At 40.0% G+C, this 140,825-nt stretch overlaps 1 protein-coding gene across 2 annotated transcripts; it reads right to left on the reverse strand.

Moving 5' to 3' along the window:
- Positions 1-10,561: 10,561 nt before the first annotated feature.
- Positions 10,562-89,472, reverse strand: CNOT6 (CCR4-NOT transcription complex subunit 6). Of its 2 annotated transcripts, none has more exons than XM_039364584.1 (12): positions 89,322-89,472; positions 51,733-51,846; positions 44,092-44,278; positions 41,352-41,437; positions 40,824-40,928; positions 40,670-40,738; positions 39,554-39,711; positions 23,420-23,574; positions 20,700-20,854; positions 18,776-19,006; positions 17,097-17,299; positions 10,562-14,548 (listed from the first exon to the last, which is right to left on the reverse strand). In XM_039364584.1, the coding sequence occupies exons 2-12, from the start codon at positions 51,842-51,844 to the stop codon at positions 14,336-14,338; spliced, it is 1,674 nt and encodes a 557-aa protein (XP_039220518.1). In that variant the 5' UTR covers positions 51,845-51,846; positions 89,322-89,472; the 3' UTR covers positions 10,562-14,335. The 2 variants fall into 2 exon arrangements, with proteins under 2 accessions (XP_039220518.1, XP_039220519.1); XM_039364585.1 differs by lacking the exon at positions 89,322-89,472 and adding an exon at positions 89,126-89,155.
- Positions 89,473-140,825: the final 51,353 nt, after the last annotated feature.

Raw genomic sequence — 140,825 nt, forward strand, 5'->3', positions numbered from 1 at the left:
CTCCCTGCCAGAGATAGGAATCTCTGCTCAGGAAGCAGCAAGAAAAAAAGCAGTGTTTCTCTAAAAGAAGGGGGGGGAATCCACCCTTTGCCTTTTCAAATTTTGCCACTTCCCTGCTTCCTGTTTGCCAGCATGTCTCTGGGTGATTTTTGGTTTGGCAGAGTGCTGAATTGGCTCCATATCCAGTTGCCCGTGGTGACTTGTTTTGGCCCACCTGGTCATGCCCACCTGGCGGCCCCACATCAACGTGGTTGTGTCTACTTGGCTTCTCCCACTCACCTGCCTCAAGTCATGTGCCCTGAGTTTTCTGCCCCAAGTGGGCTGCACCTAATCCTTCACATCAACACAGCCATGCCCACTTATCCATGCCCACCTGGCAGCACTCAGATGGCCATGCCTACCCGGTCATGCCCACCTGGCTGCAGTGAGTCGTCCCATTCCCAGCTGGGTGACCTTGGGCCACCCACTCTTTCTCAGTCCTAGGATGGCAAACCACTTCCAAAATCTTGCCAAGAAAATTGTAGGAACTAGCCCAGGCAGTGGTCAGGCATCAAGACAGACTCAGAGGCAATTCTCTCTCTCTCTCATTCTCTCTCTCTCTCTCTCTTACACACACACACACACACACACACACACACACACACACACACACACACCTGTACTTTAGTCACATTTTACAATCTAGATGTTTTAACCATTGTCCAGTGACCCTTCTGCGTTTACCCAGTGTTGTTCTGTTCCCTAAATTTGTTTTGGGGGATAAGAACTGAAATAGCAACACAATTTCCCTGTGATATGAGTAGGAAAGCACACAGTAAAAAAATTTGGTGGAAAGAATTGTATTAAGCCATCCAGAGTCAGTCACTTGCCAGTGAGACGGGTGACATATAAATTTAATAAATACATAAAAATCTCAATTTGGGGGAAGGACCAGAGTGAAAAAATAAACTGTAATTCTGCTTGTAGCTACTGTGCTTTCTATGCTAGCTTTCAAGAGAAAAGTAATGTCTGAAAAATATTAGCATACCATCTGGATGCACATTAGGTTTCTGCATCTTGCCAACCACACTATTTTTACCACCACAATGCTCTTAATTGGCTATTTTCACATTTAATTAAACCATGTTTTATTGAATTAACCTAAGCTCTTCTCATGACATGTTGAACTATAAAATAATCCTATGAGTTGGATTTGCACAATGTTCTAGGCTAATTACTGTGCTTTGATAACAGCACCAAAGCTCACACCTCCTGAAATTTACGCCACTAATCCTGTGACAAACAGCAGCAATAAACAGAGACCTATGCATCCTATGCAATGTTCATTATCAGTGAAAGATAAAGAAGCTATTGGAAATGTTCTGCCTTGGTTTTTCCACTCTACTAAACTCCACGGTGTAACTGAGCATGCTGTCAAAACGGGGGGGGGGCTTTGCTTCGCCTTCACTGCTGCCCTGCCCTACATACAAACTCTGGCTTAAGGAATGCGTAAATCAGAGCATTGTCCTGGGCCAGTCCTTGCCACCTAAACCTAGCAGGTAGAAGGGGCTTTGGAGGTCTTCTAGTGCAACCCCCTGCTCAAGCAGGAAACTCTATACCATTTCAGACAAATGGTTGTCCAATATCTTCTTAAAATCCTCCAATGTTGGAACACCACAACCTCTGGAAATAACTCATTCCACTGATTAATTGTTCTAACTGTCAGGAAATTTTTCCTTAATTCTAGGTTGGTTCTCTCCTTGATTAATTTCCATCCATTGCTTCTTCTCCTGTCTTCAGGTAGTTTGGAAAATAGATTGACCCCTCTTCCTTGAGCAGGGGAGAATAGATTGATTGATCCCCTCAAATATTGGAACCACTGCTATAATGTCAACCCTAATCCTTCTTTTCAATAAACTAGACATATCCAATTCCCACAACCGTTTTTCTCTTCACTCTTTCTAGAGTCTCAGCATCTTTTTTAATTTATTTATTTAGTTTTTATTTTTTTAGGCATGGTTATATCACCTGAAATAGTTTTATAATATATAAATTCTCAATTCATTCCTGTGCCTTAGCAACAATAGGGAAGCCAGTTGGTAGAGGTTTCTTCATTCTTACAGCTCTATGACTTTGTGGTAATTTCTCATTGTTGGCATATTTTTGTTATATGTCTAGAATAAGTTTGAATTAAGAATTGGTGAAAGGTTTTATAGGCAGTAGTAATGCCATTTTATAAAAAGAAAAAGGCTGATTCCTGCCATCATAAATGAGTGAATACATCACACAGCAAAACCTTCTGTGTACAGGAAGACAAATATATGGGAAAGACACATCTGTTTTAAGAGAATATAAAAAGAAGAAAGGATTTCAGAGGAGAAATAAGTTAATGCATTTGATTCTATTGGCTGATTCTTTAGACTAAAAGCCCATAAGGGAGGTAGAGGAACAGTCCCTTTGTGGTAACTACCCAATGTCACTTGACAATCTTGGGTTGAATAAATATATTTTCTTTGGCCAGCATGGATTGTCCAGCATGTTTTATTGGATTCCTGACTTCAACATGAACTGTGAAAAAAGGTATCTGATCCTTCTAACACCATTAAAGTACTAATGGGCCTGATTCTTCTTCCCTCCCTCCTTCTCTCTCTCTCTTTCTCTTCCTCTCCAGCACAACCTGAATATGAAAAAAAGCTCTTTTGATGATCTTCTGACATACTTCTATTCCTCCCCCCCCCCCCAGATGGCAAAAAGACAAGGCAGCCTTTATCAGGTGTTACTAGTTGGTTGACTTTTCTTACTGCCTCCTTCTTTAGGCTGTTCCTTTTTCCCCTCCATGCTGTGGATAACTGGCTGACAAGAAGCAGCTGAGCCTGCAGAAGAAATGGGGGCAGGACAAATACCTCAGAAGAAATGCCTCCCCTTTCTTGGATTGTAAAGGTGAGGGGGGAAGAGATTCTGTTAGCATAATCTTACAATAAAGTTAGAGTTAATACTTCTGGATGTGCTTTTTGTCTAGACTACTACACAAGGCTAACACCACTCTCTAAACAAAATAAAATAAACAAAGCGACCTAAGCCCAGGAGTATTTGGAAGGCCTTCTACCTTCTGTCAAAAGAAATGCTGACTCCATAAAACAGATGGTTGACTTTGGTGCTGGCTTAGCATGTTATAGAAACCATCAATATAAACCATAGTTTATAGTTTAGTATGGCATAAATAGCCAAGTTTTGCTTAATTTATTAAATCATGATTAAGCAAATATGGAATGAGTTATCTGGAAAGGTAGTAATTCAGAGTGCAGCATGGAACATATGGAAATGGAATTCGAGCCTTTTTTCATGATACTTAATTATTTAATAATGTATACTTCCCCAGAAATTATATAATCTCACATAACTCCAAAGAATACAAACTAATCATTTTGTTCTTCACATCTTTTATTAGAAGTAGACATTTCATGGATATTCTGCTAATTGTATTTTGTACGTTTTTAGATTTCATTAAATCATTTTGAACAGCATAATTGTGTTTTAGAAAGTGTCCAAAATAGCAGGAAGTTGATTTCTATTTTTGTGGTGTTCCATATCTCTGAAATCATTTTGATGATTCTATTTATCCTCCTTCCCTTCTGTTGGAGCTGCCTTATTGTTCAGGCGAAAGTGTTAAGGGTTTTGTGTGTAATTCTGAATAAAAAAGTAGTATTGGAGCAATGAAAATTCATATTATGAATCCATTATGTCTGCATTTGCAAGCATTGCTAGCTTTAAAAAGGCCATTGGGGTAATGTGATGTGCACATAATGATTACAGACTCCTATAATGAATGCAAAGAGATTCTCCAAAGTGACATTTGACTCTTCTTAGTTTAACAAACTCTCCTAGGATAAAAAAAAAGCATAAATAATTTCTCAGAAATAATCAAATCCAGTCTGTTCTCCTATTCTGCATACTGTCACTTCCTTTCTTTAGCAAAAAAGAATATCAAAGATAGGAAGATAGCATTATGGTAGAAACGGATGTTTTAAGGAGTGGGATTAAAGAAGCTGGAAAGGTGTAGTCTGGAGACTGGAACAATTAGCAAGTTAATTTTCCTGCATTTATATTTCCTTTTGAATAGGGGAACCATAATAGTCTTCTTCCATTTATCACTGATGTAGTCTTTCATGTACCATCACATTTGTAGTATTTGGTTCAATTCCACTCTTGGAGACATTAACAATAGTCTTTAATATCTTTCTTTCAGCATTCTCTCTCTCTAGTTTCATCCCAAATCACATCATCGCTTTTATTCTTAATTTCACCCACACTGCCGGAGGCTCCTTATTTAGCATACTTCATCTGCTTACATTTTTCCTCCATCAGAATTGCTCTGTATTTTCTCTGTTGTTTTTAACCATTTCTAGTAGTAGTAGTAGTAGTAGTAGTAGTAGTAGTAGTAGTAGTAATAATAATAATAATAATAATAATAATAATAATAATAATAATAATAATAATAATGGAAGGGACCTTTGAGGTCATCTAATCCAAACCCCTGCTCAGGCAGGAAACCCTATGCCATTTCAGACAAATCGCTATGGCTACATTCTTTTGCAGCTACAGTATCTTTTTCTCTATGTGCACCTTATATATATTATTTTTCTCTCATCCTCATTTATTGCAGTCTTTTATAGTATTTTTTATTCCTGTTCCACATTTCACAGAGTATCCTTTCTCATATAATATTACTTACTAGTAATATTATAATTTATATGACATTATAATTTTTTGATCAACCAAATTTGCTTTCACCAAACTAACAAAGTTGTTTAAACTCTGTTGCCAATGTTGTACCCACCTCTAGCACACATTAAAGCTTTCACATGATGTTTTTTTTTATTTAGAAGATGGAGATTAGACCCTAGACTTAATCACACCTCTGCCAGCTGCAGTATTCCCAGCTAGCCTTAAGGACAACCACAGAAGGGATATTTTGAAAACTGGGGCTTGGTATATCTTCCCATTTAATTAATATGGAGAAGAAGAAATGGTTATAAAGTTCCCATTACCATAAAACTAGGAAATACTTTCAAGCACAGTGCCCTCAGAAGCTGAAGCCATACAGATTTCAGATGGATTCCCACAGAGGTTTGGAGGGGGGGAGGGCAAAAGAGGTTAAAATGAAAGGGATTCCTGGGGACAATTTTAATCAGAATAGCATAAAATGGAAAGATTGCTATGCCAGTAACCTGTCAAATTTCAGAAAACAATTGATTCAACTTTTGGAGAGTTAGGATGCAGAAAAATGTGTTCTAATCTTTGCTGCCTTTTCAGTTGGCCCCAAATGGGAAATTCCCCCAGCATCCCTATGATAAATACCGATAAGATTGTTCCTGTCCATTACATACTCCCACTTCCCCTTTCTTTTTCCTGCTATATTTTTAATGGAGTGTTTGAGGGGAAAGTGCTAATAGGACCCCTGATTGTTGAACACCTTCTGTCTCTTCCTAATGGATGTGGCATTTGAGGTTTCAGATATTTCACCTTAGAATAGAATCATTTACTTCAAAGAGGTTGAACACCTCTGATAAAATCCACTATAGTAATGACTTCAGCCTTTCTCTGAGCAGATGTGCTCTCCTCCTTCGCAATGTACTGTACACAATTGATCTCCAAACAATTGTACAATTTCCTTTGCAACTGAACAATTCGCTGGTAGCCAACTTTATTCTGTGACAGCTAAAAAATATTCCAATGTTTCTGATGATGGATTATAAGACATGCATTTTGACAAGAATGGCACTGTTTATTAGCCGAATGCTCTAGACTAGATTTCCTTCCATTATGCATATACACATCAATTCTGCCATCTCGTGGTAATGTAGCATTTTGCACAAGGCTATAAGTAATATACATTGTGGTGAAAAAACAATTTGCCCCTTCAGTTTTTCTGAAGGGCTTGCATACTTTTACCACTGAACATCATCAGAACTTCACATAAGGTCTACTGATATCTAAAGGGAAACTGAATTCTATAACTTGAATGGGACAACAAAGTATAATTCTGAATCTAATGCTTTCAAACTTAGTAAGATATCTTTTATTATATTTTATTTATATACTGCCATTATTTTTTATAAACGACTCAAAATGGTGAATATGTCTAATATTAATAACACAAGCTTCTATCTTATTAATTTTGGTTTGCATGTTATACAAAATCCAAACTCCTAATTTGATTTTTGGAAAACATGCAGAAATATAAAATATGAACTGAATCTCACACAAATTATTAGCTTAGATATATCTTAAGCAATGCCTTAAGTCCATATACAATATTGTGTTCTCCATGTGTAGAGAACTTTTAAAACATTGTCACTCATCAATTTTGGATGGGTAATTAGTAAGCTGGATGTGACGCCTATAAAACTGAATTTCAGGAAGATTAAGAGTTTGGTGAAAATGTTTGCAGCACAGACAGCTCTATAAATGATAGTACTATCACAGGTGCTTCAGAAATTAAATTATGATGGTTCCCCCTTGTTACTGGTTTTATAGCAAGATTATTAAAAAATAGGGTGCATAAATACAAAAAAAAAAACAATGAAATGCCAAACGCAATTAATAAATGACCACCACCTCCCTTATGAGGGTATTTTTAATATGATGGATAACTAACCATGGTTGGAAAATATTTGCTAATTTTTGCCAAGTACCCTAATCTGCATTCCTCAGTAATTTTAAAAAGTAGAAATAAAATGTTAATATTCTCTTGTCTATTGATAAAAGGATTTAATACATTTTTATTTTCTTGATGTGAAAAAGTATAAGGTTTTGCTAAGTATTTTAAATATTAGGTTCCTTTTTTAAAACAAGCTTGGAAAAGTGAGAGTGATGTGTTTATCAAGTTGCTAGTGGATTGATTTAATAGTTCTGACACAAATCTCGGAAGCATAGTATTCCAAATTGAAGAAAATAAATGCCCATATCTTTAAAATGCCAAGCATTTTTCATAACTGTTATCCTGCAGATACTTAATGCTGTGAAAGCTAGCCCAATTATTAATTAGGAATTGAAGCAGATTCTTTATATTGTTGCTGTTGTTACATACAATTAAACAAATACAAAAAGAACGCAATATAATTTTTAAAAACTAGAAACAATATAAAAGCCTACTTAAATGGCATTGTAAGATACATAAAAGAGCTCATATTCCAGATCATCAAATTCAGCTCAGCATAACCACTAGCATAGCCACACTCTTGTATTCCTGTCTTCAAGGTTCTGCAAAAAGCCAGCAGGGTCAGGGCCCATCAGATCTCCAGGGGGAAGATGTTCCACTTGGTAGATGTTTGAGCAAAAAAGGCTATCTTCCTGGATCCCACCGGATGACATTCTCTGGCTCATGGGACCTACATTATGCTCCTCCTGCCAGATCTGACGAGATGGGTAGAACTAACTTGAGAAAGGTGGTCCTTCAAGTAATTCAAATGTATACTTGCTACATTCTGATGAAGGAAAAACTCTTAATTTGTGAACTGAACTCTGTCCCTAATAGCTTTGTTTTCTAATATTAAAACTGTTGAAATGTTATTTCATCCCATCAGGAATTGAAAGCCTTATCTGTAGCGTATGAAGCATTTTCTGTTCAACTTCTATTCCGAAGTTGGCTCCAAGTCTAATTTGTTCATGAGTTAAATGTGATGTGATTTGCTTTGATTTTTAAGTAGCGTATTCCTAAGAACAGACAATAGTTTTGGCAGGTATAAAATGGCTGACCTGGATGATCTATGTCAGGACCTGGATGGAGATTGCACATCTCCCTAGGTACTTTAACCATATCATCATACTGGATTACCTATGAGGGTTGAAGATTGAATAGAATGGTTCCCCCCCCTTTCTCAATAAATAGTTCCAGCCTATTGTAATGGAGGATGAGTGACAGGCTTGGTAGTCTATAACTTATTGAATGCCATATGTAGTCTTCAATCCTTCTTTTAACATCTATATGAAACTGTTGGAGGAAATAATTTGACATGCTAGTCTAATATTAAGGTTCTGCACTGGTTACCATTTCTAATCCAGGTACAATTAAAAATGCTGGGTTTTTCCTATAAAGGCTTTTATAACTTGGCACATGGGTAATTGCAAGATTGCTTTATTTTCATAACCTGTTAGAGCAATAAAGGAAAAATTCTTTGTGGTCCCACATCTGTGGAAGGTAAGGAGAGGTGAAACTACAATACGCTGCTTCTCAGGGCTACGTGGCTTAGCAATTAGCTTTTTGAGAGTGATGCTCTCCTACTGTACCATATTTTACTTTTCATTTTTATGCTACATACAGTAGCATCAGTTTATTAGTTTTTCTTTTAACCAGACCATGATTATTTTTTTGGATTATCTTGTAAATTGCCATTTAAGACTGAATTTGTTTTTCGTAATTGTTACAAATTTTCTCATCATAGTCTAGCTCTCCTGGCCACATTTTTTATTCTGCTTTAAAAAACAGAACAGAACAGAACAGAATAGAATAGCAGACCTTAGAGGTCTTCTAATCCAACCCCCTGCATAGGCAGGAAACCGTATACATTTCGGAGAAATGATTATCCAATCTCTTCTTAAAAACCTCCAGTGTTGGAGCATTCACAATTTCTGGACACAAGTTGTTCCACTGATTAATTGTTCCACTGTAACTATCAGGAAATTTCTTCTTAGTTCTAGGTTGCTTCTCTCCTTGATTAGTTTCCATCCACTTGACCTAAAGTAATCACAATGCAAAATATCCCAACTTCCAAAAACAGTACCATGACAAATGGAATATTGCTGAAGAAAGAGCAGTTATTTATTATTTAGATATTTGTCTCGTGGGGGATGCACCAGAGAAAGGCATGGATACATCTTTCCATTTGTCAGAAAAATAAAGTAGGTAATATTTCCCCTTTTAGGTTTAACTTTTAAAAAACAGTACTCTTAAGTGTTCTCAAAACTGTAAGAATTCCAGTCCTTGTTTTAAAATCATTTTTAATATACCCACACAGATTCAATAAATATTTTTGAAGTATTTAATGCAATTTAGATCACTAACTGTTAGCTTTTTGTATGTTTGTTACAGCTACTATGTAACTCTAGATTTCTAGAATCAGGACCCTTTTATTACTGAAATGTTCCCATTACTTCTTGAAAAATACAGGCATATATTTATAAGCATTCTGTTATTCTATTTTTTATTCATAATAATTTTTAAGCTCCTTAATATTTCATTGATGTATCTCACTGCAAGAGTATACACTTTGTATATACTTAGACACCTCTGCACCCAAGTGTAGCAGATTGGCCCTTCTGGAATATATTAATCTTTCCCTCACAATCTTTGCTGATGCAACCACCACAATTTTGAAGTGTTGCTACTGCTTTCACACAACGACAAATTTTCCACACTCTGGAAGGGAGTGGAAAGTCCTCTTGCTTATTATTCCTTTCATTCTCTTCTATAGCATCAATACTGCAAGGTGTTAGTTTTCTTCCTTGGCAGAAGGAATGTCAGGATAATAAGATGCTTTAAGATTTATTGTATATTAACTGTTAAGGAACCAGTTTAGAATTAAAAAGACAAAAGGGGAACAAGGAAATGAGGATTCCTATCCAAAACAGGACTGTATGCAGCAGGTACACAAAGAAAAGTTCAGTTCAATCTGTAATACACATTACTAGAAGAATCATAACTGGATCTAGTTCCATATTTTCCCAGCGGATGAATTTCTTCTGATTTTCCAATCTTCATTCTGGAATTGGGACAATTGGTTTTCCCTTAGGAAGAGCAAACCAGGAGAGGTTTCCTCTTCTTGATGGGAAGATACAATCTAGAACAAAGGTCTAATAGGGTCCATTTTCCATCTTCCAAAATTAATCTGTGAAGAGCTTTCTTGCTCCTAATCGGTTGCTCACAGTTTGACTTTCCTGGGCTTTGCTGGACTGCACCCACTATCTAGATTGGTAAATGTATGCTTAATTCTTTTGTATCTAAATATTTAGGAGTATTTTTTCCTCTTCACTGCATCATCTAGAGTTATATCCACTAAGGCTTCAGAATCACTGATTTAAATCTTCTCAGCAATGTAAACAAAATGAAATTATTTTATTAGGACTTTGACCAGCTTTACAAATAAGAGAAAGGAAACAAGATTGCCACAGCAAACCCATTAGCAGAAATCCTAAAACAATAGAACAACATATCTAAGTCAAAGTTTTACACAGCTATATGGCTCAGTAAAGGTATCTGGCAACTTGGAATATGAGTGAAAACTTAACATGGTTTAAAAATTTACCATAGATCTTAAAAAAATGTAATTCTCTGTTTAAATGGCAAAAATGAAAGGCAAAAAGCAAACAAAATAGAAAGGCCATTTGTTTCTGATAGAAATCCAAGGATTCAAAGTGTACCCACTTGCATTTTCAGTCTCAATTGCTCTGGTCAATTAAAAGGAATTATGACCTGTTGGGGATCTTCCTTAATACAAAGAGTCACCCTTACTGTAAAAACTGAACAATCTAATGAAATTAGATATATTCATATACAAATGAAATATGAAAATTAGACTTCAAGGAGATTTGAAACAGATATTGAATTTATTGGTCAGCTATGAGTAGGAAAATACATTGGTAAAGAAAAAAAAGACAACCCTGTATATAAATATAATACTAGCTAGTTAAAATTTGACCAAGAAGAAAGTTCCACTGAAGAGAACAGTAAAAGCCCTTGTTTACCATCAGACCATATTCAATTTCCCATTTATCATATTGAAGAGCTGCCTATGGACAAATGCAACATTCTTTGAGCTTAGTGCAGATGATGTGCTGGTTTTTTTTTGTTACACATATGGTAAACAAGAGTTAGTCCAGTGCATTACACGTTATACAGAAGTACTGTGAATAGAGACTATCTAAAATTTAGACACTACTTAAACATACCAAGATACCTACATTTTAAAGAAGCTTACACAACTGAAAAGTATATCAGGAGTTAACATATATGAAAATACTGTGTCAGGCTGGATGAGAAAATAAAACAGATTCACTATTTAAGCAGTAAATTTGACTTGGAAATTTGCAGTGATTAACTCTGTTGAAAAATGGTAGTGCAATTATTTTGTCTTTTGAGTTCTTTGTCCTATGGATGAAGTGAGAAGTGATATCTGAACCTACTATTCTATGTTTAAGCCACAGCAAAATTCATATAATTTTATCGGAGATTTACATAAGTGGGTGCAAGTCTGCATTTTGAATGATTAGTTTTACAATGGAGACTTGTATGTTTTAAACCCACAAATAAACAGGGACAAAATAATTACACACATATCCTCGATATTATTCTTGGTGATCTTAACATTTCAAAATCCCTAACATTTATATTTTCCATGTAAGTTCTGTAACAACTGAATGTATGCACATTTCAGAACCAAATAGACATATTTAGTTCTTTTTCTTAAACTAGGGGATAGGGACAGGACACTTCATGCCCAATAATGCTCTATGCTTTTGACTTAATATATATGATTACATTAATAAGAAATACTGAACATATATTATGGCAACATCCAAAGCCACCTTAAGTAAATAAAGTGTTAAAGTTACTGGAAATTAGCATTTTGTGAAGACATAGTTTATTGCATTTATTTATTAAATATCTGAATTTGATGCAGAAATGATTTAAAAATAGTATTACACTCCTTGGTGCAATTAATGTATCATTCAGTAAAGTTGCAGAATATTTCCTTGAAGTGAGCTTCAATTCATTGCTGCAGGATCTGACCAAAGGTCCACTGATGCCAAAGGGGCTCTATTGTTTCTGGTGAGATTTCATTCTTCATCTTCTTATCCAAACACAGAAAATTAAATTGAGCAGCTCAGAGACTGCAATATGTCCAGGCAAGAATAGAAGAGCACCCAAATAGGCTTCTAAGCACTGAATATGCTACCACAAATTCTTACAGATATGTATTTATGACTGAACAACTAAAGGTGAAAAAGGATTTGTAAAGCTTAAACCTTTAAGATTTACCAAGTGCACTCAAGCTCCAATTCAAATGGAAAAAAAAATCAACTCCTTCCAAGAAATATAAAATGTATAAGTGCTTCCCTTCTATAAAGCTTTCTGGACATACTACTAAATAATCCAGATGATCAGGAAACAAAAGAGTTGTAAAATATGACAAGCTAAATTGGTTCCACTGTCATAGAAAATTGTCATGACATACATTACCAACACATTGTTAAGGAAAGATGAGTAAAACACCTTTTATTCACACTTTTACAAAATAACCCCAACCAAAAAATAAGAAAAGAACAAAAAAAAACAATCACTACTCATTGGATCTACTACATCAATTGTTACCAGCATTCCGATGTACTGATTATAAACTGGACATGTTTGGTATTTGAATAACTAAAAAAACCCCAAAAAACAATCAAAACAAAAAACAAAAAACCCCACAACAACGACAAAAGAAAAAAAAAATCAGGTCCTAGACAAGGATTCAAGATCTCCCCTTTTTCTACTGAAACTTTAAAATGTTTTAAACATGAATTCATTGCAAATTTATTGTTCTCTTCAAAACAAAATGATTAAGCACTTCTAAGTGCAGATAATTTCCTCTTTATAAAATATTCAATTATTAAGATCCATTTTTATTTTTTTAAAAGTCATTATTTTCAGAATCTCAATACAAGAGCGAGCTTTTATTTCTCTGCCTGCAGTTGAAACAAAAGCAGTTTGACCAAGTTCTTTCTTTATATAAGGTAATATTGAAGGTATGCTTACTTAGGATTCGATAAAATTCCCCTTTAGAACACGTTGCGTGTGTGTATACAAAAAGTGTGTTTGTATACACACATACACACACACACACACACACACACACACACACACACACACACACGGCTTTCAAACACTAATGGCACTATGTGGGTACACATTTTATTTTTGTTGACACTTTACAGAAAAGGACTTGGTCACTTTAATGATTGATCTGAAATGTTGTCTAGGGAACCTGTACTGAAAAAGCATTTCTAATTACACTGCTTCATAAAATAGAAGACCGGTATACTTAATCTTCAAGGACTGAGGAATACAGTTAAATTGAAAAGGAATTCACATGATGGTATTTAGTGGGGGAGTGAGGCTAGGAAAGAAACAGCATTATGCAATAACATTGAAAGAAGCAGTGCAGGGGTAATCAGAAGCTTAGAATTTGTGTACCCACCATCTGAGCATGTTCATAAAAGTGATATTCCAAAGCTTCACAAAAGGAAAACAAAATAGATGCCACAGCTTATACAAAAGTATCTTCATAAAATTTTCACAAAATGTTAACATTATTTTTAAAAATAAAAGAGGATGCCCAGGTTCCCTCTGCATGCACAGGCAGTGCTAATTGAGAACAAAATCAAGCAGGCACAGTGGAGATAGGAAATTGGTGACTCAACACAGAAATTAAAGAGCTGTACACAATGTTCTGCCCAACCCACTTCTGACAGAAAAATGCTAGAGTGATCATACTGATGAGTGCTATCCATCCACAAAAGCCTAACCAGACACTGCTTAGCTTCTCTGTTCCAAAAAACAAGTGAAAGTTGCCACTTTTAAGTTAAAAGAAAGAAAGAAACGGATGCATGTTAACTATGAATTTACCAAATTCAGATTTAAAAGCGGTGTTCTCAATTTAAAAAAATGAAGTAGTACATATGGGCTAAAAGCCCTAACAGTGCAAATCATTAGCAGAGAAAATCTGGTGCAACTTCTTTTACAAGCTGGCCTTTATAACACATGAAACAGATAAAAATTTAGCCTTAGTTTACAATACAATCATTTTCCAAATCTGATTTTTTTTAAAGTACAAAATCTCATAAACAGGTTTTCTGTTGTTCATATACAATCAATAAAGGCTAAATTCAAATTCTATATTTTACAAACAAACAAGTCTGAAAAAGAAGGGAGTGAAGTATGGAAGAATGGTCTTTTGATTTTTAACTACTGGCCTCAAAAAGTAGTGCTACAGATATCTGTGCAAAAGAGAATTTATTATAGTAATTCCCTATTTTCAAGGCATGAAATATTACATTGGATAAAACAAACAGATTATTGGTAACAAATCTAAGAAAGGTGCCCCATGCACCAATCCCTGTCTAACAGTATATAAAGCATGTTGGGCTCAGAATTGTGTGTCTGATAGCACCTGGCTTTTACTATTTCTTTAACAAATTATTAGATTTAAAATTAAGATCATTAAGAAAGATCCCTGTTGGCCATACCTCACTCCTCTATATTCAGATTTTACAATTTTACAAATTACACTGAGGTCGTCCTCTAAAATGTACTTGACTACCTCCTGCTAGGCAGATGGATTCCATTTACCGGGGGCAGGAAAGGCAGCACCAGCTCCAGTTGTGCAAAAAGTGAGAAGTGGTCAGAAGGAATGAGCGGGTGTGGACAGCCACTTATATTGTTCTCTATTAGCCAATGATGATCCAAAGGTCCTAAGATGCCAAGAATATTCAGCTGAGGTTTAGAGTAGAAGATGTAATCAATAATACCCTAAAAAAAAAGGAAGGAAAAAGGAACTGCGTAAATATTTTTACAATAATAAACTATAGGTTTGTACAAACACATTAATTTCATCTCAAAATATCTACTGGTGTGTTTTTAGATGGCCAGCTTATGCAGACTTCTCAGACATATAAAAATGCCTGTTCCAATATACATTTTCCTGTAGTTTGAAATCAATTGCTTCCACAGGCAGAACAGAAATCTTCATGCTACTGGCCTAGAAGAAGTTCAATTCTACTTCTTAGGACAGAATAGGACGGGTTAAAAATGCTTTGGTTCTGGCTGTGATAATCAGGACCAGATTGCTAAGCTATGAACAATTCTAGATAATGAAACTAGGGTGGCTGAATTAATTCCCCATTTGTCAGGCATCCTGCATAATACACTAGTACCAGTAGTTCTTGAAAAATGTCAATAATTTAGCTAACATACATAATAAGAATATTGCCTTGATCCAATACAGTAGAAAAAAACATTCATCTTATGATGCAGATACCTCGCTGAGCCAAGGATTTTTTCCAAAATCAAAATCAGTATAAGAAAGACAAGAGACATGAGAGAAGCATCAATGAGATAATGTGAAGTAAGAGTATTAGCTATAAATAGATTTCCTAATCTGGAGTTTATATATTCAAAAAATTAATATACTCTCATCCACTTAATGGCTCTGGGCAGCTTACAAAGGTGTGGTAAAAACAAAAAAACATTGTAACAATAAACTTCTAACATTAGAACACTAAAACAATGTCTGGCTGTCTATCTGTTTTAGAAGAGTAAAATGGATGACAGGACACTTATGTCATATGATCTGGTTCTGATCCATTATCATCAAATTTTGGTTTAATATTCATTAAGTTTGTAATTGTACTGTTACAAACATCAATGTGGCTTAAAGGTGCGAATGTATACACAAAATGTAAGTTCTCGCTGTATCAAAAATTACTGATTTCACTGAACTTTGGGAATGAAACAGCAACAAGTGTATCTCTTCATGTTGCAAAAAACAGGGTGACCTTCAATTTGCAATTTTGGATTGCAAATTGTGTTTGTTGTGTGATTATGAGCTGGCTATTTATCAAGGCAATGGAAAACCTGATATTATTCCATAGGGTCAAAAATGAGTATGTTTAAAAATTGGGCTATTTGTCCTTGTTGATATGGCAGGGTGGGGCATTCTCTAGGTATTTTCAGTTAAGACAGGGTTCTTCAAACTTGGCCCTTTTATGACTTGTGGACTTCAACTCCCAGAATTCCTCAGTGAGGCACACTGGCTGAGGAATTCTGGGAGTTGAAGTCCACAAGTCATAAAAGGGCCAAGTTTGAAGACCCCTGAGCTAAGAAGTATTGGCTGGGTGGGGCCCAAGAAAGCCTTTTTTGCTGTGGCACCCATATTAGATTGGCTTTGGCCCTCTTGGCTTTTTGTAAAGCCTTGAAATCTTGGCTCTGTGCCTTAGCCTGGTGCCTGGGCATGTAACCTATCACTTGGCTGTGTGAATGACTGGTTAGATTACACTGACTGCTTTGAGTTTTATTTTTTATATATATCGAACATTTTATGCATTTTATTTGTTTTACTGAAAGCTGCCTAGAGTCACATAAAAGTGATATACACAGCTATATAAATAGAAGAAATAAAAGGTTTTATGTGTAGCATAACATGCTTTGGTCATTTCCTTATTTGTGGTCCCCCCCCCCAAATCCTCCCTTTTTGAGCATTCTACCCTATTTTTAAAAGCAAATAAAAACTCAGGTATTTTCCAAGCCCCCTCTAAGCTGTCATAAGAAAGGAGCTTGCTTCATCTCTTGAGGCCATCTGTTATATCTAGAGAAAGCAGAATTAATCGCTGGTGTCAGATGCATCTCTGGCAAGATAAGCAGTAAGTGCATCTTTTGAGGCCAAGAGATGAGTCACCAAAGCCAGGTCTCCCTCACCAGGCAGGAACATGTCTGATTTATCAGATGAAAATGATGAAAGATCCACACGGTCACCGATGTTGTATGATTGTTCCTTCATCAACGATGAATCAAATAGAATAACCCCTGATACTTAAGAATAAATGCCATCTCTCTCTACTCATCATAGGTGTTTCTTCAAAATTGTTAAGTCCATCTCTCATATTTAGTAACAAACATGTCTGTTCCTGGTTTAATTTCACTTTGTTCTCCCAAACAACCTGGGAATATCAAGATTTTATGAGATGTCCTGAATTTACAGAACAATAAAAATAAACAACATATTAGCAACCATTAGCTCTAATCCTGTGATGATCCTTTCCAGAAACTTCATATACATATGAAATAACAAAACTTTAGGGAACACTTCTAGATAATTATAACAGGAAATTATTTCTTTCTTTTCAATTTTCAAAACCCTGTACATTCTCAGCCTGTACATGCCTAATTTTTACCATAACTGACTTCACATTTCATAATGTTTCCAGATTGGATTTTCCACACTAAACTATATAAACCTTAAAGCAACATTAGTGCAATGGGAATTTAAGAAGTCATAATCTCTTTGTAAAATCAAGCTTACCTTGAAATCAAATGTGTAATTTGTATAAGGCATTAAACCATTCTCATAGGCACTCTTCAACTTGAAACCATGAGTAATCCTTCCATTGGTAGTTCCATTTTTCCCATTATAACTGAAGTTAGTGAGACTTTCATTATATCTCAATTCCTTAAAATCTTTATGATTTGTTTCTACGCCACCAGTGCTCAAATATTCAACCACACCTATTACAATGTGAATTAACAAAAGAACTATTAATAAGAAAGCAAATTTGTTCATTTCATTCTATTGTTCCATCATGGCCAAAGGAGAATATTACCATATATTTTATTTTTATACTGCTTTTATTGACCAAGAAGCTGGAAATATTTACCAGCTTACCATAGTTTCTGTTGTCTATACAACATTAAGTATGATTTGGACCAAATCAACTAAATTAAAGACACTGTGATGTTCTACATTTTTGTGAGCCAAAGATTAATAATACAAACCTAACTCCACTACTGATAGTCCGTGACTTACAATCATTCATTGAGTGACCGTTGCAGTTACAAAAATACTGAAAAAAGTGATGTATAACCATTTTGTTAATACTACTATAGCATCCCCATGGTCACATAATCAAAATTTGGACGATTGGCATGTACTTGTGATAGTTGCAGTGAATCAGGGTTATGTGATCACCTTTTGCAACCTTCTGACAAATTAAGTCAATAGAGAAGCCAGATGGACAGTTGTTAAGTTACCATGTTTACTAACTTAACTGTAGTAATTCACTTAACAGCTGTGACAAAGGTCACAAGGTCATAAAATGGGGCAAAACTCACTTAACAACTATCTTACTTAGCAATGTAAATTTTCGGCTCAATTGCAATCATAAATTGAGCACTACCTGTACTTAATATTCATATCAAATTTCAGTCTTTGAAATTCTTCCATTTCACCAATTGTGTAATGCTTTATTGAAGGTCAGTATTATTCCAGGCTACGTATGGGAGATTAGAAAAATATCCAGCTGGTGCAGCGAGACTGAATTGAAATTAAATTTATTAGATGTACTAGTTAAGGTGCTGGACTAGGACTAGAGAGATCTAGATTCAAGTCAGCCTCAGTCATGGAAGCTCATTAGGTTACTTTGGGCTAGTCATTTGAGGTCACCAAATTGACTGACAACATTATTACTGTGGAGAAAACTGAAGGAGGAATGGTATGTATGTCACTTTGAATATCTGGAGGAAAAATGGAACAAAAATCGAATACAAAAGCTAAATCCATAAAAATCTTTATACACCTATCCTCAATTAAATGCCCGTTTAACTCAGAAACTGAACAAGTGATGGCCAAGCAGAGAATTTAGAGTGTTTTGGACCGCTGCTACTCACAGTTTTGAATTTTGAACCATACATAACTACTTGGGCACCTCTGACATTTTAATTTTGTACTCCACCCTCTGCCTTTTTTTTTTATTTTTTAGAAGCACTAATTGAACCTGAATTCAGAACTGGTCATTTCTGCACAGTAATGTGCTCAAGAATACTGTAGCAGTTTCAAGTTTCTGAAGTTCTAACTAACAGCAAGGAATCTATCCTATACCTTCAGAGGTATTTCAGTAAATAAAATGTAAACTCTTTTAGACTGTACAAAAAATTAATCGGTAATATCACTGTTCTAATAATTAATTAGAATATGTATCTGCTTACCAGAATCTGGCAAGGAATTCAAATCTGCACACAATACAAGTGGAATTGTTACATGTTCCCCCGAAGCACTAGGCCTGAGATTCCGTGAGGCTTTGTCAATTATGTTCTTTACTTCAGAAAGGAACATCATTGTCTGGACCAGCTTCACATCAGAATATTCTGGGTCCCAGTGCATGTGTGCATTTGCTACCAGAACCAGCTGTTTATCCATTACAGAGTGTGGTTTGCCAGCTAAAATAAAAAAAACATAACATAACAATGCGGCAAGAATGAAACAACATGTATGGACCTTAATGGTTAATTCACTCTAGCCTACTTCTGGGCAACTAAATTGAGATTGTCAATGGAAATTAACCAGGATTCTTTAGCCTAGCTAGCCATTTTACCACTAAAAAAGAAAAATTAGCTCAGTGTCATTTTTGTTGGCATTACATTACTAACACTAGAACAGGGTTGTCAAACTGCCGGCCCACGGGCCGGATGCGTCATGCCAAAACCCCGCCACCATTGCCGGCAATGAAAAAAAAAAGGCGTAATACGTCACAATAATCTGCACACAAATTGTGTTGCTTTAAAAAAAAATGCTGCTATCTGTAACTATGTAGCCAAGATGATTCTTTAGTCTTTGCACTGTCTGCTCAGAAAATCAGAGGCAACACATATGATAATTTTGTAAATGGAAAAAAAATAAAGAAAGAAATTTAGAAATTTACCCAGGAATTTATACCCTCTCTAAGGGACAGTAGCAATAAAAAAGAACTACAGTATATCTTTAACTTGACTCTCATTGTTGCTTTAATTTTCTATCTTCCAATATAACTTCTACATTTTCTCTTTATAGAGGCTCCCTACATGACCAGAAATATGAGCATATCAGATCTCTAAATCATACAGGGACTCCCATGAATAGACAATGGTTTCCCTTGCAGAAGAGATACCTTAACAAATAAAAAAAAAGTGCCATGTTACTTAGAGGCAGGATTAAATGCTAATAAACTGTTCTACAAGTTTTTATTCAAGTTGCCCCTTTGTGTGAATAACTAAAGAATCTGTTGTAGCACTACCAAAGAAATCTGTTGTCCTTTGACAGTACAAGGGATCAGCATTTTTTATAAAGCAATTCAAAAGTGGCATCCTTACATGGTTACATGAAATACTGTATATATGTCCATTTTTAGTATGGAATATATGATCTAATTTTCATTAAACATTAACAAAACATACACAAAAATATAAAAACATGAGATGAAAAGCAAGCTGTACTAACTCATAAGAATATTCATGTTACATTTTTACTTTCAATTTTCTGACCTCAATGGGTCTTTTGTATTGCAAAAATTAGAGGTAGAGCCATCTCTTGTGTACTAAGTAACATTATCAGTTGTAGCTTGGTCAGATAAAATATTTTTCTTTGCTACAAAAATTGAAGGTTTGCTCTTTTAGTAATGTTAAAAGCTAGGAAATTCTGATATACGAAGAACAGGGTTTTTTTCTCACTTCCAACTAGCCATGTTGTAAATAGCAGTACAGGTTGTCCTCATTTAATAAGTGCCTTGTTTAATGACTGTTCACAATTACAACAGTGATGAAAAAATAAGTTTCTAGACATTTACACATCTAGAAAGAAAAAAAAGCAAAAGATTGTAAGCACAAATGCAGTTTCATTTAAAAAATGCTTTGCTGAATGACTGATCTGCTAGTCACAATTGTGATTGCCAAATGAAGACTACCTGTAAAGGCCGGAAAAGTATTATAAAAATACATTTTCATTCTTAAATCAATCACAACACAGAAAGCTTCAAAGTATCACTGATTAGTCATTAATCTTTTTGGTTTTTTACAGCCTTTCCAAATGATTTTTCCCTCTCAAAATAGGGTATATGAAATGAGTCAGTCCAATCTACTACTAGATTAACAAACTTACATGACATTTCTATTAACTCCTTTCGCAGTTCTAACAGCACAGCAACCCCAATGTTGTCTTTTGTCATGACTCTGTTCAGCATTGCTTCAGATCCTTCGGAGTTTGCCATGGCCAATTGGTTAAATTCAACAGTATGTTTTTGAACCAAGGTGAACCTTAAAAGAACATAGCAGAAACAAAGATTTCAATCTTTTGAAATTTATACTTGATGCATCTTATTTACTCAAGAACAGGTTTTTTAAAATATAGAAATGATAACAGTGAAATGTATCTATTTAATACAGATAATGCAATTGAGTGACAGTTAAATGTATTTAATATAGACAGAGCAATGAAATGATAGCTTATGCAATATATAAGATCACTCAGGCTAAATTTCTGATTAGGCAAAAAAAAGAGCAATTTCTTGGCAGAACGAAACAAATAACCAGGTTATATGCACTAAGATGTCAGCACTTGGCTGCTAGCATTCATTTTCAATCTACAGAAATTTTCGAAGGAGTTTTATGCCAATGTATGCTGCAAATAGCCTCTATATAAGGAAGTGTAGGGTTGTGCTCAAATTTAGTAAAGTTAATATAGTAAAACAAAAAAGAAGTAGTGTAGTGGCAAACCAGTTCCATATTGTTGCCAAGAAAACAACTTGGATATTTCAAGTTCCATGAAATCATTAGGAGTTGAAGAAGACACTGCTTTACTTATTCCTACTAAAAGACGACCAAACTAAATTGTAGTCTAATCCAAACTAAAAAATGCTATATGTTTACAATTGCTTTAGTTAATTGTAATAGCTGATGTATATATAGTCTTCTTTAAAAATAGAAAATGCTTCATTTTGCAAATAATGTTATCTTGCCTTCGTTATTTGAGAACCAAGTGAATTTTAAAATGTTACAGAATTATTTCAGTGAATCCCTGAATATAATACTTAATGAATGCCAATGCTTCAGTACTGTACAATGCAGTAGGCTGAATATATGAATTCATTTAAGATTCAGCATATTGAGTTTCATAACCAAGATAATTTAGTGATTTGGAAATTTATTAGCTTAGCTATTATACAAAAAGTTCTTTTTATAATCTGTTGCGCTTTGCCAAAAGAAATAGCATTTAAATATAAAGAATATATCACACAGCTTATTTATCAGATTTATACGCTGCCTTTTGATCAGGAACTCAAAAGTAGCAAACACAACGTTTCCTTGAATCATTTTTCCAACAACAATCACAACCTTCCAGGATAGATTGGACTGAGATAGTGTGACTGGCCCAAAACCACCCAAAGAATCTCCAGGACTAAGAATGCTCTTCACTGGATCTTCCAGATCCTGATTTGATATATTTTAAACAGTACAGGTGGTCCTCGACTTACAACAGTTCGTTTAGTGACCATTCAAAGTTACAATGGCATTGAAAAAGTGACTTATGACCATTGGTCACACATGATCTTGACATGATAAACATTGAGCTACTTGGCAACTGACATGTATTTATGATGGTTGCCATGTCCGGAAATCATGTGATCATCTTTTACGACCTTCTGAACAAACAAAGTCAATGGGGGAAGCCAGATTCACTATACAATCATTTCACTAACTTCACAACTGCAGCGATTCACTTAACAACTCTGGCAAGAAAGGTCGTCAAATGGGGCAAAATTCACTTAACAAATGTCTCACTTAGCAACAGAAATGTTGGGCTCAATTGTGGTTGTAAGTCAAGGACCATCTGTATACCACATTGGGTTTTTATTAAAATTGACAGAAAATAAAAACCCATAACATCATAAGCATCATGTCTCCTATTGTGCATAGAGAGAGTGAAGTTGACAGAGAAAGGGAAGACAACTGCTCAAGATTGCCTGGCGAGCTTGCAGCAGAGAGTTTTTATATTTATTTATCTGTGTATTTGTTTGTTTGTATCCCACCTTGATTATTTTTACAAATAATTCAAGGCGGCAAACCAAGATGACTCAATTCATATAACTCAAAGTTTTCCCCCTACACCAGTACTTACGGTGTAACTCCAACGCAGGTATCTAAAATGAATATTAATATTCTTTCAGCTACAAATACACATTCATGTCAAACACAAAGAAAACAAAAAACTGCTTTCAACCAGTATACTAAACAATTCTAAACTTCTGAAGCTCTATGAAAAAAATCAATACTGACTCTTCAATAGCAATCAAATCTCCTTACTATTAGGAAAATAATGCTGAGGAAACTGGTGTGCAAAATATCTGACGCCAACAGTTTCAAGTGCCAAACTCCTCATTAAAATATGAAATCCTCCATTTTGAATGGAAAACAGGCTGTTTTGTATAGCTCTGAAGTATTTCGAGCTCAAATTCTGTTCTCTTGTTTGCAGCATTCCCCAAACACTTGAAACTGCCCATCTCGTACATCAAACAGGTATTTCATAACCTTGCGTGGGCCATTTTGCACACAACATGGGCGTTTCAGATTTGAGGCAATTCAGTTTGAAATGTATTTCAGATTCTTACTTTAAAATCCACAGTCCCCTTTCTTCATATCTCATTAATGAACATTTTTGCTGTTAATGGCTGAGGTATTACAAGACTCTTAAATCAGTAACTTATAAAAAGAACTTTCAATGCAAAGTAACTAAAGCTAAAGAAATAGCTTTTATTGCAAGAGGAAAACTGATTTTGTTATACAACTTAATGCATGTGAGCCAGGGAAAAAGCATTTGCTTACTTTTCTGTCTTAAAAAATATTGCACAACCATCAACATGCTTTCTTTCTTGTTCAGACATTGTTCTAGCTCTGGATTTTGGACTAAAGAATCCATTGTACCCACGTTCTTTCAATTCTGCTAGGAAAAAACTGTAGTACTGCTCAGTTTCAACCTCCTAAAATATAAGAAAACAGATAATTAGTTGAATACAAAATATAGTGTAATAATGTGTAATTATTACAAAGATTTGTATATCACCCAATCCAAGGTAGTTTACAATGTAATAATGAAAACATAACATTCAAAAATCCCTGAGACCCACAAAACAAAGAAAAATCACATTAACTGAAAATTGTTGACTGAAAACAGGCAAAACATTAAAATATACCCTCCTCCCAAATGGCAGTCCATATGAATATGAATGGCTTTGTGAAAGCAAGCTGTTCTATAAACCTGGGATTGCCATGATCAAGAAGGACGACTTGTCAAGTACAGGAAATCAGGAATCCAGGCAGTTCAAATGGTTTATTGTACACTAATGCTCTCTACAAGAATCTGAACTACTAACAGACAAAGCAAATTGGTGGTAGATAAGAGTCAATGGAATTCAAGATGGACTGGACTTAGATTTCTTATGGGTACGAAGGGACTCAAGACTGATGACATGTTTGACCTCTCCCTCGGGCTCAACCTAGTGACCTCCTATATCACCTCTCTTTACTTCCTGTAAAGACTATAAGCATGTATTCCTGGATGAATAGATAGAATGGTCTGATTCTTGCCAGAGTAATTGGCTGTGAAAATACATGAGAACTGAATCATGAAGGAGTTTATAGTTGAAGACTGAAGTATGCATTGGAACAGGAAGTCTACTAGTAAACACTGAAGTTATGGAAACATCAGATGCTATAGTCCTAAAGATTTCACCAGCTGCTGTTTTCAGCCAACTGCAGTTGCTGAATTATCTTCAAACACAGAGCCATTGTAATAGTCTAAATATAACATTATAACTTAACTTAAGCTTCATAATTCAGAAGCTACCACAGAAGTACCAGCCAAAGCTGGGCAAAGGCTCCCATGACCATGGCTTCCTTATTTGCTACTCAAACAGAAGTTGAGAGTTTAGGAAACCCCTCAAGTCACAGGCCTGTTCCTCCAGATCTAGACCAATTACTCATAGTATCCAGTAGATCCACTTATTTGAGGGTGGGGGTTTCTTTTTGCCCCATTCAGTCTCTAGACACCAAGTACGAACTCCACTCCATCTCCAATTTTAGATGGTGATGCATACTGATGACTCCTCATCCAAATGGCTCACCATACCTGTTCATTTTATGTAGATGTTTCAGATAGGTGAAAAAGCTGAGTCCTATATTACCCCACAACACAGCAACTGTGACGGGATTATTCCTTCTCTATGATCACTGATTAGAATCACCCACTCAGGAAGGTATGGAACTAGTAATTCAAAGCAGCATAGAGATAAGGTGATAGGCAGATGAAGAATGGTTAGATAGAAAACCGATTGCCAGAAAGAGCAAGTCAAGCCAGTTTCCTTTATATAGCCCTACTACCAGTTTAATTCATTTGCTGAGCCATGCTTTTTTATTTTAAGTAGATGATGTGATTCCACTTGCTCTTGTCTTTGTAAACTGTGTAATGTAATGGGCCTTGCCTAGCTCAAATTCTAAATCAGCTGACTTAACTTACACTGTTTCCCCAGATATACTGTCTTCAGTTAGTACCTGTGATGCAGGTTGAGGCTCGGTCAGGTCAAACTCTTCAATTTCTGAATTTGAAGATACAGACTAATCCTTAACACTATCTTTGCTTCTAAGCCTTTCTACTTCTACAACTGGGCGGGGTGGGGGGTGTTAGGATTCAGGAAATACTATAGGTGAAGCTAACAGACTAACCTGGGTGCATGTACCTTGTCTGCATGTTCCCAGGACTGCTCCTCAGGCCCATATCCTTTTTAGTCAATGAGATACAGGAGCTTTCTCCAGTATTCTCATACTCTGTCATTCTAGACCACGACAGGAGGCGAAGCGCACATGATCCATATCAGGAATGCAGCAGCAATTAGCAAGGATTTATTGAATACTATGTGAACATTCAGGTATGAAGAGGGCTTTGAACAGCAGGGTATTCAATTGACCATGGGCAAAATGGGAAAAGCTCCCATTGTACTGTCAGATTCTTGGAGGACTGTTTTGAAATCTGATGATAATCAGACCAACTGAAAGAGTGGGACCAAGTTGTGTCAGTCAGCAAAATATTTGCATATTTCCTTGTTTGATCCTTAAGCACCTGATGGACCACTTTGAATTTCTAGTTGTGTAGATTCGAAGGCTGGCTCTAATGCTTTAAAATAGGCAAACGATAAAAAAGTAGTTTAGCCAGTTTGCAAAATAAGGTGTTATTCCTGTGAATGTATGTTACGTTTACATTTGTACCCATAGGATTTTTTGTTGTTAATAGCAAAGTAGTTTAGCCTTTTTACCATATACTGGATTTGGGGTTAGTGTCCCAGAAAAAGGCTTGACTTAAGAACTAGTAACCAAAAATTTGGCCAGGAACAAGCAGTTTTTCCAGTCTTCTAGGACTGAAAGAGTGACCTAAAGTTACCCAGATCATGCCTGAGGCGGGACTGGAGCACAGAATATCCTGGTGTCTAGTCCAGTACCTTTAATCATTATAGCAAACTGGCTCTCATGTGAATGGGGTTTCATGCTCCAAAATAAAATGTTTGTGCAATGCATAAAGCTAGGGAAAGTGGTTCAGGAACAGTTGAGCTAATCTGTTGCCAAGCCTGAGGAAGATATAAAATGTACTGTTTTAGAAAAAAGGTCAACACTTTTGTTCAACATCTTAGGGTTTGATAAGTCAATCATGAAGACTAGATACACTTTTCCAGAGGCTAGGTAGCATAGGTAATAGAAATAAAAGCCTTGTGCATTTCCTTGGTTGGTCTCTGGCAACAGCTAGTAACACTTCTGAACAGCTTGTAAGTATTGAAAATTACAGTGATCAGTTCCTACTTCAACAGGGTTTTGAGCTTCTTCCAGTAAGTGCCTCCAAGTGTCAAAGGCTATCTATATAGCTAAGAGTTTCTTATCCCAGATGCTATTTTTGATAAATTTAATTTTATCTAGTTATAGGCACAGGGAAGCAAGGTTTGTATTTTTACTGCAGCTCATAGCCAATTAACCTTTGGAGTCCTTGGAGCTCTCTCAACTTGGTTGTTGGCTTGCAAATGTTTCATTACCTATCTAGATAACACCATCAGTTCTTAGTGACCTTACCTAGCTGGGTAATGAAATATCTGCCAGCAAACAACCAAGCTCCGAGAGCACCAAGGACTCCACAATTCAACCCTGAGCTACATATATTCCCTTCTAGTTGAAATAACCTTTGTTGTGATATCAGCAACATTAATTTCCATTGCAAATGGTTCAGCAGGATTAGAATGTTGGAAGATAGGCTAGGTGGAAAAGAATTCATTTAGTTCTCGGAACTGGCTGGGGTATACCATCTGGATGGTGCACTTTTTTAGAGAAGGGGCGTTGTCTTACCTGAATGCCTTTTCTCAGCACGGAGATGGATAATCCACCAATGGGTTTAGACTGTGTTCCTGTGCAATCAGATCAAGTCAGCCAAAGTTGCCACGCCCGTCTTGGACCATAGAGATCCCAGTCTTGACGCGAGCGTAGCCATTGACTGACCACAAGATGTGTTGGCTCATCAATCTAGCCCTAGGCGTAGTAACTGCAAGGGTGGGAGTGGATTATCCATCTCTGTGCTGAGAAAAAGTGTTCAGGTAAGACAATGCTCCTTCTCCAGCACTGGAGATGGATAATCCACCAATGGGACATACCAAAGCCTACTGTCCCTGAGGGTGGGGAGAAGGCTGTTCCAGCATGGCACTTTGAGGTACGACCTGTTGAAGAACCCTCCTACCAAAGGAGGCCTCTGCCGAGGCAAACCTATCAATCTTATAGTGCCGTATAAAAGGAGATGGTGAAGACCATGTGGCTGCCCTGCAGACGTCTTCAATGGACGCCTGAGTGGCCCAGGCTGCGGAAGTAGCGGCACTCCAAGTAGAGTGGGCCATAATCTGTCGTGGAACCGGCAATGAAGCAGCTTGATACGCCCCCACAATACACGCCCTAATCCACCTGCCAATCGTGGTGGAGACCTTCTGACTCCTGGAGGAAGGGTGGAAGGAGACAAAGAGGGCCTCTGAGTTGCGGAACACAGCTGTCCGTGAGATATAGTACTGGAGCGCCCTGCGGACATCCAATAGATGCCATTGCCGTTCCCGATCATGCGATGAGTTAGGACAGAAATCTGGGAGCACGATTTCCTGGGCCCTGTGGAAAAGGGAGTTGACCTTTGAAAGAAAGGTAGGATCGAGGTGGAAGACCGCTCAACCCTGGTGGAAAATGCACAGGTCATCCCGGATAGAAAGCACTACCAATTCGGAAATGCGTCGCACCAACGTGATCGCCACCAAGAATGCCACCTTATGTCGCACGTTTTTAGAGGCTCAAAGGGCGACTTGGTCAGGGCCGAAGAAACCGTGGAAGCTCCCAAGAAGGGTACCTGTGCACTACAGGGGGCCTGGTGTTAGCGGCCCCCTTGAGGAATGAGCGGACTAGGGGGTGATGTCCCAAGGAAACCGCGGAGTCACAGATGAGTACTGTGGAAAGCGCAGCTATCTGTCTGCGCAATGTGTTCGGGGCCAAGCCCCTCTCCAAGCCCTCTAACAGATAGTCCAGAATATGGGGAATCGTAAGGTCTGAGAGTGACAAGTGTCAAACCGAGCACCACGAGAGAAAGTTCTTCCACGTGGCCTCATAAATGTGGTTTGTAGAAGGGCGACGGAAAGCTTGGATTACCATAATGACCCCTGGAGAGCAAAGCTCCCATGACAACATTAAGCGCTCAAGTGCCAGACTGGATCCATTGGGGGTCCGGATGGAGAATGGTCCCCTGGCTGAGCGAAATCCAGTCCGGAGGAATCCTCCATGGATCCGCAAGGGAGAGACTCACCAGATCAGCGAACCAAGGCCTCTGTGGCCAGTACAGAGCCACTAGGAGGATCTCCGCCTGCTCCCGAGAAGCTTGCAGATGACCGCCGGGAGGAGAGGGAGAAGAGGGAAGGCGTAAAGCAAGCCCTCCGGCCATGGGCTCCGAAGAGCATCCATTTGTTCTGCCCCTGGAGATGGGAACCGGGAAAAGGATCGAGGCAGCTGGGCGTTGATTGGGGACGCAAAGAGGTCCAGCAACAGCAAGCCGAACCGGTGACAGATTTCTCTGAAAATCCTTGGGTGGAGTCGCCATTCCGAGTGAATCTACCATTGCCCTGCTCAGGAAGTCGGCCTGAATGTTCGCCTCTCCCGAAATGTGATCGGCCTTGATGGAGGCCAGATTGGATTCTGCCCAGGAGCTCAGTAGAAGAGCTTTGGTCAATAGGGTCCGAGATCTGGTGCCCCCTTGCCGGTTTATATGAGTCTTGGCAGCCACGTTGTCCATGAGGACCAATACGTGATGCCTCGTCACCAGACTGTGAAAGTGGCGAAGGGCCAGATGTATGGCCCGGAGCTCCAGCCAATTGATGTTGTGCCGAAGGTCTGAGCAAGACCAATGGCCCTGTGCCCACTGTTGAGTGAAGGTGCGGTCCCCAGCCAAACAGGCTGGCGTCGGTCGTTAGCACGAGCCGATCTGGCTCCTTGAAGGAGGACTCCTTGAGTATGGCGAGCGAGAGCCACCAGTGAGAGAGCGCGATACTTGTAGTGGGAGTCTCACTCTTTGCTGGGAGGCGTTGAGGTTCTGTCTCTGGAAGGGGAGCAGGAACCACTGAAGTTCCCTGGAGTGGAGCCTGGATCAAGGGATGATTGCTATGGCCGAGATCATCTTCCCTAACAGCATTGTTGTGGGAACCATATGGCTCTTGGGGAAGTTTACTGAGAACCTGTGATCCTGGAGCAGCTTCACCACCAGTTCGAGGTCTGCCAAGTCGGACTGGGTGGACAATGACTGGATTAATATGTCGTCCAGGTAGCATTGGGCTCTGACTGGCACCATCCTTAGGTGAGCTGTTAGAACTGCCAGGATCTTGGTAAATACCCTGGGAGCCGATGATAGGCCAAATGGGAGTGCCCTGTATTGAAAATGGCGCCCCTTGTATGCAAACCTTAGAAACCGGCGGTGGGCGAGAGAGATGGGGATATGGAGGTACGCTTCTGTGAGGTCGATAGGCATCAGGAAGTCCCCTTTCCTTACGCTTCCCAAGATGGAGCGGAGCGTTTGCATCTTGAATTTGCGGTATGCAAGATGATAATTCAAACCCTTGAGATCTAAAATGGCTCTCCATCCCCTACGCCTTGGGGACGACAAAGAGGATGGAATAAAACCCCTGACCTTTCTGGTCCGCTGGCACCAGTTCTATGGCCTGTATGTTTAGTAGATGTTGAACGGCTTCATTCATTAGTCTTTTCTTTGTTCGATTCCGTGGGTAGGGGCAAGAGAGAAATCGATTTGGGAGTTTGGAGATGAACTCCAGGGACAGACCGTGACGTACGGTTTTTAGTACCCATGTGTCTGTGGTGATGGCCTCCCATTGGTGGGCAGAGAGAGTCTGCCCCCTATGGGAGGAACCGCTGGAGAGTCACCTGGAGCGGCAGAATGGTCAGCTGTTCCTGCAAAAGGGCTGCTTGCCCTGAGATTGCTGTCTAGGTCTGGCCTCCTCTCTGTCAGGCTGTCTATCCTGCCTGGCCGGGAAGGGACGGATGGGTTGAGTGTAGTTGTACCTAGCCCCTGCACGAAAAGACTATCTCCATGGGTAAAAATTGGACCGTTTGTCCAATCTTTTAAGGAGATGATTAAGGATCTTGTGTTTGTCCTTATTCTCGGCGAGATAAAGATTCAACGCATCCCCGAACAGCTTGCCTCCCTGATAAGGTGCCACTGACAGACGCCATTTAGACTTGGCGTCGGTGTACCAGTGCTTCAACCAAATCATACAGCGACCAGTGACGCTGGAAGCCATAGCCCTGGAGGAAAATCTGGCAGCCTGGAGAGTGGCATCTGACGCATACTCAGTGGCCGCCACCATCTTGCTAAGGTCCTGGTGGGTGCGGATATCCTCCGATGCGATACAGGCCTGGAGCTGCCTTAGCCAGCGGAGGGCCAATCTGTTAAAGATGTGGAGGTGGCTGCTCTAATAGCCCATGCAGCCGCTTGATGCGTCCTGCGGTAGGCGAGTTCGCATTTACAGTCCTCAGCTTTGAAAGCCTCAGAAACGTCTTCTGGAATGACAGTCGGTGATACTAGGTGCCCTAAGGGCTCATCCACTGCGGGCACTTCCAGGGCCTCCTCCAAATCCTTAGCCACATTGTATAGCTTTTTATCAGTATTACCTGGGAGGGGAAGGGAGGCCGAAGATGTCCACTGCTTTCGGACCACGTTTAGAAACATGGGAGGGCAAGGAATGCGGTGTTGAGCTGCCACCAGTTCGGGGAAGTTTGGGTCCACCTCCGATTCAGGAGGAACGGTGGTTGTTGCTGAGGAAGGATCGGGCTCGAGATGGCCTGTGGATGTGATCTTGCGGAGCAAGGGAACAAAGAAGGAAGGGTTGAAGAGGCCGCTAAAGGAAGGAGCGTCGGGGGGAGGCTCCTCCTCCTCAGACATCGGAATCCCCTGTTCAATGTCAAGATCGCGAAGGGATGAGTTTTCCGAGCAGGTGGACCCAGATGGGGAAGAAGGAGCGTAGTAGGTTTCAGAAACCGGTTGGTGACGAGGCACGTGAGCAACAGTTGCTGGCCTAGGAGCTTGTGCTCTTGCCTCAAAGGCGCGATCTATCGCTTGAGCAATCAGCAAGGCCAAACAGTCCCCTGTGGGGAAGGGGACTGGCTCACTCGGCCGAAGCCTGGCTGCCGTAGGTGTGAAGGTAGCCTTGGGTGTCCCGTGTTGAGACCGTGTAACAGCGGGTTGGGAAATGGGGAGAGCTCCGCCTATCCCACACGATGCAGGGGAAGGTAAGGGTTCCCCTGTCGACCATATCCCCGGGGGGAGGTGGGGGACCCCAGGGGTAAGTCAAAGGTTGACCCTTTGGCTTTCCAACCTGGCTATTTTCTATGCCTTTGAAAATTCCTTTTCTAGGGCTTGGTGTCTCTGGCTGGCCTGCTTTTCAACTCTCTTGGAGGTCTTGGCGGTAAGTCTGGCCTTGGCTTTGGCCGCAATCTTGTCAGCAACCTGCTGACTAGAGGATTTAGGATGCCTAGGAGCCAATGAAGATGGCAAAGCATCCTTTGCAGAAGGCATAGAATCCTCCATTCTCTGATAACACAGGAGTATGATGGGGGACCCCTGGTATCCAGAGAGTAGTATACACTGGATAAGGACAAGCGCACTATAGGGGACGCCTGGAATCCAGATAAACTGCTGCATGGATAAGAACAGACGTGCGACAGGGGACGCTTGGAATCCAGCTATAGCTGTTTTACGGATAAGGACAAACGCACGACAGGGGGCATCTGGAATCCGGATAGAGCTGCTGTGGATAAGAATAGGAGCACTATAGGGGATGCCTGGAATCCAGATACAGCTGTTGGCAATTTAGTAGGCCCAGAATCACGTTGGGTTAGGCCAGATATGAGCAAGGTGAGGCCGAGAGACACCGAACCAGAAAGGACCAACCAATAATGTGTATAATAATAATAATAATAATAATAATAATAATAATATAATAATAACAACAACAACAACGGACTACACCTGTAGTCCGTTGTGTTTGACAGACCTAAGGTGGAGGGTGAAGACAGGAGAACTCAAGACCAGGTCACAAGCTGAGTCATAAGAGGCTTGGAGACTCCGTTACTCCTTGAGATATTAGGCCTCAAGATAAAATAGGCCTGTCTAGCTCTCCAAAAATGGCGGCCTCCTGCCATCGGTGGGGCCTTGAATTCGTTATCTCCGGACCACCTGCCTCAGATCACCCCCAATGTACGTCCCTTTTCCATAACAGGGAAGAGTAGCCAGTAAGGAAGGAGGAAGGAGCCCCTTCCTCCGGTATTCCCCTTGTGGAATTGGAATGAGCGGGTAAGGATCGAGACCATGTAGCCCAAAATGGCGACCGCGTGGGGGGAGGCGCCTAGACCTGCCGCAGTCCAGGAGGCTTCTGAAGAAAATGCCGGCGCAGAACAAACGTCCGAGAAGGTCCGTACCTGGAAGCTTGCAATTTAAAGAAAAAGCAGAGCCTTCCACCCCTCTGATCCGCCGCCTAACAGCTGATCGACGCTGGGTTTTTTTGGCGCGCGCACACCTCCGGCTGTAAAAGCACAATCACAAGGCCCCAGAAGCTGAAGGGGAAAGGGAGACGACCGGCGGAATTAGGCACCAGAGCTTCAGCCGCAGCTCCAAGAAGTCAGAGATGTGAGGATTTCTAAGGGAAATCCTGGGCCCGTCACGACCAGTGACCTCCGCCGGTGCTGGTATTCAGCCACCGGAGCTGCAGCTGCAAGCTCCAGTAGGAAGAGGCCAAATTGTCAGCTGGGGACTAACGGCCATTAGTCCACAGGCTGAATCCAGCAAGCTAAGGCTGGGGGGGGGGGAAGGGAAGGGGAGGGGTTTAAGGAACGAGCCCCTTCCCTAGCAAAGAGTCAGTTTTTTTATATCCCCCCCCCCAAATTAGGAATCAAGAGGAAAGCAGGATGTTTTTTGAATCGGAAAAGGAGGAATAATTACTGCTAGGAGGCCAAATTCTGTGCTGAATACAAAACTGTTCAGCAATTTGGAAATGGAAAATCCACCAATAGAGACTGTACCTGCCTAAGAGCCAAACGTGCATGACTGTCCTGGGCAAGATCAAGTCAAGACTGGGATCTCTGTGGTCTAGGACGGGCATGGCAACTTTGGCTGACTTGATCTGATTGGGCAGAAACACAGCCTAAACCCATTGGTGGATTATTCTGATTATTTGAATGAACTTTTCAAACTGACCCAAACTGAGATTGGAGCCAAGGGAGAACTGGATGGGATAATCCAGACATAAGTGAATCAGATCTTGCACAGAGATCAGGCACTTTATTCCGGCCAACTCATCCAGGATTCTGTCTGTCAATCTTTTCTGTAACCGTCCCAGCTATCTCATTCCATTTCAATTCTTGTGAGAGGAGGCCACAATCATTTGCATGACTGACTAGCTTCAAATTTCAACTTGAAGTGGTTGACACTCACTATAATGAAACAATGAAGCTATAGAGGTGTAACCCATTTTGCTACTGAACTAGATAGTAAAAACAAAATCAACTTGAAAATGGTGTATGGGAAATTTTCAAAGCAAAAACTCATATATAAATTGCAGTGGGTTAAAAAGGCTAAAGCCTGGTCAAAGTCCCATCAAAATCCCATTTTCAGGCACTACCGCAGGGCATTTTTGAAACGGTGCTGGAGATGCTAATACATTCTATATTTTAAAAGTTGTATGATCATATGAAATGCTGTGTTTTCAATTGTCAATGACTGCAATTAAAGGAGTTACTTTCAATCTGTCTTGTGCTGCCAATTGCACATATATAGTCAGGTTTGATAAAAATTCAAGGTCTTTATTGTAGTCTTAAATCCTTATCTATTGTGGCATAAACACATTGCAAACAGCAGACTTTCTGCTTAGGGAATGAAAACATGACAATTTACTGTAGTCCAGAGAGAAATAAAGGCCAATTCAGAAGTGATTCTAGAATGATCAGGTTTTAAAATTCATCCAGGCAATCCAAAAAAGCATTGATCTAAGGTCACATGCATGTAGATTGGTGGGGGGGGGGAAAGGATAATTGTCAAGTTTCTTTTGTATAGCCCTTACTATCATCTTGATTAATTTGCTGAGCCATGCTTCTTTCTTTCAGTATGGTGTGACTTCATTTGGTCTTTTCTTTGCAATTTGGGATGCATTGCTGGGCTTAGGAGTTGGCCTAATTCAGGCTCTGGATCAGCTGACTCAACCTGCACTGTGTCTTCCTAACAATCTCTTCAGCTAATTCCTGTGATGCAGCCTCAGGATCAGTGGTTGAGCTCTTCACTTCTGAATCTGAAGACTCAGACTGATTCCTAACACTAAAGAACTCTAATAGGACTTGAGCAGGTGTGCTCTCTTCACTGAAGTCTGTACAAGTTCATCAGTCAGAACTGTCTTGATCTCGTGTCCAAGTCTGGGATCCACTTTACCTAGAACAATTTGCAACTGAAGCTCCATCAAAATTTTTCCCCTACAGGAAATTGATTAATATGACCAATTGAGAGGGGGCCTCTTAAGGAACAGGCAATCCAACCCCTCTTTCACTTACTTCCTCTATCAAAGAAGCATTTAATAATATCCTGGATTCATTTCCCCGCACCTCACTCCTGGTTGCCTAAAGTATCTAAGGGTTATGGATTCATCCCACAGGTGTCATAGCTCACAGCGCAAAGTATCTTATACACTTTCTTATGGTCCATAAGTTCAAAAGATAATATTGCCAAGACAGTGCTAGCTACAATATCATCTGCATATGGTCTGGGAAATAGTGACAGCCTAAAGATTCTTAGATCAAATATTGCTGTTGCATAGTTCACCAGCAACCGCCCCAAAGTGTGCCCAACTTCAGATATAGACACTGACACTCAGGTTACTGCCAAATTGGAATAAAATCCCTAGCAGCATAAATCTTCTATTTTTAAGTATTCTGACCATATGAAATAATGAAACTCTGGAGCTTGTTTCTGTTCCCTCATGGTTCCAGAGTAGATGGAACAGATTTGTGTGCTGAATGCTACCTACTATTAAAAGTGCAAAAAAAATGTGCCTATTCAATATTATTAATAGCATAAATTCCTGCAGGAAACAATGGAAATATTGCTCTTATCTAACTGAAAAATTAGATTAAATTAGAATGTATTATCAAAACTGACAGTTGTCTTTTCAAGTTCTTTAAATAAAGCTCTTCAGTTAATAGGGTACTGAAAATGCTCAACTCTTTAAAATATCTTTCAGTTAATTAATCTGCACTATGATTTGTGTTTTTTTTTAAATAATCCCCTTATCTGATTTTAACAGTTACTGTTTCTTCCTCCCTACTTTTCTTCCATAGCCTTATATCACATGCAAGCTTAACAAAAGCAACTTTGTTGTCCTGATTGCTGGCTGCGGAAATAATTGAACAAATATCATTAACTTTACAAGATATCAAAATATGCACAGCACACCCATGTACATCAAGATTAAACAAACTAAAACACTGTCTATACGTCAAGACTACTAATATGAACATTTCTGTATAAAATACATGCACACATAAACCTTTGCATTACTTATCTGCAAAACAAATCAGAGCTCTCCCTCCTACATGAACTCTTAATTTCCCCATAGCAAAGTCGCTTTTTTTATGGCAGGAACTTGGTAGGCTGCCAGGCATGAAGCTTCAAGCAGGTTTTTTCTGTCTGATCATGTGTTTAATTGTATCCCCCCCCCTTGAGTCTAAAACATAAGTAGCTAGGACATGACTGGGAAATGGCTGACAAAAAGAACCCAATTAACAACAAAAAACTATTGCCCAATTGTACTGCTCTGAACAGTCAAAGCCCCCAAAACTAGCTCTTGAAGCCACAAAATTTGCAACTGAACAATTTTGCACATCTCTAGTGACAACCTCTGTGAGGAAAATGAAGTTATATTGGGCTGTTCCAATAGACAAATTCTTCAGCAAATTGCTTTGTGTTTTTTTGATGTTTTGGCACTATTCAAATACCCGAGAACCTAAGAATGTAGAAATATTTAAATTTCACATAAATTGCTATAAGGATATGATATACAACTGTCCCAAAATTAAGTTATTACAATATGGTTTAAACCAGAGGCATCCGGAACATTAATCAAAACGACAAAAACTGTCATACTGTATGCACTATTCCTTTCATGCAACATATATACAAAAGGTCAGAGCTGGTTTTGTATCAGTGCATTAACCTTTCTCCCAGCCCCCTCTGGATGCTTTTAATTTAAACCAAACATGAGCCCTAAGAGTGATAGAATAATTGAAATTACATATATTCTGATGGAATAATCCTAGCCATGAAAAACACCAATTGTCAGAATAGTTCTGCTGTCTAACTAGAACAAAGCAAGATACAAGAGTAGACTCCTGTAGGAATATATAGATAGTCCTCGACTTACATTCATTTAGTGACCATTGAAAATTACAATGGCACTGAAAAAAAAATGACATCATTTTTCACACTTATGACCATCGCAGCATCCCCATGGTCATGTGATCAAACATTCAGATGCTTGGCAACTAGTTCATATTTATGACGATGGCAGTGTCCCAGGTTCATGATTTGGCGACCTTCTGACAACCAAAGTCAATGGGAAAGCCAGATTCACTTAACAACTGTGTTGCTAACTTAATGTTTGCAGCGATTCACTTAACAACCAAAGCAAGAAAGGTCATAAAAATGGGATAAAACTCACTTAACAACTTCCTTGCTCAGCAATAGAAATTTGGGGCTCAATTGCGGTCATGGGTCAAGGACTACCTATACATCCCATTTCAATTTGCTTAAAGCATTCTTGGCACGAAACAAAATATATTTGTGCTTAATTCAGAATAAATTCATGATAAAACTCATTGTTTTGTTGCAAAATTTAGAACAATGCAGCTGGGTTTTTTTTCTTCAAATCTCTCATCCTTACCTAGCTATTGGTACCTGCTCATGTACCTGATGCTACTGGTTTGGAAATGATGAGGTCATGTCAGAGGAGTATTGAGAAGAAAGCAGAAATTAAGCATGCAGCTAAACAGAAAGAGACTGCCTAGAAGGTTGTGTTATTTTTAAAAAAATTCTTTCCAATGGGCAAATTAAAGTTTATGTGAATGGTAAATTACTACTAGAGTTCATCTCAACATGTTTGCTTTGCTGAGTCTTTCTTTGCATGAAGGTAACTCAAATATGCGTTTGCATATTGCTAGTGATATTGTAAATGCAAAAAGACTACTATTCCTGTACAGTGTTGGTTTGTTAAGCTTTGGTACATTTGAGCAACTTGCGCATGCTCTTTTGCCTCCCTGCTGTATTGGGATTCCAAAATATTTAAAAATGCCAGAACAGAGACAATGTTGTTTGGTGGTTTTCAGTGAGCTTTTCTTATCTTTCTGTGTTGCTAGGCTTCTGCTCGGTTTAATTTTTCTTGACTTGAGCCCTATATATGTGTGACTATTCTTTGTCTTGTTGTGAGCTTTTCATTATTTCTTGCTGGCAAAAGAATAGCTTATGTTATGGTACTGTGCAATCTCTCTTTCCCTAATCAACATACCTTTGTACGAGAATTATTAAGGGCAATGCTAGGTTGCAGTGCAATAATTTCAAAGTAATTTTTTGTAATATCAAAACAATGTGTCATAGTGAACACAACGTATCTGTACTGGGTAACCAGGCTTCTTCTGGTCTTTCCAGAGGAGCAGTAGGCCTGCTCTGTTAAAGAACTAAATGTTTGTTAACTGCTAAACTGGGTGCTGATAGAAAGACTGTCAATGAGCGATTAGCTCCCTTTGTTCTCTGCGTGCTGGCTGTATGTCTCAGGGGTTCATTTAACAATACAAAGATGACACTCTCTGCCATGAAGAGGTAGTTCCAATTCAATCTGCTTTAATATGGCCCTCTTTTGTACTGAGCTTGAAATGAAGCACTATCTAAAGCGCACAGGTGCAGATCTAATTAAACTAATTGCAATAATAATTGACTGAATAGTCTAAAACTTCAAAAAGGTAAGGGTATCACTTAGCGATAGAATAACTATTGAAGTGAAAAATAAAACTGGAAGATAAATATATTGGAGAAGGAAGAACAATACAATGTACAAAAACAATTAATGCATAGGATTTGTAAGATCTCATGGTAGTCCCTAACTAAATTATCTTTACAAAAAAAATATTTTGTTACTTCAGCCAATCAAGAATTTAGTTTAGAGTCCACTGAACTTACAAAAGATCAAGCTGAATAGGTAGACCCCAAAATTCATGAGCTCAATTCTAAGCAATTCTTTTTGATTTAGCACATTAGTAACTGCAATAATCTTGTATTTGTTCACTACTAGTGATGCATCAAGTACTTGAATATACAAATATACAGCTATAAAAGCTTGTATATTTATGGAGCAACATATCGGCCTTTGACAATGAGCATTTTTCAAGATTAGAAAAAATCCAGACCGATAAAGAATAGCTCTTAAGAAACCTGAGACCTATAATATGTAGTTTCCTCAAAAAACTAGGAGACAAAGAAGTATCATAAAGGGGAGTTATTATTTATGCCAGAATTCTAGTGGTAAGTGCCTCACATAAAAGATAAGATTAAAAATATTAACTACCTATTCAAAAATCTGTTCATAACAGTAAGAAAAAAACTAGGTCACAATGAAATAACTACACATTTGAAGAACAGAAGAGAAAATAAAACTCCAAAAGATAGGGTTAGAAATCTAGACAATTTTTGCCCATTTAATTACTCTTTAGAAAGCATCCAATTTATATCTATTGATGGACACTTTAAACTCATGAGATGACAAGCTATAATATAATATAAACGCATGAGATGACAAGCTATAATATAAACTCATGAGATGACAAGCTACATTTAACACAAAAAACAAATTAGCATTTCCCTGGCTTGGTGAAGTATGTGCTAGCCAGCCGGGCTGACTCTAATTCCTGTTTTCTGCTTCAAGGCCCATGTAATCCCTAGCAGAGAAGCTCTGCTACTTTTTTTTCAATACATCTGTTAGTTTGGCACATCATCTGTGACCATGTAGCCCATCCTTAAAACAGATGGGAAGGCAACTGAATCACAACAGATGAATGATAAATCAGGAAATGACTTTCATGTGCCTCTCACTATGGGATGAGGGTAGAAAATATTTAAGCTTCATAGTTCTTGTTTACTATTGCTCTATTCATTTGTCTGTGATTACCTCCAAAGAGTTCACAAGCAGAAACTAAGGGCTCATTTTAGTGACAAAGGCAGTCAGGGGATACTACAGATGACAAAAATGCATTGTAACTTATATATTAACAGCTTTAAGTGATTATCGTATTACAGAAGGAAATACATTTTCTTACCTGAAGACTTATGATGTCAGCATTACAACTCAAAATTTCCTGCATTATAGCTTTTTTCCTGTATTCCCAGTTCAGTGCCCATGATGGGCAATATCCATATAGCTGCCGAGTAGCATATTTATCACACAAAACATTGTAACACATGACAGAAAACAGAGCTAGAGACAAAAAAAAAAAGTTTCACCCAGACCATTTCAATAAATAAATAAATGTTCTAATAGATATAATTTTAAATATTTTTTTAAATTTTACTCGTTTATATTTGCTGTCTGTTTATATCAAACAGACAGCAAAACCCCCCCACACACTGTTGCTTCTCCCCATCTTTAAATCTCATATTACTGTATTTTCATTGTTTCATTATTTTACTACTATTATGTCTACACTTCTTTTTATTTCTTTGTTTTTATTGTTGTAAGCTTCCAAGGTGAAGTAGGGAGGAAATAACCAAACAAATACTAAATTATGGAATACAAATCATATTCTATGTTTTGGTTTGACTATTGACTAAATTTTCTAAGTTAACTAATTTATAGTGTAGCTTTTATGAATTTCTAATTTAAAACATCACCAATTTTTGAATCAGAAGAGAATATAATTTTTTTAATCTAAGTAAAAGCACATATAAACATACACCAGCCCCTTTTGGCATTTAAATTTCTACTGCCACACAAATGTCTTTAGAATAAATTGCAAAATTTTGCACAATATTTTTTGTAACAGCCAATCCAAGATCACTTTAGATTAAGAACTAAAGGAACTTTTTCTAGAAAAAAGATACTGTATTTTCCGGCGTATAAGACGACTTTCTAAAGCATTCAAATCGGCTCTAAAGTCGGGGGTCATCTTATACGCCAAGTCGTCTTATATGCCGGAAATTACGGTAGTTTCCGGCGTATAAGACGACTTTTTAGGCATTCAAATTGGCTCCGAAGTCAGGGATCGTCTTATACGCCGGGTCGTCTAATATGCCGGAAAATACAGTAACTAAAATAATTGAAGTTTTCTTTCATGATTAGCCTCAAGCTACCATATGCATATGCATCTCTAAAATGGAAGAACATGATTGAAGAAATTGCTTAAGCAAAGCTATTAAAAAGATCACTTCACCATTACCTGTTGGCCTTGTCCTATCAGGTTCTTGCAGCATAATCCAAGATCTGGGAGGAGGCTGTTCTGTTGAAACTAATGAGGAAAATAAAAATATCTCAATAATAAAAGAGTATTTATGATAAAGAACACGTATATGTATTTGGAAAGTACTACTTACTTCTTTTTGCAGTACCTGCCAGATTATCAAGCAAATAATTCAGTAGCCTTCTTGTTCCATCTGGTTCCTGATAAAGATTCAGAATATCCTGTGTAAGTGGGTTTCCTGTAGAAATGATTAGACAAAAGGAAGAATGAAAGCTCAACAACACAGATTTAAGTGTTTTATTATTACAGTTAGTATCTGGGAAATTCAGTTCAAAATACCAGAAGTAATTACTGAAAACCTGAGGTTCTCACTTCATAAAATTATCAGTAAACCAGATTGGATTCAGCTGGTGGGGGGGAGAGAGAGAAGAAATTCAAACACTACTTTTTGTTCAGACAAAAAAAAAATAAGACTGATTTAGTGCCTTAAAAAGGGGAAATCTTAAAACAGAAATAGAATGCAGTACAAAGATATTTATGAATATAATTTAAAGCTGCTTGAATCTGGTCTTGTTTATTTAATATCAGACAGAAAGTGATGGATGCTGGAAGTAAAACAAAATAAAAAATGGAGAAAAAGTACCAAAGGAAAAATGCATACCTTTCAAACCCAAGGTCTGTAACTGGAACAGTTTTCCCAGCTCAAATGGTAGAACTCGTAACAGGTTGTTATTTAAATGGAGTTCCCTGATGTTAAGTCACATAAAGACAAAAGCGGTACGATAATATATTTAATTAAATTAAACATTTCAGTGAAAAATAGAAACAATATTAAAGCACACACCAAAAAGACAAGCAGCTTGAACCATAATGATTAGGAATACTGGACACTACAGAATATAATGATTAATAAAATAATACTGAACATGATGAATTAAAACAAACCCGCTAGTGTTCTAAACATAATCCTATTAAACTATTAAGAAAGTAAAACAATGAACCAGTAATTCCTAAGCCAGCATTACTAATCAAAATTATTTAAGTAGCTAATACATTAAATAGTTCTTAAATGGTAGCCAAAAGACAATGACTGGCTTAAGGTCACTCGGAGGAGTTCGTCACTGAGTGGGACTTTGAACTCCAATTTCCTAGTGCTAATCTAATGAACACACATTATAACTCAAAAATTCTTATTCAGAACTGTATGAAATTAGTTTTGGTCACCACAATGTAGTTTTGGTCACCACAATGTAAAAAAGATGTTGAGTGCAGAGAAGAGCAACAAACATGATTAGGGGACTGGAAGCTAAAACATACAAAGAACTGTTGCTAGAATTGGGTATGTCTAGTTTAATGAAGAGAAGGATGAGGGGTGACATGATAGCAGTGTTACAATATCTCAGGCGCTGCCCCAAAGAAGAGGGAGTCAAACTATTCTCCAAAGCGCTTGAGGGCAGGACAAGACACAACGGATGGAAACTAATCAAGGTGAGAAGCAGCCTAGAACTAAGGAGAAATTTCCTGTCAGTTAGAACAATTAATCAGTGGAACAACCTGCTTCCAGAAGTGGTGGATGCTCCAACACTGGAAGTTTTTAAGAAGAGACTGGACAGCCATTTGTCTGAAATGGTTTCCTGCCTGAGCAGGGGGTTGGACTAGAAGACCTCAAAGGTCCCTTCCAACTCTATTATTGTTGTTGTTAAAATTCATAAACATCATTTCTTACTTCAAAATGAGTAAATTAGATTTTTACACAAAACCAGAATATTTAACTTCTGATTTTCACCCATTGCTCTACTTGAATTTGTATCCATTTTTAGACTACTAAGTCTCATTTCATTTATCTGTTTGTAACCTTAAGTTAGACGAAATGGTGCATGATATCACAACCCCTGGACTGCAAGGCGATCAAACCAGTCAGTCCTAGAGGAGATCAACCCTGACTGCTCTTTTGAAGGCCAGATCCTAAAGTTGAAACTCAAGTACTTTGCTCACCTAATGAGAAGGAAGAACTCACTGGAGAAGAGCCTGATGCTGGGAAAGATTGAGGGCAATAGAAGAAGGGGACGACAGAGAATGAGGTGGCTAGATGGAGTCATTGAAGCAGTAGGCATGAGCTTAAATGGACTCCAGAAGATGGTAGAGGACAGAAAGGCCTGGAGGAACGTTGTCCATGGGGTTGCGATGGGTCGGACACGACTTCGCAACTAACAACAACAACCTAAAATCCTCCTCTACGTTAAAGAATGCTTTAAAAATCTAACTCCTGTGGAATTGAAATTTCTACAGTGTTCAAATCAATTTTATTTGCAAAACTGTGGCCATAGCAGGGTTTTTGTGGTCATGAGATTATGATTTCCAATGCTCCCTGTCAGCTTCTCACAAGCAAAGTCAATGGGAAAGCCAGCAGGCTTGGACATCACTCTCATTCCCACTGTTTTGCCCATCTGTGGCCATTCTGTTTATCTGTTTAGATAAGAACTTTAGGACTTACTATTAAAGCTTGTTTGCCATTGCAATTATTTTTGTATGTATGATATATGATCATGGGATCATCCAGCACTGGGGTAAAAAAAAAAATTGGTCAGCTTGAAGTGTCATTCTCATCACGTTACCCTACCTTTCCCTCAAAGGATTAGCCCAGTGGATCACAAGGTTATCTAGTACTGTTTGAAAAGGAAAAGACTGAACTCATTTTTATCCCAAGTATTCCAATTAAATTCATTCTAAGTAACAATAAGTGATTTAAAATATATATATATTCAGTATTGATGGAACATGTTGCATCCAGATTTTTATTATAGAACCAAATGAAATCAAATAGGGCTAATTACTACTGCACTGCTCATAGTGCAACCTACAACACAGCTCCAAAGATAAAACAGGAAAAAACAAAACTAGGTAATATGTGGATAGATAGTGGGTAGGACTATATTTGAGGACATGTGCATCAATAAAGATAACTAACTGGGGAAGTAGAGATAACTTGTAGAGGTTTTCACAAGAAAACATTGAAGCAATGCGTAAGCCGAAGTGCCCAAAAGGAGTGGATAGAGTGGGAAAAGAGGTCAACGTGCAGAATATTGATCTCTTATTACCTCCCCCCTCTCAAATATGCTACTGTTTTAAATAGTTACAGAATGTACTATTCACCTTATTAATGAAATACACATAGCAGGTTTCAGTCTGCAACTAATAAGGAATCAGATCCACTAAGTTTAACACAGATTAGTAAGCACAAGGAAACTGAAGTCTCCCAAAAAAATACAAATGCTTTAGCTTTGACTCGATGTATATTTTCATGGCAATTGAACTTGAAGCTTTCTGCAAAATCACAATGCAAGAAGACAAAGAATCTGAAATGATTTCACAAGGGTCTTGCTGATAAAACTATCGTTTACCTGAGTGACACCATGTTTCCGAGCTCAGCTGGTAAACTGCGAATCTTATTAGATGACAGATCCAAATATATCAGATTATGAAGCTTGGCAATATCTGAAGGAATACGGGATAAGGAATTGTCACTGAGATGCAAAGCTGTCAAGTGGGTCAGTGACCACAAGGATGAACTCAAGCTTCTGACTTTTCCTAAAAAACAAAAAGGATACGGCTATTTTAGATCACTTCCACTTCCTAAACGTTGAGGCAAAGTGGCCTCCAGATATTACTAATTGACAAGCTCTAGCTTCCTTTACCACTGGCCATGCTAGTTGAGGCTGCTGAGAACTGTAGTTCAGCAGTGCCCGGAGTAATCAAATGATTCTTCAAAGCAAAATTACAAAAGAAAGCAAATTTGAGCATAAAATTTAAAGCGGGCATGACATGCCTGGTTAACACAGCCCCAGAAGGTAATAAAAAATATTTTTTTAAAAAAAAAAAATAAAAGATGGTTTGTTGTTTACATACAGGCAATCCTCAACTTGCAACCACAACTGAGCCCAACATTTCTGTTGCTAAGTGAGACTTTTGTTAAGTGATTTTTGCCCCATTTCACAACCTTGCTTGTCACAGTTGTTAAGTGAATCACTGCAGTTGTGAAGTTAGTAACAGGGTTGTTAAGTAAATCAATCTCCCCATTGACTTTGTTGGTCAGAAGGTGACAAAAAGTGATCAACTGTTGGTCAGAAGGTGACAAAAAGTGATCAACTGCCATAAATATGAGTCAGTTGCCAAGCATCTGGATTCTGATCACATAAGAATGGAGATGCTCACTTTTTTCAGTACTGTTATAACTCAGGTCACGAAACAAACTCACACAAACTCAAGGACTATCTCTATTAGCTGCCCAGAATTGCCCTTTGGCAGTTACCCTGTCTCACTTAGTAACAGAAATCCTGAGCTCAATTGTGGTTGTAAGTTAAGGACTACTTGTATTACAAATGAGCATATCACATGTCTCCAATTCACTGGTACAGCACCCAACATGGATAGATTAAAAGAAGGTTTACCCCAGTCCCCAAAGAAATGTATACTGAACATTTTGTTAGTAACAAGCATGCCTATACTTTGACATGGTCATTTATATATTCCATATCAGAATTTCAGGTTCACTGGATAACAACCAGTAGCTAGCATCAAAAAGGTCACTGAGCTTTTCAAATTTGATTTTTCTGAAACATCCAAAAAGAACTGGAAACACTTGGCTTAAGATGGCACAGTAGTCAGAGACAATGGTATAACAGTACTTTCTTGGTTTGTCACCCTAGAGGTAAGGAAAACATTAGAAACGACTGCAAAGAGTTCAATTACAATCACTTGGATAAACTAACGAGTCCCAAAGAAATGGTACAAAAAGGGACATATTAAACCCAATTCTCCATGGATGGAAAGTGGCAGCAATTGCCAGCTGGAGATGTTTGACTAGAGGTGGTTGTCCCAAGGAGAAATAGGGTATGCAATACCATCACAATCTTTCCTGTTGCTGGCTGAGAAAAGGGTCAGTGCTAACTGGAGTGGTAATCAGCAAAAACAGATAATTACCCAAAAAAAATCATTGCTCTGCCTTCCTCAATCAGAGTTCTACTGAATGCTATTTTCCCCTGGTAAAATGAGCCCTCGACTTACAACCATTCATTTAGTGACCATTTGAAATTACAATAGCACTGAAAAAAATTGATCTATGACCATTTTTCACCCTTATGACCGTTGTGGCATCCCCACGGTCAGACAATCAAAATTCAGATGCTGGGCAACTAACGGTTAGAGTGTCTCAGGGTCATGTGATCACTTTGTGTCACCTTCTGACAGGCAAAGTCAATGGGGAAGCCAGATTCACTTAACAACCGTGTAACTAACTTAACAATTGCAGTGATTCACTTAACAACAGTGGCAAGTAAAGTTCATACAATGGGGCAAAACTCACTTAACAACCATCTTACTTAGCAATGGAAATTTTGGTCTCAGTTGTTGTGGTCATAAGTCGAGAGCCACTTGTACTTGGAAAGGGTCTGCAAATAAAATTACTGAATGTAATGCCAATCTCCCTGGAAAGGCAGGCAGTCAGTTTATTAGAAAACTATGGAAGTATGAATAAAGAAGAATAAATAGAAAACAAATGAGATAATGAAATATTAAATGTTACATCTTTACAGACGAAAAGCTTGAATATTAAAGAATTTAAATGCAAAATTACTGTGATACTAAAAACATAGTAATTAAAACTACTCTTCTTACTGGAAGATGGAAATACTATGAATGGAAGAATTCCTTAATATTTAATCCAGATAACTAATGGGAAAGATTTTTATATTAAGTAGAAATATTAAACATATGCAAAATCAACCAATAGCTCAAGAACATTCAGCATGATTTCTGCAAAGGGAAGTTTCCTCAACACACTTTTCTAATTTTTTTTAATCACTAACAACCTTGTGGATAAAAGAAATCCAGCAAATATTAGGAGCCAAATCCAGAGATTACATGAAAATAAAGAATCCAAAGAAATAAACAAAGAGAAACACTACAATGCATTTCAGAAGTACTAAACAAAAAAGATAGGTAATTTATTCATATTTTTAGAATAAGTTGAAACAAAATAGTGGCATAACTTGTGGCATTCTAGAAGTTACTTATTAGTAACCTCCATGATTCCTATGAAGGCTAGGGGATGACAGATGCTAGGAGCTGTGTTTAAGCAATATCTGGTACAAGCTTTGTAGGAAAACACAGTATACAGATGGCATTCGTGCAAAGGTGAAAAAAAAAATAGGATCTAGAGCAGTGGTTCTCAACCTTCCTAATGCCACGACCCTTTAATTCCTCATGTTGTGGTGACCCCCAACCCCCCATCCAGCTGGCCGGGGGTATCAAAAACTTGACCCCCCCCCCAAAAAAGGAAAAAAATGGGAAAGTATAATTAGTCCTCGACTTACAACAATTCGTTTAGTGACTGTTTGAAGTTACAACAGCACTGAAAAAGCGAATTATGATCATTTTTCACACTTAATGTTGTAGCATCCCCAGGGTCATGTGATTTACATTCGGATGCTTGACAACTGATTCATACTTATGACATTCACAGTGTCCCAGGGTCACGTGACCAATGGCCAGGGGGCATGGCCAGCTGATCACTCAGGTTGCAGAGTGCCTGTGGGGGGGAATCTGTGGGTCTCTGGGATGGGACTGGGGTGGGTGCCTGCCTTCCTTCCCTTCCTTCTCTCCCCTTGTCCCTTCCTTCCTTCTTTTCTTCCTTTCCTTCACCTCCTTCTTAGTCTCTTCCTCCTTCCCTCCCTCTTTCCCATTGTCCCTTCTTTTCTTTCCTTCACCTCCTTCTTAGTCTCTTCCTCCTTCCCTCCTCTCTCCCATTGTCCCTTCCTTCCTTCTTTCCTTTCTTTCCTTCACCTCCCTTATTCTCTTCCTCCTTCCCTCTTTCCCATTGTCCCTTCCTTCTTTCCTTCCTTTCCTTCACCTCCTTCTTACTCTTCCTCCTTCCCTCTCTCCCATTGTCCCTTCCTTCTTTCCTTCTTTTCTTTCACCTCCCTTAGTCTCTTCCTCCTTCACTCCCTCTTTTCCATTGTCCCTTCCTTCTTTCCTTTTTCCTTCACCTCCTTCTTAGTCTCTTCCTTCTTCCCTCCCTCTCTCCCCTTGTCTGTTCCTTCCTTCCTTTCTTCCTTCCCTCTTTCTTCCTTCCTTCCCTCCCTTCCATTGTTCCTTCCTTCCTTCCCTCTCTCATTGTCCCTTATTTCCCTCCCTCTTTGTCCATTCCTTCCTCCCCCCCTCCGTGCCCAGGAAGGTACAAGGGGAGGGGGACAGGCTACCAGCATGGCTGGTGGCTTTGCTGCCGGTGGCCATGGAGACATGCCAAACCTGCCTATGCACAGGCAGAGGCAGAGGAGAGCTCCGCCCAGATCACTTGGTCAGCTTCGCCGGAAAACATGCTGCTTCTAAGTTAGCAGAAGCACCAGGATCAGCACCAGGCTACAGCTGATTCACGCTTCTGCTAAATTAGCAAGAAGCATGTTTTCTAGCAAAGCTCGAGCAAGTTTGCTGTTCAGGAGCCAAGGATAGCTGCTACAGCTGATCTGCTTCTGGGCTGCTCTGCAGAAGCACGGATCAGCTGTAGAGGCTCGCCCCGATCCTGGACAAGAGGGAAGGAAGGAAGGACGGAAGGGACAAGGGGAAAGAGGGAGGGAAGGAGGGACAAAGAGGGAGGCGAAGGAAAGGAAGGAAGGAAGGAAGGAAGGAAGGAAGGAAGGAAGGGAGGGAGGGAGGGAGGAAGGGAGGGACAAGGAGAGAGAGGGAGGGAAGGAGGGACAAAGAGGGAGGCGAAGGAAAGGAAGGAAGGAAGGGAGGGAGGGAGGGACAAGGAGAGAGAGGGAGGGAAGGAGGCACAAAGAGGGAGGCGAAGGGAAGGAAGGGACAATGGGAGAAAGAGGGAAGGAGGAAGAGACCAAGAGGGAGGGAAGGAAAGGAAGTTCCAGCTAGCAGAGGCTTGGCAGCCCAGCTGCTGAGGAACAGAAGAGCGCAAAGCCAAGGAGAAGAAGGTGGTGGTTTTCTCCCAAAGGCGGCCTCCCCTTCGCTGACCTGCGTGCACGAGAAGAAGCCAATCCGGTTGCTGCACAATGAGTCTCTGGGGAGGGCGGGGCCTTGCTCTGCCCCTGCGCTCTTCATGCGTCCCCTGCAGGGTACATTTGATAGACGTCATGCAGACTGCCGCCAAGCAGCATATTTTCCACAAACAAGTGAGGTGGAGCAGAAGGGGGAAGGGAAGCACTGCCGCCGGGGGGGGGGGAGAGAAGGCGGTTGACAAGTCCTGCCTAAGACCATCGGAAGTATGTGTTTTCCAATGGTCTTAGGCAACCCCTGTGAAAGGCTCGTGCAACCCCCAAAAGGGTCGCGACCCATAGGTTGAGAACTGCTGATCTAGAGACTTTCAGTAAGATCAGAAGAGACCCACCCCCTCTGCAAAAAAAAAAAGCATTCTTCCTTAACTTGGTTGCTTTTTAAAAGGAATTACATTCTTGGATGATAAATGTATAAAAGAAAATGGAAAATCTATGAGCAGAAACGTAAGCCTTGGAGTACTGTAGGGCTTAATATCCTGTAGAGAGACAGATGGGTCATTGCTAGATAACCTGTTTATCTGACTGAACAGGGCTTTCACTAAAGTATATTAGGGAAGGTCAACATAAAATATCAAAGATGAGATGCCTTTTTCTGCTCTCTTTGTCCTCTAGCTAAGATACTGAACAAAAGCACTTATGATTCAGAATTTTCTAGAAGCAATGACAAAGACTGTCAGTAAGAAACCATTTCCACAGCACACATTTCTCTCTTATCCTCCAATTTTCCACTTTCATTCAATATGTTATTTTTATTCTTGCTTTAGCATATAAATAATAGAAGACTACAATGGGGGGCATTCACTAATATCTATTTTGTTTCTCCTGTGAAGTAGGTAGACGGAGGGAACAAAGCAGGACTGGATTGGACCCAAAGTTTTTTTATAGTAATGCCATATGCAAACTCCAATAAGATTTATACATAATGTTTGGAATTATAAAGATAGTCCTCGACTTACAAAAATCGGGACCAAAATTTCCATTAAGTGATGAGGTCCTAATGTGTGACATCATGTGACTACATCGCTTATGTGGCAATCCCAGACTTCCCAGTCACCACTACAGCTCTGGATACGTGGGTCAGGAAGCAAAGGGGCTACCAGGTAAGGAGGGAGGGAGTCTTCAGGCCATGCATGAGTTTGGGATGGAGGTGGGAGAGGCGATGCAGAGCTCAGGAGGCCAGCAAAAAAGCATGCAGGATAAGTGCATTTATGCAAGTGAGAGAGGCTTGGGAAAGAATACAGTGTGGCTTTTCTTAGAAGCCCCTGAACCACAGGGCAGTGTGAAGATGCAGCCACCTCTGGAAGCTTTGGATGCTCCGATCCAGCCAGCACAAACCCACTACACTCTGGGAAACCCCAATGGTACAAAGCTTAGTGCAACAGACTGCTCACAGGACTTTTTGATCCACCACAGCTCTCAGGCTCAAGAATCCACCACAGCTCTCAGGCTCACTGAGCTGCAGCACAGTGCAAAGCCAAGTCCAGCAGTGTAATGCACTTTTAGCACTCCACGGTCCTCGGGCTACAAGAAGCCTCTGAGCTGTAACACAGCATGAAGCTGTAGCTGCTCCGGACCAATCCCAGATGTCCTTGCTTCTGCACTCTGAGGTTCCTGCCACCCTGTGCTCCACCATACCACCTGGCTTATGGACCTCTTGTTCCCACTGCTGACAAGATGTGCCCAGGCTGGTCCTTTGCAAGGCAGCTGCTGGACACAGAGGCCATCTTCTCCAGGTCTTATAAGGAAACCACCATTTGTAATCTATGGAAGAAAGTCTCATGCAGCCAGTAGCTGCCTTGCAAAGGAACAGGTCAGACAAGCTTAGTCAGCATTTGGGGGGGGGGGAGGAATGGAAAAGGAAAAGGTCAGCTAGGACAACAGGGACCATAGAGTGCAGGGTGTCAAAAGGGCCTAGATGAGGGGGAAAAGAGGCGGTTGGAGAAGCTGAAGCAAACCGGTGGTCTTAGGTGTGGGAGGGCTGACAAGTGCCTGAATTCTGATCACATGACCTTGAGGACACCACAATGGCCATAATTTTGGAGACCAATTTGTAAGTCCTTACGTTCAGTACCACCATAACTAAGGGTCATAAGTTGAGCATTATCTATATCAGTGGTTCTCAACCTGTGGGTCGGGACCCCATTTGGGGTCGAACGACCATTTCACGGGGGTCGCCAAACAACGCAGTCCGCCATTTTTTTCCCCTTTTCCTTAGCTGTGCTACTCCCTTTTATTCTATTGGCTTTTGAAAGCCAATAGAATAGACTCTCTTGAATAGAGTCTAATTCTATTGGCTTTCAAAAGCCAATAGGAATTGTCCAGGCTGTCTCTGCCCTGCTGAGCCCGCCAAAAGTCCCATTCTGCAAACGGTGCTGCAAGTTGTCTGCAGCGAAGGCGAGCTGTCTGGAAGTTTCCACCCCTCCCTGCTGAGCAACTACTAAAAATGTAAGTAAAAGAGGGCCAGGGGTGGGAGGTGGGAGGTCGGCGGGTGAAGGGAGGGTTGCTGGCGCACGTAGGGCCTGGCAGGTGCCTTATCTCCCTTGTGCTGGGCAAGCTGGTAGCCCAGGCGGTGGTCGACCTGTGCCATCTCTGCCGCTTGCCAGCTATGCCTCGGCCGGCGCAGGGGGCGGCACCACGCATGCATGGCGCTCCTGGGCAGGGAAAGTCCTTGACTTACGACCAGTTGGGTAGTCCTCGACTTACAACCGGTTTGGTAGTTCTCGACTTACGACCGGTTGGGGTCGCAGCATTAAAAAGGTTGAGAACTACTGATCTATATTCTTTAATAAAGTACAGTAGCCTGTTTAATCCAGGTGAAGAATTTAGTTCGAAGTTTGAAATTAATATGAGCATATTACATTCATTTCAAACTAGATTAAATTTTAATAAAATGTTTACTATAACTGAAGTTATAATGAAGAGGTCAGACTTGTCAATAACTAATCCAAATCCATGGACCCACATTTTTTTTTCTCTTACCGCTTATTTCCAACTCTGCCCAGTGTGATTTTTTCCCATTGGCTGCTTCCTCTGAGGACATAATTGTGTACATCCTCCGTGGATCAGGTGGATCGTACTTTTCTTTGGGCATTCCTGAAAAAAAATTGCATAGTGCTGAATCCGAACTGTTTATACAAAAACAAACCTTGTGAGAAGTATTTCAGAAACATGTGGCCTATGTCAGGGTCATTCCATGTTTTCACTAAGGCAATGATCACTATTATTTTCAGTCAGGAAAAGTGATGCTCAGTCATCAGTCATGACAATGTACAGATAACAGCTAATGTTCCATAAAAATCAGTTACAAAAGTTACATTCAACATCAGACCTACTAATTTAATAATTTGGCATATATTTCCCTGTACAATACATTCCAAATTTCCTCAGCTCTTTGACAGACAGTTTTCTTGTTTCTGAAAGCTACAAAAAAGGGAATCGTCACATATCAAATTCACAACATAACAATTTCTAGTGTATGATGACAAATGGTACACTGGTCTTTTAAAATTTTAGGCTTTAAAAAACCTAAGAAGTAAAGCAATGAAGATCAGCTCGACAAGAATAAGTTAAAAATCATGTAAGACCTATGCAAGAACCCCATAAGATATCTGTGTGTATATAATATTTTACATTGGCTTGTGCTATTTAATGCTACTGTTTTCATTAGTTCACATTTCAAATGTTTTCATTTTGCTTTGTCTTATTTTTTTAATTTGTCAAAATGTGGGTTTGAGGTGAATTAGAACTTTAACAATAGCAAGCAATCTTATTTAGTTTCATAAATATATTCCTACTAATAATCTAAACACATGGTAACGAACAGAATATTTCTGTAAATTGTTTGTAAGAAACTTTCACAGACTAAACTTCCAACAGTAAAACCAGCCATAGAGAGTCAAGTGGATAAAGAGCTCTGAGCTTTGCATTTTATAAACCAAACTTAATAAAAATGCTAAGGTTTATAATTTCCAAATCACCATTTTATGTTCTTCTTAAATGGAAAAAATTAAGATATTTTCTTAGATGTCTTAGACAACTTCTAAGAAAAACAGATTCAGGCTGTTTTTTCCAAGTCTACATAAGAAGAAAAGGGGCGTTGACTTACCTGAACGCCTTTTCTCAGCACGGAGATGGATAATCCACGCAGTGGGTTGAGACTGTATTCCTGGCCAATCAGATCAGTCAGCCAAAGTTGCCACGCCCGTCCTGGACCATGATTCTCCAGTCTTGACACGAGCGCAGCCATTGACTGACAGTAAGACGTTTTGGCTCCACTAAATATACCCTATTATCCTAGTCTATAAGGGTGGGTGTGGATTATCCATCTCCGTGCTGAGAAAAGGCGTTCAGGTAAGTCAACGCCCCTTCTCCAGCACTGGAGATGGATAATCCACGCAGTGGGACATACCAAAGCCTATTGTCCCTTGGGTTGGGGAATAGACTGGTCCCGTGTGTAACTTTGGTCTAGAACCTGCTGGAGAACCCTCCTACCGAAGGAGGCCTCTGCAGAGGAGTACTTGTCGATTTTGTAATGGCGAATGAATGGAGAGGGCGAGGCCCAAGTGGCTGCCCTGCATACCTCTTCAATAGAAGCCTGCATGGCCCATGCTGCTGAGGTGGCAGCACTCCTTGTGGAGTGGGCCGTGATATGCTTGGGGACTTGCAAGGACTCCGCCTGGTATGCCCCAGTGATGCATGCCCTAATCCACCTACCGATGGTAGAGGACGAGACCTTCCGGCCCCTAGTAGCGGGGTGGAAGGATATGAAAAGCGCTTCCGAGCGTCGGAATTCCGCTGTGCGCAAAATGTAATGTCTTAGTGCCCTTCGTACGTCCAAGGTGTGCCATTGTTGCTCCAGGGGATGAGCTGGGTTTGGACAGAAGTCTGGTAGGACTATTTCCTGTGATCTGTGAAAAAAGGAGTTGACCTTTGGAATGAATGAAGGGTCTATTCTTAGGACTACCTTGTCCCTGTGAAAATGACACAGGTCCTTCCTCGTTGAGAGAGAAGCTAACTCGGATATCCGTCGAGCTGACATGATAGCTACTAAGAATGCTACCTTATGGGTCAGGTAGCGAATGTCACATGTTTTGAGTGGTTCGAAGGGCGCTCTGGTAAGAGCTTGTAGTACTCGTGGTAGTTCCCATGATGGATACCTGTGCACGGTTGGCGGTCTGATGTTCGCAGCCCCCTTGAGGAAGGATCGTATTAAGGGATGCTTGCCCAAGGATTCACCGGGGCTGGCAGAAAGTATAGTTGAGAAGGCGGCGATTTGCCTGCGCAGCGTGTTTGGCGAGAGGTCCCTCTCTAGGCCATCTAGTAAAAATTCTAGGATCTTGGGAATTGTGATCCCTTCGAGTAACAATTCCTGTTTAGAGCACCATGATTGGAAGCTTCTCCACGTGGCCTCGTAGATACGGTTCGTGGAGGGGCGCCTTGATGCCTGTATGACCCTAATTACACCCTGTGAGCAAGCCCCCTTGGCTAAAATTGACCGTTCAAGAGCCAGACGGCTAGTTGTAGCCATTGTGGCTCTGGGTGGGAGATCTCCCCCTGCTTGAGGGAGATCCTCTCCGGAGGAATCCGCCGTGGATTCGTGCGGGAGAGACTCCTCAAGTCTGCGAACCAAGGTCTCCTTGGCCAATAAGGGGCCACAAGGATTACCTCGGCCCTTTCCCGCAGAATCTTGCGTACTACCGCCGGAAGGAGAGGTAAGGGTGGAAACGCGTACAGGAGTCCCCTTGGCCATGGGCTCCGTAACGCGTCCGTCTGCTCTGCTCCCTTGGATGGGAATCGGGAGAAGAAGCGAGTTAGGTGGGCATTGGAAGGAGAGGCAAAAAGGTCCACCTGGGGAAGCCCGAAGCGGTGACAGACCTCCCTGAAGATCCTCGGGTGTAGTTGCCACTCCGAGTGATCTATTGTTGATCTGCTCAACAGATCTGCTTGGATGTTTGCCTCCCCCGATATGTGGTCGGCCTTTATGGAGGCCAGATTTTGTTCCGCCCAGGCCCCCAGTAGGAGGGCCTCGGCCGAGAGCGAGCGAGAGTGTGTGCCCCCCTGACGGTTTATGTGGGCCTTGGCTGTCACATTGTCCGTCAGGACCAGTACGTGCCTGCCTTTTATGCTGCTGTGAAAATGCCTTAACGCTAGGTGAATAGCCCGCAGCTCGAGCCAGTTTATGTTGTGTCGGAGATCCACCGCTGACCAGCGGCCCTGTGTCCACTTGGTCCCCAAGTGGCCTCCCCAGCCGAATAAGCTCGCATCTGTTGTGACTACTACTCTGTCTGGTTCCCTGAAGGGGGACCCCCTGAGGAGAGCTGGAGATAGCCACCACCTGAGGGAGTGTCGTACTCTCAGAGGTATGCCTACCCTCTTCCGGGATGCACTGATTTGCTGTCTCTGAAACGGGAGCATGAACCACTGCAGTTCTCTTGAGTGCAGCCTTGCCCAAGGAACTATTGCTATGGTCGATATCATCTTCCCTAGCAGCTGGGAGAGGCAGACCAGCGTCACTGACTGACCGCGGCTTACCTGTTTTACGGCTTTCTTTATGCTGCTGAGGCGTTCCTGTGATAGGTACACCTTGCACTCCTTTGTGTCTATGACCGCTCCCAGATGGAGTATTCTCGTAGTTGGGGTTAGATGGCTCTTTGGAAAGTTCACCGAGAAGCCGTGGTCCTGCAGCAGTTTTATCACTAACTTTAGGTCCGCCTGAGACTGCTGGGCGGACGATGACTGGATTAGAATATCGTCCAGGTAGCACTGGACTCTGACTGGTACGTTTCTTAGGTGTGCTGCCAGAACCGCCAGAATCTTGGTGAACACCCTGGGCGCTGATGACAGGCCGAATGGAAGTGCCCTGTATTGAAAATGGTGCCCCCTGTAGGCAAACCGTAGAAAGCGGCGGTGAGCCAGAGAGATAGGGATGTGCAAGTATGCCTCCGTGAGGTCGATCGATGCCAGAAAATCCCCTTTCCTTACGCTTCCAAGGATGGAGCGTAGTGTCTGCATTTTGAATTTGCGGTATTTTATGTAGAAATTTAGCCTTTTTAAATCCAGAACGGCTCTCCAACCCCCCGAGGGTTTTGGGACCACGAAGAGGATAGAATAAAACCCCTGGTCTCTCTGGTTCATAGGCACCGGCTCTACGGCCCGTATGTTTAGAAGGTGCTGAACGGCCTCGTTCATGAGCCTTCTCTTTGTTGGGTTTGTGGGACAGGGGCACGGGCGGAAGCGGTTCGGAGGCTTTGAGAGAAATTCTAGAGATAGACCATGACATATGGTGTTCCTGACCCATACGTCCGTGGTGGTCTCTTCCCACTGGGGAGCAAACCCTGCTAGTCTGCCCCCTATGGGAAGGTCTGGGTGGGAGTCATCTGGTACGGCGGAAGGGGCGGTTGTTCCCCCGAAAGGGCCGTCTTCCCTGCGTTTGCCTATGTCTTGTGTTCTGTCTGTCCCCCTGTCTTTCCCTATCCTGTCTAGCTTGGAAGGGTTGGGAATTTTGAAAGTAGTTGACCCTGGCTTCCGTACGAAAGGATTGTTTCCTTCCCCAGGAGCCGGGTCTCTTGTCCTGCCTTTTAAGCATGTATTTAAGGACCTTGCGCTTGTCCTTGTTCTCTGTCAGGTATGGCGTTAGTGCCTCACCAAACAGCTTTGCCCCTTGGTACGGAGCCGAAGCCAATTTCCACTTGGATTTGGTATCCGCCTGCCAGTTCTTTAGCCAGAGGAAGCACCTGCTCGTGTTGTTTGCCGCCATTGCCTTGGCTGAAAACCTGGTCGCTAAAAGTGTCGCGTCCGACGCATATTCCGTGGCCGCTACCATTTTGCTGAGTTCCTGGTGAGTGCGTATATCCTCCATGGGAACCCGGCCCTGTAACTCACGGAGCCAACAAAGTGTGGCTCTGGTGAAAAAGGATGCGGAGATAGTCGCCCTGGTAGCCCAAGCTATTGCCTGGTGCGTTCTCCTGTAGTTGGACTCACTCTTTCGGTCCTCGGCTTTAAGAGCCTCAGCAAAATCTCCTGATATGGCCGTGTCCGATATCAGGGGACCTATGGGTTCGTCCACCACCGGCACCTCCAATGTTCCCTCTAGCTCCCTTGCTACGTTAAATAGCTTCCTCTCCGCATTGCTAGGAAGCGGTAGGGAGGTTGGCGCTGCCCACTGTTTCCTTATTGTGTTTAGGAACATGGTCGGGCATGGTATGCGGTGTTGAGTGGTTACCTTTTCGGCGAACGTCGGCTCAGCCTCCGTGTCAACTGTGACAGGCTCCGCTGGTGTCCCATGCCCCAGATGGGCTGTGGCCTCAGCCTTGCGCAGAATGGTAACAAAAAGAGAAGGGTTAAACAGGCCGCTGAAGGACGGCCCTTGAGGTGAGATGTCCTCCTCTTCCTCAGACATTTGAATCCCTTGTGACATACCTGGCTGGTCCAGGTAAGCTTCCTCGGAGACCGACGAGTCTGAGAAGGAGGAGAGGTCCTGATGGTCCTCCCGATGCCTCGTCCTAAGTCCTAGAGGCTTGGCTTTGGAAGTTTGAGCCCTGGCCTCAAATGCATGGTCCACTGCCTGTGCTATTAGGGTAGCTAGCAGATCCCCCGTCAATGCAGGAGGAGTGACCATTGCCTGCGACCCTGCAGGTGCTGTGGTTAGCATGGTCCTCAGGGTTTCCTGTAACCTCCGTGGGGAGGGGGATCGGGAGAGCGATGAGAATTCGCCTATCCCACCCTCTGTTTGGGACTGTGATGAGTTCCCTAATGACCAAATGGCCCGTGGGGATGAAGGGAGACCCAGCGGTAGATCAGGACCTATCCCCCCATTCTGCCTATTTTCGATTCTGGCCCTTTTCTGGGCTCTGTCGAACTCTTTTTCTAGGGCTTGGTGTCTTCTGATTGCCTGCTTGTCAGCCTTCTTTGATGACTTACTTGCAGCCTTTCTAGGGGCTGCAGAGGATTCCGAATCCTCTGAAGCGGGTGCTCCAGAGGATGAAGGCAGGGCTCCACTGGAGGGAATGATTGCTTCCTCCATTCTCCACTAACGCCGGGCCGCGATAGGGGGGACCCAGGTAATAGGAGAGCTCCAACTTTGAGTAAGGACAGGCGCGCTACTGGGGGCGTCTGGAACTCAGGAGCAGACTCTGCAAAATTGTCAGAGTTAGTCGCTGTGTACGGATAAGAACAGGCACGCTAATGGGAATGCCTGGAACCCGGATTGACTATGGTGGGTAAGGACAGGCACGCGACTGGGGATGCCTGGAACCCACCACTAAATCCAGAAGCGTACGGGCCACTAATGGGGGACCCGAAGTCCGGAAGGAGCCAAAGGCAACTAAACACAGTTAGTTATGAAAGGTTCTTATTTACTTTAGATTGAAGACATCAAGTCCTGGAACCAGCAGCTATGTGTCTGATTTGAATGTCTCTGAATGAATAATAGATGCTTTAGTACCCTAGTACTGCTTGCCTATTAATTCACTCCAGCGGCTGAACCTAGGCTTCTCAGGGAGCCTTAGATCCCGTTTGGACAAAAGTATGGCCGCCGCTGCCAGGAGACTACTGCGCATGTGTTAAAAGGAGCAGGAGATTATTGCGCCTGTGCTAAAAAGGCTGCCTGTGCCACGTGCGGTTGTAACAAAGAGCCGCGCGTGCTCCCAGCTGTGCAGACAATGGCGCCTCGTTTAAAAATCCTGAGCAGCCTGGTGAGTGAAAGAGACTGCTCCTTCGCACGCCAGCTGTTTCCCTTAATCAATCTCCCTCCCAGCATGCGTACCCTTTGTCCTCCGCTCCCGTCGCTAATTGCTTGCCTTTCTGTCTTTCTTTCTTTCTTTTTAACACGAGGGGTTGCACGAGCCTCCCCGTTTGTTTAAGGTGGCTGCCGGCTGCCCCGGCTGTGGGAAGGTGGTTGGGGTTTGGGTTAGGGAGGGGAGTTAGGGATTTCCCCCTTTTAAGTGAGGGTGGTTTCCCCTGTAGGGAATCTGACTTCCTGAGTCTTACAATTTAGCCAGGAAATTTTTGAGTAATCAATTAAATTGAATTAAATTATCTCTAATTAACTTTTAAACTAAGCAATTTCAGCTACTAGAAGAAAATCCCCCCAATGGAAAGGAACTATACCTGCCCAGGAGCCAAAGTTGTACGTCTTTCTGTGTGGCCAGATCAGTCAAGACTGGAGAATCATGGTCCAGGACGGGCGTGGCAACTTTGGCTGACTGATCTGATTGGCCAGGAATACAGTCTCAACCCACTGCGTGGATTATCCATCTCCAGTGCTGGAGAATATATGCTATATTATGTTTTTCAAGTCAAACATTTCTGTATTTCAAAGTACATACTAGATTTAGTGGCCACTTTGAAGCTGATCTCATGAATTCTAAGAGAAGAATCTGTTTCTATGGAAGAACACCACCTATGTAAGTAAAAATGTTTTTAAACATACCCTTATAAATCAATGACAATGTCTTTTTAACAAGGCTACATGGCTGAGAGCATTCAGTTTAGAGGGAAAATGAAACACTCTCATATATTATATAAGTGCTAAAAGAATTCAAGGTAGAGGCTGACAGCCTACTCTGCTCTTAAATTCTTTAGCACTGTGAAAGCACAGCAAGGAAAAATTTCAGAAAGCCCAGAATGAAAGACAAAAGATCTGATCAGTTATTTCTAGTACTGCCCATGTAGCATTATTTCTTTTGTTAATTAATGCATTCTGCTTCAGAGTTAATGCTAATATTAAATTGCTCCATTTCATTTCCTTAATCCTAATAGTTTTAATGTCATTCTTAACACAGGCCTGCTGTGACCCATCAAACAGAACAGAGACTCGCAGTGATATCCTGTGCCTCATCAGGGGCTTGCTAAACCTATTACCTTTGGCTGCCTGGGATTGCTGACGCTACCAGGCCTTAATATTTGACTGGTGATTGGGACTGGGTTTGATGAATTACATATTATGAAGAATTTCTGTCCTATAGATAATTAATGATAGTTTGTTCCTTCATTTTGGTAAGAAAGAAATTGTTCCAAAATTCAAATGCATACTGAAGGGTTATCAAAACCCCAAGATAATGTATTGATTCATTTTTGTAATTTGCAATACTACTTACATTTTGTGATTCAGAGAGTTGATCTGGTCTACTGGTTAAGGCACCGGGCTAAAAACCAGGAGACTGTTGAGTTCTAGGCAAGAAAGCTGCCTGGGTGATTTTGGACCAGTCATTGTCGCCCAGCCCATGACATCAGACTCAGGCGACAAGCTGATTGGTCAATTCTGGTTGCAACCAATGAATCAACAGTTAGTTGATCTGAAAAAAGTGGTCTCTGTATTTGTGGGAAAAAAACTAGGAAGAAAAATAAATTTTGTGATTCTATACTTTCTGTATTTGTATTTTTTCCCCTTTCTTCCAACTGTGCTGTCATCCCTTAGCACTCGTTCTGAATGTTCTACAGCTCAAACTGTGAAAATATACTTCTGAAAATGGGAATTTCCTTTCACTGCTTGCAGAATAAAGCAGCTTGTCCTCTTTTATTCCTATTTTACAACTGCCTCAACAAATAAAGCTGAAGGATTGCAGCAGAATGGCTGAAGGTCTCCTTAGTTAAAAGTCTCCTGCATTATGTAAATTAGAAAAAAAAACCCTCTGACATGTTCATATTATTACTGCAATATATAAATAGCAAACAGAAAGTTTTCTTCAGTTTAAATGTTGCAGTACTGCGTTCTGTTGTTCAAAACAATCTATCTGTAGCCTTTGAATCTTAGGGGTTGAAAATAAATCTATAAATATAAATTTATAAATTTAGTTACATAGATGATAAAAAGAAGAGGGAGGGAAGGAGAGGGAATAAATGAATTAGCTTTCCAGGTACACTTTGCTGGCTTACTTTTTCTGAAGCAGCATAAAAAAACTCTCCAAGAATGCTAGGGTGTGGTATGAGGGCTTAAAAATGAAGATCAAGCCTGCTGCTAGTTAAATGTATTACCTAAGAGTGCTTTGTAGATATTAAATTTTAATTCTAAGATCTTACAGATCTGCACACTTGCTTCTCTGACTGCTGCTCTAACTAAATGGAGTATAGATAAGAAAAAGCTACAAATCATAATTGATATTATCCGCATATGATTGATAAATATATGGTTTACTTTTCAGTCTATCATCAGGAAAATTTAAATCCATATGACATGGATTTAAATTACCAAACTGTGCTTTCAATGAAAGTGCCAAATGTGACAGCATATTAAGCAATTTACTCCATAGCCAAAATTTATAACATAAATTGCCATTTGCAAGCCATTTATTTCAAACAATTCTATACCACTAACCGTTAACATAACTCTGAAGAAATAAACATATAATATTTAATAGTTTATATCTTGGAATCTCTGAGGTTGGGAACGTAAAACCTCATCATCTAATGTCACTGTAGAGCCAGGAAGTAATAAGCAAAGGGATGATTGAAAATGTCAGTATGAAATTTTACTGACAATGACATTCCCTTTACAACTGGCAGAGAATATTTTTCTACTCTCTTACTTTGGGATGTCTGTTATATGCTTTACAATTTCTTTCCTAAACTATATATTTATTGTCATTATGTTAATTTAGTAATTCAACAGAATTTCACATGTGAAATTATATATACTATTATATATACTATTTCACATGTGAAATAGTATATATAACAATAGCAATTTGCTTTCCTGAAGAGATTGTAGATGAGGGTTTCCTTCTAAAAGGCTCAGATAATTTTTAAAAATTAGTCAAGTCGAAAATCCATCCTAATATATTCAATGACCTTATTTACAGCAGTTATATAAAATGTTGCTGCATAAATCAGAATTTATTCTCTAGAGTATTCTCAACTTCTTTTTCAGATATCAAGTCTGTGAGAAATGCAGTTATCCTTACATTTTAGATGCCTACATTCTCAGATGCAAATTGATCTAATCTGGGTCAATCTAAATTGTGGAACAAATATAAATCTCAGCACAGATGGGTAAAAAAGGAAAAGGCTTTTGTTCTGGTGGGTGTAACTTGTATCCATCAGTAAAACAAGTGACAGAATAAAAATTAAATTCTTGCATTCATCAATTTATGACCGACCCCCAATCCCTTTTTTCAGCTAACTGGCTAAACCTGATATATATTCTGACAAGTCCAATACAATATTTCTTTTTTAAAAAATGCCTAAGTGCAAATGAAGTTAAAGCTCTGTACTTTTAATTAGATTAAAAAATAATAGCAATTATTCTGATGTTAAATTTAATTTTCTGTACACAGGAAAAGCTATAGATTACTTGTTTGCCTTTTCCAGTTAAACTTTAAAAAAAAGAGGAAGGGAGGGAATAAGAAATTGTTATAGCTTTCATAATCATTCCCTACCATCCACACCACACTGAATGACAACACAATTCACATGGATCCTGAAAACTACTGAAATGGGGAAAATCTCAGATAGAAATTTTGTATGCTCCCCTTGTACACTAGAATTTTACTTTTATAACTTTGTTTCATATTCCATTTTCTCAGGCATATAAAGTAATAGATAGATCATCAAGATCATAATAAAACAAATCCTGAACTTTGTAAAGGGGCGTTGTCTTACCTGAACGCCTTTTCTCAGCAGGATGATGTAGAGTCCAAATGGATGGGTTCTATGACGGCCTTCCTGCCTGGCAGACTGGGTAAAAACTTCGGCCACACCCCTTCCTTTGGGCGTGACCCCAGTTTTAACTTAGGCGAGAAACTTTGTTGGAATTAACATTGCAGCTCTTTATTATATCGTTATTCTCTCCCTGCCTAGACCTATCCTCTGGGTGGGCTTGGACTCTACATCATCCTGCTGAGAAAAGGCGTTCAGGTAAGACAACGCCCCTTCTCCAGCAGGATGGCTGTAGAGTCCAAATGGATGGGACATACCAAAGCCCTCATGTCCCCCTGGGAGGGAATGTCTAGGCTACCGAACTCTGAGCAGATACGACTTGTTGAAGAACTCTTCTGCCAAAAGCCGCGTCTGCTGCTGCTAGGGAATCTAAACGGTAATGTCGAATGAAAACCGAAGGTGAGGACCAGGTTGCGGCCCTGCAAATCTCTTCCACCGGAGCTTGTGTTAGCCACGCCGCAGATGTGGCTGCGCTCCGAGTTGAGTGGGCAGTCACCTGAGTGGGTGCTGGCAAATCCTGTGAGACGTATGCCTGTGCTATGCAGGCTCTGATCCACCTGCCTATGGTGGAAGGAGATACCTTCTTTCCCATAGTTGCTGGTTGAAAGGACACAAATAATGCTTCAGTCTTTCGGAAAGCCGAGGTGCGTTTCACGTAGAAACACAGCGCTCTCCGCACGTCTAGCTTGTGCCATCTGTGTTCTAGCCTATGTTTGGGTCTTGGACAGAAATCAGGAAGCGTAAGTTCCTGAGATCTGTGAAAGATGCTATTTACCTTCGGAATGAAGGTCGGGTCTGGTCTAAGAACAACCCTGTCTTTGAAGAAGGTACACAGATCCTTCCTTACTGACAGTGCTGCAAGTTCTGAGATTCTCCTTGCTGAAGTGATTGCCACAAGGAAAGATACCTTCAGTGATAGGTGATGGAGTGAGCATGTTTCAAGAGGCTCGAAGGGTGCTGATGTCAAGGCTAGAAGGACCTTAGGCAGGTTCCAGGACGGGTACCTGTGTATGACTGGGGGCTTTGTGTTAGATGCCCCTTTTAAGAAAGCACTAATCGCTGGATGTTGTGCTAGAGAAGTTAAGTTGTCGCAGGAGAGTACAGTTGAGAGGGCCGATATCTGTCTGCGGATGGTATTGACTGACAGGCCCTTATTAAGACCCTCCAATAGGTAATCTAGGATATTAGGGATAGATACTGTGGTCGGGTCTAGGTGAAGCGAAGCGCACCACCTACAAAATCCCTTCCATGTAGCGTCGTAAATCCTATTAGTGGACGCTCTTCGTGATGCCTGTATGATCGATATCACCCCTGCCGAATAAGATTGTTTAGTTAAGCTTTGCCGCTCAAATGCCAAGCGGCTAGATGTAGCCACTGGGGATCTGGGTGTACAAGCTTGCCCTGCCTGAGCTTTACCCTGTCCGGGGGAATCCTCCACGGAGGTGATATCGAAAGGTCCACGAGGTCGGCAAACCACGGGCGCCGTGGCCAGTGAGGGGCAATGCAGACCATCTCTGCGCCCTCCAGGATCATCTTGCGTATGGTCGCCGGTATTAATGGCAGCGGTGGGAAGGCGTACAGAAGTTGTGCCGGCCATCGGCACCTGAGAGCATCCGTTCCCTCCGATCCCGGGGACGGGAATCTGGAGAAGAACCTGGGGAGTTGTGTGTTCTTGTGGTTGGCAAATAGATCTAGGTGCGGTTGTCCGAACCTCCAGGAGATCTCCTCGAAGAGAACCGGGTCCAGACGCCATTCCGACTGGTCCACCTTGGCTCTGCTCAGGGAGTCTGCCTGGGTGTTTGTCTCCCCTGAGATGTGTTCCGCTCTGATGGAACTCACATTGGTTTCTGCCCATCGGGCCAGCGCCAATGCTTCCTTCATTAGTTCCACTGATCTCGTTCCTCCCTCCTTGTTTACATGTGCCTTGGCTGCTACATTGTCTGTAAGCACGAGGACGTGCCTCCTCGTTACTAGGTGAGAGAAATGACGGAGGGCCAGGTGTATGGCCCGGAGCTCTAGCCAGTTGATGCTGTGTGACAGGTCCTTCTGTCCCCACTGGCCCTGTGCTATCTGGGTTCCCAGGTGGGCCCCCCATCCGAACAGGCTCGCATCTGTCGTGAGTGTGACCCTGTTTGGTTCCCTGAATATGCTCCCCTTGAGTGTCGTGGGGGATAGCCACCATTTTAGTGATTTCATCACCTGTGCTGGTACCAGCACCCTCTTGCTGGAGGTGCTGAGGTTCCTCCTCTGGTAGGGTAGGAGGAACCACTGCAACTCCCTCGAGTGGAGCCTTGCCCATGGGATGATGCCCATGCAAGATATCATCTTCCCCAGGAGCTTCGAGAGTTGTAGCAAGGGCACTCTCCTGATCTTTTGAATTTGGTGAATTAGCTTGGATATGCTGATCAGTCGCTCCTGGGAAAGGTATACCCTGCACTGTGACGTGTCTATCACCGCGCCCAGGTGTTGCAGTCTCCTTGAGGGAGTGAGGTGGCTCTTGTTTAGATTGACCGAGAATCCGTGCCCCTGTAGGGTTCGGATCGTGGTCTCGAGATCTGCCCTTGCTTGCTCCCGAGATCTGGATTGAATCAAGATGTCGTCCAGATAAAACTGAACGCGAACCGGGATCAACCTAAGATGGGCCGCTATTACAGCTAGGATCTTGGTGAATACCCTTGGTGCTGATGATAGTCCGAAGGGTAATGCCCTGTATTGGTAATGTCGACCCGCGTAGGTAAATCTGAGGAATTTCCGGTAACTGGGATGAATGGGGATGTGTAGGTACGCCTCTGTGAGATCTATTGAGGATAATAGATCGTCTTCCCTGACGCTGGCTAGGATGGATTTCAAGGAGTGCATCTTGAACCTCCTGTACTTTATGAAATAGTTCAGGCCCTTCAGGTCCAAGATTGCTCTCCACCCTCCTGATGTCTTTGGGATGACGAAGAGGATAGAATAAAATCCTCTTCCCTCCTCCTCCTTTGGTACCCTCTCTATGGCCTGGATTGACAGGAGGTGGGCTATGGCCGAAGTTATCAGCCTCGTCTTGTGTGCTCTTCTGGAGATGGGACATCTGATGAACCGGTTTGGTGGGGGAGAACAGAAGTCTAAGGTCAGGCCATGCCTGATCGTTTCCAGGACCCAGGCGTCGGTCGTGGTCTGCTCCCAGAGCTCGATGAAATTTCCTAACCGACCCCCAATGGGAGTATCCTGTTTGGCGTCACTTGGTACGCTTAAAGGATCTGCCTCCCGCTCCCCTGTATGGGCGTCTGGACTGGAACTGGCCCCTGGCTCCCGGGCTTTGGCGATCCTGGGTTCGATCCTGTCTGGGGTAGAAGGATCGTGAGCCTCTGGGCCAGTCCCAGGATTGCCCTGATCGAAAGGGCTGTCTCCATTCCCAGGGGCTTCCTGGGCGGGAGCCCTGTCTCCGGAAGTCCTGACTGCCTCTCCTGTCTAACTTCTTTGATGGATGTACCAGGATTTTTTTCTTGTCTCTGCCTTCGCTGACATGTGGGTCCAGAATGGAGCCAAATAGGGCTACTCCACTGTATTTGGACGTCGAAAGACGCCATTTGGACCTCAGGTCTGTCTTCCAGTTTTTGAGCCATAGTAGCCTACGTGAGGCCACTGTGGCCGCAATGGATCTAGCCGCATACTTTGTTGCGTACAGTGAAGCGTCAGAGACAAATTGCGAGGCCGCGAGGAGCTTGGCCAATGTTTGGTGTACTCTGACCTGGTCTGGAGGCACCGTGCCTTGCAGTTCCCTCAGCCACATGATACTGGCCCTCGCGAAGAATGATGATGAAGTGGCTGCTCTGGCCGCCCAGGCTGCAGCCATATGGGAACGCCGGAGGGAGTGTTCAAATTTCTTCTCCTCAGGTCTCAAGACCTCCGCCATGTCTCCTGGAATCGCGGAGGTAGAAAATAATGAGATTAAGGGGTTATCTACAGCAGGAACCTCTAACATGTTAGAGAAGGAGGGAGATAGGTTGAAAAGCTTCCTTTCCGCGCTGTTAGGTGCCGGTGGGCTTGCAAGTGAGGACCATTGTTCCTCCAGCGTGGTCATAAAGACCTCCGCACATGGAATGTACTTATCTTGTGGAACCTTTTTGGCAAACAGAGGATTGGCCTCCTTGCTTGTTGAGGGCTTCTCATCCTGTACTGATGTTAGGTTGACTGTGGAAACTGCCTTTATCAGGAGTGATTTTAGGAGCGCTGGGTTAAAGAGGCCAGAGCTCGTCGCCTGCTCAGGTGCAGTCTCCTCGTCCTCCGAGAGGGGCATGTCTGACATGTCAAGGTCCACTGAGTCACCCTCTCCCAGTTGAGAGGAAGTTTCAGAGGTACTGGTAGGGGGTGGCCTAGCCCGACCCTTACGGGGTGTGTGAAAGGCCACTTGCCCCTTAGAAGCCATGAACTGGGAGAATGCATCCTGCATGAATGCATGAAATTGTGCCGACCATATGTTCTCCTGCGCCTTGTCGCTGGAGTGAGGCGCTGGAGTGTGGTCGGGTGAAGAAGCTGGTGAGGAGGGATTGGAGGAATCTAACTGCTCAGTTTCCCCAGGAGGAGACCAAGTCTTGAGCACTTCCTTGGCAGTAGGCTCTGTGCTGGGCGCCACCGCTGGGACAGGGGAAACCAAATCTGTCCCATTGGCATTGGTTCTCTGTGCCCTGCTAATTTGTCTTTCTAAAGCCAAATGTCTCCTCAAAGCCTCTCGCTCAGCCGTTTTAGACTGTCCCTTCTGAGAAAGGTGCTTTGTTTTAGCTTTCTTCTTCCCCCCCACCTCTGACTCAGAAGATCTGCGTTTTTGTTGTTGCTGTGGGGGGGACAATTGAGGGACCTGTGTGACTGAATACGAGACATTGTCTGCCATTGTGCCAGACACCCCGAGTAGGTAATGCCTGGAGTGGGGGAATGAGGTACGCAGATCAGATGCAGATGCTTGGGGCTGTGCCCTCTTCTGCCTATACAGACAATGGCCGGACAGACAGGATTCTTTGGACAGAAGATCCTGCAAGGCAGTGACTAAAGGTCACTATAGGAACAGTCAGGGAAAAATATTCCTCCTCACCTCCTCACCTAGTCCAGACAAGAGCAGTTTATATCTCTCTCTCCCCCAGTCTGTGGCTGTAGCAGCAGACCACGATCAAAACGGATCTCTTCCTTTTCCCTCTTCCTTCCTCTTGCCTTATTTTCTTGAGGAACCTCAGATCCTTACCTAAAGGGATCCCTTCTTTGCTTGCAGGGAAAAGGAGTCCGGGTGGTAGCCCCACCCCCAAGGGAAAATGCAGCGGGAATCCGCTTGTTCAAAATGGCGAATGGGAGGAAGCCACGCCTCCCAAAGATAGCCCGGGAAGCCACGCGGTTTAAACAATGGCGGATCTTTGAATTCAGTAGTAAGGGAGACTCCTTTGGTTTTAAGGGGCTGCGCCTCTCCTCTGAGGGAAGGAAAAGGGGCGTTGTCTTACCTGAACGCCTTTTCTCAGCAGGATGATGTAGAGTCCAAATGGATGGGTTCTATGACGGCCTTCCTGCCTGGCAGACTGGGTAAAAACTTCGGCCACACCCCTTCCTTTGGGCGTGACCCCAGTTTTGACTTAGGCGAGAAACTTTGTTGGAATTAACCTTGCAGCTCTTTATTATATCTTTATTATATCCCTGCCTAGACCTATCCTCTGGGTGGGCTTGGACTCTACATCATCCTGCTGAGAAAAGGCGTTCAGGTAAGACAACGCCCCTTCTCCAGCAGGATGACTGTAGAGTCCAAATGGATGGGACATACCAAAGCCCTCATGTCCCCCTGGGAGGGAATGTCTAGGCTACCGAACTCTGAGCAGATACGACCTGTTGAAGAACTCTTCTGCCAAAAGCCGCGTCTGCTGCTGCTAGGGAGTCTAAACGGTAATGTCGAATGAAAACCGAAGGTGAGGACCAGGTTGCGGCCCTGCAAATCTCCTCCACCGGAGCTTGCGTTAGCCACGCCGCAGATGTGGCTGCGCTCCGAGTTGAGTGGGCAGTCACCTGATTGGGTGCTGGCAAATCCTGTGAGACGTAGGCCTGCGCTATGCAGGCTCTGATCCACCTGCCTATGGTGGAAGAAGATACCTTCTTTCCCATAGTTGATGGTTGAAAGGACACAAATAATGCTTCAGTCTTTCGGAAAGCCGAGGTGCGTTTCACGTAGAAACACAGTGCTCTCCGTACGTCTAGCTTGTGCCATCTGTGTTCTAGCTTATGTTTGGGTCTTGGACAGAAATCAGGAAGCGTAAGTTCCTGAGATCTGTGAAAGGTGCTATTTACCTTCGGGATGAAGGTCGGGTCTGGTCTAAGAACGACCCTGTCTTTGAAAAAGGTACACAGATCCTTCCTTACTGACAGTGCTGCTAGTTCTGAAATTCTCCTTGCCGAAGTAATTGCCACAAGGAAAGCTACCTTCAGTGATAGGTGATGGAGTGAGCATGTTTCAAGAGGTTCGAAGGGTGCAGATGTCAAGGCTAGAAGGACCCTAGGCAGGTTCCAGGACGGGTACCTGTGTATGACTGGGGGCTTTGTGTTAGACGCCCCTTTTAAAAAGGCATTAATCGCTGGATGTTGTGCTAGGGAAGTTAAGTTGTCGCAGGAGAGTACGGTTGAGAGGGCCGATATCTGTCTGCGGATGGTATTGACTGATAGGCCCCTATTAAGACCCTCCAATAGGTAGTCTAGGATATTGGGGATAGATACTGCGGTCGGGTCTAGGTGAAGCGAAGCGCACCACCTGCAGAATCCCTTCCATGTAGCGTCGTAAATCCTATTGGTGGACGCCCTTCGTGATGCCTGTATGATCGATATCACCCCTGCAGAATAAGATTGTTTAGTTAAGCTTTGCCGCTCAAATGCCAAGCGGCTAGTTGTAGCCACTGGGGATCTGGGTGTACAAGCTTGCCCTGACTGAGTTTTACCCTGTCCGGGGGAATCCTCCACGGGGGTGATATCGAAAGGTCCACGAGGTCGGCAAACCACGGGCGCCGTGGCCAGTGAGGGGCAATGCAGACCATTTCTGCGCCCTCCAGGATCATCTTGCGTATGGTTGCCGGTATTAGTGGCAGCGGTGGGAAGGCGTACAGGAGTTGCGCCGGCCACCGGCACCTGAGAGCATCCGTTCCCTCCGATCCCGGGGACGGGAATCTGGAGAAGAACCTGGGGAGTTGTGTATTCTTGTGGTTGGCAAATAGATCTAGGTGCGGTTGTCCGAACCTCCGGGAGATCTCCTCGAAGAGAGCCGGGTCCAGACGCCATTCCGACTGGTCCACCTTGGCTCTGCTCAGGGAGTCTGCCTGGGTGTTTGTTTCCCCTGAGATGTGTTCCGCTCTGATGGAACTCACATTGGCTTCTGCCCACCGAGCCAGAGCCAATGCTTCTTTCATTAGTTCCACTGATCTCGTTCCTCCCTCCTTGTTTACATGTGCCTTGGCTGCTACATTGTCTGTAAGCACGAGGACGTGCCTCCTCGTTACTAGGTGTGAGAAATGACGGAGGGCCAGGTGTATGGCCCGGAGCTCTAGCCAGTTGATGCTGTGTGACAGGTCCTTCTGACCCCACTGGCCCTGTGCTATCTGGGTCCCCAGATGGGCTCCCCATCCGAACAGGCTCGCATCTGTCGTGAGCGTGACCCTGTTCGGTTCCCTGAATATGCTCCCCTTGAGTGTCATGGGGGATAGCCACCATTTTAGTGATTTCATCACCTGTGCTGGTACCAGCACACTCCTGTTGGAGGTGCTGAGGTTCCTCCTCTGGTAGGGTAGGAGGAACCACTGCAACTCCCTCGAGTGGAGCCTTGCCCATGGGATGATGCCCATGCAAGATATCATCTTTCCCAGGAGCTTCGAGAGTTGTAGCAAGGGCACTCTCCTGATCTCTTGAATTTGGTGGATTAGCTTGGATATGTTGATCAGTCGCTCCTGGGAAAGGAATACCCTGCACTGTGACGTGTCTATCACCGCGCCCAGGTGTTGCAGTCTCCTTGAGGGAATGAGGTGGCTCTTGTTTAGATTGACCGAGAATCCGTGCCCCTGTAGGGTTCGGATTGTGGTCTTGAGGTCTGTCCTTGCTTGTTCCCGAGATCTGGACTGAATCAAGATGTCGTCCAGATAAAACTGGACGCGAACCGGAATCAACCTGAGATGGGCCGCTAGTACAGCTAAGATCTTTGTGAATACCCTTGGTGCTGACGACAGTCCGAAGGGTAATGCCCTGTATTGGTAATGTCGACCCGCGTAGGTAAATCTGAGGAATTTCCGGTAACTGGGATGAATGGGGATGTGTAGGTACGCCTCTGTGAGATCTATTGAGGATAATAGATCGTCTTCCCTGACGCTGGCTAGGATGGATTTCAAGGAGTGCATCTTGAACCTCCTGTACTTTATGAAATAGTTCAGGCCCTTCAGGTCCAAGATTGCTCTCCACCCTCCTGATGTCTTTGGGATGACGAAGAGGATAGAATAAAATCCTCTTCCCTCCTCCTCCTTTGGTACCCTCTCTATGGCCTGGATTGACAGGAGGTGGGCTATGGCCGAAGTTATCAGCCTCGTCTTGTGTGCTCTTCTGGAGATGGGACATCTGATGAACCGGTTTGGTGGGGGAGAACAGAAGTCTAAGGTCAGGCCATGCCTGATCGTTTCCAGGACCCAGGCGTCGGTCGTGGTCTGCTCCCAGACCTCGATGAAATTTCCTAACCGACCCCCAATGGGAGTATCCTGTTTGGCGTCACTTGGTACGCTTAAAGGATCTGCCTCCCGCTCCCCTATATGGGCGTCTGGACTGGAACTGGCCCCTGGCTCCCGGGCTCTGGCGATCCTGGGTTCGATCCTGTCTGGGGTAGAAGGATCGTGAGCCTCTGGGCCAGTCCCAGGATTGCCCTGATCGAAAGGGCTGTCTCCATTCCCAGGGGCTTCCTGGGCGGGAGCCCTGTCTCCGGAAGTCCTGACTGCCTCTCCTGTCTAACTTCTTTGATGGATGTACTAGGATTTTTTTCTTGTCTCTGCCTTCGCTGACATGTGGGTCCAGAATGGAGCCAAATAGGGCTACTCCACTGTATTTGGACGTCGAAAGACGCCATTTGGACCTCAGGTCTGTCTTCCAATTTTTGAGCCATAGTAGCCTACGTGAGGCCACTGTGGCCGCAATGGATCTAGCCGCATACTTTGTTGCGTACAGTGAAGCGTCAGAGACAAATTGCGAGGCCGCGAGGAGCTTGGCCAATGTTTGGTGTACTCTGACCTGGTCTGGAGGCACCGTGCCTTGCAGTTCCCTCAGCCACATGATACTGGCCCTCGCGAAGAATGATGATGAAGTGGCTGCTCTGGCCGCCCAGGCTGCAGCCATATGGGAACGCCGGAGGGAGTGTTCAAATTTCTTCTCCTCAGGTCTCAAGACCTCCGCCATGTCTCCTGGAATCGCGGAGGTAGAAAATAATGAAATCAAGGGGTTATCTACAGTAGGAACCTCTAACATGTTAGAGAAGGAGGGAGATAGGTTGAAAAGCTTTCTTTCCGCGCTGTTAGGTGCCGGTGGGCTTGCAAGTGAGGACCATTGTTCCTCCAGCGTGGTCATAAAGACCTCCGCACATGGGATGTACTTATCTTGTGGAACCTTTTTGGCAAACAGAGGATTGGCCTCCTTGCTTGTTGAGGGCTTCTCATCCTGTACTGATGTTAGGTTGACTGTGGAAACAGCCTTTACCAGGAGTGATTTTAGGAGCGCTGGGTTAAAGAGGCCAGAGCTCGTCGCCTGCTCAGGTGCAGTCTCCTCGTCCTCCGAGAGGGGCATGTCTGACATGTCAAGGTCCACTGAGTCACCCTCTCCCAGTTGAGAGGAAGTTTCAGAGGTGCTGGTAGGGGGTGGCCTAGCCCGACCCTTACGGGGTGTGTGAAAGGCCACTTGCCCCTTAGAAGCCATGAACTGGGAGAATGCATCCTGCATGAATGCATGAAATTGTGCCGACCATATGTTCTCCTGCGCCTTGTCGCTGGAGTGAGGCGCTGGAGTGTGGTCGGGTGAAGAAGCTGGTGAGGAGGGATTGGAGGAGTCTAATGTTCAGTTTCCCCAGGAGGAGACCAAGTCTTGAGCACTTCCTCGGCAGTAGGTTCTGTGCTGGGTGCCACCGCTGGGACAGGGGAAACCAAATTTGTCCCATTGGCATTGGTTCTCTGTGCCCTGCTAATTTGTCTTTCTAAAGCCAAATGTCTCCTCAAAGCCTCTCGCTCAGCCGTTTTAGACTGTCCCTTCTGAGAAAGGTGCTTTGTTTTAGCTTTCTTCTTCCCCCCCACCTCTGATTCAGAAGATCTGCGTTTTTGTTGTTGCTGTGGGGGGGACAATTGAGGGACCTGTGTGACTGAATACGAGACATTGTCTGCCATTGTGCCAGACACCCCGAGTAGGTAATGCCTGGAGTGGGGGAACAAGATACGCAGATCAGATGCAGATGCTTGGGGCTGAGCCCTCCTCTGCCTATACAAACAATGGCCGGACAGACAGGAGTCTTTGGACAGAAGATCCTGCAAGGCAGTGACTAAAGGCCACTATAGGAACAGTCAGGGAAAAATGCTCCTCCTCACCTCCTCACCTAGTCCAGACAAAGTGCAGTTTATATCTCTCTCTCCCCCAGTCTGTGGCTGTGGCAACAGACCACGATCAGAACGGTTCTCTTTCTTTTCCCTCTTCCTTCCTCTTGTCTCAATTTCTTGAGATGACCACAGATCCTAGCATAAGGGCTCCCCCTTTGTCTGCAGGAAAATGGAATCCGGGTGGTGGCCCCGCCCCCAAGGGAAAAACGGCGGGTAGATCCGTTCGTTCAAAATGGCGAATGGGGAAGAAGCCACGCCTCCCAATGGTAGCCCGGGAATCCACGAGGTTCAAAACAATGGGGGATCTTTGACTTTGGCAATCAGTAAGACTCCTTTAGTCTTAAGGGGCTGCGCCTCTCCTCTAAGGAGAAAGAAATTCTAGCGCTAGTTCTGCTCTTGTCGGGCTGCTTCTCGCGCCGCTCAGCTGGTCTATGCCGAGCGGCGCCGCGGTTTGCCGCTTTCCGCGCGGCTCAGCTGTTTCGCGCTGAGCGGCGCCTCGTTCTATCGGCCAAACCACTCAGCTGTTTGGCGGACCCGGAGGGCGACGAGCAACCCGGTGTGAGGCCCCCGCGCCAAACAGCTGCTCGGCGGGCCGGAAATCGGCGAGCGATCCGGCCCGGCTCCAAGCCTCCCGTTAGTCCCTGACGCCCCACTCACGAGTCCGCCGATCCTGGCTGCCTCTCTCGAGTCCTATCAGCTGCCAGGAAACTTTTCTTTCAACTGGAGGAAGAGGGGATTCCTTTTCTCTCTTCTTCTTTTTTTTTTTTTTTTTTGAGTTAAATTAGTTTTGTTCTGAGAGCTGCCTCTCGCACTTCTACCAGGCTTCGAGACTGAGTCAAAACTGGGGTCACGCCCAAAGGAAGGGGTGTGGCCGAAGTTTTTACCCAGTCTGCCAGGCAGGAAGGCCGTCATAGAACCCATCCATTTGGACTCTACAGCCATCCTGCTGGAGAACTCTCCCTTTCTCCTCAGCATGGCTGGCTCAGGAATTCTGGGAGTTGAAGCCCACGAGTCATAAAAGACCCAAGGTTGCCTATCCCTGGGCTAGACTGAAAAGTTGTCTCTTAAGTATCTTGCATTTATGCAATTATTAGATTCTGTTTTAAATTTAATAAATATGAAGACAGGTTTATCTAAATTGGGTGCAAAATACCGCATAATATAGAAGCAGTAAAAATAGCTGCAACAAATTCCTTTTTACAAGATTTTAATTTTTAAGGCAAAAAATCAAAACAGAGACCATTTAGATTTCATTAGCTAAAATGTGGTCAGAGTAGCTGATATTTCTTTAATTAGTCTATGTTTGAATAGCCCACTATGTAATTTGATACATAGTGAAATCAGGTGGCATAATTTGGATTCAGATTTTATTAATTTGCATGTTTACTGCTGTAATATTTCATTATCATTGACTGGTTGGGCAATGTGATTTGTTGTTTCAAAAAACAAAAAGCAACTTTGATTAAATCCAAGACTCCATGTCTCTCTATGTAATTTCTTCACAACTCTCTTACTTTCCATCCTAACAGGAAGCAAGACTGATTAGTTCACTTGTAGGACTTCCTGTACTTTGTAGTTTCTGTTGCAGGTCTGACTTTGGAGTACTGGACAACATTAGCTATCTATGTATTTATGTATTTCTTTAACTGTATCATCTAGGGAAAAAATCATGAAGCTATGCATTCCAGACATTAAATCTGGCTTTTAAAATCTATAGGTTATTAAAGAATGATAGACATTTGTGGATTATCTGTTTCAAGACATAAACAAATTCCCTTTTTCATTTCATTTCAGACTTTACAAATCATGTATCCATAAACATGATTAAACAGCCATATCAGTGTAATCAAATAAGTTTTTTGTATTTTTCATTTTCTGCCTAATTTTAATCTAATTTTTCTTCCTTTACTCAATTTTGTTACTGAATGATTCCACATCATCACGATTTCTAGATATGTTCTACTAGCAAGATTCATCCATATACTCAGGTGAAGTTTTTTTTAACATGATTCCACATTTCTGATCTACAAAATATACAGGAAAGTTCACATAATGTGGTTAAATCCCTTCAAATATTGAGATACCTGAAAACTCAAGTACTTGAATCTTCAACTGTGTTTTAGATTTACTTATTTAAACACATTGTACTATTTATTCAGTTGTTTGTATATTCTAACAATCACCAATTCATGGTAGATCTAAATTAGATGAAAGAAATACCGTACTAAAAATTTTCACTATAAAGTTAAAAGAAGTATTATTAATGACCTTGTTTTATGAATTCAGTCAATTTAATTAGGCCTCAGCCATAATCAAATATTCAGTAAGAAATGAGGTGAGTTTAATTCTTATTTTATCTCATTTTGTATACACAAACTAAAATGGATGAAAAAATTGGAAAATAACAGAAAAAAACAAAACAACAATCATATTAGCTTTTGGAAGTTCACTAGCCAGGATTATCCCAAAAACAAATCATAGTCAAATTGCAATGTACAGTATCAGAAGCATAAGAAAGATTAATAGATACCAGGATACATGTAATTCAATGCAATAATAATAATAATAATAAAAACGTTTGAAAGGACCTTGGAGGTCATCTAGTCCAACCCCCTGCTCAGGCAGGAAACCCTATACCATTTTGGACAAATGGCTGTCCAATCTCTTCTTAAAAACTTCCAGTGTTGGAGTGTTCACCACTTCTGGAGGCAGGCTGTTACACTGGTTAATTGTTCTAACTGTCAGGAAGTTTCTCCTTAGTTCTAGGTTGCTTCTCTCCTTGATTAGTTTCCACCCGTTGCTTCTTGTCCTGCCTTCAGGTGCTTTGAAGAATAGTTTGACTCCCTCTTCTTTGTGGCAGCCCCTGAGATATTGGAACATTGCTATCATGTCCCCCTTCGTCCTTCTCTTCATTAAACTAGACATACCCAAATCCAGCAACCGTTCCTCTTATGTTTTAGCCTCCAGTTCCCTAATCATCTTTGTTGCTCTTCTCTGTATTCTTTCAAGAGTCTCAACATCTTTTTTACATCATGATAACTCTATTTAAGGTTACAATAAATCATGATTGATTAAATATACTCTTAATTCTGGTCATTGCAGTCCCAAGAGTATGACAATTTCAGTTTGGTGAAAGTTGCATTCAAAAATATCTTCAAAATATGCAATCACTATATTTTAAATAAATTAGCTCTATGTCAGCAAATTTCAGATGTAAATACTAAATTCCAGAGCAACTATAATATAGACATGTTTGCTAAGAGAAACAAAAAGCTCATTCAAACAGCTCAGCAAATTCCTAGCTATCTTCAATTTTAAAAATAGATGCCATGATTGAGAGACATTATATTTTAGCACCCATTAACTTTTTATGAAAGTGATTCTTATACGCTATCATAAAGCTTTTATTATTTGTTCACTTCAGTTAAGTCCAAACAGAATCCTATTAGAGCACTAGCTTCCTGAAAAGAAACTCTTTTTCTAAATAATACAGACACTGGGAATGTTATACCATATAATAGCTGGAATGAATGTTTTAAAAGATATATTTTAGCTGGAATGAATGTTTTAAAAGATATATTTTTGAAAAATAATTATTTGCTTTAAATATAAAGAATGAAGATGTAAAGCATAAGTCTCTAAACATGCAGGCCTAGCTTTTAGGTATCTTAGATATATTTACAGTATCCTATGATTTTTCAAACAAAGATTTTCTCACTGAAGTCCTATCACCCAAATGACGTAAAGCTTCCAATTTTACAGAATATTTACCGGTAAAAGTGTGCTAGAATATTAAGGAAATTTCACACTTCTCTGGACTTTACATCCCCTGATGTTAGATTTGCAGTCTAATCCACACTGGAAACTGCATAGGTCTGATCACTAGAATTTCAAAACACATTAGAACAGTGGTTCTCAACCTTTCTAATGCCGTGACCCCATAATACAATTCCTCATGTTGTGGTGACCCCCAAGTGGGTGTGGCCACCAATAAGAGAGAGTAGGACAGCTAGGGAAAAGGGAAAAAAATAGCGGACAGCGTGGTTTGGCGACCCCCGTGAAATGGTCACTCGACCCCAAATGGGGTCCCGACCCACAGGTTGAGAACCACTGCATTAGAAAGAACAAGAGAATATCCTGTTAGAGTAATGTTCTTATTTGGGAAAAAAAGGAATTTGAGCAAATATGCTAAAAAGTGGACACCTTAAGAGCTTATTTATACTGTTTCAATTTAAGGCAGAATATTTGAATTCCTATCCTTTTTACTGCTAAATACCAAATAATAATAATAATAATAATAATAATAATAATAATAATAATAATAATAATAATAATAAAAAAGTTGGAAGGGACCTTGGAGGTCATCTAGTCCAACCCCTGCTCATGCAGGAAACTCTATACCAGCGGTTCTCAACCTTTGTGTGACGGCGACCCCCGTCACATGGACGCGCCGCGCATGTGCGGCAGCCCCCCCATGTGCGGGACGCATGCGGGCACCCCCAATGTGCGGCATGCATGCACGGCGGCGCCCCATGCGTGGCCCCCATGCACGGGGCCGCCCCATGCGTGGGGCCCCCATGTGCGGTGCGCATGCACGGCGGCGCCCCCTGAGGGGGATCGTGTTGTTTGGCGACCCCCGTAAAATGGTCATTCGACCCCAAATGGGGTTGCGACCCATAGGTTGAGAACCGCTGCCCTATACCATTTTGGACAAATGGCTGTCTAGTCTCTTCTTAAAAACTTCCAGTGTTGGAGCATTCACCCCTTCTGGAGGCAGATTGTTCCACTGGTTAATTATTCTAACTGTCAGGACAGTTAGAACTGCTAACTCTTCATTAAACTAGACATACCCAATTCCAGCAGCCGTTCCTTATATGCTTTAGCCTCCAGTCCCCTAATCATCTCTGTTGCTCTTCTCTGTACTCTTTCTAGAGTCTCAACTTTCTAGAGTCTCAAGATTTTCAAATAATTCATATTTATTGGTGAAGTAATTTAAGCCCTCTTAGAAAATAAAATATATATACTCAGATATTTGAAAGTCAAGATCACCATCTCTAACATTTTCAAGAAGTGGAACTCAGACACTGGAATAAACTATTTTTACAATAAAGCCTGTTGATGTAATGCAATTTAAAATTATGTAATGCTTCATTTTTTTTAGCTCTTAAATCAGAGTTAAAATCCAGTTAATTGTTATGAACCTTATAATTCAATCACTTAATGATCTCATTTGTGAGGAGGAGATTGCATTATTCCAGATAAAATACTTAACACAATGTGGATATTGATGTTAACAAAGAATAAAGAAAAATGAATTGGATCACTAAGATGTGGAAGAATAGGACCATGAGCTGGATCCAAGGCAAGCAAGAAAAGGAAATGGAGGTGATACAGAATGCCTGAAATAGCAATCTGATTTGCACAACATGTTAGGCCGTAAGCTATCTTAGCATGATATGTGAACTTCATTGTTTGTAAAATGTAATTTATGGCTTAACAATAACTTTCCCAAACTGTGGCTTATACATTAAATCATAGGTTAGGCAAACCATGTTTTGCATATGTAAATCTAGCCAAAAGCTTCATACAATAATAGAAGTCAGAAACTAGCAAACCACCTTATAAATTAGCATGATGCATGAACTCAGCATGATTCATCAGGCAGCCTGTCTAGAAAAGATAGTGATAAAAGAAAAACAAGGATTCCTCTAGGAACCTCTGTCATTTTTAGCTTTAAATCTCACCAGGTCACTTAGGAGAACAGTCAACAAGAAAGGTGGAAATACCAAACAAGTGATAAGTTGAACTGATCTATTACACATTAGATCAATAGGTAAACCAATCCAACTCTGGCACACCAATCAGATCATACAGTAGTCTAGTGAGAGGTTGAGCGCTGAAACCAAGAATTCATATATGGCAATAGTACAAAGAACACAGGGTGCAACAAGAATTAGCCTCTTGGGTCAGTCATTATATGGTATATATAATTTCTAATATGCAAACAACACATGTAGAATGCAAGTATTTCAGATAACAATATATACAGTTCATCCTAATAGCTCTCCTACATCAACATTCTTTGAAATGTGTTTCTTAAAAATGGGGGAGGGGGAAACTGAACACTATCTCAAAGAATAATTTCATCATTGCTATTCACCACACTCCATACAATCCTATCCTTAGATTAGCATCTGATATCTGCTAAAATAGATTTTCTTTCTCTGTCTTTATCTTTCCCAGTTGCATAATACAGTACTCATCTGGCAATTGTTCACATCCTCAAAGGCATTTTCTCTGAAAACTATTTTAAGTTTCTTATCATTTTACATATCACAAAAAATATAATACTACAAGGAAAATAAGCATATTATTTTACATACACTGACTGCATTCTCAGTCTTTAAAAGTGTTAATATATAAGAAATTCTTTCAATCAAAACAGGGTTGTTGTTTTTTCTTAGTGTGTTTCTTGCTTGGTTACACAGGTTGCTTGACTTGCATTGTGCTCATCTAGTTCTTTCAGTGAAGCTTATCCATGCATGGTGCAATGAGGAATTTTGATTCAGCCAGCTTAATGCAGTGCCTGACACTGATTGGGATGAGAGCGAGTGACTATGCCAAGGTCATCCAGTTGGCTTCCATGCCTAAGGGAGGACTAGAACCTGTGTCTTTATATCGAGCACATTAACCATTATGCCATGCTAGGTCTCATGTTTCCAATCAGAATATTAGGAGGAACTGGGTCTACAAAACCACATAGATTTTCTTAACACAGTTACCCACTGAAATGTCAATATAGGAGATTCCTAAAAGAAAAAGACTTTTCTATTCCATTTGACATATAAAGCTTGTGCCTTTATTTCTATGGGTAGGAGAACTTTTGAATACAGTTTTCCAGAGATTAAGAAGTTGCATGGAACTCTGATAAATTCTATGGGACCACATCTCCTTGAAAACTAGTTTTCTTTAATCAGACCTGCAAAAACAGGTTGCCAAACAATCTAAAACAATTATAAACTATAGAACTAGGAGACTGTTTGATAATGAGTATGTGATGTCTAAAAGTGCTCTAGTCAGTGTTTGTAAATTGTTTCAACAATACAATGCACAAATATATTTCATCAAGTTAGGAGTCAAGCTGCAAATTAGTCTGAAACTTTTACATAGGACAAGAGGGCAAGGTCTGATACCACCACCCCTTGAATGCCATTGAACTTTATCTAGTCTGGCCCAGGTGCAAATCATCAGTGTGTGAAGATTTCTGTAAAATAGGCATGAGCAATAAAGTACAATTTATTGAACTCTTTACTTATTGAACTCTTCATGTGTGGATCTGGTTGTTCACGCCTGACATTTGCTGATTTTTAATTGGCATTTGATTTGATTTCAAGACCTCTCCTATGGGCAAAACTCAAAACGTTTTGATACTGTCTTGAGATTACTGTTTCTCAAAGAAAGATTATATAATGACTCCAAGATTAGACTATACCATCTAAGCCAGTGTTTCTCAACCTTGACAATTTTAAGGCATGTGGACTTCAACTCCCAGAATTCTGGGAGTTGAAGTCCACATGCCTTAAAATTGTCAAGGTTGAGAAACACTGATCTAAGCCAATTTCAGCACACAGAAATGTAGGGCATGGATGTAATCATTGTGCCTACCTTATTTAATATATGCATAAACTCGTTGCTAAGGAACTCTAAGACCCAGACTTTCATCCCCCCCAAAACTGCACATGTGAATGTTCCTTTCTTATTTAATGCAGATGATGCAGTCATTATTTCCCCATTGCAGCTGGCCTTGGCCACACTCTTAACACCTTAGAGTGCTACTACAGGGAATATCAATTTGTGATTAACTGCTAGAAGACCAAAATAAGTCTTTGCTAAAATATTTTGGAATCTCCACTGGATACCAGAAGGCTAGGAGACTGAGCAGAAGAATGTTTTTTGAATACTTAGGTATGATCTTCAAGACATAGGATCATGGAGTGAATATTTAGCCATTCTATAGTTCTTTTACACTAAAGATGAAGAATGTATTCCTGTGGCTTTAAAATTATTAACAGCTAACTCTCTGGCTCAGCTGCTTTATAGTTCCCAGCTAAGTCCTTTCCCCAAATTATAGGTAAATGGAAATGGTGCAAACTAAGTTTATCAGAATTCTGTTCCATGTCTCAAAATACATATCTAAAAGTAGGTTAAGAGCTTGTTATTAATTATTAATTACTGGGTCAAATGCCACTATATTCCAGTGGCTTCCATTGATTCCATCCATTCTATCTGCTAAACTACATGGTCAAAAATAATCCATCTTCCCTGTGGCTTTTCTTTTGAATTCTCACAGCTTTTTGAATTTATTCAGACTAAGAAAGTAATTAGAGAATGGCTCCTGGACATTATCAGAATAAGAAAGATCTTATTCCTAAATCTATATAAGTTCAGTTTAATTATTTCAGAGGGTAATCAGCCAATTATATAAATTCATTAATCTCCCATCACAATTAAAGTTCTTTTTAAGAGCCAAATTCAACAGCTCTATATGGGAAATTTAATAAAATTATATGCCTAGCTCAATCAACTCTTGTGATGAGGGTTCAACTGAACCCATCTTGCATGTACTGTTACACTGTGATATTCAAAGAGGTCTAATCTTTCCTCTGTCATCCTATGTTCCAGGTTGGCCTGAGGAATTTTAAGACAATTTTCTTCTGTTATATAGAAAATTCCAACCAAATGGATTTGTAACAAAGTTTTGTATTATAGCCATGCATGTATATAAACAATTGGTCTCCAACTTATATTAGTAATTACTTTTATATTTGTATTCTCGTAGATGCTGTGATTTATATTTTTTTAAAAAAATTAATAGGATGATTTATGCCTTTGGTTAAATTATTTTGTAAGTTGAATATTTACTTCCCCTTTTAAGATCTAATTTTCATTCAAGAATTTTAGTTTAATAATATGCACTGTTGTATCACTTATTTGTTTACTCATAACATATTTGTACACTTGGTTTAATTGCACTTACTCTCTCTCTCCCACTTTTTTACATCTGGATTGATCATTGACTGAAATAAATTAATAAATAAATCTTGGTCTTTAGGAAGAAAACTTCACCAAAATGCAAGCATTCTTGGATAAACTACAAAAATAAGCAGTATTTTTTAAAATATATATATAAATCCTGAATTGGGTTATAGATATCAATACCTTTTGATACAATGGTACATAGTAATATGACTTAGTAATAGTACAAAGGTACATAGTAATATGTAGCCTATTGTAGTTTAAGATGGTAAAACACTAAAAAAAATTTTTTTTACTATTGTGGTTTACGTGGAATCTTTGACATTACATTTCCAATAATTAGCTGAAATGAAAAAAAAAACAGAAAAGTGTAAATGGCAATTTTGGACATAATGAAAACCAGTTAACAAAAATAGATCAGTCATGTGTTAAGAAGACATGACATCCCACAAGTCAAACTGGCTTTCACTAGCTTCAATGAGCCTACATAAAAATGACTCCATGGTAGAGATCATATAACACTGAAAAGATTAGTTCAAAAAGAAGCAGAACATATTATATTGAAGATCCTAAACCTTAGTAGCAAAGAGCATACTATAAAGACATATGCAAGCTTATAATCATTTCCAATCATAAGTAGTAGAAACAAATGATAGAAAAATGAGAAACTGATACTTGAGTAAACAGATGTTGTGGTAATAAACAAGAAAGCTATATTCAGTGCATAACATAAGTGAATGTAGTTTTCTAGCAAAATACAGCCCCAATTAAGCTTCTTTCCAGACCTAATTATGTTATAAGTAGACTGTGCTTCAAGCAATAAAGAGAGACAAATAGTATTGGTAGGTAAGCAGATGCTGGACAGAGATTGTCCACATGGGCATTTGTGTTTGTGCACCTAATACAAAAACAAAACTGGGTAAATGAAGTTAGCATTTGGCTTAAGACTCATGTAACAATTGAAATTCTTTTCAAAATAATTAAGAAACTTCACATTGTACCATGCAATTTCTTTCTTAAAGAAGAGAATATTTCCCACATTCAAATTCTGTATTATCAAATGTGGTTTATTATACCTTAGATTCTGAAACCTTGTTACACACACATTATAAAATATCCTAATCATACAATTTATTACTGGTGTCAATAGACAATATAGAAAAGCAAGGATGAGTTAGAGACTTCTCCTGCAGCAAATACCAGTGCTACACATTTTTTTTTCAATTTAATGGAAATATAACAAAACACAACAGCTACTGTATTAGAGTTCTGAGGTTCAGCAAGCTACGTGCCATGCAACAATTTTAACAACTGACCCCTACATTGCAGAAAAGACTTTATATTGCATAAAAAGATGCAATTCCAGTAATCTATTAATGTTTGTAGATGCTACCAAGGATTACAATATTAAAACAGTTCTATACTGCCCATTAGTTTTATTTTCAGTGACAGCAGGAAAAATTTTGTTTCTTAAATGTTAATTATATCAGACCATGATTCGTTTTGCTAAGGATAAATCTGTTTTACTTATTTGTGGTTTTATATTACTGCAGATTCTGCAAGGTATCTAAATAAAAATGCAAGCGGTTTTCTATTCGGTGTTAGTATAAGCAATTCCCTAAGCTTTACACAAACTTTGCTATATCTGCTTACATGGGGAAATAATTCCTGCTCTGCATGTGTCTTCCTAGGCCCAATTTTCAATCCAGCTCCCTATGCAAGTAAAATGAACATGTAATATCATTTTTTCATTTGCACACTTTTCATCTAAAAACACAGGGGAAAACATCTACTGAAAAAATAAGGGATTCAAATGACTTTAATTTCTTATCGTGTATCCAAATGAAAGTGTATGAGGAAAAGCTGACTTAGAATCCTAGCAGTGTTCCAATATCTCAGGGGTGCCACATAGAAGAGGGAATTAAGCTGTTCTCTAAAGCACCTCAAGGCAAGACAAGGAGCAATGGATGGAAACTAATCAAGGAGAGAAGCAATCTAGAACTAAGGAGAAACTTCCTGACAGTTAGAACAATTAACCAGTGGAACAACCTGCCTCCAGAAGTAGTGAATGCTCCAACACTGGAAGTTTTTAAGAAGAGACTGGACAGCCATTTGTCTGAGCAGGGGGTTGGATTAGAACAGAGGTCTGTGGACTGGAGGAGGCGTGGTTTTGTGCGTGCCTGCATCCTGTAGATGGAGCTTTGCTTGTTTGTGCGGATCAGTTGCTGGCATGCCATGGCCTGGTACCGGTCCACAGACCGGGGGTTGGGGACACCTAGACTAGAAGACCTCCAAGGTCCCTTCCAACTCTGTTCTGTTATACTGTAACCAGGTTGTCTAGAATATTTTAAGCAGAATGCTCTCACAATATAAGCTAATGTAACTTATTGCACTAAGAAATTGTGTGGCTAGCTGTTAGATCTGCATTATATGTGAATCACATCACTATAAATGTGTAAACTATAGATTAATGCAACATATGACTCACTCTCCTGGCTGCAATAAATGTTTCATCTAGTTGAGCGAGATTACTAAAAGAGGGCTGGAATGCTTTGCCCCTAAAGCAGTGGTTCTCAACCTGTGGGTCGGGACCCCATTTGGGGTCGAACGACCATTCACGGGGGTTGCCAAACAAGGCTGTCCGCCATTTTTCCCCCTTTTCTTTGGCCACGCCCCTGGCACCCAGTGATGTATAAGTGGTTGGGGTCACCACAACATGGGGAACTGTATTATGGGGTCGCGGCTTTAGAAAGGCTGAGAACCACTGCCCTAAAGGTTCATTTTGTTTCTGTTTAAATGAGGTAAGACCGAAATCTCATTCATCACAGAAAATAGAAGAGTTCAAGCAATAGTATGAAGCATTTCATCCGTCCTCATTTACCAATCTGCTATATTTCCATTTTGGGCATAGATGATGCAAAAGTCTAATGCAGACATGTCAAACACAAGGCCCGGGGGCCGGATGCAGCCCGTGAAGTGGTTTCATGTGGCCCGTGAAGCCATCCTGAAAACAGTGAGGGAATGGCCCCCTCTGCCTTGGCCCAGGCTGGCCAGAAGCCAATGTACAATTTTGTGGTGGTCATCTATGCTGAAACGCATTCAGTCTTAGCTCCACAAGGCTGTCTGGAAACAGCGAGGAACCAGGAGAACCTTGAGCAGCAGCCTGGAGGAAGTGTGGCTGGGTTTGGTGCCACGAGTGGTCAAGGGCCAAGCTGGGCATTTGACCTCTGCTGCTCTGGGCAGCCCGCACCACCATCCAGCCCTCCCCCGGCATAGCCTGAGAGGAATAATGAGGCTCCTCCAGTGGACCATGCCTTGGCACTTGCCCTGGTCCCACCCCCTTCTGCCAGAGACCCTCAGATCTATCCCACTCCTGCCCAGGCCCCCACAGGCACCGTTGATGCGAATGACATAGAGCTGGCCACACCCACCCAATAGGCCACACCCACTCCATCCACACCCACCCAGCAGGCTGCACCCACCCTGGCCACACCCACCCAGCCCCCTGAGGGCAACCACAATGCTGATGCAGCCCTCAATGAAATTGAGTTTGACACCTCTGGTCTAATGTATTTATTTGTCTAATGTAAAACCTAAGGAGTTGGTAGCAAAGCTTATAAAGGATTATGTCTTTCCTCTGCTACCAGCATGAGGTATTGCTATATTAAACACACAGATAGTGAATTTTGGGGGCACATATAAATATAGTAACTGCTGGTCTTGCATGAATAAACTACACTTTTAAAAAAATCAATACTGTACAAAGATGTAGCAGTTTGTGATAAAGGGAAGCTGCGCTCTTCCTTCCATCTTGCTTTGTAATTTATGATGCATGAGTAAGATAGTACTTAAAATCATAGGTTAAGGAAGGAACAAAAAGGTTCACAATGGAAGACGGACCAAAGGAAGGAGGTCTGGTTTTTATTCATGAGGAAAAATGTTTTTTTTTTCTGTAAATATATTGCAAATAGCAAGAAAAAGACCTGCAAAAGAAATGTGATCATTTCAACTCATCACCACCAGTGAAAGCCTCTTCCAGGTACAAGTGTAAATCGCCACATACTGTTCCTTCCTATCCTATGGGATGTTTCACTAGACTAATTTTTATTCATAAATGTTGACAAAGAACAGACCAAAAGTTCCATATATCTATCATTACCAAAACAAAATAAGGAGTTATAATTTGAAGGTCAGTAACTTTTTAAAATCGAAAATCATCCTATTGTTCTGCCTTTTAGTTCAATTGTTACAACTGGAGTTCATAACATCATGCCCCATACTCATATCAGCTAAAATAATCTTTTGCACATAGGCTTATGGATTTCATGAACAAATGTACACCCCATCAGTGCAGCATCTACAAAACAAAAATTAAAATGTACAAAATCACACAACTTGCATTGGCCACATATTAATTGGAATATGATCCTCCAAATCCTGCATTTGGAAACTGAATCTCAACATATGGCTATGCATTTAAACCATATCTATTTCACATTCAATGAACAAAATTTAATATAGACAAATTCATTTCATTTAGGAACATTCTGTATTGCCCTGATTTAACTAACTTTTCCACCACAGAAAAATTATCATACAATAGTGTCACTGAGTTTAGTTTTTCTTTTACAATGAGAACTGCAAAAGTTTGCATTATGTAAGCATAATCTCAAGGAATCAAAATAGAAAAATTAAGACATAAAATACTAAAAAAGGTTATTTTAGTATTTATTTTAATATGTCCTTTCTCAATGATTCAGATACATTTAACAGACTGAACTTATCATGAGTGTTCAAAAGTTCAAGAACATGATACATATCAGTCACCTTTATAAAAATGAACTAATCCAAAATTTAGATGAAAAAAAAAATAAAGCTTTAATCCACATGTAAATGATTTCAAGAATAATATGAATAAATCTCCAGAGAAGGCTTCATTTCTAGCAGCACACTCCAGAGTCCATTCAAATCAATAGGGAGAACACAAGGCGGATAGGTAAGTCTGTAAAATTACCCTAGTGAAAATGTTGATAAATCCCCAATTATGACATTTGCTCTAGCATAAAAACAAATGCAAAATATAATACAATCACCAATGCAAACCCTTCCTATAAAAGATTAATCCTCTTGAATTTTAAGTTATTTATCAACCTGATGACATAATTTTGAAATGTATCAAATATTGCTAAAATATATAACTATTTAGAACACAGTTCACATCTTCATTGGAATTTGTTTAACATATTCACATGAACACAAGGAGTTAAGAGTATAATCATATCATTACCTAGTTTATTAAGATTGAAAAATCCTGAAATGATCCAGATATTAACATTTGTAATATTTTGGAAAATGTTAACAACTCTCTTGCCACACATCAGATAAGATTAATAATCAGACTGTTGCAGCAGACAACAGGTAACTTACTCATAAGTTTATTAGCAAACATTTACAAATTAAATTCTTACATATTCAAAATGGCCAATATGAAAATAACACTGCATATGGAAATACCACATAAAACATGGCTTCCAAAAGTGCAATTTACAATTTTTGTTGCCCAAGTAGGCTTCTCCTTTATTCTCAACCATAAGAAAGTTCAGGTTTCTCAGCAACATACTAGCATTTACTAAACAACCCTCTCTACTCAAAGAACAGTCTTATTTTTATACCCTAGCCTCAAACATTTGCATTTCAATTCTTCAGTTTACACCTATACTTGGGGTTTGCTGTCTCCGTAGACCAGCTGCCTTTCTACACCTAAACTCAATTCCTGCCCTTGTTTTACTACATTGGCTAGCATAGCTGCCAATCATTTCAGCTAATGCTCTTTCCTTTCTATTTCAGACACAGTCTATTGTCACATCCGTATTATCAGGCCTTTCAGCAACACATAGTGCAAGCAAGCTTCACTTTATCAGGAACTATGTGGATCCTGTTCCTAGCAATCAGGCTTACTTGTCTATATATTTCATTAAAGTCGTAATCTTTTTTTTTTTTTGAGATGGCAGAGAAAAGAGACACTGTTTTAGTGGTGAAATCCCTCTTTTCCTTTACTTATTCTTAAATAGCTCAAAAGAGTTGCAGCCTTCCGTTTTGTTAAACCAGTTGCATCTCATATCATTATTCCCTTTTTTTTTTTTTAGTATAAACGAATACTAAAAGGATATTGGTACAAGCTTCTCTCTTTTTGGCAGACCAAGTTACTAATGAGCTTCCAAAACCTAATAAAACGTCAAGGAAAAGCTTCTATTCCCCCCCCCCAACCACCCCAGCTCTTGTCAACAAGGACTGAGCACGTCACTTCCTCCAGAACCTTCCCATAGCTTGCAGGAAGACTCACCCGCCCCTTTTAGTGCAAAACACCCATCCTCTTTCGCAGACTCAAACTTTTTCTTCTTAGGGACTCGGACAGTTCCTGCCACCCCTTAGAAGGCTCCTTGCCTCCCCTAAAAAGCCCTGCTTTCTGGATCCATTCTGTCAGCTCTAAAGCTCCCATATCGCCATCACCACATTGCTCTCTCTCACACACACAAACATACACTTACACGCACATATACACATACACTCCTCCGTAAAGATTTAAAGAGACCTTGTACGCAACCCTCCCCCGACGGCAATAGATCCCTTTCGAGCGAATGCTCACAAGCCCGTTTCCTTCCGGTAGTGCTGGCAGCCCCCCCCGCCGGAGCCCCCCCATCTTCAGAATTCCTCACCAACCGCTCCGCCCAATTAATGCCCCTCACCCTCTCCCGGCTGGCTGGGGGGGATCTCGCATTCGCTTCATTCCCATCCCCTCTCTCCCCAGAGAACAACACCTCTATTACTCTCCAGAGTAGTAATTCTCGCTTCCTCTTCTTCCCCACCCGCACTTATTATTGCGCTGGCTCCCGGCCCATGAATACACCCCCTCCTCGGACCAGCGGGCGCTCACCATCTGCTGCCCTAACCTCCAACAGCACTCATCATCCCCCATCCCGACATCCCGTCCCACGGTCGGCTTCCTCCCCAGCTCCGGAATATCAGCGCCCGCTCTCCCCCCCACCCAAGCAGATCTTTCTGCCTCCCAGCAGACTCACTTCGGCAGTCATTAACTCAGAGGAACCCTGACCGTTTCCCTCCTCCTCTGTTGCCCACCTCCGCCCCCTCCCGTCTGTCCCGAGGCCAGCCCCCCTCCCCCACGCCCGATCGATCCTCCGGGGGGGGGAACAGGGAGGGAGCGGAACAGCCCCGCCGGCGCCTCCCCCTCCCTCGCCCCCCCACATCTCCCCGTACCTGTAACTGCAGCATCCCCGTCTCTGAGCTGCCGGCCTGGCTCTTTGTTTCCTGCCGCGGGCCGGACAGGAGAACTGGCTCCCCCCGCCTCCTTCGCCTCCTCCTCCTTTTCCTCCTCCGCCTCCTTCTCACACTCATTGAAAGCAAACAAGCATCATGGCGGCAGCGGCGACGAGTGCACGGGGAGCGCCTAGGCCCGGCCCACATCGCTCGGCTCGGCCGCCCACTCCTCGCCGCGATTGGATGGCCAGCGCGAGGCAGGCTCGGCGGGAGGCTATGGCTGCGCAGAGCCAGAGGGACGCGGGCGGAGACGGGGAGGGCTGGCCTTTAGAGGGAAGTGGTGTGGAAGAAGCCGCGTCCGCAGCCCCGCCGAAGAGGAGCGGTGCAAGTCGAGGCATTTGCCCGTCTCGGGAGAGAGCTCCGCGGGGCTCAGTAGTGCAGGTGTGGGGCCCGAATGGTTGGAGAGACTGTCAATCAGGATATCTCAGGGCTGTATTGAGTAGACTTCAAACTCTGGCCTATAGATGCAGGGGCGATAGTATTTACTTACTCTAGCAAGCAGGAGGCGTGCAATTCACTGCCAACGGTTGTAGTAATGGGAGCCAGATTGGATGGTATTAAAAAGACTGGTTAGGAGGATCAATGACCATAGTTTACACCTTCAGTCATTGACAGCATGTCTTAAACAGTAGTTGCTGGGAAGTGAGGTGCCAGGGGACTGTCACTCCTGCACCAAATCAGCAAATCATGTAAAGGTCTCCTCAGATATTAAGTTTTTAAAAATCCAGGAAGAAAGCAATGACTAATTATTGTATAGGTAGTCCTCGACTTACAACAGTTCATTTACTGACCATTCAGAGTTACAACAGCACTGAAAAAAGTGACTTTTTTCATACTTATGACCACTGCAATATCCCCATGGTCACATGATCAAAATTCAGATGCTTGACAACTGACTCATTCAAGATAGTTGCAGAGTTTGGGGATCATCCCCTTTTGTGACCTGACAAAGTCAATGAGGAAGCCACATTCACTTAATAACTGTGTTATTAACTTAACATCTGCAGTGATTCACTTAGCAGTGTTCCAAGAAAGGTCGTAAAATGGGGCAAAATTAACTGTCCCAGCGATCGACATTTTTGGCTCAGTCGAGGATTACCTGTATTTACTCACTTAGTTGGAAAAATATTAAACCATTAACTTGTTTTAATGTAACAGAGATGACTTTGTCTCAATGTTTATCTTTCATTTTAACATTTGGCTAAGCCATTTTTTTAAAGAGAAAAGTAAATTAAGATAAAAAGGTGGTGCAGCAGTTAGAGTGCAGTACTGCAGGCCACTTTAGCTGACTGTGTTCAGCAGGTCAGCGGTTCAAATCTCACCAGCTCAAGGTTGACTCAGCCTTCCGAGGTAGGTAAAATGAGGACCCAGATTGTTGGGGGCAATGTAAATATATATATACATTGCTTACTGGTGTACACCGCTTAGAGAGTGCTTGCACTTAAAGCGGTATATAAGTCTCATAAATAAATAAATAAATGTAAACGTTTGGGGACTTGTTTTAAAAACCATTATTGCAGCAACTTTTGATAAATAAAAAATGGAACTAAATTTCCTATTGTATTTAAAATATCTATTATAGAAATGTAGATATTTCATAATTTATTAAATTATCACATGAAAATATTCCTTATTTAATCCAGTAACTGGAAAAATCAGAGTCCTTTTTAAAAAAAAATCTATCCGTGTAATTGTTTACATTATGCTACAAGTAAATTCAACTGTAAGGTCAATAGTATGCAACATAATTTTTAGTTTTCTGAATTTAGAGATTGTACTATTCAGAGTTTTGAAAATACTGAATTTATTTCATTAAAGCATTTTAGCTGGACCTTGGTGTTAGAAGATGTCATACATTTATGGGATAGAGTGGGTATTGCAAGGTAATACTAGAAGGCTTTTAATTGAAAAGTACCTGGTACCTGTGAATCTATTTTGTTGCATATATTTACTGAAATAACACAAACATTTTTTGTATGTAATTAGTGGAAGGTTTGTACACTGAATAGAATCTGACTAATTGCCTTTTCAAATATATTATGTAAAATTAAGCTTGTCAAAACTTACTAAAAGAATAATCTTTACTGGTCTTGTAATCTTGCTTGGTAATGTATTAATGCACTTACTAATTACATATTAGTAATAATGGTTATCATACTTGGGATATGTAAAAGATACAGAAAAACCTAACCCTTTGCTATCATCTAGTGGTTTTCTTAGCTTTTTCCACCAACTTATTCAAGCCGCTATCCTCATCAGGAAACTAATTATCAAAAGGAAAAATATGTATACAGTATTAGAAATATAACGTAACCTCAAATTTAGTTATCAGCAAAATAAAATAATAAAGGACAAGGTATGAAAAATGATGGTGATTCTGTTATAAATAGAAAACTTCAAAACAATTTAAACATGATCCTTAATTCAACTGTTGACAATTACATGTACCAACAAATTTTTACTGCAAATCTATAATTATAATATTGCATAATCATTCTTTTAGCCAGTTCTTATTCCCAAAAATCCATAATTCTTGATTCCAAATCAAATGTCAGTCCTTCCCAAGAAGAGAATATACATATTTAATACACAGCGCTTTTCCTCGAATCTTATTTCCACTCAAAATATAGCAAAGTGATAGTGTTTTTGTACCAATTCCTGAGTTTTACCTCCAATAGTAAGAGAATTGCAACTAATCCTTACGGTATTAAATATGTTTTGACATAACAAATATACAGAAAGCATTCTTTGCTATATTAGCTTCATATTAAGGTCAGAGGAAGCTACTTTCAGTTGCTTAAAGTAACCCTTCACTGACATTTAACCTCTTTCTTCCAGAGAACATGTAAATAATATTAGAACTATTTCCTGTAAAAGGGTTACTGATTTATTTACTTCCTTGATTTAAGAATGTTCAAACTTTTCTTTCTGCTGCTTTGAACTTCTATGATTTTCCCTTCTTCAAATGATTGTCATTAGTACTACTACTCTTCTCTTTTAAGTACAGTATTATATTTAATTTGCTATAGTGTTATTTAAAAGCAAATTCAAAAAAGAAAAGTAGAAATAATATGGACATCTCTATATCATAATCGGGGATCAAACTACACTTAAGCAAAACCTCCCTTTTTTCTTAAGTAATTGACAGAAAAGTAGATCAAAGTTGAGAAACTCAAGCCATTTCTTTGCAGATCCTCCTACATGAAACCTCTTTCTCCCTGTAACAGAAGGAGTGTAGATTTGTGAAGGGACTAAGATCATAAAGCCTCTAGGGATGCAGATAATTTAACTCAAGCATGTCCAATCTGTGACCCATGGCCTGCATGCGGCCCTGAACAGTTAGTAATACAACCCCACAAGATAATTAAAAATATTAACAACTAGAAGAAGTTTGTTATTTATATATATTAAATTTATTATATATTTTATATGTAGCCCAAGACAATTCAATATGTAGCCCAGGCAAACCAAAAGATTGGACAACCATGATTTAACCTTTAATCTGGGTTTTAGTCTTCATCTTGGCATAAATCTAAAATATTTTCTATCTTAGTCTATTGCCCTCACATCTTCTCCAACACGAAACAATTATTACATAATATATCTTATAGTTTAATATAAGCTTCATTCTAGACCTTGCTTATAGATGTATGTTTTATAAATGTATTTTAACTCTCTTAAATTTTATTTTGTTTATCATCTGTTAGGATAGAATATATATATTCATATTCATTCATAGAGCATAGAGTCTGTCATCACAGCTGAATTGAATTGATTGGCCAACAAGAGAAAATCAGTAGTTAAATATTATTGTTTTCCTGTTAGGGATGAAAGAAAGTATGTGTATACTTATTTAGAAATTTTATATGGCTGCCTATCTTATACCTATCTTACACGATAATGTAAGACATGAAATTCTAGGCAGCTCACATTATCCAATAAAACAATAAAGGTAATCAACCAAACCATATAACACCATCATATATCCCTACCATAACACCACAACTTTCCAACAACTCAATATAAATTTGCTGGACTCACTTCCATACTAATATGTTTCTTTTAGAATGTATCCTCTACCAATTGGGGAGAGCATGCTTGGGACTACTGAAATGTGTCAATCAGAAGTGTGGAAGCAGGAAAAAAAACTCCTTCCCTAATGTTGAAGCTCATAGTTAAAATAATTATGAAACTGGAGAAAGAAAATTGAAGAATGATGAGAGGTTCTAAATGTGTGACACAATTTAGTAGTATTAAGAGTGTAACTTGGGAAGAAATGGACTGGAAGAAAAGGAAACAAGTACCAGTACAAATCCTGTATGAAGATTATGAGAGGATCTATTAATTTCCACATAGGAAAGAGCAAATGAAAGCTCTTTAAAACAGTAAAAATAATTATGTACTATAGAAGTCAGTGTGGTTATAATAATCAAAAGTATGGAAAAGGTTTGATAAAATGAAAAAGGCTGAGGAAGAGGAAAAAATTGTATATAATAGAATGTAGCAAAGAATGAAATTGAGAGAAAGATACAATTTACACAGAAAAGATGCTTTATACAATGCAATCAAGGAAAGGAAAATTGTTAAAATTAAAAGTAAGAAAATGTAGACATTTTCATATAAATTAAAAATAGATTGGGAAGTATGAAAAAGCCTAAACAAAATGGATTACTTCAATTATTCTCTTTGTAACATCTGGATCCTACCTAATTAAAATGAAATCTGAACAAAATGATACAGATTTAGGAAATAATAACACAATGAGCACTTGATACAATTCACACAACCACTTTTTCAGAAAGTTCTAATTACGGCTCTAGGTTGGGGAAGGGGAAAAAGTAATTTTCTGAAATGTATAATTGGAATACTGCACTTGCTCCATTATTAAAGTGTTGAAGAAACCTATTTGGATTGAATGTAATAATAATGCATTTTTTACATAGGAGAACATTGCTGAGGGAATTCTATCCATTTTAAATGTTAACTACAAAACAACTAGTAGCTAAAAATAGTGTTGATAACTATATTTTTCTTTAATCTTATTAATAATGACGTGTAGTTTATCACAGGGTTTGTTGAATGTCTTCCTCAAGGTTCCTTATAATATGCTGTCTTAATATTTCCACATGTTTTGATTACTTCATTTCAAAGCACATTAGAAAAAAACTATGCAGTATATGTTGCATGAAGCTAGAACTGTAAACATCTATAAGCCACTTTTTGTTTATCTTGATAATATGTTCTGCTGAATCCATTGCCTCTTTTTTTAAAAAAATGCATGTTCTGAATTTTTTCTTTCATATAAAATTATCATTGCTCAAATTCAGTCACCAAGAGGGTCTGGACCACTGCCTTCAAAGTTAATTCTGTGAAGATTTGTAGATTCTCATTTCCTCAAAGGCATATATCCCTAAAATTACTCCCAATCCTGTACCTCACATATGTTGTTCTGCAACTCCTACCACTATAGTTAGTTTGGAATAGCAAATGTTGGGAAAGCAACTGAGATCAAAGTTTGCTACTCGGTACACAGAAGATGATTGGAGTTATTAATGAAGTGGCTTTATAGCAACCCAGTAAGTTTTGTGAGAGGTTAAAAAAAAGATACAACCTTAAAGATAACAACATAGAAGAATTAAAAAAAAATCAAAATTCAAAATAAGCCATAATATGTGGGACATATTTGTTAGTCAAAAACATAAAATCTGATGTCATTTTATCTTGTAACTTATATTTCATCTTTTACCAAATTTGTGCAGCTTGCATATGGGTAAACATACACAGGATGCAGTAAGCAAAGAAAAGCTGTAGTAATAATGTGAGAATGAATTGTAGAGAAAACTCTTAACAAAAACAGGTACATAAGATTATCCTGCTTAGAGAGTCTGCTGGCTTCACTTCAGTGTTCTGTTTGCTCTCTTACATCCTGATTACTGTCTAGCTTTTCCAACCTCAAGGCTAGATTTAGAGATGATGAAGCCCTCAGCTTAAGTGAAGCTGTAGAAGCTTTATTGGGAAATACTAACAGAAAATAAAGTTATGTAACATCTGAACTTGGCAAGAATGTCCTGCAGATGTATAACAACTCTGTGATAGAGTAGAGAAAAGCCCTCTTTGCACAGAAAATATGAAGGCACATAGAAATTAAGCATATCTTAATCAAATAAGAACTGCGTGAGTCATACAGGAGTGCTTAATTTATGGAGATATTCGTATACTGTATGAAAGTGTAAAAGGATAACAAATGAGAAAAATAATGGACATTTTGAGAGGCCCCTTCAGACTGTGAAACTCTAGGCTATAGTGTAGTCCTTATGTCTAAATCTGGGCAATCTAGTTTCCTTTAGCTTTGCTTGGATTATCATTTTACCCAGCTCAGTGAAGAGGTTTCTGATTTCTTCATGTAGGAGATCTATAGTTTCACTAGGAGTGGAGAATGAGTTTTGTCTCTCCTAAAACAGCAATGTTGCTCCTTCCACCATTTTTGCTGTAGATTTTCTTTTTTGCTGTAGATTTGAAGTTGAATATTTAAAGCATCTTATGCTATTATGAGTGATCTGAAAGTTGACATACCTCTTCTTTTTCTAGTGGCAGAATTTTTAGTTTCAGTTTGCATTATATAATTATGTATAGAATTGAAACTGTTTTCTGCAGCAGCACATTATACTTTTTCTGTTGTATTTTTTTCACTTATTTTTTAAGCACTTGCTATGTGGGTTTTTTTTTAATTAAAGGTTTATACCAAGGACTAAATATTAGGATGATAGACACTGTGGTAACCAACAGCCATATATTATTGCTAAAGGTAAATGTTGGATTCTCAAAAGGTAAAGACTATTAACTGGTGGGTTAAGAGCAATTATTGGTTCACAAATAAATGGTCTCCCAGCTCCGAAATTAATAAAGCAAATTGCCCTAGGTTTGAAATCTAAAGATATCCAAAGTACATATCACAGTACTCAGTTAAATACTACTTTTGCATAACTTTATAGACCTATGTAGTTGCCCAGATTAGAAAAGGAAAATCCAATTGGGAGGGTGTGGGTATGGGTGTCTTAAAGAAACTGTATTTTCTCCTGGGTTCACTTAACAACAGGAAAGAGACATTAGGAATTTAAGGAGGTACAAAGAAGAGTGTACATCCCAAACCACTGTTTTCTCTATAAATCTGGATCATTGTTGAACTCCACACTGTATTTTGTATGCATCACCTCAAAGTAGAAATGTACTATATATTTGTCTAGTTCAATGAAGAATAGAAGTAAACATCCAAATGCCGTGTTTTGTAACGCTTCTTCACAGAGATTCCAGTGTGTGCCACTAGAGGCTACTGTTTTCCTTTTCACAAAAACAAGCATCTTTGCTCATTTTATTATTTACTGTTGAACCAGTTAATACAGAAAAAAAATGTAATAGATATAATTTCATTTTAAAAGAAATTCAAAGGTGAGAAATTTGGATTTAAATTAAGAACTTATCCTGGTTTTTATTTTCTGACTGGATGATCCATAGTCATTGTGATGTTTGATAATAATCTTTTCCTAAGATTGTTCTCATGCAATATTTAAAAATGCTTTTAAAATGTGAAAGTTGTCATTTCACTTCAGTTTCAGATGCTGGACCCTGAATGTCATTGCAGTGTATTAGAATATGTAAAATAGAAAATTAATTAGGACATTAAGACAAGTTTAGAATTGGATATTTTCTACAAAAGGATTTTTAACACCGCATAGTGATTAATCACAGTTTTATCATGGTTTAAAGATGAAGAAAGACTCCAACATTACCAGTTTGAAAGGCTGCCTGGCAAATAGGGAATAGCTTGAATTACATAGATAAATGGACTGATAATATAAAAAAGTATATTTTCACATGAAATACAAACAAACTGTTTGCCACAATAAAGCTTAATTTAATGACAGCAGAGCCCTTGGTGTTCTTTCAGCTGTGTTTGTTGTATTACTTGACTAGGTAAGATCATCAGTACACTGTTACATGCTGATGATGTTACCTAGTTGGGTAATAAAACAGCAATATACATTTTATTCTATTGATAATGTAATACAATAACTGTTTGTTAGTCTGGTGATAATGTTTCTGCTAAAGTTTATATGGAAATGATATTTGTCATGGTACAGTATTTTGATTATACGCTGCCTTGAATAGAGGTAAATCTGGAGGTCCTCTGGGGTAATGATAAAATTCAGTCATCATATGTGTGCATTTATGGGCTATTCAGTCTGATCAGATTATGTGATCAAGGCTTATTCACAGAAAAGCAGGATTGCTTTTGGGACTCTGAATGAACTTCGGAAATATTTTAGTAGCAGACTGCAGAGTACAAAACCAAAACTGCGTCATGATCTTCTGTGAATAAGACAGAAGTGTCGCAATTGCATTATTTCCATAGCAACCCTGGGCTATAATAAAGCAAACAGATTTTAAGAAAACTAGCAAAGTTAACTATTTAGAAACAATTTTAAAATCTGGTCAGTACAAGCATGCAGAGCAAATGGTAAAACTAAGGATCCCTCTCAAATCCAAATACAGGCAGCCCTCGACTTATGACCACAATTGAGTCCAAAATTTCTGTTGTTAAATGAGACATTTGTTAAGTGAGTTTTGCCCCATTTTATGGCCTTTTTGCCACATCTGTTAAGTGAATCACTGCAGTTGTTAGGTTAGTAACATGGTTGAATCTGGCTTCCCAATTGACTTTGCCTGTCAGAAGGTCACAAAGATGGTCACATGATCCCAGGACAAAGCAACAGTCATAAATATGAACCAGTTGCCAAGTATCTGAATTTTTATCACAGGCCCAGGGAGATGCTGCAAAGGTCATAACTGTGAAAAATGTTCATAAGCCACTTTTTTTCAGTGCCGTTGTAACATTGAATGATCACTAAATGAACTGTGATAAATCAAAGACTACCTGTATGCTGAGACTGAGTTGGCCAACATTGGCTTAATCATAAGAATCATTCTGATCCTCTACCTGCTTCCATTTTGGGAGAAATCATGGAATTCAATACTTAACTCCCTTCATCAGATTTATATAAATATTCAATCCCCACCTCCCCCACCTCTTTGCACACTGCCTCTGAAAAAAACAGAATTTGGGCTAGAACCTTTTTTAAGATCATGTAAATTCCATCTGCCCTGACTCGGAGAATGAAAATCTGTTCTGAATTACACACTTTACCTCAGGATCCAAAATTCAACTAAATCCAATGTAATACAAATGGTTTTTGAACTGAGTACAGTCAATAAAAAATTGGGAAATATATAGCAAAGAAGCATTTTCCTCAACTAAATAGCAAGAATAAAATATGTTTGTTTTGAAAACCATCTTCCTGTTTTTTCCTTGTAATTAATCTGCTTGCAATTTGTAATAGAATTTGCTTCTTGAGAAAATCATATTTAAAATATATAGTTGGAAGCATCATTTAGGATATGTATGTAATGTTTCTTGGGCAATAGCTATATGGTGTTTTAGATGAGACCTATTGTATTGGCTGGGCAGTATTTCAAATTTGTCAAATGAGATTTAAAAATACATATAGGGATGTAAAAGATTTAATTATGAATAAAAGGCTAAAATGTATGTCAGAGATGATAATCACTGTCATCTAAGTTGTGGGTACTTAACAAAAATAGAGTATCTTGATGATAGCTGCATGTTACACTACACTGAGTAGTGAAAACCAGGAATAAATTTGGGGAAAACTACACCATTCTGAGAATTTATTCTGCTAGATGACAGGAATTGAACCATTAATGGGAACAAGATGAGTTTTAAAAAAGTAATTGGGTCATTTGGAGACCTGAGAATGAATGACAACAGTGGCTGACGAGATTTCTGTTCTGTTCTGTTCTATTGTACCCTACCCTACCCTACCCTACGTGCTATTCAATAATGTAATGAATAGAAATTTAAAATCACTGATTGTGATTTGATGGTTTTTCATGAAAAGCTGAGAATTAGGGAGAAATACATGAATGGAAAATAATCATAAATAAAAGTCATGTGGAAGCTGCTTAAAACAGAATAAAAAATGTGTTACAGAGTATCACAGAAGTATATGGAGTTTCAGTAATGGGTGGTACAAAATGTATTTTTGGTGGAATGATGGGATGAAATGGCTCAGATTTAAAAAAATGCATTTAAAAGAATGGTAAAAAAAGAATCAGAATAAGATCCTATATGTATAGAAGAAAAAAGATAGTTAAAGAATGTCATCAAAGAGAGCAAGAAACATTTAAGATTAAAAGATGCCAAAAAAATTATAGAGTAACTTTGAGGTTTATATTTAAATTAAAAAAATATTTAGAAGTGGTAAAGTGCACTAACCATGGAGTCTCCAGCAGAGTGAGCTTAATTAAAAACAAAAGTGATGAAATTGTTTGGAAAGAAAAGGAAGTGAGAGAAAGCTAGAAAGAGTGTTTTGGAGATTCGTATGGGAATGACATTGATACATTGAAGAATATAATTCTGGCAAATGTTATAAATGTTATAGAGTCCAAGAAAAAATTGTGAAAAAGAAATAAAAGTGCTGTCAGAATGGTATAGCAGCAGAAGTAGATTTCTCACTGTTCATTTGTTACTTCTTTTTTACCCTCTGCATCATGTTGTTTAACCCAAAAGGGAATAGTGTGATCTAAATGTATGTATGGGTACAGTTACATAGTTTAAATATATTTTCTAATTATAGAAGTGAATTAGTTTAACTTCCCACATTGTCTGGAAAGAAAACCATATACTTCTAAGATTCTGAATGACTCCTTGATCTCTTAAGATAATGGGTACACAACAGGCAACCCCCCAGATATTGCTGAATCTCTGAATTGGCATTCAGAAATAGTTGGAAGGCTGCCTATTACTATATATCCAATAAATACAAAAATTAGCAATACCAGAAATTTTATCTGGCATAGTTGTTTGCTGTGTTTATTAGATTAATTATGCTTTTTTTCTTTAAAAAAATTAAGGCTTCTCTCTGATTTCCTGGGATTTCAGGACTCAGATCTATAAGCTTGGCTGAGGTTAAAAGTAACAATAAAGCACTGGCAAATCACTTACATATTCGTGCCACAAATCTACATGTCCCTGTGATCACTAGAACTGAGTTCAATTCAGGGAGACTTTATTTACATATATTTTAAAACTTTACATGGTTTGTGGGAGATTTTCTGTTGAGGAGTTGGGTTAGTTTTTAAAAAAAAATTAGTCTTTTTCAAACTGAAACTCTGAGGAGAGAAAAAAGGATCAATTTGATATAAGATGTTTACTGTTAAATATTGGAATTTTTTTCTAGCCTTGAAAAAAGCAGGAGAGGAGATCCTGGAAACAGAGAAGAAAGTACTCCTAAGTAATGCTTAAGAAACTATTTGTAAGAATCTAGTTAAAACAGTGTTTGGTGATGGAGGAGGACATGGTGTGGCTTGGAAAGACTTGTGTCAGAAACAGAAGTGGTTGTGGCTGAAAGTTCTCTGGAATTTCTCCACCAAAGGAAGGCTGGAAAGAAGGAAATAGAAGAGACTCTATCAACTTTCCTCCTATTAGGGAGGGCAGTGCTGTTTCAGGATGTTATGGGCCTGTTTTATATAAAATGACAGTGTAAAGCAAAAACTGAAAAAAGGCAAGCTTCCATGTGTTGGGAAAGTGAATTCTGAGGAAACATGGAAATGAAAAGACAAGATTGGTTTTTAAAAAAAACGTTCTAAGATCTGTGGGCCAAACATGTGTCCTTAGTCACCGGGGTGTTCCTTATTTCAAAGAGGAACAAATTCTGTCATTACAAATTGCTGTCTTGACAGAAAGAAGCATTTGTCTCATATTACGTTTTAATGTTTACTATACACATAATCCTACATAGTGTTCTGCATGTTAAACGATGCACAACATTATATGCCAAGCCCTATCTGATACTAGTCTCAGGACTCAACCCAAGAAGCAGTTGGGCTCTTGTTCTCTCCTGCTACAGAATTCCACTCTTTCATTAGCCACAACGATTTCAATTGTTCTGGAAAATGTACTTAGATAACAATACAGTACAAGTAGGAAATTCCTGGTAAATATTGTATTACTCAAAAACTTACTAGGGGTTCTCAACTAGACATTATGTGGAATATACAGTATGTGAAGTTGCCTTAGCTGATTTTTTTTTTAAAATGCTCTGCTAATAGGTGATACTTCTCTTAATGGGAATATGCTTTTGGAAATGTCAACAAAAACTAGGCTCCCTGTTTGTTCCTAATCATAGTTCAAGGAACCCATTAATCCTGGAAAGCCTTATGATTGGGTTCCTGGAAGGCTAGCTCCTTACTCAAATTATGTGACCATTTTCAACTATGATGTCTTTTTCCATCAAAAGCTATGGAAGAAAAGTACTTTCACAGTATCTGTAAAAGTTTTCTTTGGAGATTTTTTTCAGGGTGTCAATTGGTCAAAGATATTTTTATTTATTAAATTGGACTCTAGATATTTTGACCACCCTCTTGCAAATTGCTTTGAATTGGTGCTTTCTACTGCTTTATCAATTGGTCTGTGTTGTATTTTATTTTCTGTACTATTTGGCTTTAAATTTCCCTGGCAGTTTCACTGAAGCAAAGTTTTTCTCACACTTCATAATTTCATTTATTCATTTCTTCTCATAAAAGGTTTAAGAAGTAAGTGAGGCTGTCATTATTTAGTGTCCAAAAGTCTTCTAGCAAACTAGGATTGCTGGAATCTAGCTGAACTGGGATTTAAATTTCAGCCTCTCCATCAGTATTTCCCATGTCAGCATCCATGTGAGGATAGGTTACACCCAAGACATCTTGTGTGATTTCTCCTCTCATATAATTTGATTTTTGAAAGAAACAATTCATTCACAGACAGAATTTATCTCTGTAGACTGAAAGGCAATGCCTGCTTTAAGACTGGCTGATGAGCTCAGTTGAATTCATTGGAATCTTCTGAGATTTATCCACATGGGCCAGGGTTCAAACTCTCATTGAAGGATTATCTGCACTGATGTGATCCTTGGCACAATCCTGACTGCCTTGTATGTATTTTGGCTACGTTTGCATGGACAAACATATTTTTTTATAAAAAACCATGATTGGCAGCTACTGACTTCATCCTTGCAGTCTTCACCACACCCCTTTTTTTTCTCCCAACACACAGATAGAAATGCTAAAAGGCTTTAGATGAAATCTATCACATTCATAATAAATGCAAACTATGCACCATTTGCTTTTGTACATAATAATTGTTATTCTGCAATAACAGTATCATTCATATTATGCAGTAAAGATAAAGCCTGCTACAAATGCCCTTTCATTTTATCAGGGGTAGTTTCTTATCCTGCGTGGCTCTTGAGCCAGGACAAGATCACTGGCTGAGGAACAATACACTTGAGCCAGGACAAGATCACTGGCTGAGGAACATCAAATTGGAATCTACTTAGTAATTTTTTGGGATGAATGTTCAGCGATACAGTCCTACGCATTTTAAACTTCTGAAGTAAAATTAATCAGTATAATGATGTGAATATTATGTATTGTATAGTGTTGTCATTATTTACTTTAATTTATAAATGAATGCAAGTATTCAGTGATAATTATTAATCATATTAAGTGTATATAGTAGATTTTAATAAATGTAGCAGTCTTTTTAATGTGCTTAATACAATTCCATTTATTTATTTAATTTTATTTTTAATCATGAAATAAAACTACAAACAAATATAAAAAAATGGGAGGAGGCTAACAATATTCAAAGAATATTCTAATTGTTCAAGATCTAGTTACCATAGTTTAAATATTGCTGCTACAAATGTTTGATATGAGATTTCTGGCATATAACAAAAGTGTATCTTAAATCATTTTTTTCAGTGTATAAGATTAGAGTTTCTGAATCCCTTTGCTGATAATAAAGCCATAATAAAATCTGGATGGATGTCTTAAACACATTCTAGAAAATTAATATACTGGTACAATCTCATTTTTTTAAAAAAATCCTCTTTGATATATGCCACAAAAGGAGAATTTATTTATTTATGTATTAATTTGCAAGATTTATTTGGTCATCCATCTTGTAAAACACAACTCTGGGTGGCTTAGAACAATAATAATACCAAAACCAAGTACTATAAACTAGGCACTTACTTCTCTAGAATAATCTGATTCCAACCTGACCTTTGAGCCTTCAAAGGGTGTACCATCACCATGGTAATTCAACCATGGTGCCAGTTGTCTTCTTTTGTTTTTCAACCTTTTCTACCATTATTATGAACTTCTCTGGAGAGCTGGGTCTTTGCATAATGTGCCCAAAATGCAATAATCTGAACTTGGTCATTTGTGCCTTGAGTGAGAATTCTGGATTGATTTGTTGTATGATCCATGATTTTGCTTTCTTGAGTATAAATGGTATTCTCAACACCAAGTTCAAAAGTGTCAATACATTATCCTGCTTGTTCAAAGACTGACTTTTGCCACCATAGAATGTCAAAATAAAATCATTACCTGCATAGTTCCAATCTTTACCACAGCCATGCAATGGCATCTAAATACCTTTTCACTACTCTACCATGGGCAGCTTGAGGCACACGTCTTGACAGTGGTTCATTTACTGTTGATAGTCGATCTTAGAAGATATGTAGTACCTTAGTGTCTTAATTATCAATTCTAAAACTGAGTTTTGTATGTGTTGTCATTACTTTGGTCTTCTTCATATTTGATATAGTCCTCTATACAGGTAGTCCTCAACTTACAATAATTCATTTAGTGACCGTTCAAAGTTACAACAGCACTGAAAAAAGTGACATGATCGTTTTTCACACTTACAAATACTGCAGCATGCTCATGGTTATGTGATCAAAGTTCAGCCACTTGGCAACTGACTCATGTTTATGATGGTTGCAGTGCCCTGGAGTCATGTGATCATCTTGTGTAAACTTCTGACAAGCAAAGTCAATGGGGAAACCAGATTCACTTAACAGCTGTGTTACTAATTTGAAAACTACAGTGATCCACTTAATAAATGTGGTAAGAAAAATTGTAAAATGGGTCAAAACTCACTTAACAAATTTCTTGCTTAGCAACATAAATTTTGAGCTCAATTATGGTCATAAGTTGAGGACCACCTGTATTGTCTATCTTATGCTAGACAGTCCAAGATTACAGGATGAAGAAGGGAGGTATTCAGGATGCATTATGAGCCCTAATTGTTCTTATTTGTGGTTGACTCTTCTTTTGCATATAGGAGAGTTTATCTCAAAGCTATTCCAAACTGGTCTTGCTTTTGCACTTCACATCTATTGTTTTATTTCCTCATTCACAGGTTCTTTCATGTGGCACATTTTGCAATAAGCTTTGCATCCATAATATCAGCTAAATGCTAGAATTAATGATGTAGGTTTCCCAAACAAGTGCTTTGCTGCCAACTATTCATAGTGTCTGAACAAAACCACAAACAGAGTTTCCTTAACTTAAAGGATGGATAAATTTACAAGCATACTCGATGATGCAGTATTTAGTCAAGGATTTGAACTAACCATGTCTATCTACTCATGCAGCATAATGTCTCGTTCTAGCAATGGGTGATCACATCCAAATTAAAGAATGTATTTTATATGTTCCAATTTGTACAGTACCTACTTTAACTGATTTTTATTAACTGCTTGTTAACCTTAAAGGCACATTTTTAAAATGTACATCTTATCTGAAGCTAGCATGGCAAAACAAGACCCAGGTTTGATTCAGGTGTGCAATATGGTCCGATAAATAAAATATTTATTTTTTAAAAATAGAATATTTAATCAAACATTTAAATGAATTGCCATCTTTTAAAAAATCCTGCAACTTTATTCACTGACTGTGCTTCAGTGCTATAGTACTACAGTATAGGTTTCTAGTCCTTCTGTTGCTCATTGTGGGAGAAGGTTGCTTTATTAAATATTCATTTCTTTGATCCGGTAAAAGGCTCTTTTTACATTCTTTGGAATCTTGGTGCGCTGGCCAATTGAATGACAGTTTCTGTAAGACTTTTGTTGCCAATTATGTAGAAATGCGTAAACCAAAGATGTTTTAATTTTAAAGTTATCTGGTCTATTTCACTCCCCTTCACCTCCCTCTTCCCAATGAAATCCGCACTGCTTTAAATTTGCAGAGCGTACACACTTGGTGTCAGAATTATACCCATACCATTCTGAATTTCCATTCTCTCCTCAGGCAAAGGATGACGGGACAAAAAGAAGTGCAAAGGGTTTGAGGTGAGAGAAAATTTGGCACATGGTTGACCTGTACTTTCAAGTTTATTATTCTTCAGACACTTCTAACTCTGTGGCCATGTAGGCATCATGGTACCAGGAATGTAATTAACTGAGTTTTTGAGTTATTGTTAGCTCTTGCTTGTTTTATTTGTGATAACACATATTCATGCAATATTAGAATTCAACATTATAGAAGCACAAGCAATAGAACACAGTCAAACTAGAGTCTTGGACTTCAAGAGAGCTAATTTCAATAAACTTAGAGAGGGCTTGGGAAGGATTCCATGGATGAGAATCCTCAAGGGGAAAACAACTCAAGAAGCTTGGGAAATTTTGAAAAATGAGATAATAAAAGCACAGTCTAGCACAATACCAACAAAGAGGAAAAACAACAGCTCTCAAAAGAAACCAGCATGGCTGCATAAAGAACTCTCTGACAAATTGAAAGATAAAAAGGACAAGTATAGAAAGTGGAAAGAGGGGAACATAACTAAGTCAGAATATCAGCAAATAGCCCAAGCCTGCAAAGATGAAGAAAGCCAAGGCTCAAATGAACTAAGGCTTGCGACCAAAGTCAAAAATAACAAAAAAAGCTTCTTTCAACATGTAAAAAACAGAAAAAAGTGAAGGAAATGATTTGTCCATTAGTGGGTGGAAGTGGCAAGAAGGTGACAAGCAACAGGGAGAAAGCAGAACTATTTAACTCGTTTTTTGCATCTGTCTTTACACAAAAGGAAAAAACAGACCAACCTATCAAAAATAGTGCCATAAAAAACAAAATAGAAACACAAGATAGGCAAGAAAATGGTAAGTGAACACCTGTCCAGCCTAGATGAGTTCAAATCGCCAGGACCAGATGGATTACACCCCAGAATTCTCAAGGAACTGGCAGATGTGATATCGGAACCACTGTACTATATTTTTCAAAGATCCTGGAACACAGGGGAACTACCAGAGGACTGGAAAAGAGCTGATGTAGTTCCCATCCTCAAAAAAGGGAAAAAAATGGATCCAGGAAATTACAGACCTATCAGCCTGACCTCAATACCTGGGAAGATCCTGGAAAAGATAATCAAACAACGAATCAACGAACACCTAGAGGCAAACAAAGTCATTACGAAAAGCCAACATGGATTTGTCAAAAATAGATCATGGCAGACAAATCTTATTGCATTCTTTGACCAAGTGACAAAATTAGTAGATCAGAGGAATGCTGTGGACATAATTTACTTGGACTTCAGTAAGGCATTTGATAAAGTAGATCACAACCTACTACTTGACAAGATAGAAAAATGTGGGGTAGACAGAACCACCACCAGATGGATCCGTAGCTGGCTGACCGGCCGTACTCAGCGAGTGGTCCTCAATGGAACTGCATCTATATGGAGGGAAGTGTGTAGTGGGGTGCCCCAGGGCTCTGTTCTGGGCCCAGTACTCTTCAACATCTTCATCAACGATTTGGATGAAGGGATAGATGGGGAACTCATCAAATTTGCAGACGACACCAAGCTGGCAGGAATAGCCAACACTCCAGAGGACAGGCTTAAGATACAGAAGGATCTGGACAGACTTGAACACTGGGCACTAACTAACAAAATGAAATTCAATGGTGAAAAAAGCAAGGTTCTACATTTAGGCAAGAAAAACCAAATGCACAAGTACAGCATAGGTGGCACCATGCTCAATAGTAGTAACTGTGAGAGGGACCTCGGAGTCCTAGTAGACAATCACCTAAATATGAGCCAGCAGTGTGCTGCAGCTGCCAAAAAGGCCAACACAGTGCTAGGCTGCATTAACAGAGGGATAGAATCAAGATCACGTGAAGTATTAATACCACTCTTCAATGCCTTGGTAAGGCCACACTTGGAATACTGCATCCAGTTTTGGTCACCACGATGTAAAAAAGATGTTGAGACTCTAGAAAGAGTACAGAGAAGAGCAACAAAGATGATTAGGGGACTGGAGGCTAAAACATATAAGGAACGGTTGCTAGAATTGGGTATGTCTAGTTTAACGAAGAGAAGGACAAGGGGGGACATGATAGCAGTATTCCAATATCTCAGGGGCTGCCATAAAGAAGAGGGAATTAAGCTATTTTCCAAAGCACCTGAAGGCAGGACAAGAAGCAACGGGTGGAAACTAATCAAGGAGAGAAGCAACCTAGAACTAAGGAGAAACTTCTTGACAGTGAGAACAATTAATCAGTGGAGCAGTCTGCCTCCAGAAGCAGTAAATGCTCCAACACTGGAAGTTTTTAAGAAGAGACTGGACAGCCATTTGCCCGAAATGATGTAGGGTTTCCTGCCTGAGCAGGGGGTTGGACTAGATGACCCCCAAGGTCCCTTCCAACTTTACTACTATTACTATTACTAATATCTGATCACCTTGTCTTCAGTTCCCTTCATTTTTTCCAACTATAAGGGTTTTTCCCAGTAATTCTTAGCTTTGTATTATATGTCCAAAATGTTTAACTTTAGCTGCCAGTGAGCTGTTTCACTTTATCTATTATTGAACAATTAATGTGGGGGAAAGGGGTGGGGTTCCAGGATATTCTGAACACTTTTATCTAGCATCCAAATGCACAGGTTTTTTTTTCTTTATTCAATCTTTCTTCTGTGATCGTTTGAGCAAAAGAAGATAAAGTCTTACTTTATCAATTTTTTTCTTGGCCTATTTGCATTGACATATTCTTACTACTTTTTAAATATTGAGCAACAAACCAGCTTTTGCAGCCTCATCTTAAATCTTACATAACAAAATCTTATTCTAAACACTGAAGTATTATCACTAACATTATGAGATTGGTGTTTTCCTTTCTCCCCAACAATTTCAATTCCAGTTTCTAATATTTCTAGTGCATTTCTCATATATTCAGCATATAAGTTTAATAAAAGAGATAGTTTGCAACTTTGGCACACTCTTTTTCCAGTTGTAAACAATTTAATTGTTCCATAACTATTCTAACTGCTGTTTTATTCAATCAACAGAGAAGGTAACTCAATATATCTAAGCTTTAAAGGATATCCACTTAAAAATTCATTGCAATCTATATAGCCAACAAGCTTAATATAAGCAAACATAGACATCTTTTTGGAACTGTCTTGGCTTTTCTGTTGTCCATCAGATGCTTGTATGAAGTTAGGTATCCCATCCTCTTCTGAATCCAGCTTATATATCTAGCAGTTTGCATTCCGTGTATTGCTGAAGTCTGTATTGTAAAATCTTGAGCATTATCTTGCTAGCGTACAAGAAAAATGTCATTTCATTTCAAATTTTAGAATTAGTTAGAATAGAATAGAGCTGGAAGGTCTTGTAGGTCTTCTAGTCCAGCCACCCCCCCCCCCCGCTCAAGCAGGAGAACTTATACCATCTCAGACAAGTGACTGTCCCATTACTTGATGACCTCCAAGGTCCCTTCCAACAACATCATCCATCATCATCATCATCATTATTATTATTAAAAATCTCCAGTGATGAAGCGTCCACAATTTCTGGAGGAAAGCTGTTCCACTGGTTAATTGTCCTCACTATTAGGAACTTTCTTATAATTCCAGGTTGCTTCTTTCTTTGATCAATTTCCAATCATTGTTTCTTGTCTTGCCCTCTGGTGCTTTGGAGAATAATTTGACACCCTCTTCTTTGTGGCAGCCCCTGGAATACTGCTATCGTGTCACCCCTAATAAATAAATAAATAAATTTCTTTATTTATTCTGATTCATATGGCTCCCACCTCACAAATGCAACTGGGTGGCTAACAACATATTAAAAACCATATATCAAAGGGTAAAAATCTACACAATGGATGAAACCCCTCACTTCATACAAGATTACTACAAAAGCTAGCAATAAGCAAACATAGCTGCATAGAAGTGTTTTCTCCTTTATTTTAATGGTCCACTTTTTTCTTCAAACTCAGAGGCTTAATATCCCAGCTGTGAGATTCATAAACATTAGGTTAAATATTCTTCCATTCTAGATACGGCTAGAGCAATAAAGTATGGAAAGAGTGAAAGGAGAAGATGGAGCTGTTACATTTCCTTTATTATGGACTACAGTTTCCTCTCTAGTTTTCTCTTTCAGTTTAGGGAGGCCAGATAATGTCCTTCAGCCTTTCCTTACTACTGCTCTTAAGTGTCATGCTGGCTGGGAAATGGAGTCCCAACACATCTGGAATGAATTGGATTGGGGAAAATGGATATTAGTCAGTTAAAGGAACAATTCTGATAAACTGAAACAGACCTTGAGTGGATTTATAATAATGAAAATGTTTACATTTGTCTTATTCAGTGCCTCTTACTTTTACCCCTTAAGCTCACTTCATTAAGTGGTGGGAGGAGGTAAAGGGGTGCAGTTGACCTCAGATATGGAATAATGCTTCTGATAGGCCCTGTGAAATAGAATGGATTTATTTAACTTCTGTATGCATTTATTTTAATCTGTGATTATGGTTAGACATTTATTACTGAGCAATTTCCAAATGTGTGCATGAGAGTAAAGAGGAGAGAGAGAGAGAGAGGGAGGGAGGGAGGGAGGGAGGGAGAGAGAGAGGGAGAGAGAGAGAGGGGGGGATTCAGGAAGTTCAGCATCTGGAAACAATTGCTCTCTCATGGAGTCATTCTATATTGACACGGATTCTGAAGATAAAAAGTTTTAAGAGCTGACTCCTCTAAATATTTTATTCCTGTTTCAAAGTATCTCTGAAAAGAAACTTTTGACAATCTTGCCTCAAACATTGGGCATAAAATGTCAATTGGCCACACTAATGAATGGGCTGGTCATAATATAATTATATAAAGTTCAGACCTGTCTTCATCAGTGAATGGTTTTTTTTTTTAAAGCATCATTTTTATATTGTGTGAAATAAGGTCAACCTTCCAATGAATCCTTGAATATTAGAAATAAATGAACAAAAAGAATTAAAAATTTAAAATGGCAAAATAATTAAAAAGTTTCAGATTTTCCTTTCCACATTGACTTTATGGAAATATTAATTCCAAATAGCAGCACTGATCATGGAACAATATTATCTGAAAGACAATAAAGAGAAAGCTTACTGAGAACTGAGCAATTACTACATACAGTACATTAGACTATGGACTGAACACTTATCAGATGCTATTAAACAGAAGGCAGTTTTTCAGATGCTCACTGTAAATCTTATAGGATCTTCTTGTTTTAGGCTTAAAAAGGAATTGGAATAGCAGTGTTTCAAGTCACATAATAGATAACCTGACTGCCACATCTGGATTTGTGTTTTGTAACGCTCTTCAAGGGCAGACCCTGTATTCCAGTAATGTAAATTGGGACCAGTTCTTTCTTTCATAGGCAGGGATGCAACTAGTGCAAAAATTGAAGCTGAGCATAGACCGGCTTGATTCTCATTGCCATCTAACTGTTCCATATCAGAATTGAATTCCACAAACTGCTTGATTCCTAAGAAAAAAATTCAACTTTCTGGATTCATTTTCTACTTCCAATCCTGGGTAGGCCTATCCAGAAAGACATCTTATTCATCCATACTGTATTGATCTATTTCTAATTATTTACTGTATCCAGACAATGTCTCAAGACCCTAAAAGATCTTGAATTATGTATCTTCCACCTAAAATACAGTTCTATAACACTGGATGATATTTCCTAGCAACTTTGTGTAAATTTATTAAAACCATAAGAATGAAAACAAAGTCAAGAATGCTAATGGCCAATGGGACCAAGCAATAATACCCCATAATCACTTTTGAGGAATGGCCAACTACGTAGCTATAAATGTGACATCTTGAATATCCACCAATCTTCCTCTCTAAAGCAGAACGAATTAAGACAATCTGCACACCAGACAGAATAAATTCTCTGCCTTAGAAAGGATATAGGAAAAAAGCTAGGCCCAATTCATGGATTCTTCTGATTTTCCAGCTAGACCAGTTAGTTAATAAAATGCTTTGCTCTGAGACCTCCTCAAGCAGACACCCTCATTATTTTGAGAGGACATCAAAGTGAGGCATAAGGATGACAGCTATTCTGAAAACTGCATCAAAAATTTGAATAGCTCATAGAAAGGTATCTAAGAAGTGGCCAATTTTCCCATAGCTTATTCTGAATAGAGCTTAAACAAAGTCATTCTTAGAGGCAATTAAACGAGAGAGTCACCTATTCTGGTACCTAAGGGCTCTCAATATGAGGCAGTAAGATGTTTTGAAAAGCCCAAGAGGGCTCTTTTCCTGGTGGAGAATATATCAATCCAAATGTCTGATTTAAAGTAGATCTTCACTATGCATGCCATTCAATGTATAGACATAATATATATATACATAAGAACATACTGAAAGATACCTTTATTTTTTATCAGTGGTTAAAGGATTTGTTCATTCATTATGCTGCCATAGTATGTGCAACGGCAACTTTTTTTTCTATATGAGAGCAAAATATTTATCATCAGGTTGAAGATCTCTAATTTTTCTATTTTACCACCCCCCCCAAAAAAATCCTTTTTCTAAATTTATATCAAAAATGCCACTCTATGTCCTAAAATGCCACATTCTATGTCCTAAAATATATGAGGGTTCCAAATTTCTTCAGTCTAAATGATTTGTTATGCAGTAGAGTATGACTCATCTCCATTCCCAAAACTCTGAATTCTCATTTCCCAGCCACAAACACCACCCATTTTGTCTGGCAAGGAAGTCATCCAGAACCCGTAATATTTCTTTTCAACAAAAATCTATTAAGGAAAAATATGTACAACAGGTTCTTCTGGTTTTTTTGTTAACAAAAGAAGACCTGTGCTAGGCAGCCCCCCTCCCTGCGGTAACATATACCTTTCTTAAAATCATGCTTAGGAGAATCAAGATGCTGCTCCTCTGAAAATATTTAACCAGACTTCAGTCTGTAATGCCATTTGGAACCGTACGTCATACCTATCCTTGAGCCTGCATTTTTTCTAACAAGCAAATGGCTCAGTTGCTGTCTGTTCAGTTCAGAAGGATCAAATTTGGCATGGTAAAATTCCTCTCTAGCATCAGTAGGTAACACCAAAAATAAAAGAAAAACTCAAATTATATAAGGCTAAAATAAAAATGTAGTCAGTTTTTGCATCTCCTTCCTTTACTATCACAAGTCCTACTTATCCATTTCTGATGCCAGGCTACCTATTACTATGAAACAAAATATTCAAAAAATTCAGAACTAAAGTTTATGAATTATATCTTCATTTATGGGAACATTTATTTATAATGCTTCACCGCAGCTGAATTCAGGTTTCAATGAATATGATTCTAATGAATTTAGGTTTAATTGAATATGATTCTAATGAAAATGTGTTTCATTCATTCATTCATTAAGATATTAGTGAAACCCACTTTTAAAAAAAGTCTTAACTTCTTGATTTGAAGAAAAGTTTCCAAAATGACCAAATAGTATCTCTATACCAGGGGTGTCAAACTGCCGGCCCGTGGGCTGGTTTCATCATACCGGAACCGCGCTCACCACATTGCTGGCAACGGTGAAAAAGCTCCAATACGTTGTGCGACGTCACATGATGTCATGAGTTTGACATGTCTGTTCTATACTATGAATAATATCTGAATAGTAATTGTATCAGTATGATTGAATTAGGTCTGCAGCTTTTAAAAAAATAATTCTGGAAAAAAACAGATATTAGTATCCACTACAATATTCAGTTAAAATATATTGTATCCTCAAGCAACATTGAATGATAAGTGGGTTAATAAAATAGGAATGTATTTTTAAATGCTTTGTTTCCATCTCCCAGACTCCCTCTGGTTCTTCACACTCTATCTCTGACACCTATTTTGCAATAGGTGCTTGGAGTTTGCAATGTCAGAAGTGCCTCATCTGATATTGTACCTCTAGCTCTGACTTACTAGCAATGAAAAGATAAAAAATCCTATACTGAAATAATTTCTGTACCATCCCTTGGCTTTCTTATATTTTCCTCCCAGCAATCTTGCTGGATATATTTTGGGGAGGAGGCACAAAATTCCCTCAGAATTTCTCCTAAATATTTTCTGTATTCCTGAATCCAGTGGTAACTCTCCTTTGCATGAATAGCTAAGTAAAAGCTGCGGTTGTAAGAATTGAGTTTACTGTAAATATATATATACCATGGGTTGATAAGCATGCATTGTGAGATTGCAACACAAATTCTATTTTATATTTGCATTGTGACATTGTAACAGGCATGGCATTTGAATTGTAATGTCCCACTGCACATTTTTTTTCCATTTTGACAAAATGTAAGCTTGCTAAAGATAACTGAAATATAAGAATTCAACAATCTTATCCTGAGCTCTTATGAGAAACGTCAACTAATGTTTATGTATATGACCACTGTGTATCCATCCATTTATCCATCCATGATATATATAAATGAGAACTGCAATTAAATGTTGCAAAGCAAAGATGCTTGTGGTTTTGATTCCAGCCACTCCAGCCTTCCTCTCTTCATTTTTATGTTCAGTATTTCTATTTAGTATTTAATGTCAACATTATACTGGACTGTTCTATAAGATTCTTTAATTCCAGAGATTTTTGGAAAGGGCTTTGTACTTCAGCAAATGACAGAATTTTTGCAAGTTAGTTGATCTTTGTCTAGTGTCTGGGTTATGCTATTTGGCTACATACTGTAAGTATTGTAGCTAACTTAATTAAATTGCTAATACTATAATTTGTGGAAAATATAAGGGATTTAGAATTTTAGGAAATTAACAATAATTGTTACCAGGAAAGTTTCTGCTTTTGCAACAGTGAATTATTATATACCCATTAAGTACATTTTTAATTTGTTTTGTTTAAAAGCTTTTAGTTAATATTTTTTATTGTTGTGCCAGAAAGTTGAAATAATGTAATATTGACTTAAATTGACCCACCATGGAAGTTCTTAATCAGGCTTTGAAGTTTTAAGCAATTGTCTAGATTTTTTGATGGAATGAGTACAAAATTGAGCAATACTAAACCACACAGAGAATTTTTACATGAGCAACTTCAGCACTTTTTTTCTTTTGCATTTATGTGACTCTCTTCCTTCTGATGTATTAAATCTGTTGAGTTGCAATTTACTGGTTTAGAGAGGTATTTTACCACTGTGTGCATAAACCATGATTCCATTGGTGTTAGTATTGGAAGAGAATATATCACTTATTTTTAATAACTAGTTGTTAGCCTACATATCAGATAAAACGAGAGAATCTTGCAGGTTTGTATAATGAAACATTTTCACTGGAAATAAACAATAAAGTTATCGTTTTAAACCATTTTTAAAAGAAAGGATGAACTTGCTTTCTTTTGCCTAATTCCTGAAATCTGGGTTTTATTTTTGAGACAGCCACTGTTTCTCATTCAACCTTTAGTTAGGATTTGCTCTTTAGAATAGTAACTGGAAAACTCTGACTTTCCTGTGGGCTCTTCCAGATGGAATGGAACTGAGTTTTAATATCTATCCAGCTTTGGATATGCAAGCCATGAAAAAGCCAAACTATTACCTTTCTACTTCCTGCATACTGTGTGTGTGTGTTTGTGTGTGTGTGTGTGTGTGTGTGTGTGTGTGTGTGTGTAATGCTATCTTTTCTCCTTTTCCCTAAAGGACTTATTTGCAAGCTTTGAGTTGGACAGCACAACTTGGAACTACAGCATGAAGGGATGGTTCCCCCATTTCCCCAGTTAGACATTGTAACAGCCTAACTGACAAAAGAAATATATTTCAATTTGTTGGAAGAAAAAGAAAACATTAAAATGAGATGAAAACTAGGAAAAGGAAAGAGGGTGAGAGCTGACTAGAATTATTAAAACTGTATAAGAATCTAGCCTGGGTTTTAGGACTTCCGGTTTGCCAACGCAGCTGCATGGACGTTTAGAAGGCAAGCTGTGTCTTCCACGTCCAGTTTCGCTTCGCTGGGGGATCCTGGAAAGGGTCGAAAGTTGCCCTGTAGGGGTGACCAGCAAGGAGAGGATCCCTGCTTGATCGCGGGAGGGCAGTAGCCCTTCCGTTTGATCTGGGGCAGCCCTCCAAACCGGCAGAAAAAAGACTGACCATAGCAATATGGCTCGTCACTAGGCTGCAGACAGCTGAAGTCACACTTACCGCCAGGCTATTATAAAGCAGCATGGACAAGACTGCGTAAGATCTACTTCTCTTAAATCCTAACTATTTTTTCCTGCATAAACTGCCTAAAGTACTTTCCCCCCTGTGGAGAAGGAAGGGAGATTTTATCCCTCCCTCTAGAAACAGCGGCGACTGACTATCCAGGGGAGTTTAAAAACATTGCAAGAACAACTTGATCCTAACTGGAATTTTATTTCTTAAAGTTTGTGGACTAAAAGACTTTCTATTCTTACAGATGATCTGGGTTTTTTACTTATAAAAAAAGCTAAACTAAAAAGATTTTAAAAACATTGGATTCAAAATAAAACTTTAAATTAAGGGTGACAACTTGTGGCTGAACCTGATATTACAATTTGTTATTGCTTAATACAGACTTGGCCAGCAGTCCAGACAATAGATAAGACTGTAACCTTGAGACATCAGCTGTGAAAAGCCCAGCTATGTTCCATACTTAGTGATAAAAATTTTTTCCTGCATTTTCTGATTGTAAAGCTGTTAACCTAGTGCTCTACTAGAAGAATATGAATGAATATCAGGAACAGATTCTCTTTATGTTGAAAGCAATTCATCAAACTATTCTAACAGCTATTGATGAAATAAGAGGTTACAGAAAAGAACAAGATGTCAGCCCAGAGATACAAACTCAAACTTTGACTACAATTAAAGAATTAACTATATAGAATGTAACAGAAAAAGTGGAACAATTAAATATGACAGAAGACTCAACTGATCAACAAATATAGTCAATGGAAAATCCAGAAAAGGACTAACAATATGGAAAAGGGAAAAGGCTTTCTACACAAATCAGAAGAAATCTGAGGATCAAAAAGAACAGATTGAAGAGAAGATAAATAGCTCAGGACAACCATATCAAGATGGAAAAATAGAGAGAAGATTTGTCAGTCCTTTCAAAAAATGGCAACCGGATGGTTTCTTCTATGTCAAACAATATTCATAACAATATAGGGAGATTTATTTGATGATTCAAAAGCACGGACATGGAAGATGATTTGGCAAAGAAAGAAAGATAGAATAAGACTGAAGAAAAGTGGGGTGCTGTGGACCTGTGAGTCCAAATGTAGAAGTAAATGTAAAGAGAATTAAAATAGAATATACTCAGATAGATAAAATGTGTATCTTGAATACTAGATATTGTTATGAGTGGAGATAAAGAAAACTTTGATCATTTAAAACTTGGAAGTAGAAACATTAACAGTTGAATTTGAACATTGATTTGCTTAAATGTAAAGGTAATTAAGATATATATAAGCTAAAATTTATTGATGAATGTAATGAATATGTTCTTATACTGTATAGCAGTAAAAAAATTATAAGCTTAAATATGAGATGCTAGATATTAAGAGAAGAAGAGAGGAAGTATTAAATGTTGAAATAAGAGAAATTTTGGTTATTAAATTACAGATATTTGGAAATTATTAGAAAATAAGAATGTTATATTGTACTATTAATTGGTTGATGTAAGATGGTGAGAATTCAAATAGATAAGACATTTGTCTTGAATATTAGATCTTGTGAGGAATTGTGATAAAGGGAATTGGGAGTAATTAAAACTTGGAAATCATAAATAGTAGTAGTAGTAGTAATAGTAGTAATAATAATAATAATAATAAAATTTGAAGGGACCTTGGAGGTCATCTAGTCCAACCCCCTGGTCAGGCAGGAAACCCTATACCAGCGGTTCTCAACCTATGGGTCGCGACCCCATTTGGGGTCGATCGACCTCTTTTGTGGGGTCGCCAAAAGCGGCGATCCGCCCTTTTGTTGCCTCCGGGGGCGCGCCGCGCCTCCGGGGGGGCGGAGCCGCGCACGCGCGCTGCGCGTGGGGGCGATGCCGCGCACACGCACCGCGTGTGGGGGTGGTGGCGCGCCTCCGGGGGGTGGCGCCATGCATGCGCACCGCACGTGGGGCGGCGCTGCGCCTCTGGGGGGCGCCGCCGCGCATGGGTGCCGCGCATGGGGGCGGCGCCGTGCCTCCGGGGGGCGGTGCCGCGCACGTGCGCCGGGGTGGTGCTGCGCACATGCGCCGCACGTGGGGGCGGCGGCGCACCTCCGGGGGGCGGCGCCACGCATGCGCGCCGCGCGTGGGGCGGCGGCGCACCTCTGGGGGGCGGCGCCGCGCGTGCACGCCGTGTGCGGGGGGCCGCCCCCATGCGCGCCGCACGTGGGGAGGGCACCGCGCATGCGCGCCGCGTGCGGGGGCCCCACCCCATGTGCGCCGCGCCGCGCATGCGCATAACGTTTGTGTGATGGGGGTCGCCGTCACACAAACGTTGAGAACCGCTGCCCTATACCATTTCACACAAATGGCTGTCCAGTCTCTTCTTAAAAACTTCCAGTGTTGGAGCATTCATCACTTCTGGAGGCAGGTTGTTCCACTGGTTAATTGTTCTTACTGTCAGGAAATTTCTCCTTAGTTCTAGGTTACTTCTCTCCTTGATTAGTTTCCATCCGTTGCTTCTTGTCCTACCTTCAGGTGCTTTGGAGAATAGCTTGACTCCCTCTTCTTTGTGGCAGCCCCTGAGATATTGGAACACTGCTATCATGTCCCCCCTCGTCCTTCTCTTCATTAAACTAGACATACCCAATTGCAGCAGTCTTTCCTTATATGCTTTAGCCTCCTGTCCCCTAATCATCTTTGTTGCTCTTCTCTGTACTCTTTCTAGGGTTTCAACATCTTTTTTAAATCGTGGTGACCAAAACTAAACGTTAAATTTAAATATTAATGAGAAACTAAAAAGTGGGAAAAACTAACCAGGACATTGATTGTCTAAAAAGATTGAATGTTACATCAAGTAGGATATGTATAAACAAAAATTATTGATAAATGTAAGAAAGTTATTTTTATCTAATTGATACAGTAAGAATTGTATTAATTTAAATGTGAGACAGTAAATACCTAGGGGAAAAGAGAGGAAATATTTAATGTAATAGTTTGAGATCTTTACTAAAGATATTTGTATGTTATTGAATTATTGACCAACTCAGCTGCCACGTTGCTACTCAAATATTTAAATGTGAAAACAGAAAATCAATTAAAAAAATTTAAAAAAAGAATCTAGCCTGGATTTTACATGAGAATCAGTGTTTTGTTTTTATTTTTGCTGGCTATAAATATATTAGCCAAGGCAAAGCTAAATGCTAAAAATCAAAATGAGTGCCATATTCTGATGGAATCAAAATTGTTGTAAGATGTATGAATAGCAATTCTGATAATTTTTACTCTGTTATTGAATCACCAGGCAATTAAACTGCAGGAATGTTTGACTGACTGCTATTGTTATGTTTTGTTAATGAGAATAGATAGAAGCACGTGTATTTGCACAAATATAAATACAAGATTCCTAACACTTAACTGTTGCTCAGAGTAAGTTTATGTAATAATTTTGACGTGTCACTAACATTGTTTTTTCATAGTTACAGGCTTCCAGATAAACAAAAATGGAGTGGTGAACTCAGGATTCAGTCACATCAAAACCAAGCATTTGACTTTCAATACATTATGAATCATTGACTCTGGTATAAAGTAAATTCTTCAATGTTTTGAACTTTCTGTTCCATAACAAGATGATATTCTAAAAAAAATAAGATATTATATTCTACGCAAATTTGTGTAACATTTTTAAATAGGAATTGGCCCATTTTGGAATGTGTTTAATTTGAACCAAATTAAAGTCACCAAAATTAAGCCTAATGGTTTCTGTAAGGAGGATTTGCCAGGCATATGGCAGCATGAATGTAAATTAAAAAGAAAAGAGGGAGTGAGAGAGAGAATTAAACTTCTTACTTCCCAGGAAAAGATTGATAGTTGTACTTAAGAAAGGAACAAAATTAGCAAAATTGTGACTCCATGGCTAAAAAAATGAGATAGAGAGTATTAAGAAAAAGTGGGGTTAGGGAAGGGACCTTTCCTCACTTCTCTCTTCTGAATCTCTATCTTTTCATGAAAAACATGATTGAATTTAAAACCTCCAGTCCTAAATTCCCAGTGGCAGAAACAGCAATAAGGAATAAAAGGAAAACTCATGGAGAATAATTTATTCAGTAATTAAATAGCTCTCCATAATCAAAAGAATATTGTTGGTTTATGATAGTAATTCTTAAGAAGGACTATATATATTGGTACTTTTCAGAATAAATATCCATGGATTCATTCTATTAATGGGATATATTTTATGAAGTTTTTATTAAAAATGGTTATACCATATTAGCTGACAATTATAGGATTTATAATCTGAGATTGACACCGTATTTATTGCTGGCACACCATAAAAACTGTGAAAACATTTTAGTTTATAGTTACCACAGGGTCTAGGAATATACCTCGATCTTAATCTGTTAAACAGAGTGTAGCTCAATCCAGTACTACTACTAACAGAAATGGCCAAATTAAACTCAGGGGGTCTAGCAAGAGTTCCTCAAATTTTACTGATGTAGAAATAGACTGAAGGTGCATCGGTTTATTTAGAAGCTGGGTAGAAAGAGTATTGATACTTTTGAACTTTGGTGTTGGAGAAAACTGAGAATATGATGGACTGCCAAGAAAAACAAACAAATGGATCATCAAGGAAAGCAACCTTGAGTTCTCTTTCAAAGTAGAAGTGACCAGGCTTAAATTGTCCTGTGTTGGGAAAAGTAGAAGGAAAGAAGAAAAGATGTAGATCAGCAGCTAGGTGGATGGACTTAATTCAGTGGTGGGATTCAAATATGTGAAAAACCAGTTCTCTGTGTGGATGCCTCTTCCAGAAGTTCATTCTGGGCCTGGGCAACAAAAAATTAGCTACCAATTTTGCCAAACTGGTGCGAACTGGCTGAATCCCACCACTGACTCACGGTGGTGAGTGTACCATAGGAAGACTTGAAGAACCAGAAGATGATTTATCTCTGCCAATACTTCTCAAAGCTGGGTAAAAGTGGTTTTTCTGTACACACATAAACCTAGCCACACCAGGGATATTTACATTGACTTTAAGTGCTTTAAATGTATCAGGTAAAAAGGACTTTATGATAAGGTGTCCAACTTTTTTACAATGAAAAGGAGGACACAAATAAATTGAAGAAAAAAATATCGTAAATAAAAGAAACATTTTATTCATTGCAACAATAATACAGAATACACTATAATATCATAAATGCATAATAAAAACATTTGTAACAATAACATTTTATATTGTAATTATGCTTACGTGCCGCGCCCCTGCCCACAGCCGCCCTGCCAGAACTGCTGCCCTGCCGTGTAGAGTGGGCCCCGTGGCTCCCAAAGCACGGCAATGGCTCCGGCCCCAGGGGCAGTCCGCCGTCAACACACCCCACCTGCAGCTGCCCCGCCAGCATCACCGCCCACCCTGCACAGCCCCGTGTAGAGCAGGCCCCATGGCTCCCACAGCACGAGGGGATCCGGCCACCGCCGCCCCTCACACCCCCACCTGCAGCAGCCATGCTGCCCCTGTCTCTTGCGCCCGCAGCCATTATTGCCCTAGCAGGGCCGAAGATCAAGAGAAAGTTACTGTGGCATTGCCGCTCCAGCCTCCTTCAGGTATCTTCAGGACTAACTAGGAGGTGATGTAGTTGGATAGCAGGGAGGGGTGCAAAGTTCCTGCCAATTTGCCTTTGCTGCAGACAACTTTGCTGCAGACAACATGTGCAAAGTTTGCTGGCTGGGTGTTTTGGCGCACTCAGCAGCAATTCCTATTGGCTTTCGAAAGCCAATAGGGGGAGTAGCACAGCTCATGCAAAAATTGGAAAAAAAACATGAAAAAAAGGTGCCGGAATGCCGTTCTGAGCATTCTATGAGAAAAGAAAGCCCTGCAGATTAGTCCTCAAATATTGAAAAAGAGGACATGTAGGAGGACACTTTTTGAGGGAGGACAGAACTCACAAAAGAAGGACTGTCCTCCCTAAAGGAGGACGGTTGGTCACCTTATTTATGATAAGTGGTTTTGAGTAATCAAGTAAGAAGTCTGGGAAGCACAGATCTATGTGGTTGCTAGAATCAACACCAAGTTGATGATACATCAGCTGAAATTGTTCTCAAATCATTATCTCAGCAAAGGCTAGCATATTTGGATTACAAACATTTAGACAGCCTCTTGGAAATAATATATAGAAACTCTGCTGCTGTCTAGTACTCATCTGTATTTTTTGCAGTCTAAACATGATAATCCTATTTTAGCAGAAGAAAAATACTGCTAACCTCTTTGTATATAGGGCAAATAGCACACTTGCTTCCCCCCCCCCTTTGTTGCTAGGTAATAAATGTACTTAGAACAGTTAATCATCACTGATCTCAGAGGGAAGCCCACTATTGTTTTTTAAAACTCTCACTATATAACCCTTTATTTCCTGAGGCAAATAAATACTATGCACAGTACCATAACTCAGCTTTCCGTGTTAATGTGAGACTCCATCAGTTTTTTTAGCAATTTTATATCCAGAGTTTAAAGAGTACATGAGTTAGAAGTGAACCACACAGCCCAAAATGTTTTCCAACTTCATTTTCTAAAACTTTTTTTATGGGATGTACCAGAGTTGCTGCAAAATTGTCTCTCCAATCCCTATCTTGATACAGTCACCCCAAAATATCCTGTTTTTCTTGGCATAATTCCAAAATTAAGTATACACAGAGTGGTACAAATAGTCCTTGCTTAACAAAGACTATTGGGACTGGCAGCTCTGTCACTTATTGTTGACAGAAAAAGAAACATGGTTGTTAAGTGAAACATGGTTATTAAGTGAAGCTTCATGTGACCACAGCGGACTTATGACATCATTTCCCTGTAATAGTTAAGTGAATCACTTGCAAAATTCTATTATTGTAACCCTTTAATAAATATATAGCAGCATTCATAATTTTGGTTTTCTTGTCTGGTCTATCTCAAAGGGCTAATATGAAGATGGCCATCAGTAGAATACAGAATAACAGAGTTGGAAGGGACCTTGGAGGTCTTCTAGTCCAACTCCATGACCAAGCAGGAGACTCTACATCAGTGGTTCTCAACCTTTTTAATGCCGCGACCCCCAACCGGTCATAAGTCGAGGACTACTCAACCAGTCGTAAGTTGAGGACTACTCAACTGGTGCAGCACCGTTTGCAGAATGGGACTTTTGGCGGGCTCAGCAGGGCAGAGACAGCCTGGACAATTCCTATTGGCTTTTGAAAGCCAATAGAATTAGACTCTATTCAAGAGAGTCTATTCTATTGGCTTTCAAAAGCCAATAGAATAAAAGGGAGTAGCACAGCTAAGGAAAAGGGGGAAAAAATGGCGGACTGCGTTGTTTGGCGACCCCCGTGAAATGGTCGTTCGACCCCAAATGGGGTCCCGACCCACAGGTTGAGAACCACTGCTCTACATCATTCTGGACAAGGTGGATAGATTCAATTATGGCAGCAATAGGTGCACTGTTGGGAGATTGGAGAATATATTGGGGACATATCATCCTGAAGAAATCTCTCTCCTGTCACTAAGTTGATGGCACATAATGATCCTAATCATTTTACCTTTCATCTCGTTTATCCTCACTTTCTGTTGTGAATGCCAACTTCACTTGAAGCTCCCAATATGCAGAAAAGTGGAGAGGAGAGCAGATCTCCATTATTTCATTTGGGAAGGAAGAGGCGGCATTTTAACGTTTGTCATTGTCTCTGTACTTGTCTATTATTTTGCCCAAAGGAAAAGAGTAATTTTCTGTAGGATTTAGCTAGTTACACATGCTGACAGGATTTATCTTTCCCCTCTCTGGAGCTATTTTTGTTCCATCTTCTCTACAATAGAAATCAAAACAAAATACTGTTTGTTTCTATTGTGAAAACTTAAACCATTATCTATTCCCACAAAAGCTTTTCCATAGCATGCTTAGTATATTCAATAACATATTATTTTCAGAAATTTGAAAAAAACATATTCTTGTGGATATACTGGAAATCTAGATAGATCTATATATCATAGAACAGTGAAGGCAAACCTTTTAGAGACTGAGTGCCCAAAACACACTCCTGCCTCTCCACCTGCCCCACTCCGTGCCCCGCCCTCTCTGCCCCCGCTCCCCCGCAAGACCACCCACCATCTCCACAGCCCACCGCAGTAGATTGCCCAGGCGGCCCAGCATCATCATTATTTCTTAGTTTCTAAAATTATTTTCTATTTTATTTTTATTATTCTGGTTTATGACCATAGTAAAGATTTTGGTTTACACATTTACACATTCTCATTAGTTTAGATCACTTTAGATGTTGCATTTGTCACTCTACTTTATACATTATAAAGTGAATAAACATACAGCAATCACAGTTGTGTCCATATTATTTTATTCATGCAGCTGGACTCCATTTGCAACTGACCCTTTAGAAAATACAGCTGTTTGAAGAGTTCAAGGCTCTGGAGTCCATTAGCGGATTTTTTGCGGTATGTGTGGAATCTTTAAGCTTACTTAGAAGAAATAGTTAAAGCAAATGATGCCGGAATCTACAGATGTGGAGGAGGTTCACAGATCTCATTTACTGAAGATGAATAGGCATTAAAATAGTTTATCTGATAAATTTTTCTTCTGTGAATGTTAATTCTGTATTCAGAGACAAAGACTTAGAAATTTCCTGATATAATAATTCAAGATAATAACTCTAGCCCATTTAGAATCCAGTGTAATAAATCAGCATTAAGGGGATTACAGAACATTCTGTTATAAGGAAGAATTATTCAGCTCTTACTACAGTATTACAGTGTCCCAGTGGTTTGTTCCAGAAACACAACTTCCTTGACAAACTTTTAAAATGTGTTGCTTGGAATTTGAATTGAGTTTTCAATTCAGAACTCCAATAAATGCCTCACTGCTTACTGGTTTTGAAGCAACCTATATTACCAGGTTACCATACCAAAATCATGGGACATGCAGAGAGTGCAGAGAGTGGTAAAGATGGCAGAAAAGATAATATTGGCAGTTCACTTCCTTCCATCCAGGACATAGCATATAAGTGTTGCTTGAGCAGGGTCCGCAGGATTATCTGGGACATTACACATCCTCTTCACAATCTGTTTTCCTTGTTACTTTCTGGGAGGAGGCTTCGTGGTATCTGAAGCAGAACATCCAGGTTCAGTCAGTTTTGTTCCATACAGTATTAACTTTGTGAACTCTCAAGCTTCCTCTTTCTGCTGTGTATTCAAAATGGAAAGTGATTGATATTTATATGTTGTTTATATGTAAGGGTGCAGGTATTTAAGTACATATGTTGTATATAGCATGTTTATATGTGTATTATGTATGTGTACACTTTTGAGACCAGGCGACAGAATTTCATTTTTAATGTGTGCCAGTGTGCCCACAGAAAAAAAAATGACTATAAAGGTTATCTATCTATCAGACGAGACCATTGAATTCAAGTTTGCATGAAGTTAATACAGTCACTCAACTCACCAAACAACTCTGAGCAACTTATAGTTTATAGAAACATGAAGACAATATATTAAGCATTTCAGACAGAAAAAATGAATAATAGGATATGAAGTAATAGAAATAACAGGAAAATAATTAACCAGGGCCACCTCATAGATATCTCAATCTTGGCCTTTAATTCTAGACATGACCAGCCCATAATCTGATCCTATCCCCTGGGGTAGAACCAAATTTTATAATGGACAGAAAGGTGAGGATCTTCCAAACCTGTGGGGAATGATGTTCCACAGGGTAGACACCACAGCAGAGAAGGCAGACAAAGAATCTTTGGATTAAGCAGGAAACTTTGGTCTGTAGATGTCTGTCATTCATCAAGATAATTTTCTGTTAAGCATTACAAACTAGAATGGGGCAGCAGGCTGTAAGCATAAGGGAGAGAATATAGAAAGAGATGTTTGGTGTTATGGCTGAATGCTACCAGTGGAAAAAGATACACTTGTCAGAACTCATAGCTTAAAAACAGGCATTTCAGACTGGTAAACAGGCCTCCTGCTATCTTTTTTAAGAAATAGGAACATGACCCCAAATGGCTTTTTTGCTGTTTATTTTTCTTGGGTTTGGGGGAGGGTTTTATTTTGGAAGGAATTGTGCTTTTATTTTCTTTAGTACTATGGCTGGAGAAAATTTGGCATTCAAAATTGATCACTTTAAAAGAAATGGAATTAATGAAATGTGGGAGAAGCAATCTTGGCATGTAAAATTACAGCTGGGCTTGATGTTAGGAATTCTGTTTCAGAAAATGTGGATTGGGAAACAATCTCTGAAGTATCCCCCAATTGTGTAATACTGTACTAGTCTGTCAGTGAGGGTAGCATAATGTCATTAGAACAAGGGCTCAACTAATATCAGAAAAAATATTTCGTAATGTGTATGCTCATTTAATGTTGAGATAAAGCAATGCTTTTGTGTGTCAGCATGAATTCCTTTGCATTTACTTGGACATTTTGCAGGAAGTAAAACATTTTTATCAAGAGAATATTTGACATTTTGTTAATGAATAAAATTCTGTACACTGCGTAATTTTCAGAGTAATGCAAGGATTAGGAAGAAAAAGAAAAGAGAATAGTATGCTATGTTATCTGTAAAACATAATTCTTATGCTTATTAACTTTATATGTTTCAGAATTCTGTGGGCTAGGAGTAAAAGAAGCTGGCAGGCTCAATTAGCTAATATTCATGTTGTGTAAAGACTTTATATATAAAAGAGTAAAATCAACAGACATGAGTCTGTACTAATGTTAGGCTTCGAGCTGGAATAGTTTGACCAAATGTTCTGTTCATAAATTGGTTAAGACAAAAACTAACAGTGGTTTCTCTATTTATACTGAGATAACCTCTACAAAGAAGAATATCAAGATGGCTTAGGAGAGTGATCTGATGAGGACCATCAGTTTTTATAGGAATCCAAGTTGCATTCCACTTATTCCACCTGTTAATCTTGTCTGATCAAAAAAAAAACCCTTTTGAGCTTCTTTTTCCTGTCCCTTGAAGGCTGCCTTTATTCAACTGAGAGGAAAGAAGGAAACTAGATAATTGGTAATAGAAGTTTCTATAAAGCATCTGCCCTGAAATCTAGTCTTCAGTGATACTTTCTGTTGCCCTGTCCAGAATGTTACTGAATAGAATTCATCCAGGTGGGAAAATAACTTCCTGTATATATTGTTCAGTGATTCCTGTGTGTGTTTTTCATACTTATCCTTTGGACATTGGAAGTAGTTAATGACTGCCCTGAAAAAAAAAAACTTTATGAGCAGTCCTTGTACTTGTAACTGCCACCACATCCCTGCAATTACATAATTGACATCCAGGGCTCTTTGCAACCAGCAGATATTTACAACTGTCACGGTGTCGCCGTGGTTACAAGATTGTCATTTCCATGATTCACAACCAGCTGCTGACAAGCCAAGTTAATGTAGAAGCTGTCAGCAAAATTGCAATTCATGGTCATGTGATATCTCACATAATAACCCATAGTGACTCACTTAATCACTGAATGATCAGAGACATGGGAGTCTGTCATGATTGTGCAATGTCTCACTTAGCAACCATGCTGCTTAACAACAAATTATCAGTCCCAGTTGTGGTCACTAAGTGAGGACTATCTATTGTTGCAAAAGAATTTGATCCCTACATCTGTGATTCAGAAAGTAAATTACGCGATCTATATACTGTCCATATAGATACATTTACAAGCATTAATCTGTGGGGATGGAATAATCAGAGCATTTCCTCTAGAGCGAGTTATTTTTTTAAGGACATTTTAGAAACCATCTTCAGGGAAAAAAATAGATGATAAAAGCATGTTGTTTTTCATACTTCTAAAAACAAAGCAGGCCGTTGGTAGACAAACAACAAACTTGACATTTTGGAAGGGCAACAGCTGGAACAACTACTTCTTCCTGTTCCCATTACTTCCACCCTCTTCTGTCATCTGCCCTTCCCATTCCCTGGTGTATATTGACCCAATTAAATGGCCGAAGCTTAGGGGGAAATGTGCTAAGGAATATCTGTGCATCATCTTTGGCTGCAGTGTTGATGGGGAGGAGGAAGAGTTTTAATTATCAGTCTTGTTTACTCCTTGAGAGATTAGCTAATATATGAACCTTTTCTCCTCCCCCACTACATATATTTAGGCTATCTTTCCATCATTTATATGATGGAAGGTCTGGCAAATCAGTTTGGGTTGGAAGGAACCTATTCTTGCCTCATCCTATATTTCATAAAAAAAACAGCATGTAATCCATGTATCATGGATACCAAGTCTAGTATTTAGTGCCAGTGGTAAAAAGTTACTGTTGGCAATTTATACTATTACTTAACCTTTCCTAATACATGTTGTTTCCCGCAAATTGCATCTTTAGCAGATGACACCTATCACTGTTTGTTTTGCCTCTTTTGCTCAAGAAAAATTATTTGTCTCATTTAACATATCCTCCAAAGTACACAAGTGTTATCATATATAAGGAAATGTGTGAATCCTTTTAAGTGAGGTCACTGGAAAAGAACTTAGCACAGATGACTGCCTGACACCTTTGACCACATCATTTTGGCAGATCATTCTTAAATCTGTTTTATCTTAATTTGTTTTCTATATGTGATAGTCAGGCAGACCAGCTGGGCATCTTCAAACATCTATTAGCTACCATAGTCTTTCCCAATTAATCCTGCAGTTGTATAATATGTTAACTCCCACAATTCCTAGCTAGCACAGAAATCAGTTATGTTGTTTAAGGATAATGGAAGTAGAGGGTTAGCAGATCATGCACTTTTTTTCTTTCTTTCAAGAATTCCTTCAGGAATTTTCATGCAATTATATTGGCTTAACTGTTTTAGGATGACCAATAATGTGGACATCAATTTCATGATTATTGCACAAAATCACATGATTGTAGTGCCAATACATGAAACCACGCTTAATGTACTCCATTTTAATTCTAATTCTAAATCATTCCAGTCTAATGTATTAGAACAAGCATGTCAAACTCATGACATCACATGATGTCACATGACGTATCGTGACTTTTCCCCCATTGCCGGCAATGGGGTGGGCGTGGTTTTGGCATGACACATCCGGCCCATGGGCTGGCAGTTTGACATGCCTGTATTAGAATTAGTCCTCAGATAACAACCACTTGCTCAGCAACCTTTCAAAGTTATGATGGTGCTGAATACGTTTTCAACCTTTCCTGCTGACTTTCTGCAAGCAATTTCAATGGGGAAGCTGCAAAGAAAGTTGCAAGCTACTCAGGTAAATCTCATGTTGCAATAGCCCTTGTGTACCCTCACACACCTTCCCCCACTTCACGGCAACCACCACAAACCTCACTGTGCTTGCACTGCACTAGACCCTCACATGCCCTCCCCTGCCACACAGCAGCCACCCCAAATCTCTCTGTACTCATGCTACTCTGTACACGACCTTCACACCCCTTACCCTGCTCTGTAGCAGCCACTTATTTCTTTTTATTTACTTAATTTAGTTTCTATAGCCAGCCACACTTATTTGCCTGCAAACCACTTTGAACTTCCCCATTAAGTTTATTTGTTGGAAACTGGCAGGACGTTACAAGGACTGCTGAGACCACACACACACACACACACATACACACACGCAGTGTATATATACACTGTACACACACATACATATATACAGTACTAGATAGCTAAACTACTTTACACTATATATAATTTCTAGTGTATCATATGCATATGTATATTTGGAATTTAATTACATTAATTACATTAAAGTACTCTGCATATTATTATTAATAGTATTCCAAATTGTTTCATAGCCTATAAGTTCAATGTTTTTACCCCTGTTTTTGAAAAAAAGTTTTTTTTGAAGAAATAAACATAAAGGTGAAACATAGGGTAAATATCAATTTGTTTTAATGGATATTTAAAAATGCAGGCTATTACTTCCATTAATAAAGCAGGAGTTGAATGTGATTCAGATGGCTTTAGCTTTCCTCTTTTTCTTCCTTAGTTGTTCCAGGAAAAGAATAATAAAATTGTCTGTGACCAGCTCACAAATGGGGAAAGTTATATTATGTTATATTTATTATGTTATGTTGTTATATTTGTTGTTTTTTATGTTATGTTATATTGTGTGTTATGTTATATGTTATGTTATATGTCATTGTGCGGAGGAAAGACATGCAAGATGTAAGAGTAACTAAGGCTATGCCGAGTGCTGACTGCTGGACTGACCATAGGTTCATCATTTCCAAGTTAAATGTTCACATCAAGCCAAAAAATCGTCCACAGGGAAACAGAGTTGTGATGAAAAAGATCAATGTCAGTACACTGGAAAACCCCGACGTAGTAGCTTCATTAGTAAAAGATCTTGACAATCAATTCCTGGAGCTGCAAATACAGGAAAATGCTGAGAAGGACTGGGAATGTTTCCAGGACATCTTGCACTCTTCTGCACTTAAGGTTCTTGGACCCTCATATAGGAAGCAGCAGGACTGGTTTGATGAAAATGATGAAGAGATTAAGGCCTTGCTTGCCGAAAAACACCATCTCTTCCGCGCTCATCAGAACGACCTGTTGTCAACTGCAGAGAAAAGTGCTTTTATAAACACTCGCAGGATTGTACAGAGCAAGCTCCGCAAGATGCAGGACTCCTGGCCAAAACAGATGAAATCCAGAGGTTTGCTGATAGAAACGATGCCAAACGATTCTATGAAGCCCTTAGATCCCTGTATGGACCTCAGCCCTTAGGAAGCTCTCCTTTACTGGATTCGAATGGTTCAACTCTTATCACTGTGAAGACCCTGATTTTACAGCGTTGGGCCGAGCATTTCCACTCTGTGCTGAACCGCCCATCCACCATCAATAATGAGGCGATTGACAGGATACCCCAGGTAGATATGAACTATAGCCTGGATGCCCTACCATCAGAGGCTGAAACCTCACAGGCCATCAATCAATGTTCCAGTGGTAAGGCGCCAGGATCTGACGCAATCCCAGCGGAAGTCTATAAGGCTGGCGGTGCTGTACTTGTTGAAAAACTTACCCAGTTGTTTTGATCTTTCTGGAAACAAGGTTCCATTCCTCAGGAACTGAAAGATGCATCCATTGTGCACCTCTACAAGAGGAAAGGAAATCGACAAGTCTGTGATAATTATAGAGGAATATCACTTCTCTCTGTTGCAGGCAAGATCTTTGCACGAGTATTGCTAAATCGCCTGACTGACCATCTGGAACAGGGTATACTACCTGAGACACAGTGTGGTTTCCGCAAAGAGCGTGGCACAGTGGACATGATATTTGCAGCTCGACAGCTCCAGGAGAAATGTCAGGAGCAGAATCGTGAACTATACACCACCTTTGTGGATCTCACCAAGGTTTTTGACAGTTAGTCGTGAAGGACTATGGCACATTATGTCGAAGTTTGGGTGCCCTGACAGGTTTATTCTGATGGTACGACAGTTCCATGATGGCATGGCGGCTCGTGTTCTGAGTAACGGTGGAGCCTCAGAGGCCTTCCCTGTTACTAATGGCGTTAAGCAAGGCTGCGTGCTGGCACCAACCCTGTTCAGCATGATGTTCTCAGCCATGCTGTCAGACGCCTTTCAGAACAGTTCAGTGGGAGTTAATCTGAGGTACAGAACCGATGGGAAACTGTTCAACCTGCGAAGACTTCAGGCTGTCACCAAGGTAAAAGAGACTGTGCTATGAGATCTCCTCTTTGATGATGATTGTGCCCTTAATGCAGGATCGGAGCAGGAAATGCAAGCCAGCATGGACAAATTCACAGCCGCTTGTGACAACTTTGGTCTCTTCATCAACACGAAGAAAACTGAAGTGATGTACCAGCCAGCTCCAAAAGCCCAATATCAAGAGCCTTCCATCACAGTAAAGGGACAAAAGCTGCAAGCAGTGGACCAATTTACGTATCTTGGTAGTACCTTCTCCCGTGCAATGACAATTGACATCGAGGTCAACTGCAGAATTGCCAAGGCAAGTTCTGCATTTGGCAGATTGCGAACTAACGTGTAGGACCGCCGTGGAATAAGTCTTGCTACCAAGCTTAAAGTTTACCAGGCAGCAGTGCTAACTACCCTATTGTATGCTAGTGAGACCTGGACAGTGTACAGGAGGCATGTTAGGCAACTGAACTACTTCCACATGACTTGCCTTCATAGAATTCTGAGGATCCCGTGGCAGGATAAGATACCAGACACAGATGTCCTCTCCAGAGCAGGTCTATCCTCAGTTTACACTCTGTTGATGAAAGCCCAGATGCGCTGGGCGGGCCATGTTGTAAGGATGCCAGATCATTGCATCCCTAAACAGGAAAGCGATCACACGGGGGACAAAAGAAGCGATACAAAGATACGTTAAAAGCTTCTCTTAAGTCCCTGGATATTAACACCATCTCTTGGAAACTTCTGGCGCATGATCGACCGACATGGCGCACCTTGGTGTACCAGGGTTGCCAGACATATGAATACAGAAGGACAATCTTCGCACAAGAAAAGCGAGCACTCCGCAAAGCCAGAGCTGCAAATGCTGAATTAACAGTGTCTACATTTCTTTGTTCAGTATGTGGCAGAACATTCCGTGCTAACATCGGTCTTATTAGCCACCTACGGACACATCGTTGATGGCCCATAACCCACAATATGTCAAGGTCTTCATCGAAATCGATGGACAAACAACATATGTTATGTTATGTTACATTATGTTACTATTTCCGAATGAATTCAATACGGGAACAATTATACATATTCTGTTTACAGCTAAGATCATTGGTGTAGCAACTACACAATGCATGGTACTATGAACTCATTTGATTGCCTTTTTTTCTTTTTTGAGAAAGATGTAAAACGTTCACCAATTTGGGAACAGGATGTAGTTAAAAAAAAATGCCATAGCAGTTTGCTCTTCCTTTAGACTATATCAAACCTCCTAACCATGACATTTCAGTGACAGTCTGGCAATTTCCAGAAGCAATTTATCAGGACTGGAAATACTGCAAGGTTGTCTTGGAACTGCTATTCTCCTCAGAGGTGGAATATAATATTCCTGAGTTTTATGGAATGTTCATTGCTGAATCCGTGAGTGTTGCCTAGCCATGCTTTCTGAATTCAACTGAAGATGTTGGTGTTAAAATTTAAACACATTTGACAGCTGAAGACTTAGCTATCTGAGACACTGTCTGACACGTTATAGAATTGTTTATACCTTAAGAAGATCTCACTTTCAGAGGATTGCTTTTTAGTGTGCAAAAAAGGACTTCTTATGTTGTTCCCAAGAAAAAGCATCAATATATTTATTTCCAATTTAGCTTTTATAATTTTTCATAAGTTTTAAATGATTATTTTGTGTGCAAGTAATGTATTATATTTATTTATCCTTTAAACATGGTTTAATTTACCTTTTTATTGTTTATTTCTTTGAATACTGTTTTTATTTCAGGCAAAGATAATTTTTAACTCAAAATTAGTATAATTCTTGAGCCTTCAAAATCTGTTTCTCTTATATATTATTACTTGTAATACCAACAATAAAACAGTTTTTAGAGCAAGGGCAGTAAAAGTTACTGTTTATTAAAAAGATTTGCATACAGTATTGTATTGCTTCTGCATAATCCAGATATATTTATTTATATTCCACCTTTATTACTTGTATAAATAATTCAAGGTGGTGAACACACAAAATATTCCTTCCTCCTCCTATTTTCTCCATAGCAACTATCCTGTGATGTGAATTGCGCTGAGAGAGAGTAATTGGCTGAAAGTCACCCACCTGGCTGTCATAGTTAAGCTGGGACTAGAATTCACAATCTCCTGGCTTCTAGCCTGGTGCCTTAACCACTAGACCAAAGTGGCTCTCATATTAAGTTATTATGTGGGGATCTTATGTTTTGGTAATGAAATCACCATTTTAGTCCTTTTCTTTTAGAAGGCATTGAAACTAAATTGAAATTTATTTTAACATGGAAGTGTTTCTATTATATTATCTATTTATCAAACACAATCTTACCTAAGTTTATCATTAAGAAAATAAACTATTTGCAAGGCAATTCTGTTGAGTCCTCAGCTTAATGGCAATAAATCACAGAGCATCTTGTAGTGTCAAGAAGCCTTTATTGTTGTTTCTACAGCTCCGTTTCAGCTCTGAGGCACGCAGGCCTCTCTGCCTCTCTTAAGAAGTCTTCCCCGGACCAAATGGCAACATTTGGCACGCTCCGCTCCTCGCGCATGCGTGCGAAGCTGGCACCAGCCAGTCTGGTCCCGGGCAGCTTGCAACTGCCTGGGACCGTTGCAACGTCCCGAGCCTGCCTTTGCAGGCTCAGGACACAACACCCCTTCCCCCCGGCTAAGACTAATAAACTATATGAATAGTTACACGCGACCTCAACACGAGCGTGGTGTGCCAACTCATGCTCCAATGGTACTGGGCTATTGTTCTGGGTATTAATACCCAATGCCCATATTTCCATTGCTCCCAACAGCAGACACCTTCTCACTGTTTCTGCTTTGCCAGCAGAGTTACAAAGTCCTCAAAGTACTTAGGAGATCTCTTGACTCTCTGTGACCTTCTTAGACCCTGAGGATCCCCAATTCCATTTTGCCTAGAGGATGACATGGATTTGCCCCCTCTATCAGACCCTGGTGGTCCCCATGGACTGTGCCCCGTTGCCTGGTCTGCTTGCTTGCCCACCGGTCTCGTCAGACCAGGACTTTGTTCTTCCAATATCCTGGTTGACCTGCCTAGTTGCAGGCTCTCTGGCCCCTCTATAAAACTGCCACTGTTAGACAACTCTGTAGTGCCTCCCAGGCCCACACTGGACCTATCAGGGGGCTGCATTTCTTCACTCCCCAATCCCGTAATGGGACTGTCTGGGGTTTCAGTATTTCCCCAAAATTCAGTTGCCCCCCCCCATCTGTGCCGGAGGTGTCAGAATTGGGATGTGCCTCTCCGGCTACCTCCCTGTGTGAATACCTCCTTCTGGAAACAGTAGCAGTACTGGGCCAATTAAACTGGTTGTGTGCCAGCTCTCTTGCAATGTTTGAGTTATTAGGATGCTCCCAATTATTCTCCCTGACTGGAGTGCTGAATGGTATGGGTGAATGATGAGTATGCCCCCTGGGTGGCTCCCTGGCCTATGTGCTTCCTAGTTCCCATGGATTCCTGTTTGGAACACTCGTGGAATCTTGGAGTAGGCCTTCTGTGGCCTCTCTGTTGGGGCCCGGCTGCTGCCAACACCCATCCCTTTGCCCATTGAGGTCCCCCTCCCCCCCGGAAAAGGCCCAGGAGTTTCTGAGGGTAAGTCCAGTCTTGTACGCAACTAGTCAATATGCCGCTGAAGGACACGACCATCATCCAACGAGACCTCGTACGACAAAGGACCTGTAACCTTGCATACTACAGCAGGAACCCACAATTGACCTGGCCCGTAGTTACAGGTCCATACCGGGGCATCCACTTTCAATTGCCTTGGTGCCCTGGGTTGTGTAACCTTAGGAGGCAGTCTGTCCGGGTACAACCGGTCAAGTTTAGAATCAGTTTGCGCGCCCAGCAAAGTTCAGCTGGGCTTTTCCCAGTAGAAGTTGAAGGTGTGGTGCGGTACGCAAGAAGAAAGTCTGCCAACCTATGGTGCCAGTCCCCATAGGTCAGTTTCTTTAAAGCATCCTTGGTGATGCGGACCATCCGTTCAGCCATACTGTTGGTGGAAGGGTGAAAAGGTGCAGAGGTGGCATGACGAATCATGTTGGCCTGTAAGAAAGCTTGGAATTCGGAAGAGGTGAATTGAGGGCCATTGTCAGACACCAACACATCCGGAAGCCCATGTGCAGCAAAAATCCCCCTCAGTACTTGAATGGTCTTGGCAGCAGTGGTTGAAGAGACAGGTACAACCTCAAGCCATTTTGAATACTATCAACCAGGACCAAGAAGAATTGACCCTGAAAGGGCCCAGCGTAATCGATGTGCACCCTAGACCAAGGTGACTGTGTTTCCTCCCATCTATGCACAGGAGCCTGGGGCATTTCTGGGCGTGAGCGCTGACGAAGGTGGCAATCGTGCACCTTAGCCTCAATTTCCTTGTCTAACCCAGGCCACCACAAATGGCTGCGTGCAAGCGCCTTCATTCTTACAATGCCAGAATGACCCTCGTGAAGGGAACCTAGGACTCTAGACCTCATTGAGGTAGGAATAACAACTCTGCTGCCCCACAGCAGGCAACCCTGAAAAGTGGATAACTCATGTTTCTTAAGCCAGAAACTCTGAAACTCAGTACCTGGACAACTTTCTGGCCATCCAGACATAACCCAGGATAAGACACAAGAGAGTGTGAGATCTGTGGCTGATTCAGCAGCCACATCCCTGGCATTTAAAGGTGACTCAGGCAGCACCTGAATGGAAAGGATATTGATGGCAGGGGCAGGATCAGCCTCCACTACTTGTAAGGGTAATCTACTGAGGCCATCAGCATGGCCCATTTCTTTGCCAGGTTTGTGAACTAAAGAAAAATCATAGGCTGACAGAAAGATTGACCATCTCAGCATCCTGGGGGAGATAATATGGGGGGTTGGTTTGTTTGTGTAAACAACCCCAACAAATGCTTATGGTCAGTGTAGACCGTGAAATGTCTGCCATAGGAATTTTTTAATTCCAGCAATAACAGCTAAGGCCTCCCTGTTTATCTGGGCGTAGTTTCGCTCAGCAGAAGACAAGGTTCTGGAGTAATATGCAACAGGAACCTGAGTTCCATCAGGTTGTAGATGACTAAGTACTGCTCCCACCCCATAAGGGGAGGCATCACAAGCAATGCACACAGGGAGAGTTTCATTAAAATGTGCAAGCACATTATTGGATGTGAGTAAGGCCTTAACCTCATTGAAGCTTGCTTCATGTGCTTGTGACCACTGCCACACTGCCTGTTTGTCCAGAAGCTTATGAAGTGGTTCAGCTACATTAGGAATGAATGCATTATAGACATTCAAGAGGCCCAGAAAAGCTTGTAGTTCAGCTTTGGACTTAGGCCTAGGAGCTTGCATGATAGCTTTTAATTTGGACTCAGCAGGATGAATCCCATTGGCATCTATTTTGAATCCCAGAAAATCTGTAGAAGGCACCCCAATTTTACATTTGTCTTTTTTAAGCTTGAGGCCTGTTTTCCGGAACCGCAGCAAGACAGCCCTCAATCTTTCAGCTAAGTTTTGAGTGGAATCTCCAGCAATTAAGACATCATCAAAGTAGGGGCAAACCCCTGGTATAACCCTCAAAGTATTTTCCATTACGCTTTGGAAAATTCCAGGAGCCACATTTACTCCAAATTGTAGTCTTTTGACTTTGAATGCCCCCCTGTGTGTTACAATGGTTTGTGCTACAGCAGCAGCTTCATCAACAGGTAACTGTTGATAAGCCTGTGCTAAATCTAGCTTTGCAAAAACATGCCCCCCCCCCCCGTGAGGGAAGCCAGAATATGGCTGACTACTGGTACAGGATAGGCATGTTGTTGCAATGCCTTATTTAGGGTGCATTTGTAATCTGCACAGATGCGAATGTCCCCATTAGCCTTAAGAGGCATGACTATGGGTGTTTCCCAAGGACTGGAGTCAACAGGTTCTAAGACTCCTTGCTGAATCAATTCAGCATCATTTTTTCCTTTTAAAGCAAAAGGTACTCTCCTTGCTTTTACTCTGATAGGAGTGACAGTGGGGTCCAATTTTAAGGAGACTGGGGGCCCTTTGAATGTACCCAGCTGTTGGCTTAAGACATCTGCAAATTCTTTGCAGACTTCTTGTAGACCTACTGTTTACAAGCTATTGAGCCCTGTAACTTGTATTCCCAAGGCCTCAAACCAATCGAGTCCTATGAGACTCGTGCGCTCACCCCCAACTATCAATACATCTAATGGACTTTGAAAATCCTTATATTGTACGTTAAGGGTGGCCTCCTCCTTAGCACACACTTTGGAGTTTTGAAAGTCTGTTAGAACTATATTGGATGGCCTAAGCTTGGCCTGGAACCCACTGCTAGAGCAAATCTTTCTGAATGTGTGAATGGAAATAATTGAAAGTGCAGACCCAGTGTCTAGTTCCATGACCAATGGAACTCCTTGCAACTTCACTTTAAGTGACAGTTTCTTTTTGAGTGGCTTGTGTGTGCCTGTCCTATAAATGCTTCTTTGTGAAGCACAGAAACCCACCCTGTTTTGGCTGGGGACCCTGGTACCTTTCAGGCGCAATTCTTCTCGGGATTGTACCTTCTGACGACCCAGACACACAGCTGCTATGTGGCCTTGCTTCCCACATGCTCTACAGATTGCAAAACGGAACCTGCAGTCGGTCCTCTTGTGGCGACCTCCACACCCGAAGCACTTGGGTACAGCTGAAGACTTTTCTTTGCCTTCCATCTGCTTCCTTTCTTCGGCTGGGTAGAGGTGATCCACCTCTTTTTCAGGATCCTCTTCCGAGCTCTCCTGGACTCCCTCATGGTGCACGGAAACAGCTTCTGGAGTATTTCTGTTAGGCCTCATATTCTTGATTGCCCCACCTGCTGCCTCTTCTGCAGTAACCTCTCTCAAGACATCTTGGAACGATATGTCTTCCTTTGCAAAAAGTCTCTGCTGCAAGTCTCTGTTTCTAAGCCCACATACAAATCTGTCTCTCAGCCTTTCTTCTAAGTTTTTAAACTCACAAGGCTTAGCTGCTCTTCTTAAAGCTGCAATGTATTCTTTAGCTGATTCACCAGCCCGTTGATCCCTCTGTTCAAAGGTATGTCTCCATGCAATAACAGACAATTTGGGCTGAAAATGTTCTTGTAGTAATTTTTTTAAATCTGTGTAGGTAACAGATTCAAGAGGCGCAGGGGCTGCTAGATTTTTCAGCAATTTCAAATGCATCTTGACCACAAACACAGAGCAAAGTAGTGGCCTTTAAGCCATCTTCTCTTACTTGGTTTACTTTCAAGAAGTTTTCTACTCTGGCCACATAAGACTCCCATCTTTCTGGGTGTGTGACATCATATTCAGAGAGCCTTCCTATTTTTGCCATTTTCTCTTTTGTAAGGAAAAGGTCTATCAGCCAGCTTACCTCCAACAACGCTGTATTGGCAGGCAGGTGCTGAATTTAACGCCGTCTTCCTACCTGTTCTCCGGACTCCTGGGTAAGATTACAATTCTTTTAATTGCTTGTAAGGCATCCCACCCTCGTCGCCAGTGTTGAGTCCTCAGCTTAATGGCAATAAATCACAGAGCATCTTGTAGTGTCAAGAAGCCTTTATTGTTGTTTCTACAGCTCCGTTTCAGCTCTGAGGCACGCAGGCCTCTCTGCCTCTCTTAAGAACTCTTCCCCGGACCAAATGGCAACATTTGGCACGCTCCGCTCCTCGCGCATGTGTGCGAAGCCGGCGCCAGCCAGTCTGGTCCCGGGCAACTTGCAACTGCCTGGGACCGTTGCAACGTCCCGAGCCTGCCTTTGCAGGCTCAGGACACAACAAATTCCTTAACCTAATGTAAGTTTACATGTTTTAAATAATGAAAGGTAACATTACTTGTTTTTATAAGAGCTCATGATCAGATGGGTCAGTTTTTACTTTACTTAGCCAATAAAAAATACCAAATGTTTCATAAAGCCTTTAACTATATGTAATTAGTAGAAGATTCTTAAATGTCATTTTAGTAGAAGATTCTTAAATATAATTCTATGTACTACATTTTAAAGTAATTTTGATTTTATCAATATGAATGCAGAAAAAGGAGAACTTTTAAAAAGGTGGGTTCTTAGAGAATATTCTCTTCAAGTTATGTAAGAAAGAGACAATGAAATATTATTATATGTTAAAATGTATTATGCTAAATCTGCTTCAAATTATTACTTGTTAACACCATCATTCCCAGGAATAATAGAATGGCTAAGAAGGAACAGATACAAAATCTGAATCCAATCATTTCTATACAGATCACCCTGCTCTCTCTAAAAATGCCAACCAAGAGTTTTCTGGAAGTGTGTGATGTGATAGTCATAACCTGCTATTTTTCTTCCGTCATTCAGGCTTAGTCTTTAATCATGGGAAATCCATTCCTCTTGCAATTGATAATCCTTTACATTCATCATACTTCTCAAGTTTCAATTTATTTTTTGTAAAACATTCTAAAACTGAAGCCACTTCATTTTATCATACACTTTTTCAAAGATACAAAACATTTCACTACTCACATTAATACAGTTCTCAGTGACTCTTAAAAGTTAGTGAGTATATCCACTGTCTGGCAGAAAACTGCTATGAGAACCAGTTTTCACAGCATTAGAAGCAAAAAGTTTGAAACCAGCTAAGTCCATTTCTCAAATAAGGGACAAATAAAAACTATCCCTCCCATTTAAAAGTGATTTTCAAGCCTTTTGCACCATTCGTGAGAGAGAGAAAAATTAGCAGGAACTGAATCTTGATTTCATTATAAATAGGGCTTATTTTTAATATATAGCAGTTGCTAGAATATTTTCATCATAGCTTCATTGGTTTTCTTATCATAAATCTTATAAGATATTTGCATAGTTGAATGCTGATAATGCTTACTTATATTTTTAGTGTTATTGAGAGAAGCCTTAAAGCTTAAAGCCTTCCACCATTTTGATCATAGCCATCTTTTTTATCCTTTCAACCAGAATTTGATTGAATTCCTGGGCACATAACCCCCTTCACTTTTTATGCTAGTCATTTTGTACAAAGGAAGAATAATGTTTATTCAATTATCAGGCTCAGATGCAATCTTCACATTCATTTTAAATAAATTGCGTAGTCACCTATAAGCATATCACAGCCTATATTTTAATAGTTCTTCAATAACATCCTCTACAATGCATACTCACAATTTTTCAATATTATAACAGAATTTGTTACTTCCTTTTTGTCTTTCTTTTTGTTTTGAACACCAACATTTATAACATTCATTTCAATTCTATTTTTCAACATATCACTATCATTCCCATATCAATCTACCAAAACACTCATTTCAGCATTCCCTCACTTCAGTTTCATTCCAGGCAATTTCATAACTTTTATTTTTCATTTACATTTGCCGTGCTGGAAGCTTCTTGGTTAATCTTTCGCCCCCCCTTAACAATTTTTTATTTCCATCATAAG

This window comes from Crotalus tigris, unplaced genomic scaffold (assembly GCF_016545835.1).
Source record: "Crotalus tigris isolate CLP2741 ecotype Arizona unplaced genomic scaffold, ASM1654583v1 scf7180000019813.360662, whole genome shotgun sequence".
Lineage (NCBI taxonomy): Eukaryota > Metazoa > Chordata > Lepidosauria > Squamata > Viperidae > Crotalus > Crotalus tigris.

Excerpts from the sequence above, each read along its gene's own strand:
- CNOT6 (XM_039364584.1), bottom strand. The coding sequence starts at position 51,844 with ATGCCCAAAGAAAAGTACGATCCACCTGATCCACGGAGGATGTACACA. Across the intron at positions 39,712-40,669 it reads TGATAGGACAAGGCCAACAG|CTCTGTTTTCTGTCATGTGT; the intron begins GTAATGGTGAAG and ends TTTTGTCTCTAG. Across the intron at positions 17,300-18,775 it reads GAATTCCTTGCCAGATTCTG|GTGTGGTTGAATATTTGAGC; the intron begins GTAAGCAGATAC and ends ACATTGTAATAG.